At 43.4% G+C, this 143356-nt stretch overlaps 8 protein-coding genes and 2 long non-coding RNA genes across 19 annotated transcripts; 5 read left to right on the forward strand and 5 right to left on the reverse strand.

The window, feature by feature from the left end:
• The first annotated feature begins 8 nt into the window (after window positions 1-8).
• On the forward strand, window positions 9-1616 carry LOC109203930 (uncharacterized). Its single transcript, XR_002063600.2, has 7 exons — window positions 9-73; window positions 156-221; window positions 334-422; window positions 534-643; window positions 734-842; window positions 929-999; window positions 1511-1616. It is a non-coding gene; the product is annotated as an uncharacterized LOC109203930 (long non-coding RNA).
• Window positions 1617-4481: 2865 nt separating this feature from the next.
• On the reverse strand, window positions 4482-9928 carry LOC109203928 (uncharacterized protein K02A2.6-like). The gene is made up of 2 exons (XM_019364105.2): window positions 9049-9928; window positions 4482-5314 (listed from the first exon to the last, which is right to left on the reverse strand). The coding sequence occupies exons 1-2, from the start codon at window positions 9692-9694 to the stop codon at window positions 4962-4964; spliced, it is 999 nt and encodes a 332-aa protein (XP_019219650.1). The 5' UTR covers window positions 9695-9928; the 3' UTR covers window positions 4482-4961.
• A 24851-nt stretch (window positions 9929-34779) lies between these two features.
• On the forward strand, window positions 34780-39065 carry LOC109203793 (uncharacterized). Its single transcript, XR_003221831.1, has 4 exons — window positions 34780-34839; window positions 35087-35115; window positions 37737-37802; window positions 37933-39065. It is a non-coding gene; the product is annotated as an uncharacterized LOC109203793 (long non-coding RNA).
• A 284-nt stretch (window positions 39066-39349) lies between these two features.
• Window positions 39350-62139, reverse strand: nup98 (nucleoporin 98 and 96 precursor). The gene is given in 36 exon segments (XM_013275947.3): window positions 39350-40022; window positions 40244-40355; window positions 40848-41002; window positions 41367-41420; window positions 41423-41607; window positions 41889-42110; window positions 42185-42324; window positions 42501-42641; window positions 43014-43171; window positions 43326-43595; window positions 43669-43931; window positions 44089-44273; window positions 44458-44705; window positions 44816-44948; window positions 45207-45446; window positions 47160-47324; window positions 47550-47727; window positions 49609-49747; window positions 49862-49975; window positions 50077-50176; window positions 50427-50727; window positions 50872-50988; window positions 51073-51260; window positions 53320-53453; window positions 53661-53798; window positions 53919-54011; window positions 54098-54230; window positions 57548-57685; window positions 57985-58151; window positions 58241-58421; window positions 58519-58626; window positions 58734-58873; window positions 59084-59269; window positions 59651-59746; window positions 60118-60226; window positions 61977-62139. Coding segments are annotated over 35 exon segments (5598 nt in total). The 5' UTR covers window positions 60197-60226; window positions 61977-62139; the 3' UTR covers window positions 39350-39825.
• A 1266-nt stretch (window positions 62140-63405) lies between these two features.
• On the forward strand, window positions 63406-72969 carry LOC102075665 (sterile alpha motif domain-containing protein 3). Of its 7 annotated transcripts, XM_025910655.1 has the most exons (10): window positions 63406-63544; window positions 63709-64030; window positions 64202-64300; window positions 69041-69127; window positions 69885-69953; window positions 70386-70450; window positions 70586-71578; window positions 71661-71822; window positions 71927-72022; window positions 72318-72969. In XM_025910655.1, exons 7-10 carry the CDS (start codon window positions 70601-70603, stop codon window positions 72624-72626), a joined length of 1545 nt encoding a protein of 514 aa, XP_025766440.1. In that variant the 5' UTR covers window positions 63406-63544; window positions 63709-64030; window positions 64202-64300; window positions 69041-69127; window positions 69885-69953; window positions 70386-70450; window positions 70586-70600; the 3' UTR covers window positions 72627-72969. The 7 variants fall into 7 exon arrangements, with proteins under 7 accessions (XP_025766440.1, XP_019219240.1, XP_019219242.1 ...); XM_019363695.2 differs by having other exon boundaries at window positions 63709-64300; XM_019363697.2 differs by lacking the exon at window positions 64202-64300.
• A 6197-nt stretch (window positions 72970-79166) lies between these two features.
• LOC102079222 (uncharacterized) lies at window positions 79167-89321 on the forward strand. Of its 4 annotated transcripts, XM_019364170.2 has the most exons (7): window positions 79167-79332; window positions 80107-80149; window positions 83730-83939; window positions 84209-84310; window positions 87021-87029; window positions 87154-87183; window positions 88635-89321. In XM_019364170.2, the coding sequence occupies exons 3-7, from the start codon at window positions 83741-83743 to the stop codon at window positions 88979-88981; spliced, it is 687 nt and encodes a 228-aa protein (XP_019219715.1). In that variant the 5' UTR covers window positions 79167-79332; window positions 80107-80149; window positions 83730-83740; the 3' UTR covers window positions 88982-89321. The 4 variants fall into 4 exon arrangements, with proteins under 4 accessions (XP_019219715.1, XP_025766858.1, XP_005457414.1 ...); XM_025911073.1 differs by lacking the exons at window positions 79167-79332; window positions 80107-80149 and having other exon boundaries at window positions 82534-83939; XM_005457357.3 differs by lacking the exons at window positions 79167-79332; window positions 80107-80149; window positions 87154-87183 and having other exon boundaries at window positions 82534-83939.
• A 6454-nt stretch (window positions 89322-95775) lies between these two features.
• On the reverse strand, window positions 95776-97370 carry LOC100707836 (odorant receptor 131-2-like). Its single transcript, XM_005457356.4, has one exon. The coding sequence runs from the start codon at window positions 96736-96738 to the stop codon at window positions 95776-95778; it is 963 nt and encodes a 320-aa protein (XP_005457413.2). The 5' UTR covers window positions 96739-97370.
• A 15541-nt stretch (window positions 97371-112911) lies between these two features.
• On the reverse strand, window positions 112912-116194 carry LOC100707564 (odorant receptor 131-2-like). The gene has a single exon (XM_005457355.4). It carries the CDS (start codon window positions 114204-114206, stop codon window positions 113244-113246), a length of 963 nt encoding a protein of 320 aa, XP_005457412.2. The 5' UTR covers window positions 114207-116194; the 3' UTR covers window positions 112912-113243.
• An 8854-nt stretch (window positions 116195-125048) lies between these two features.
• Window positions 125049-125915, forward strand: LOC100707303 (odorant receptor 131-2-like). The gene has a single exon (XM_003452563.2). It carries the CDS (start codon window positions 125049-125051, stop codon window positions 125913-125915), a length of 867 nt encoding a protein of 288 aa, XP_003452611.2.
• A 15659-nt stretch (window positions 125916-141574) lies between these two features.
• Window positions 141575-142519, reverse strand: LOC100707036 (odorant receptor 131-2-like). The gene has a single exon (XM_003452562.1). The coding sequence runs from the start codon at window positions 142517-142519 to the stop codon at window positions 141575-141577; it is 945 nt and encodes a 314-aa protein (XP_003452610.1).
• Between the last annotated feature and the right edge of the window lie 837 nt (window positions 142520-143356).

Genomic DNA, 143356 nt, shown 5'->3' on the forward strand with positions numbered 1-143356 from the left:
GAAACCCATGTATCAGTTGTCTTGCGTTGTTGCAACCTCTCTGTTTTCTGGGAAGTTTAAATGTGTCACCAAGGTAATGTAGATGTTATATAGGTCATATAGTGCATGTTATGTAAATGAATCTAAACCTTTATAAACTTAAAAATATTCCACAGATGTTGTTTCCGGCTGAGGACATTTGGTTGTGCCCACTGAACTTCGGTGCACACTGGATCCTTGTGGTACATTGTTCTTTTTAGCAGCATATTCTTATTTTGAAAATGCTTACAACTGATTATGTTTACTTAAGTTAGTGTACTACACATATTCTACTAAATACAATTTTTATTTTAGGTTGTCAAAATCTCCACACGATCTGTACTGCTGTTAGACCCTCTTGGAAATGAAGGTTGTTATGAAAGGAAAATTATGCGTAACTGGAGGTATTCATCATTCATTAATTATCTGTTTTGGGTTGTTTGGTTTGTGGGGTTTTTTTTATATTTAGAGCAAAATGCTGGCTACATTTTAAAAAATTGTTTTATTTTTATTAGGAATTTTCTGAAGATGAAAGGAAAGGAAGAGTCCCGAGTGGATTGGAAAATGGAGACTGCCACACAACAAGCAGATGGACTCCAGCAGTTGTGGAGTTTTAGTGTTGAAGGTATTTAATAAGCAATTGTATTTAATTGTATTTATTGTATTTAACTAGAATTAAGTTAATCAATTGCAATTACTGTAACATATTTTACAGTTTGCCGAACACTACCTTATGAGTGGAGAGGTTACTAGGGTGCTGTCCACTCCAGAAGCCATTGGGCTGCAACGCACAGAAATTGCTTGCGAACTGCTAGAACATCAAAGTAAGTTGAGTCATGTGCTTTTGTATTGCAATAGCACTTTCAGTTTTGTTTAAAAACTGTTAGGTTGAACGCCGGTGTGTTTCTAGGTAATGCTGATGACTACTGTGTGGTTTGTTCCATGCTGGAAGCCGATCCTGAGTCCAGTATGATTGAAATGGTAAAACAAATAAACCACAAATGCAATATACAGTTGCTTGCAACATTATTTGGCCCCCTTGAACTTTTCCACATTTTGTGATATTACAGCCACAAACACGAATCAATTTTAATTGTAATTCCCCGTGAAAGACCAATACAAAGTGGTGTATACGTGAGGAGTGGAACGACAGTCGTACATGATTCCAAACAATTTTTACAAATGAATAACTGAAAAGTGGGGTGTGCGTAATTATTCAGCCCCCTGAGTCAATACTTTGTAGAACCACCTTTATCTGCAATTACAGCTGCCAGACCTTTAGGGTATGTCTCTACCAGGTAGAGACGTTGTTCTTTCACGTGGAATTCCAATAAAATTGATTCATGTTTGTGAATGCAATCTGACAAAATGTGGAAAACTTCAAGGGGGCCGAATACTTTTGCAAGCCACTGTAGTAATTATTTTCTCATGAAATTCGTAATGTTGGTTAACACACTTACACCCCCCCCTACCCCCCCTTCTCCCTCTTCAGGTGCAGTGTGAGTTTTGTCTCAGATGGGCACATTTTGGATGTGCTCAATATGAGAGCAGCCTGGTCAAGTACTTGTGCGACAAATGTGCATAATTGTTATGAATACCACTTCTTTCTCCCTGTGTTCTGTTGGATCTGTAAATATCAAATATATATATATATATATATATATCTGTAAATATATTCAGTAAATATATACTGTAACTATAATGGAGTGAGTTCATTGTCAAAGTTTATATAGTCAGATGTTCCAATCACTTCAATGGTGACAGCTGTATAACTTAAGCACCTTGGCATGCAGACTGCTTCTACAAACAAGTGCCAAACCATGCTACCTTTGTTATTATAAACTAGAAGCATACTCTGACGGGAAGAATTACGTGCCAAACCATGCTACCTTTGTTATTATAAACTAGAAGCATACTCTGACGGGAAGAATTACGTGCCAAAACATGCTACCTCTGTTATTATAAACTAGAAGCTTACTCTGACGGGAAGAATTACGTGCCAAAACATGCTACCTCTGTTATTATAAACTAGCATACTCTGACGGGAAGAATTACGTGCCAAACCATGCTACCTTTGTTATTATAAACTAGAAGCATACTCTGACGGGAAGAATTACGTGCCAAACCATGCTACCTTTGTTATTATAAACTAGAAGCATACTCTGACGGGAAGAATTACGTGCCAAAACATGCTACCTCTGTTATTATAAACTAGAAGCATACTCTGACGGGAAGAATTACGTGCCAAAACATGCTACCTTTGTTATTATAAACTAGCATACTCTGACGGGAAGAATTACGTGCCAAACCATGCTACCTTTGTTATTATAAACTAGAAGCATACTCTGACGGGAAGAATTACGTGCCAAAACATGCTACCTCTGTTATTATAAACTAGAAGCATACTCTGACGGGAAGAATTACGTGCCAAAACATGCTACCTTTGTTATTATAAACTAGAAGCATACTCTGACGGGAAGAATTACGTGCCAAAACATGCTACCTCTGTTATTATAAACTAGAAGCTTACTCTGACGGGAAGAATTACGTGCCAAACCATGCTACCTTTGTTATTATAAACTAGAAGCATACTCTGACGGGAAGAATTACGTGCCAAACCATGCTACCTTTGTTATTATAAACTAGAAGCATACTCTGACGGGAAGAATTACGTGCCAAAACATGCTACCTTTGTTATTATAAACTAGAAGCATACTCTGACGGGAAGAATTACGTGCCAAACCATGCTACCTTTGTTATTATAAACTAGAAGCATACTCTGACGGGAAGAATTACGTGCCAAACCATGCTACCTTTGTGAATGTGACCTACAAGCACACTTTAATGGGTAAAAAGAAGTGTCAAACCGTACTGGCTTTATGAATATCAGCTACAAACATACTCTGATGGGCAAAGTTAAGTGGCAAACCGTCATACCTACTTAAATTTGTACTGGAATTATTGTGTGGCAGCAGAAATGTGCATAAATTACGTACAGTAGGACATTTTGCCAAAGTAGGGCAGTTTGTCATAAGGCAGCGTAAAATTATCCTACTGGTAGGACGGTTTGCCAAAGTAGGACGTTTTGTCAGAGGACACCGTAAAATTTTCCTACAGGTAGGACGTTTTGTCAGAACACCGGCGTATGTTTACCAGCCATTGTCTTCTCAAGTCGGAATGGGTCGGAAAGCCATGAAAACTTAGTATGCCGTTAAATTTGGCTGAAGCCGAACAAAGTGGGACACAGCAATGCTCGGAGTATTTCTTCTCCTGTTTTTGAAAATGTTCTGTTTTAAATACTTTCCTTTTTATACTCATTCTGAAGTGACATTAGCGTACCTACCGATAGATAAACAAACATACCGGAAACGCCCAAGCGGTAGTATTTGGAAACGGAAATACGTCACATGCCCTAGTGCAAGTAGTCCATTTTGCCGCAGACGGCAGAAGCGGAGCGGCCGAAGAGTAAACTGTGAAAAGTAAGTACTGAATATTATGTCACTTATTTATGTGCAAATGTTTAATAATGAGGAACATTAAAACATTACTGTTGGCCACATGTCGGCAAAGTTATGTGCTATTAGCGATGTTTGTACTGTCAGCGTTAACTTAGTTTTAAAGCCTCTACTTTAAAATATACGCCGTTCAATAGTTGACCTTAATCCTACAGAGAATGTGATGATTTTATGGATAATTAAAGTCAGTCATATATCCACAAACACAACAAGCTGAAAGTCAGTGATGCTGCTCGGTTTGCAGTCCTGAATATGACGGCACAAGCAGGATTCACTGCACTGTTAATGTTAGCTATGTTATATTGCTGCCTCTGTTCGGTGGTGTGGAGCCAAACGGACTTTAACGTGTGTTTGAACGAGCTGACGGTTCACTCGTTAAGCTGAAAGAAAGATGCTTTAACCCTTAGATCAGAGGTTCCCAAAGTGTGGGCCCCGCCCCCTAGACGGGGCGCAGAGGCATTGCAGGGGGGGGCGCGGTATGAAAAAAAAAAAAAGAGCGCTTGGACACTGTGGACAGGTTTTTGACGGAGCTCCCACACAAACGCAAAGCAGGAGATGAAGCATCGCCAAATATGTTTCCAAACCAACTTCCTTCCAAGCCAAAGACTAGAAAACATGGTGAAGCATATCTTCCCTTTGGCTTCACCTGCACAAGTGCCAAGGTAGGTCTCCCCTGCAAAATTAGTTTCCCTGCGTCGGGAGCAGCGCTGGGCTCTCCAAATCACGGACAAACAGTATCCCACAGCTGTGTATGTGTTTAAACCCATTTTGCACAGAGAGACATTTTTTGAAAAATGTATTGACAGCAATGTTGAATATTATTACACAGGAAAAAAAACAACTACACGTAAAATAATTACACCGTGACGCCTCTGCCTTTCTAAATGCAGGGACAGTAACTGCGTGTGTATATGTGTAGCAGCGGCCAGTAATAAACCAGTCGTCATAAAAGAACAGTGCTCTTTAATGAATTCACAAACTTACATCAAAGAGGTAGCAGTGACACACATCACTTATCAGCTAGCCATCTAACTCTATTCTAACGCTTAACTTTTACAGACTCTGCTTTACTCTTATTTTGCGACACCACCCTCTAGTGGTGCAATATGATATAAACATTACAGAACACAACATCTCCTCTCTCTTTATAAAAAGAGTTCACCAAATAGCGTAGTACAGAAATAAAGTAATTCACTGTTTAGCAAATCAAACATACACTGGTGAACTTAAATGTCGCAATAGTTATAACATCAGAATACTACAACTAGAAAAGCTAAATAAGCCTGAAATTGTAAAATGAAAAGAAATTATTCCAGTTTTTCCATTACAATTTTTTCTTAGTGCATTGGTGGCAGGAAATCAGTTCGTCTTAAACCCGAAATAGAACAAGTAATGACATTTCTCTAATGTCCTTTTTCAAGCAACATATTATGGTACAATATAGTCTTTGTGCCAGCGAGGTTTGTACTTGACGCATGGCAGTCTTCTGGCAGTAGGTGAGCCAGCCTGAGTGTGGTGCAACCTAGCAGTGTCAGCGTTCTTTTCAGTCACCGGGCGACAGCGTGCTAGATGAGTGGCATTCCAAATCTTTCCATCACTCAGCAAGAAGGCATTCGAGCCTTTGGCTTTTGTTACTGTTACAGGAGGGGTAAATCTGGGATGTCCTTTAGGAACATGGTGGGGTTTCCTTATCCTCACACTCCCTCCTGGTAGAAAAGAAGGTTTCCGTGCGTGACGCCTACCATCAGTGTAACGTTGCATTTTCAACTGAGATTTCTGAACTGATGTCCCCGTGGTCCCAGCTCCTACATTTGTTCCACTTTTAACAGTAATACACAAAACTCTGGACTCAGACCTCTCTCTCCCACAGTCAACACAATACCCGTCATAATCACAAACAGAGAGCAACACAATTATCATAAATCCAGTAACTTCAAAAACATTAATAACCTCCGGCCTCTTCAAAAATCTCAGACTTCATTGAACTCTACTGTCAAAAATCCACCAGTCTCAATTAGTATGGCACTTTTAAATGTCCGCTCTCTGTTGAATAAGTCTTTTATTATTAATGATTTAATTTTAGATAATAAACTTGATTGTTTATTTTTAACTGAAACATGGCTGGGTTCGGATGCACCAGTTGTTCTCACTGAGGCCTCCCCACCAAATTTTAATTTCTCTTTTTCCTTTAGAAGTGGTAAGAGAGGTGGTGGGACTGCATCTTTAACCAACAACACACTCACCACCAAACACATTTTATTTGATCATTTTACCACTTTCGAATTCCACGCTATTGTTTTTAGCAGCCCTCCAGTTTTATCTGTCACATTTACAGACCACCTAAAGACAGTGCTGCTTTTATCAAGGAATTCTCAGAATTTTTAACAAACATACACTCAAAGTATAATATGATAATTCTAACCGGTGATTTTAACCTGCACATAGATAATCCTTCTGACCCTGCATCAAAAGAATTCTTAAACAGTCTTCACTGTATGGATTTTACCCAGCACGTCACGCAGCCGACTCACAACAGAGGACACACTCTGGACCTGGTCATCACCCATGGGCTGTCCACCAGTGTGTCCTCTGTTGTTGACTTGGCCGTCTCTGACCACTACTGTGTGTTTTTTAACATCACCGGTTTTATTCAGCAGGAGACCTCGGTGCGAACTGTGAGGAGGCGCTATCTAACCTCTGAAGTGGCTGCAAATTTTACCAGGGTTTTAGACGAATGCCCCCCTGTGATTCTACCTGCACCCTGTGATTTTATTTTTAATCATTTTAACCTCAAACTGAAGAAAAGCCTTGACTCCGTTGCTCCACTCACCACCAAAAAGATTAACGTAAAACGTGTATCACCCTGGAGAAACGAAGAAGTCAAAAAACTCAAAAGAAATTGCAGGGCAGCAGAAAGGAGATGGAGGAAAAATAAAAATGCAATCAACCATCAAATACTTTGCGAGCAACTTAAAATTTACAATAATACACTAAGGAATTCAAGAAATTCATACTTCGCCAAAATAATCAGTAATAACAAAAATAATCCCAAGGTCCTCTTCTCCACCATAGATCACTTATTTAACCCTGATTTTAACAGCTCCCAAAGAACTCCCACAGACTCACTCTGTGAGCAGTTTGCAGACCACTTCAGGGGAAAAATCAACACCATCAGATGTGATATTTTATCTTCTCGTGTTATGATTTTAAACACATCTGAGGGCTCGATTGTACCTGAGGAGACACTGGACAGCTTTGCCCTGGTTAATGCTGAGAACCTTAAGAAAGTTTTCTCCACAGTGAGACCCACCACATGTTTTTTAGATTTTAGATCCAATCCCCTCTTCACTTTTTAAAACACTTTATGGATTTTTTGAAGCTGAGCTTTTATACATGATGAATTGCTCTCTTCAGTCGGGTGTCTTCCCTGCTGCCTTTAAAACGGCGGTGGTGAGGCCCCTTCTGAAGAAGAGCAATTTGGATTGCAATAATTTTAATAACTACAGACCTGTATCCAACTTACCATTTTTAAGTAAAATTTTAGAAAAACTTGTTTTTATTCAGATTAATGATTTTCTGAATGATAAACAGATCCTAGAAATATTTCAGTCTGGATTTAGGGTGAACCACAGCACAGAGACCGCTCTCCTAAAGGTTTTAAATGATATTAGATGTAACTGGGACTCCCAAAAGCTCTCAGTCCTGGTGCTACTGGATCTAAGCGCAGCCTTTGATACAGTAGACCACGCTATACTTTTAAACAGACTGAAACACATGGTGGGCCTCTCTGGTGCTCTACACAACTGGTTCACTTCCTATCTCTCAGACAGAACTTTTATGGTGTGTATGGATACATGCTCCTCTAAGATCCATAAAATGACATGTGGTGTGCCTCAAGGGTCGGTTTTAGGCCCTGTACTTTTTAATTTGTATATGCTCCCTCTTGGCGGCGTCATCAGGAGGCATGGAGTGAACTTCCACAGTTACGCTGATGATACTCAGCTGTATATCTCCGTGTCTCCTGATGACACCAGACCAATGGATGCCCTTTTTAACTGTATTTTAGATATAAAATCTTGGATGGCAGAAAACTTTTTACAGCTTAACCAGGACAAAACTGAAGTTTTAATCATCGGTCCTGAGGCTCAGAGAGAGAAACTCTTGTCTAAATTACAGGCATTTTCACTATGCCCTTCACTACAAGTGAAAAACCTGGGTGTTATTCTTGACTCTGAGCTTGGTTTCATCCCACATATTAAACATGTAACCAAAATTGGATTTTATCATCTAAAAAATATAGCCAGAGTCCGCCCTATTCTCTCTCGGGCCAACACGGAGATGCTGATGCATGCTTTTATTACCAGTCGCATTGATTACTGTAATGCCCTGCTCTCTGGTCTCCCCAAAAAGAATATTTCACCTTTGCAACTTTTGCAAAACTCTGCAGCTCGTGTGCTGACGAAGACCAGAGGGCGGGCCCACATTACACCGGTTTTACAATCGTTGCATTGGCTCCCCGTGTGCTTCAGGATCGATTTTAAAGTTCTTTTATTGGTTTTTAAATGTCTTAATGGTCTTGGGCCTTCTTATCTTTCAGATCTGCTTTTATGCACTTTATGTTCAATATATGTATGCCTGAAATGAACAAATAAATGAATGAATGAAATGAATGAATCATACGAACCCTCGCGGACCCTGAGGTCCTCTGGTACTGGCCTTTTGATTGTCCCTAAAGTCAGGACACATACTCACGGAGAGGCAGCTTTTCAGTGGTATGGTCCTCGACTGTGGAACAGCCTGCCGGAGGAGCTCAGGGCCGCAGAGAACGTTCATGTTTTTAAAAACAGGCTCAAGACCCACCTTTTTAATTTAGCTTTAACCTAACGTTTATTTATTTTATGCTTATTTATTCTATCCTGCTATTCTATTTATATTATTCATTTAGTTTTACCTAATACCGATTGATTGTATTCTTATTCATTTTTATCTTCTTACTCTGTTTATACTTATATTTATATTATATCCCACTCTTATTTATTTTATCTTTTTATCCTGTTTATATTCTTATTAGGTCATATCTCCAGTGTTTCCTCGGAGGGGGCTCTCTGCACCGGGGCTGTGATCGACCGTGGCTGCTGGGGCTCTGTGGGTCCTCTCAGCCTGGCTGGGGGGCTTCTTTGCCTCCCTCCTGCTGTGTGCCCAGCCTGGAGGCTGCGGTCTGTGATCGGCTCCCGGTGCAGACAGCTCCCTGTGATAGTGTTTCCTCACTTGGCTAATGCGTACCCAGCCCAATTTTACTCTTTAGGTAGGTGTGTGTGTGTGTGTGTGTGTGGGGGGGGGGGGGGGGGAGGGGGGGGGGGGATGTGTGTATCATGACCGCTTCTGTTAATGACAGTGCGGGGAATGAGTGGGAGGGTGGGGTGGGCTGCTTTTAACCATGTAAAGCACTTTGTGCTACAGTTTGTATGAAAAGTGCTTTATAAATAAAGATTGATTGATTGATTGATTGATTGAACTGAGTGACGTGCAACGTCATCCAGTGGAGACACAGCAGGAGGCAAAGGGAGGACATCCAGTTTAGTACGCATCTTCCTGCCATACAGGAGTTCATAGGGAGAGAGGGAAGTAGTTGCATGCGGTGTTGCACGGTAAACTTGAAGCCAATCCAGCACAGTAGCCTTCCATGGTTTTGACTGCTGGATTGCTGTCTGGATACAGGTGCGGAGGGCACGATGAAACCGTTCGATTGCTCCGTTTGCAGCTGGGTAGTAGACAGATGTTCTGCTGTGGGAGATGCCTCTATTCTGGAGGAATGAGGTGAACATTACAGAGGTGAACTGTGTACCATTGTCAGTTACGATGTTCTCTGGGTTGCCATGACGACTAAAGACAGATGAGAGGAACTGAATGACATCATCAGTAGTAGCAGAAGGTGAAAAGGCAAGCTCAGGCCATTTGGAGTAGTAGTCAGTCAATGTTATGACGTATCTACAAGCAGGTATTGCAGTATCAAAAGGCCCAACAATGTCAAGACCAAGTTTTTTCCACGGTCCATCAGGCAGTGGGACGGGTTGGAGAGGAGCAGGATTAGTATGTGCAGTTTTGTCATTGGACTGGCAAAGGAGGCATGAGGTTATGGCAGACTGAACTTGTGAGTCCATTTTTGGCCACCAGTAGATATCTCTTAATCTTTGTTTTGTGCGCACAATCCCTTGGTGACTTTCATGTGCCAGTGCAATCAGTTTAGGTCTCACTGAAAGTGGTGCAATGAGCCTTGAGCCTCTGAGAACATAATCACTTAGGGTTGAGAGCTCATTACGGATTTTGTAGTAAGGTGCAAGCGTGACATCAAGTGCTTTGATTGAGGAAGGCCAGCCATTTTGTATTTGAGAATGCAAAGCAACCAGTTCAGGGCAAGTTGAACAGGCAGAGTCAAAGTCCGCAATTGGAAGAGAGGACATGGCAGCAGAAACTTGGGCTACCATCTCATGATCTGCATCCGATGTGGGATGGGAAGAAACAGACAGGGGCAGGCGAGAGAGACAGTCAGCTGTATAGTTCTGAGAACCTGGGCGGTAAATAACATCATAGTCAAAACACAGGAGGCGGGCAGACCAGCGGGCGATGCGCATTCCAGCCCTATTAATCCCTTTGGTGCTCAGCAGTGTTGTCAGAGCTTGGTGGTCTGTCCGCAGAGTAAAACGTCGGCCCCACAAGTACGTTCTCCATTTCTCTGCAGCCCACACACAAGCATAAGCTTCTTTTTCAACAGTTGAGTACTTTTGTTCTGTTGCAGACAGTGTGCGGGAAGCAAAGGCCACAGGTTTTTCTGTGCCGTCAGGTTGCACTTGAGCAAATACAGCACCAAGCCCATAGTCACTTGCATCAGTAGAGATCACAACACGCAAGGCAGGGTCAAACAGTGCCAGTGCAGGACTATTCACCAGGAGTTTTTTTACTTCTTCAAAGCTCGCTTGTGCATCTGAAGTCCATGTGAAGGTGTTCTTGTCGTTAGCACAGGCACGCATAGGGGCTACAACAGTTGCAAAGTTTGGCAAGAACTTGGAGTACCATGACACCAAGCCCAGGAAGGATCTCAGAGCAACAGCATCAGATGGGGGAGGGGCTCTCAAAACAGCATCAATATGCTCCTCATCAGGAAGAATGCCATCAGCAGTGACAACATGGCCTAGGAAGCGTAGCGATGTCTTCCTAAAATGGCATTTGTTTTCGTTGAGCACAAGTCCAGCATCTTTGAGCTTCTGCAGGACAGTGCTAAGGTTTTGGTCATGCTCAGCTGCACTTTTACTGTAGACAATAAGGTCATCCAGGTAGTTTTGGACACCTGGGAGGTCTTTAAGGATTTCAGCCATCATTTTCTGAAAAGGTGAGGGGGCAGAGGCCAGTCCATAAGGTACTCTGCAGAATCTGAAGAGTCCATCATGTGTAATGAACAGTGTTGGGTAAGTTACTTTAAATTAGTAACTTAGTTACATTACTAGTTACTTCTCTAAAAAAGTAACTCAGTTACTTCAAGTTACTCGTTACTTTCAAAGTAACTAGTTACTAGGGAAAGTAACTTTGGTTTTATTCAGAATTCTCTTGTTAATGTGTTGCTTCCGTAACTGGATACCCAGCCAGACTGCCAGTCTTCTAGCTTGCTTACTTGCCACAACTGCACTGTGCCACCTACCAATAGAAAGGAAAAAATAATGTGCACATTTCCATGAGAGAAATCCCACGCCTGGACCGTCGTTGACCGCTGCCATGATTCTAGCCTGCTTTTTACATCCAACACAAAAACTGCAGTCGTGATGCTTTTGATTGTAATCAGAACTTGGAAATTCTGCCTTCTGAATAGGAAGATGTAGGTAACTCCAGACTGCAGATGAGCTGCATACAGAGCTGGACTGGGACAAAAAAATCGTCCCGGGCATTTTGACTAGAGACCGGCCCGCCATTATAGGAAAAATCATAAAGCCTTTGAATGAAAATAAACACTGTTGTGACAGTGATGTACACTGTTCTGATGGTATATATGTATCAATCTATCAATTGTTTGTTGTAAGACTCAGATAATTATTTTTTTAAAAGCGAGACATTTTAAATGAGAATAATAAAGAAAAGTATTTCTTTGTGCCCCCCTTTCCCTGTTAATGCCCTACCTGGCCCCCTGGCAACACTTTGCTAGACCCGCCCCTGCACAGTTATCAGCTGTCAGCTACGTAGAAAAGGATCCTGGTGTTATTTGTCTCTCAGAAACAGTTCATAACTTCCCTTCAACTCATTCATGTCACCTAAAAGGTAAACCTGTTTCTCCATCACCTGTTCAGCTCTGATGATTCAGTAAGGACATCTCCTGGTTTCATCTGCATGTTTCCCTCTCACCACATAACCAAACCGATATCATGACCAGCAGCTTTACAGCTGTGGCTCCAGCAAACATCAGCTGATACTAGAAATTAATATTAAATAAATTCTAACAACAGCTGATCAAGCTTAAACGTGCTGCTGTTGTTTAACGCGACATCCGCTGGTTTCCTCTTTCTGGTGCAAAGTGGGCGATAAATAAACAAGAGAGAAAAGCCGATCAGCTGATCATTGATCAGTTTCGTGATTGAAGTAGAAACGGGAGAGAATGAGAGAAGAAGAGGCAGCTGTGCAGCTTCAGCTTTGTGTCTTTTTCATTGTAGCTGAAGTCCGGGACAAACTGTGTTCCTTTTCACCTCAGTACGAAACGCGTAATATTTTCTCTGAATACCAGACGATTCTGTTTTTTACGGAACGGTTGGCAACTCTAATAATTAACCTTATGAACAAAATAAAGTTCAACATCAGTAACATAGCACCCACCCAGCTGTATAGAAACTCCGTCATGCTAGCTAGCACGCAGTACGAAAATGTCAGCATACCGAAAATAAACTCCACCTAAACTTGGTTTATATCTGACCCAGATAGACTGCAGGTCATAACTTCTTACCTGAAGTTCAGTTCACCTGACACCGGCGGCTGCTTCGGGTCTCTCCTCTTGCCTCCCTTTTCCTTCATCCACCTGCTGGCCTCCACCACTTGCTAATGTTATTGAATCTGTGGAAGCTCCGCGATATCCACCACACGAAGTAACGAGTAACGAGCCTATCTAAATCCCAGTAACGAGTAACGCGTTCCTGGTTTTGGCATAATAACTAGTTACCGTGCTCGTTACCACAATAATAACGTAGTTACTGTAACGCGTTACTTAATAACGCGTTAGTCCCAACACTGGTAATGAATGCTGTCAAATCTCTGCTATCTTCATGCAGGGGCAGCTGGTAGTATGCATTTGCAAGATCAATTGTAGAAAACATCTTTGCACCCTGTAAGCTGGCAAACAGTTCATCTACATGAGGTAAGGGGTAGCAATCAGTGATCAAAGCTTTGTTTGGTTCACGGAGGTCTGCACACAGCCTTATTCCACCAGTTTTCCGTCCTGTCACAACAATTGGGGATACCCATGGTGATGCATCAATCCGTTCAATGACACCAGCTTTGAGTAAACGATCCAGTTCTGCTGAAACTGAAGCCCTCACAGCAAACGGGAGACGTCGCAGCTTCTGACGCACAGGTTTGACTGTTGGGTCAACTTTCACTTTATGCACAAAGGCACGCACACAGCCAATATCTGGGGCAGCAGGGATGCAAGAAGCAGGTGATGGGTTTGTAGACATCACAGAAGCAGTAGGATCAGTACATGGAGGTAGAACAGTATTGCCTGCAATGCTGACATTCAGCGCTTCCATCAGATCTCTTCCAAGAAGAGGAGTTCCTTTCCTTACAACAAAGAACACAGCTGAGGCGGATGCATTTCCTCTGCTCACTGTGACTTGCAGGCAGCCTAACACAGGGATGGTTTTCTTTGTGTATGTAACTAGTTGAAGGTCAGGTGGTTTTAGTGGCGTATCACTGAAGTGCTCTTCGTAGATGTTGCTAGGCAGGATAGAAACTGCAGAACCTGTGTCCACAATCAGTTCAATGTCCTTAGCTGATGAGGTAGGTGTGCTCACATTTATGCTGCATTGCAATCCTTTTGATGCATGAGAAGGATCTGTTGAGTAAAGGACTGTGAGTTTTGGTAAATGGACTTCCCGTACATCTCTTGTCTTGGATGAGCAGCAGACACGAGCAAAATGTCCAATTTTATGACACAGTTTACAAGTAACTTTGGCAGCAGGACACGGACGAAAGTTGGCTAAATGAGTGTTTGAACCACATCTAAAACAGTTCTTAGATGTTTTTGTTGCATGAGATGGCTTTGCAGGGTGAGCATTGTATTTATGTTTCCTCTGCATGGAGTGCGAGTGAGACTGCACAGCTTGGACTGGAGTACTGCTGTCTGCAGCTATGGATTTAGCTTGTTGAACTGCAGATTCCATTTGTGTTGCCAGTGTAACAGCTTTATCTAGTGTCAAATCAGGTTCAAGTAAGAGTCTTTCTCTTATGCTGGGGCTAGACACATGTTCAACTAGCTGATCACGGATCATTTCTTCTGTCCTGTCATCAAACTCACATTTAGAAGCAAGGTCACACAAGCTGGCCACATACTGGATAACAGTCTCATGTGAAGCTTGTGTTCGCTTTCTGAAAGCATGTCTTTCCACAACAACATTTACCTTGGGTGAAAAGTGTTGTTCTAGGGCAGTAACAGCAGAGGCGAAAGTGTCACCTGTATTTGGCAGTGAGTAGAAAATCCTTTGTCCCTCTGTTCCCAAGCAGTGAAGTAAAGTAGCTCTTCTTCGTGCTTCAGGCCAAGCATTCCCTGTTGCATTGATCACAAGCAAATAATTGTTGAACATACGCATCCACATGTTAAAGGGCAAAGCAGGATCTCCAGGGCAAGGCAAAAACATCGGCGGCGGATGGACGTTTGCAGCCATGACGACTCAGCAAAAAAATCAAAAGCAGAAAAAAACACGCAGGGTTACTCGTCGCCAAAATGTAGCAGCAGCCAGTAATAAACCAGTCGTCATAAAAGAACAGTGCTCTTTAATGAATTCACAAACTTACATCGAAGAGGTAGCAGTGACACACATCACTTATCAACTAGCCATCTAACTCTATTCTAACGCTTAACTTTTACAGACTCTGCTTTACTCTTATTTTGCGACACCACCCTCTAGTGGTGCAATATGATATAAACATTACAGAACACAACAATATGTAAGCGTGTAAAACCTGAAGATAGTCAGATTAACAGTATTTTGTCTCTATCTGCCATTCTGCAATTCATCTCATGTAAACAATAACGTGGCGCACAGCGTGACGTGAAAAGAGGCACATACCTTTGACGTTGCGTGACGAACTCTGTAATCCTCGTCCACACGGAAACGCAAAAAAGGAGTTTTAAATAATCTCCGTTTTCGGTGAATCGCAACGCCGTTTACGTGTTGACGAAAAGCCCAAACGCATAGAAACAGCTGAGTTTTCAAAAATACCCGTGTAGGTGTGGACGTAGCGTAAAAGAGTTAGTAGTATATTTTATTACTACCTGTAATTTATTGCCGTTTACTTGTATTTGCTTAATTGTTTACTAAATGGTTGAGGTGTGAAATAAACCGCAATGGAGTTTGTAAACAAAATATGGGTGTGTGTGTTTGGAGGATGTGTTTGTGCGGGGGGGTTAGGTGGTGGGGGGGCGCGAACATTTTTCTTGTAAAAAAGGGTGGCCTGGCAAAAAAAGTTTGGGAACCACTGCCTTAGATGCACACGTGGGGTCAAAAATGACCCCAGGGGTTGTTTTTCTTCAAAATCTTTAAAATGCAAAGTTGTAATATATTCATATTCCAGGTATTCCTCAAAAAATATGTTTGTAACATGAGGCCATTTGCATTTTTATTTATTTTTTCACTAATTAAAAAAAAATGCAGGTTTTGTATCACTACCCCACTCTTCCACAAGTGGGGTCAAAAATGACCCCAAGCAGTTCCTATGGAATCCCTCTATGAAACTTTCATTCTTAGCAACTCTGACTGACCCACTTACACTTCTGATGGATCAAGAATTAATTTTTACACAGTAACATACATGATTTATAGTCAGGGCTGCACATAAGTGGTCCGCAGGTGTGCATTTGCTGTCAAAATAAAAGTATTCCCGGAAATTCAGAGAATACACGCTTCTTTTGCAGTGGAGGAACACCAAAGTAATTGCTTACGGAGCTTGCTTTTTCGACATCTTTAAGAGTTCTGAACAAATGTCTGTCCTCCTCCAGAACATCTAATGTACGCAAATGAGCGTTCCAACTTATCTGGTATGCATCTTTTATTTTGACAACAAATGTGCAACTGCGGACCATTTATGTGCAGCCCTGTTTATAATTTCCTGTGCATTTCAAACATTGTCCTTTCTGATGTTTTTTTTTTTTTAATATTTAAAGTAACATGGCTGCTATGAGGCCAGCAAGGATCCCTGTGGCCCTACAAATGATCCAGGACGGATGGGATGAAGAGTCCATCGGAGGCATTGACTCAGAATCTGACATCTCAGATATAGAGGACCCAGACTATTGTCCCCCCCACTGAACAAGGCCAGTCAGACACAGAGGAGTCCTCTGATGAGTCCTCTGAAGAGGAAATGGATATTGAGTCTAACAGAATGAGCCCCTCTTACTGTTCTAGCCAAAATATTCTGAATTAGTCGGCCAGGGCTTGCACCTGGGTTTAGTACTGTCTCCCCAATAGATGCATGGAAGATGTTCATGCTTGACAATATAATAGAAGAGGTGCTGACATGCACAAACATGGAGGCACGAAGAGTAGCCACAGACAGGGGAAAAGAGTGGAAAAATGTAATCAAACATGAGCTCCTGGCCTTCATTTGACTGACCATTCTTGCAGGAAGTGAGAAGAACTGGGATGTACCAGTTGGTGTGTTTTTGGGAGTCCTCTGCATAACCCATTGTACAAGGCCACTATGTCAATTCAAAGATTTAAAGATATTCGCCGTTTTTTGCACTTTGATGACAAGAGGACCAGAGCCTACCGACTGAAAACAAACCACATGGCAGCTTTCCGCTACATATGGGGCCTGTTCCTGGTCAACTGCAGGCAGAAATTCATCCTCAGTGATTGTGTTACAGTGGATGAACAACTTGTGCCTTTCAGAGGGAAGACCCAGCTTCTGCAGTATATGCAGAGCAAGCATACAAAAGTGATACAAGTGATACAAAAACTGCAATTTCTTAAAATTAATGAAAAAATAAATAAAAATGCAAAGGGCCTCATGTCACAAACATGTTTTATGAGGAATACCTCAAATATGAGAATGTTACAACTCTTCGTTTTAAAGATTTTGAAGAACAACAGCCGAGTTTATAGCAAAATGCATTGTTTCTATTTGGGGTCATTTTTGACCCCACTCGTGGAAGAGTGTAGGTATTGGTAGGTTGTGCATCCAAGGGTTAATCACAGGAGTCACACATGTGTCCACTGGACCATCTGGGAACTCTTCTTGTTTAGCACTCGTAATAACACAAACACTAAATCCTCCTTCTCTTGTGCTGTTTTGTAGCAGTGTGTACACCTGAGACTGTCACCTGTCTGTCTGTCCTGCACTCTCTCTCTGTTTCTTTCTCTCTGATTGTGGAATAAAAGTATGAACATGTATTTATAAGTTACACTTGTGTTTGAATCCTGCAGCTTATCACACATTTGATTTCCATGTGTGACGACTGCAAGTGTCCAGAGTGAGGACAGACTGAGGGACCCACTGCTGCACATCATCTGTGAGGCTTTGCACCCCTGATGATCCACCAGGACAAACTCAGCAGTGTGTGAGGAAGAGGAGGAGGAAGAGCCAGCAGCAGCTGACAGATGGAGAGAATAGACAGACTGTTCCCTGTTTGTGAAGGACTGCTAGGAAAGTTTAACATCACTAATTGTCTGTCCTGAATCAGTCTTATTAGGTAATGTTCAAATAATGTTATCATCCCAGTGTTTTCAGTGTGGGAGAAAGTACTCAGGGCCTTCAAGTTACACACTATGAAAGGCAGCAACAAGTTTAATATTCAGAAACCTAAAGTATGTATCAGCAGCAGAATGGAGCTAAAAATAAATGTTTGTTTCAGTTCTATGAAGCTTTGAGTATTTTGGATTAGTAGCACTGCTGTGTTTGTTGCATCATATTGCTGTAATTGTTTATATGCTTTATATATTCTGAGCTAAGTTGATCTATAGTGTTACATCATATTCTATAAGGATGTTATGTGTTTGTAGACTTTCTGCCCAGTTTGACCCATTTAGCAGAAGTCAGCCTGTTTAAGGCTCTGATATCTATTCTGTATGACTTAAAGCAGTTATGACATGGTCTGATTTTCTCACCCAATAAAGGAATATTTCATATATCAGTCTGATCTTCATTCTATCAGAAACAGTTATCACAGCTCGTACATTTGCTTTTTACACATATATGTAAGCACTGAGCCAAATTTAGTAATGCCAACATATTAAAAGAACAATATTTGTCTCTTATATATAATACATCTGTATATACACTGTCAGAGATACTTGTCTTTGAGTGAAGATTTAAGGTGATAGGAGATATAAATAACTGCTACTTGAATCTTTACTGAAGCTCAGTATTAGACACAGAGTTCACTCACATGAATTTCACTCACATGTGCTGTACCAGTGTACCTGCACATGTGATGTGACAATAGAAGTGATTTGATTTGAGAGTTCATGTTCACTGCTGTAATAACTAATGATGATTAATATAATAACTATAATATTGGCCATATCATATTTACACTGACTTTAGTCTCATGATCAACATTAACTAATTGTTATTTACTAGCTAATCTTAAATGACTGTTCAGTACAGATATGGAGCCCAACAATCATGTTTTACAGTCCTGTGGTCTCAGCCTCAGATACTTAACTCACTGGCTGCTCTCTGCCCAGCCTGGAGGTCATTGCAAACTCTCGGTACCTCAGCAGAACTGGCAATATCATCAAGGACCATTCTCACCCCAGCAATCAAGTGTTTGAACTATTACCATCAGGCCGACGGTACGGGTCACATAAAACCAGGACAAACAGATTCAGGGATAGCTTCTTTCCCAGAGCTATCACCATAGTAAATAAGCACAAAAACAATTGAAACTGCTTAGCTACTCCATACTGTCACCGTCAATTATTATGCTGCTATTCTTACTGTCATTATATTAATGCTGCTATCCTGTATATATTGTACTTACTATTGTTTGTTTTATTGCACCTTTTATATTTTACATTTATATTTATTATTGTATTTTTGCACCAAGGGAGTGGCACTCCAATTTCGTTGTACCCTGTACAATGACAATAAAGGCTATTCTTCTTCTTCTATTCTTCTTATTAAATCACACAAAGCTCATGTAGAAACAAACAAACGAACAAAATATGTTCTCCTTCATTTCTGTCAACCACACGTTTCCAGCTATCATGGTTGCTATCATGGTTGCTAGGCAACCTGGGCAGCGCAACGGAGGCTAGACTGTCCCATTTCACAAGCCTCTCACTTCCGGCCTTAGCAGTCTTTGAGTACGCGGCCCTTGAGGACCGTTGAGGCTGCGTACTTTAAGGCTGCAGACCCTGAATTGGGATACAGCCTTTGTTTTGTTTGTGGTGACCAGAGGTGGGAAGTAACAAAGTACAAATACTTCTTACTCTCTGTACTTGAGTATTTTACTTTTACTCCCTACATGTTTAAACAAATATCTGTACTTTCTACTCCTTACATTTTAAAACAGGCTCGTTACTTTGAGCTTTGAGGGGAGTTATTATTTCACGTCCCTGCGAGCCTTCAAACATTAAACTGTGCAGCGCTGCTGTTGTATTAATCACCAGGAGATGTAACATACAAAGAGATGAAAGAGGTAAAACTGTGTGCTATAGTCAGGGCTTAAAATGAGCCAGTGTTTTTATTAAGTGTGCCTATCTAACAGCACTTTTCACACTTCTGATTTGTCCTCCTTACAACCTGGTAGATCCTGATGTCTGCTCTCAACTGACCCGGCAGAAGTGCACTCAGTATTTACTTCAACTGAAAGCTGTTGGCAGTTATTTTCAGGTGGTGAATTTAAATGTATGGGAATGACAGAGCATTCTGATTGGCACATTAACTTCAGGTATAGTTTTCTCTTTCTCTTCAGAAAACGGGTTGTTCAAATCTGGGCAGTTGAAATCAGTTGATGACTTTTAGAATGAACTTTTCTGATTGGATGATTAGAATTGAAACCATTTACCTGTTTGTTGTGGATTCTCCCACATTTCAACTCATCTAAGCTAATTTAATATCACTGTTTTCAGTCTCTCTCTCTCACACACACACACAGATCCATGCACACAAAAAACTAAGGAATATTCCCCATTCATTTGAATTGCAAAGCGTCTAAAAAAAGGCACAAACCGAGGGCAGTTTTGCAGCCCTACCACTCAGGCATTTTTTGTCGCAGACTTTGGACTTTTATTGACTAAATCCGTATTTTGATATCTTTTGTTTTTTTTTCATAAGAGCAGTTTAAGTTTTATGAAGAATTTGATTTTTCAGGGAATTTTCCTGCCACTGAATGATCACATGATCTGCTGTAAAGCCTGAGAGTGAAGAATATTAAGAAAAAAATGTCTCCCTCTTTCTTTCCCTCCCAAACCCTTTAGCCTGTATGTATAATATATACATCAAACCATGGCTATCGTTGTCTTCTTTCATCCAGTGTCATTCTCATTTAGATGGGATTTAAGGTTTTCTCGCAAATGCCATCAAAGCACAGCCTCCTCCATCCAAGTCTCTCTTAGACAACAATGTTAACTCCTGAATTTCGGCTGAAAACCAGAGGGAAAGGCTGCCTTTATATTGTCACCGTGTCCACATTATAAACTCTACAAGCATGAAAATTCAGTATTTGGTAGATTAGAAGTTCCTGCCACAGAAGGTAAAAGAATTTTCTAGATACGACTTATAGTTCTCCCTTGGGAAGCATTTGTTTCAGAGCTTAAATCCTGTTTTCCTCTCTCTGTGTCTGACCCCAACTGCAGTGTGTGTGTGTGTATGTCCCCTCCCCCACCTGCCACTCACCGGAGTTACTATAGTAACCGGCCCTCACACCTGTGTACTGATGACTCTGTATTTAAAACTCAGCAGTACTTTGCTCCAACCATGTAGATCAGACCTGGTCCGTGGGCCACACCCGGCCCTTTATGTGTCCTTTTGTGGCCCACGTGAGGCCAATAATAAATTACAACTAGATAGATTAATGAAATATCTGTAGTGCGTGCTTTTATTTTGAAAAGTGCTACGCTACTTCCACATTGACGTATATGCATGATGCGAGCTTTGAGTGAAGGTCAACAGCAATAAATGATGTTACTCTCAAGATGTCAGCACACGCTAAGAAAAGAAAAGTTGATAATGACTGTCGTGTTTTTAACAAGACATGGACTGCCAAGTACTTGTTCACAGAAATTAAAGGTAAAGCTGTGTGCTTGGTCTGTGGTACTCAGGTCGCTGTGTTAAAAGGTTACAATTTGAATCGCCACTACACGACCAAACATGAGGATAGATACAGAAATCTGTCTGAAAAAGAGCGTGCAAGGGTGTCTGATGCTTTGTTAGCAAAACTGCAAACCCAACAAGGACTTTTTACCAAACTTCACACCACCAGAGAAGCAGCCGTTCAGACAAGTTACGCAATTTCTCACAAAATCGCCAGGAACAGTAAGGCATTTTCTGACGGAGAGTTTATTAAGGAGTGCTTATTGGACTCGGTTGAAAAGGAGGAAAACATGACACAAGTCATTGTATTGTTACACTTCTATAAACTTCTTGTTTGTTGATTTAATCAAGTTTAAATTACACTGATTCGGTGGTTGTTTTTGTTTTATTTGATCTATGCATGACAATTTCACATAGCATAGCCCAATATAAATATTTACAGAATTTTATTTTAGTTTTATACTTCTGATTACCAGTACCAGCTGTTCTTAATATATAATTTAGTGAATTTTACAATGGAAGAAAGTTGAGCAGACTTAGGTTCAAGTTGTCGTTGAAGTGGCCCTCTGACACAGCTCGGGTTTCTCATGTGGCCCCTTATAAAAATTAATTGCCCACCCCTGACGTTTTCTGACAACTGACCCAGCAGTAGCATAGTCACACTCAAAATTTCTGAAGAAAGTTTTGCTGTCTAGTTATTTTTCTACTTCTTCTGCTGCTGCCTGAAATTTTGCCACAAAACTCGTCCAGCAGCTTTGAGAAAACCTTCACATGTTATATTGTTTCGTGCTGCTCGACCGGGAATGGTGTGTTACGACGTTTGGTAGCAATTTGTCCAATGTTTTCGTGAAATTCCCAAAAACCTAACAAATTTCTCCCCATTCGTTTGAATGGGAAAGTGTCTAAAAAGGCTTTGGAGCCCTACCTTTCCTCCATCAATCATTTACGATTTTCACACATATGCCATCAAAGCACAGCCTCCTCCATCTCCACAATGGCTCCCAAATTTCAGCTAAAACACTGTCATCACGTCCATGTAATAAACTACAAACATGAAAACTGAGTATTTTGAAGACTGGAAGTTGGTTCATGAAAACCTCTGCTGACATCTTGTTGAATACAGTTGTACACATTCACAAAGAGCAGCAGGTCAGCTGATCACACTGTGCACACTAAGAAAATCTACTGGAGCTCTCAATAGAAACAACTGATTTTAGGCATCCTCCACCTGCCAAATCCACTTTCTCTTCCCTACTCATTTTCCTGTTTAGAGGCAAGGTCACCCTCCACAATTTAGGTTTTGTTTTTGTTTTTTTGAAAAAAAAATTCTCTCTTTTTCTTAGCTTGAATAACTTAAGTAGAACATCAGCAAAGTCTATTTATTAGTATTGAATTTAGATTGCAAAACAGTTTGTAATTCCGTCTACAAATGTCATTTTATTATTACGTTAATTTAGCACAAGGATCCGTTAGCTTTGCACAAAAATGGTTAATGGAATTGTCATTCATGAAGCTGCTTTTATGTTCTTAGTACAGAGCCGGTACTTTTTCACTTTTACTTGAGCAAAAAAGTTTAAGAAGTACTTCAACTTTTACTGAAGTATTTTTTTAACACTGATACAGTGTTAAGACCACCTGAAAAATTGGCAAAAAATCCTATTTTGCATGGTTGGGTCTTAACAAGGTTCCAAGTAACCCTTCAACATGCAACAAGAAGAAATGGAAGTGAGACTAAACATTTTTTGAGCATGCAATTTATTGAAAACAACTCTTGAACTGAAACAGGCTGTTATACAGCAGATCAAATGTTTGCAGCCCTACCAGGGGAACATGCATGATGGTCCAAATGATGTTATTCTCCTGGAAGAAGTCCCTTAAGCTGCAGCATTGTGTACTGTAGCATTGTCCTGTTACCACACAGACGAGGGCCCTGAGTCATGAGGGATGCTCTCTGCAAAATCTGGATATAGCCAGCAGCTGTTTGACGCCCCTGCACCTCCTGAAGCTCCATTGTTCCACTGAAGGAAAAAGCACCCCAGACCATTATGGCGCCCCTTCCAATGTAGCGCGTAGAAAACATCTCAGGTCGGATCTGCTTGTCATGTTAGTAACGTTGGAAACCATCAGGACCATCAAGGTTACATTTGTTCTCATCAGAGAATAAAACTTATTTCCACCTTTCAGTGTCCAGTGTTTGGTGCTCTCGGTCAGTCCAAACGGTCAGTTCTGTGGCGTTCAAGGAGACGAGGCCTTTGAAGACGTTTTTTTGTTTTTGAAGCCCTTCAGTCTCAGATGCTGTCTGATGGTTATGGAGCTGCAGTCGCACCAGTAATGGCCTTTATTTGCGTTGAGGATCGAGAGTGTCTTGACAGACAGCCAGTTGGATCCTCCGGCTCAGTGCTGGTGAAATTTTTTTGGAGTCTTCCACTTGACTTTTTTGTTCCATAACCCTCAGGATCATTTAAGAAAATCCAAATGACTGTCTTACTGCGTCCCACCTCAGCAGCCATGGTGTGCTGCAAGAGACCCTGCTTATGCAGTTCAACAACCCGACCACATTCAATAAGGGAAAGTTTTTTTGCCTTTGGCATCAGAACATCATGACAGTGTGACTACCTGACAGAAAATGACAATGAATCCCCATTTGTGCACAGATTTGGCCTTTTAAAGGAATGTGGTCCTAAACCAGGGGTGGGCAATCTCAGTCCACGAGGGCCGGTGTCCCTGCAGGTTTTAGATGTGTCCTCAAACCAAGACAGCTGATTTAAATGGCTAAATTAGCTCCTCAACATGTCCTGAAGTTCTCCAGAGGCCTGGTAACGAACTAATCATGTGATTCAGGTGTGTTGACCTAAGGTGAGATCTAAAACCTGCAGGGACACCAGCCCTCATGGACTGAGATTGCCCACCCCTGTCCTAAACTGTTTACTAGGCTGTAAAACAGCCTGTTTCAGTTTAAGCGTTGTTTTCAATAAATTGCATGCTCAAAACATGTTTTGTCTCACTCCCCTTTCTTTTTGTTGCATGTTGAAGCTCGATTTGGAACCTTGTTAAGATCCAACCATGCAAACTATGCGATCAGGACTATATCTGTACTTCTACTTAAGTACAGAATGTCTGTAGTTTTGCAACCTCTGGCGACCGCAAAACGGCACAATAGGGAGAGACACTAAAGTGCATTTCACACAAGCTTCCATGGTAACTACTCACCTGGCAGTGCATTATAAGCAGAAAAAGCCCGTGAGTTAAAGCCAGCTTGGGGCAAACAGCAGTCTTTTTTTTAACGAGACCAGTGAAAAAGTCACCAAAAGCATCTGAAGATTCATTCAGAGCTGTGAACATAAAAGAAGTAATAAATAAAATAAAATAATTAAATTTTTTATTTATATAGCACCTTTCTAGACAGAATCACAAAGTGCTGCACATAAGATAACAAATAATAAAAGGGTAAAAGGGTAAAAATGACAATATAAAACAGGCAGAAATTTAACCAAAAACAGTTTTAAAAAGGTGAGTTTTGAGTTGTTTTCTAAAAACACCTACTGAGTCCACAGTTCTTAATGTTTGAGGGAGAGAGTTCCACAGTCTCGGGGCCACGGTGGCAAAAGCTCTGTCACCCTTAGTTCTCATCTTACTCTGTTTTATAGCAAGTAAGCCCAGATCAGATGACCTCAGGGACCTGCTGGGGACATCGGGCTGTAGCAGATCAGAGATGTAGGCTGGTGCCAGTCCATGTCAAATGTCAAGACCAGGATCTTAAAATGGACTCTAAATTCAACAGGAAGCCAGTGTAGCTGAAATAGCAACGGTGTCACATGTGAATACTTGGAGAATCTTGTCAAAAGCCTCGCTGCAGCGTTCTGCACAACCTGCAGACGATCCAGAGAACCTTTGCTTAGACACATAAACAGCGAGTTACAATAGTCCAAGCGTGAGGAAATAAATGCATGTATAGCAATCTCCAGTTCAGAGCGAGATAAAATAGGGCTTAGCTCGGCCACATTTCTTAAATGATAAAAACAAGACCGAACCAGAGATTTCACATGCCCATCCACTGTAAGAGTCGAGTCAAAAGTGACAATTCCTGATAGAGGATTTAACATACACAGAAAGAGGACCAAGGGCTTTCACTATCTGGGATACAAATCTGTCCAGAGCGCATATGAGGACTTCATTTTTCCCCTCGTTGAGTTGGAGGAAATTTGCAGCCATCCAACATTTGATAGAATCTAAGCAGTCATTTAAAAGCTGAAGCTTAGATAAATCCTGGGGCTTAAAAGAGATGTACAACTGAATATCATCAACAGTGATAAGAAATGTCCTCAAAAGAGCCCAGTATATGCTGGAGGGGGAGAAGATACATTAAGAACAATAAAGGCCCCAAAACCGAACCCTGAGGGACACCACAAGTAAGGGAGGTAGAGGATGACCCAAAATCGGAGACCACCACAGAAAAAGATCGGTTATGTAGATATGAGGAGAACCACTCCAAGGCAGTACCCAATACACCAACCCAATGTTTAAGCCTTTTGAGGAGGATGTGGTGGTCAACAGTGTCAAAAGCCAATGTTAGGTCCAACATAAGTAGGACCGAGCACCTTCCTGCATCACTACTCATCAAAATGTCACTTCAGACCCTAAGAAGGGCTGTTTCTGTGGAGTGAGCTCTGTGAAAGCCGGACTTAAACTTATCAAAAATGCTATGTTTGTCCAGAGCTGCTATAAGCTGCTTAGCCACAACCTTTTCTAGAAGCTTAGCTATTAACGGTACTTTGGAGATTGGTCTTTAGGTGCTCCAAAGAGACGGGTCTAGCTGAGGTTTTTTTAAAAAGTGGGAAAATAGCAGCGTTTTTAAAATAAACCGGAACTGTACCAGACGCCAGTGAAGAGTTGATTAGAGTGAGCACAGATGGACCAATAACCTGGAAGACATTCTTGAATAATGATGCAGGTACAGTGTCAAGAGGACAAGAGGATGCTTTCACTGAATTCACTAGTTTTACCAGCCCGGTTAGTGAAACAGGAGAGAAAGTATCCAAATGACAAGAGCAGGGCAAGAAAACCTGTTTGATAGAGAGGTTTTTAAAGGCGCCATGATGATAATTGCAAAGACTCCGTTCAAAGGCCAGAAGAATGGTCCTGTTGTCATCTCCACACGCTCTGATGTGCAACTGCAACGCTTCAGTCCTGGTCATCACTCAGGTTCTGTGTGAGGATTTTTTCATATTTCATAAAGACATGAAAAGCCTGTGAGATACACGGACACTGTATTTTTTGGCTTGCTACTTCTTTTCTTCCCTGGTCAAGTTTCCTCAGATTTTTTAAGGACACACTGCACACTATGCTGAGATATGCCAGGTTTGGGATTATTAGCTCTTTGTGAATCACCTAGTTGGTGCAAAAATACTGTTTTATGTTAAAATTTGTTATTTTGCTATTTTCACAGTTTCAACTAAAGAAATGAGAACAAATGACAATTTTTTGTGATAACCTGCTAGCAACGAAGAGCCTAAAGATTCAGCTTAAAACTGGTTCTTTATTAAGGACTCTTATGTGCAGGCAATACTGGTTCTTCCCTTGAGTTGAGGTTTTTTTTGTTTGTTTTTTTTTTCAGTTCAGTGAGGTAAAAATTTTTTAAAACAAAACAAAGCATTCCTCTGAAAATGGTCAGGTACAAGGAAAAAACCCCTGGGGAACTATTGCTCCAGACCATTTAAAAAAAAATTAAATGCAAAAACTTAGGTATGATTAAAGACTTTTGAACATTATTGTATATATAACCATCCAACCTATCCAATCCTATTTTCTCCTGCTTATTCAGGTCTGGGTCATAGGGGCAGCAGTCTAAGCAGAGATGCTCAGAGCTTCCTTTCCCCAGCCACTTCCTCCAGCCTTTGAGAGGGTACCCGCACGTTCCTAAGCCATTTGAGAGATATCGTCTCTCCAGTAAGTTCTGGGTTTGTCCCAGGGCCTCCTACTGGTAGGATATGCTCACCTAGGATGCATCTTAGTCAAATACTCGGTCAACCGCAGCTGAACCTCTGCCTATGACTGCCATCCAGTCCACAAAGCACCAAACAGCCCCTCCTGCAAGTGGTGGGCCTGCTGCATTGCCAGTGCACTACATTATATACATATATTATATATAATATATATATATATATATATATTATATATAAGCTTAGATGTTCTTACCATTCAGCTGACTCCTCAGGACTTGCCTGACCCTCTGCAGGTATTTGGTGGTTGCAGCCTTTCTAGCGGCCTCTTCATGGTTCCCATTTGCCTATATATATATATATATATATATACATATATATATATAGAATACCTGCCTCAGTACTACATGGAAGCTCCTGTCAGGCATCATATCGGCTAAGATGAACAGGCACATGGGTCAATACATGAGCAGGGCACAGAAAGGGATTGGCAAGAATACCAGAGGCACAAAACACCAGCTACTGGTAGACAGAACAGTCAGCTGAGACTGCAAGACCAGACTGACCAACCTGTGCACTGCCTGGATTGATTACAAGAAAGCCTATGACTCAATGCCCCACAGCTGGATACTGGAATGCCTAGAATTGTACAAGATCAACAGGACCCTAAGAGCCTTCATCAGGAACTCAATGGGGATGTGGCGTACAACACTAGAGGCCAACTCCAAGCCCATAGCACAAGTCACCATCAAGTGCGGGATCTACCAAGGAGATACTCTGTCCCCACTGCTGTTCTGCATAGGCCTGAACCCCCTCAGTGAGATCATTAACAAGACTGGCTACGGATACCGACTACGGAATGGAGCAGTTGTCAGCCACCTCCTGTACATGGATGACATCAAGCTGTATGCCAAGAGTGAACGAGACATCGATTCACTGATCCACACTACCAGGCTATACAGCAATGACATTGGAATGTCGTTCGGACTGGAGAAGTGTAGTCGGATGGTAACAAAGAGAGGGAAGGTAGTCAGAACTGAGGGGATTGAACTACCAGAAGGCAACATTGCAGACATAGAGGAGAGTTACAAGTACCTGGGGATCCCGCAGGCGAATGGGAACCATGAAGAGGTCGCTAGAAAGGCTGCAACCACCAAATACCTGCAGAGGGTCAGGCAAGTCCTGAGGAGTCAGCTGAATGGTAAGAACAAGATCCGGGCCATCAACACCTACGCCCTGCCCGTGATCAGGTACCCTGCTGGGGTAATAGGCTGGCCAAAGGAGGAGCTAGAAGCCACTGACATCAAGACAAGAAAGCTCCTTACCATGCATGGAGGGTTTCACCCCAAGTCCAGCACCCTGAGGCTGTACGCTAAGCGGAAGGAAGGGGGCTGGGGACTGGTGAGTGTCAGCACCACAGTCCAGGATGAGACAAGAAACATCCACGAATACATCACGAAGATGGCCCCAACTGACCAAGTGCTCAGTGAATACCTCAGGCAGCAGAAACCCAAGAAAGAGGAGGGAGACGAGGAACCATCATGGAAGGACAGGCCCCTGCACGGTATGTACCACCGGCAGATAGAGGAGGTGGCTGATATCCAGAAATCCTACCAGTGGCTGGACAAAGCTGGACTGAAAGACAGCACAGAGGCACTAATCATGGCAGCACAAGAACAAGCTCTGAGTACAAGATCCATAGAGGCTGGGGTCTATCACACCAGGCAAGACCCCAGGTGCAGGCTGTGTAAAGATGCCCCAGAGACAATCCAGCAGATAACAGCAGGGTGCAAGATGCTAGCAGGCAAGGCATACATGGAACGCCATAACCAAGTGGCCGGCATAGTATACAGGAACATCTGTGCCGAGTATAACCTGGAAGTCCCGAGGTCAAAATGGGAGATGCCCCCAAGGGTGATGGAGAATGACCGAGCTAAGATCCTGTGGGACTTCCAGATACAGACGGACAAAATGGTGGTGGCTAACCAACCGGACATAGTGGTGGTAGACAAACAGGAGAAGACGGCTGTAGTGATCGATGTAGCGGTTCCGAATGACAGCAATATCAGGAAGAAGGAACATGAGAAGCTGGAGAAATACCAAGGGCTCAGAGAAGAGCTCGAGAGGATGTGGAGGGTGAAGGTAACGGTGGTCCCCGTGGTAATCGGAGCACTAGGTGCGGTGACTCCCAAGCTAGGCGAGTGGCTCCAGCAGATCCCGGGAACAACATTGGAGATCTTTGTCCAGAAGAGCGCAGTCCTGGGAACAGCTAAGATACTGCGCAGGACCCTCAAGCTCCCAGGCCTCTGGTAGAGGACCCGAGCTTGAAGGATTGACCGCCCGCAGGGGTAGGGTTGCAAAGGGGCGGAAAATTTCCGGTAAATTTCCGGAAAGTTTCCGGTAAATTTCCATGGTAAGTTAAGCTTGGGAATTTTGGAAATATTTCATATTGGAAACTTTCCATGGAAATAAAGGGAATTATGGAAATTAATGGGAATTTAGGAGAACTAACTGGGAATATATTATTTCCAAGCATAAATATAAACAGAAATCATAAGAAAACCTCCATGCAAAATGTTTTCAACAGATATTTCAACAGATTTATTTGTAAGTACAGTAGAATAGAACACGTTTCAATAACTTGTTTCATGGATGAATAAAAACAGAAATGTTGAGTTCAATATTACCATCCCCTAACCCCGCTCATTCAAAAATGCCCCCTGTCCAAAAATCTCCACAAAGTCCCATTCAAATGGTTAAATGAAAAATGCCACTTATCCCCCAAAACGTCCCATTAAACATGCAAATCTTCCTTCAAGCAATCCTCTTTTCTCATTTTTGCTCAGTCAATAGACTCTTCCTGGACCTCATCATCATCCAACATGTCCACTTCCTCAGCATCCAACTCTGAGTCTTCCTCTTCAGTGTCACTTTCCAGCCTTGTTGAGGATGGCTCTGTGTCAGGCTCAAAGAGCCGTAGGTTTGTCCGAATGCCGACCAGCTTTTCCACTCTCACACTTGTGAGCCTGTTGCGAACCTTTGTGTGGGTGTTCCCAAACAGTGACCAGTTGTGCTCGGAGGCGGCTGATGATGGTGGGATTTGGAGGAGGATGGAGGCTACAGGTGCAAGGGCCTCAGATTCACATAGTCCCTTCCACCAGGTGGCTGCAGATATGTGCTGGCATGACTGCCATATTCCATCCCCTTTCCAAAGGCCTTGCTTTGTTCGATACTTTGCCAAACTGCCTAGAACTTTGCCTTTATCGAGACCCAGGTGGTCAGACATGGCTGTAATGACCGCATAGGCACCGTTGATCTCTTCCCCAGAAAGTATGCCCTTGTCATATTTGGGGTCCAGCATGTATGCTGCTGCATGCACTGGCTTCATGCAGAACTCCCTCCGCTGTTCCAATGACTTGACCACAGCCGTTTCCTCTGCTTTCAGTAGTAGGAAGTGGGCAGAATTGTCTGGATTTCTTCTTTGATTTCTGCAAAAAGGCACTGGACATCTGACAAGATGGCACCATCCCCCTCTATCTTCGCTATTGCTGCTGCAATAGGTTTGAGGATTTTCTGACTGCTAGATACTCTTTCCCAGAACACATCATCCAAGATGACCTTCTTGATGTCACTGTCAATGCCTACAGACTGGGATATGGCCATTGTTAAGGTTCAAATATTGAGGAGGAATCCAAAATAACCACAGATCCGGGCTGGTGCAATTAGACGACATTTTAATGTACACACGTGCGGAGTCCAAACACTGTGCAGTGTTGAACTACCTTACAATAGTCAGACAAAGGTTTTATAGGGTTGGGGTGATACTGCTCCCCCCCCCCCCAGACACAATACAGCATACGTCAATCCAAAACCACAAATGTTCTGTCAACAACTTTTAACATAGTTTTAAAAAAGAACATTGTCTTCGGCTCGGTGCTTCCCCTCAGCTCGTCTTCGCTGTCGCTTATCTCTGGGACATCTGGTGTACTTCCTGGAACAGACTAACAAGTACGCACCCCAACTTTGCAGTCGCAAGCAAAACATAATTAAACTCTTACCTATATAAATGAGTCTATCTAATATGTGTGTATGTGTCAGCTTCTGCTGCCCTTTGTTTCACCTCTCAGCTCCCCAGCCAGACCTTGTAACCTTTCCACTAGACAGAAGGCCAGCACAACTGAAACTATGTGTGTGTATGTGTGCAATAATCTAGACTGATATATAAAATATATAAAACAAATGTTTCAATCCAATACAACTACTTAAAGCTTAATCAAAGATAAATGCATAAAAGACAATAGCATCATCGAAACTGCTCCTCAGAATTATTGCACTGAGACTCTGCTTTCGGTTTCACTTCTGCAGAAGCATGCCTTGCAGAAGTGTTTCCTGTCTCATTTTGGCACAGAGTTACTCTACGTGGGGGCCTTTTCTTTCACCATGCAGTCTGCATATAAACATTTAAGATTATAAATTCAACTCAACAGTCTATAAGTGGTTCTTCTTGGACCTGTAATAAAGACTAATATAATACCAATATATTTGAACATCTGAATGCATCTGGATGCAACATCACTATTAATAATGAAATGATAATGATGATTATACTAATAGCAGCAAATAATAGCAGTAAAATATTTCTCCTCTTGACACCATCTCTTGCAGAGACTCCTTTCCCTCCAGAAGGCTGTCAAACATGATAACAACACCACCCCATCGCGTTATGCTGGGAAGCTTCAGTGTAGTACTCTTGTTCTTTTCCTTCTGCTTTGACAGAAATGTAGCGGAAGTTACTTGTTTGCCTTTAACATATTTCAGAACTTGCTTCGCTCTCTTATTCAGAGTGTCCATTGTTTTTAGTGCCATTATGTCTTTTAGGAGAAGATTTAGTGTATGGGCAGCACAGCCAATAGTAGTTATATGAGGGTAGGTCTCCTCCACATGTGCCCAGGCAACCTTCATGTTGGCTGCGTTGTCAGTGACCAGTGCAAAAACCTTATCTGGTCCAAGGTCATTGATGATCACTTTTAGCTCATCTGCAATGTATTGGCCTGTGTGTCTGTTTTCCTTTGTGTCTACACTCTTGTAGAACACAGGCTGAGGAGTGGTGATTATGTAGTTAATAATTCCTTGTCCCCTGATATTGGACCATCCATCAGAGATGACTGAATGTTAGATGGCTGCTGGTCGGAGAACATTCAAAAATCTCTTCCAGTACACATTGGATGTCAGCATCAGGGGTGAGCCAGTTGCATAGATTGCGCGAGCAAAACACTCATCTGCGTTTTTCTGGCTAGTGTCATCCATAAAATCAAAGAATCCTCTGATGCCAGAGGGACCAGGAGCTGATGAGTGGGTATCTGACTCTGATACAGCTGAAACAGATTCATTTTCCCCTTGAGTGGAACTCCTGGCTGCTGCATGTGTTGGGCCTTGAGGAATTTTTTTGCACTTTGCAATGTGCTGCTGCATTTTTGTGGCATTCTTCACGTATGTCTTATCACAATACTTACACATATATATACAGATTTCCCTTGTACATTAGCTGGTGTAAAATGTCTCCACACATCAGATAGCGCACGTGGCATTTTTCTGTAAAATAAAACAAGAGCTTGTAAAAATGCTAATGCAATGCAAGAGATCGTAATAATACAATTGCAATATGATAATAAACAGATATAAATAGTAAGGCTAGCTAAACAACTGGAATGATCTTCAAAACAAAACAGCCAAATGAGGAAGCTAGCATCTTCTTTATGTTATACTAGCTGTGGCTTATTTAGCATCTAACAGATGCTAGCATTTTATTTAGCATCTTATCAGATTGCTATCTACCAGATCAATACATTTTATGTGATATTCACAATTTAAACATTTAATGAATATATTTTCCCATAATATCATCAAAACTTACCTCACTTGTTAAGTCCACAGGCTCAAATGTGTGCCTTCAATACTCAATACAATTACTACAATTTGTCCTTCAGGCTCAAAAGTGTGGTCCATGTGTACATGTGATGGAGGCATGCACAGTGCCAGTAGGTGGTCTCAATAGCCATGCAGCAAGCATGTGCTCTGTACATGTGATTAAGGAATGGCATGGATATTCAAGTGTATTTGAATTGCATTTGTTTGTTTTTGTCAATATTATGCTAAAATATACTTTGCTCAACTATATTTAAGTTCCCTAAGAAGAGCCAACCTTCAATTTTGAAAATTCCCAGTTTATTCCCATAAATTCCCGTTAATTCCCGTTTATTCCCATGGAAAGTTTCCATCTTTGAAAATTCCGGGAATTTTGCAACCCTACGCAGGGGCGAGATGGGTGTTTTTTTTTTTTTTTTATGTCAAATCTTGATATAAATACCCAGTAATCATATCTGTCAGATAAAGGTGGTAGAGTAAAAGAGGCACTATTTCTGACTGTTTCAGATGTGGACAATTTCAGTGGATGAGTGGAAAACAGCTCTGACAGCCATTCTGAAGCAGCTAGAAAACCCACAGTGTGACAAAATGTTGAAAATTCTGAAAATCCCCAAACAAAGGAAGACTGCTAAGTTCAGAAAATGGCTGCCCCAAAAAATCATTGAGTACCACGGACTGGAAAGATCTATCTGGAAAATCAGAGATGCAACGGATCAGATTCCAAGGAGGGATCAACCAGTCCAGAAACTGCTGCTCCCCTTCGTTGAACAACTGAAGAATGGACCAAAAACTGAGGGTGAGTTCACATAGTTCAGTGTTCTTTAAGCCACACTTCTAGAAACAGGTTTTGAGCTTGGAAAGAATCTCAGGGCTTCAATGGTCAGTTCCAGCGACAACATTGTAAGTCAAAGTTTTATTAAGTGCTTTCTCAGCTCAGCAGAGACATGATTAGATAATCCAATCCAATCCAACTTTATTTATATAGCACTTTTAAAAACAACAAAGTTGACCAAAGTGCTTTCCAAAACATGAGTAAAATAAACAATAAGATATACAATAAATAAGATTAAGAAAGTAAAAAGATTAAGAATGACCAACAGCTGACTAAAAACTGACTACAAACTGACTCTGATAATACTCCTAAAAAGCCTTTGAAAAAAAATGTGTTTTTAAAAATGATTTAAACCTTTCAAGTGTTGGGGCTGACCTAATATGGAGGGGCAGTTTGTTCCAAAGTTTGGGGGCCACAACAGCGAAAGCTCGGTCCCCTCGGTGTTTCAGTCTCGACATGGGGACAGATAATGGCGGTCAGGTGTGCGAGTCAGCCTCTCCTGACACCACACCCTGAACCCACTGCTCCACCCCTCACCTGCAGCTGACCCACTAAAAAAAAAAGCACAAACATGAAAATTGCAAATATGAGTGTGAACAGGTGTCTGTCGCTCTGTGTTAGCCCTGCGTCAGACTGGTGACCTGTCCAGGTGTGTCCCACCTCTCGCCCCATGTTGGCTGGGATTAGGCTCCAGCTCCCTGAAGATTACCGATTGATGGACGGCCTACAATTTTTTTTATAATTTTTTCCTAAACTTGGTATGTTTAGATGATCCATAGCCTTCCCTTTGGATTATATGCCAGTATCATTTAGGGATGTCACTATAACAATTTTTTGAGTATTACACATTTCTCAATAGGAAATCCATATCAAACCAAAACAAACCAAAATGTATATTAATAAAACTTTGGTATAGAGAAAAGTAAAATTTAAAGTGCAGAGCAAACAGTCTAAGTGTCGAATGATTATTCATTGAAAACCATCTATTGATATATTCAACCTTTTAAAATCTGTGTTCAACGTTTTAAAATGAAATTTTCAGGGAAGAAGAGGAAACGTGGTGAAGGTGATTCAAAATCAGCCGACAAGGAGCCTGAAGTCGGTACGTAAAAACACCTAAAGGGGTCACATTGGGTCCGCTGTAGTTTTAGACACTTTCAATGTGCGTTGGAGCTTCCATGAGATAAGAATTCTACCATTACCTACCGTCATGAGCTCTGGGCCGTGGCCAGTGAACTCCTCCCCAGGCTCGCCTCTTGGGGAGTAAATTACATTTAAACAGCAGAAACTCATTTGCCCTTTGTAAGTTTTACCTCAAAACAAAAGTAACACAGTTTCTTCTTTTAAAGGTCAGTGGAAAAGCTTCCAGCCTGACAAGGTAAGAGTGAAATCACCAGATCACATTCATCCAGATAGACACATCTGTTAAAGCAAAGAAGTGGAATATTCTCTGATAGGTTCGTAGCTTGAACCCACTCGCTGGAACGTTGAAGGCAATGTAATTACACAGCAAGAACAAGACACAAGTAGGCAACGTTCTTTGTGTTACTCATGCATGAGGAGGCCTGTCTGGAGCAAAGTGTCGTTCCACCCACTTGACCTCCGTCAGACTCTCAGCCAGGTTCCCCATAGCACTCCTTTTATTGTGGTTACATGAATATGCATAGGTTCATTAACATATGACATCTTACATAGGTATACATGTGAACAAAGAATACCGTGTGTGTGTGTGTGTGTGGGTGGGGGGGGGTGTCAAGATGTGACCCCTTGAAGACTCCCCAAAGCTGGTGCCAGGAGTCTAGCGGTCCATCTAAACAAAAGACTCTTATGCTTAACCAGATACAGAGTAGGTGTCCTCCTATACCATAAAACAATAAGACAAGGCACGGCCTCTCCCATGTTCCCAAGATGTGGGTGTGAAAGCCAGAGTGCTCTGGAATGCACACAACGTGTGTCTGCAGACTACTAAGGATCAAACCTCTATTAATCTACAACTAATTATAAAACTCTAAGCATATAAGAGTAGATATTTCTAAGCATAAATGACAATCAACAATACAAAACCTAACATTCTCGATGGCCCAGTCAGTCACTGATCTTAACACAGCTGAGTGTTTCACTTGTTGAAGACTAAACCTCAGAGAGAAAGGCCACCAAACAAACAGCAGCTGAGAGCGCTGTGTCACGAGTTCAAAATATTGGGGATGGATACAAGAGGAAAACCAAAATAACAACACTGGTCCGGCCGGGTCAAGTCAAACGATGATTTTAATGAACACACGTGTGGGAGATGAACACTGCACGCAGACAGCATCAGATCTCTCACCGAAAACCACACAACAATAGTTTTTATGAACATCAGGGTATTGGAACGCCCCCTCATGCGTAAAGTAGGTACAATACAATCAATGTTGACAACTTTTAACACATTAAAAGAACATCTTCTTCTTCCCGAGGCCAGATCCTTCCCAGTAATCTTCTAACTCTGCTTATCCCCTGGAACAAACAGTCTCTCCTGCAAGCATAATCAAACAACTACAAGACCTTGCAAAATATTATTTAAATATTTGAACTCTCCCCTCTACATGAGTTTAACTGCTGCTTGTGTGTGTGCGTGTGTGCCTCGACCTCAGCATTCACTCTGTCTATAAGGACAGAGGCCAACTCTGCATGTGTGCAATAACCTAACTGAAACCATACATGTAATAAATGTTCTAATCAAATGCCACTACTCAAAGCTTAATAAAAAGAATATAAATGAATAAAGGATAATGATGAATAACATGATATATGTGTTTTGTAAGCATGTGCGGCCTTCTACGCTCTACGTCACTTCACTCAATAGATCAGCCAGACATCCCGCTGACTGTAGCTTTTAACCCTTACTGACGTGAGCACAACTCCATAATAAGCACCAAGCGGCAATATGTATAAAGATGATCATGGTTACACCTGTAATGAAAGATTATATGATTATACCAACACCTGTAAATAGAAGATTAACTTGAGGTTATAACAATCACTGTAATACAAGCGTTAATGTAATGTCAATAGCTTCAATAAATGCTTTAATGCAATGCTTATTATAGGATTCCGATGTAATGATAAAATAACAGTAAAATATCTCTTCTCAGCTGGCAGAGCAAAAGGAGGAAACCCAGCATATGATGAAGAGTTCAAGACTTCAGGCTGTCATCGTCAACAAAGGGTTTTCCACCAAGTATTAGAAATGAACATTTTATTTTTACTTATTTGTCGATTACTTTTACGCCCTGAAATTAAGGGATTGTGTTTAAAAAAAAAAAAAAAAAAAAAAATCAAAGCTGAAAGTCTGCACTTCAACTGCATTGGAGTCTTTTCATTTAAACTTCACTGTGGCGATGTACAGAACCAAAACGAGAAAAAAAAAAGTTATAAATATTTTTGGACCAGACTGTATACCCAGCACTGGCAGGGTGACGCTATGGCAACCATTTATTATTCAGCTTATATTTTCTTTCCCTGCACATGATCTTGTGTTTTAGTGTTTGTGCTGGTTTTCTCAGACTGTTCCCACTCTCATATTTAAACCTTAAAGAGGTCAGTTTTAGAGCCCTCCTCGTCAACCAAAATATTTCCAATCTTATATCCTGGGAGGGCCTTTTTTAAAATTCTGGCTCATTACAGGATCATGATTTTATTTTGGCGGGGCTGCAGGAATAAGTTTATGCTTTAATATTAAAAACAAACTGGTCTGAGTGCCAGGTTAGCTCATGGTGTGAGCAGATCACCGTTTACCACAGAGGGTGAATGCAGCTGTCCGGGTTGGATTCAAACCTGCGGCCCTTTGCCGTCAGCTCTCTGCCATCAGATCCAATAAAAGGCAACAACTACCTCAAAAGATAAACCAGAGTGCCCGCTTGGTTTTCCCCTCAAACGTCGTTCTGGTTTAAATATCTGACAACTGAAATATCTGATCTGCCAGCTCATCTTTTAACTTTGTGATGGTGGTTTGTTCAGGCTGCACTTGGTGGACCATTGAAGCCCAAAAAGAATAAGACTGGTTTCAGCGATCCAGCTCCAGAGGTAACTCCAGCTGCTTCCAGCCTCAAAGTCATGTTCACTTTATTTATGTAGCTGAACCAAGCTCAGCCAACACTGATGAAAACACCGTCTGTAATAAATGTTAAAGACAGAGCTTCTTATCTTTGTGCAGGTTCAGAGTGCACCCGTCCAGACCGGGAGAATTGAAATCAAATCCGTCTCAGCCATCAATAAAAACACTGCTCGGGTTAAGGTGGAGGTGAAGAAGCAGCAGGAGTTCTATGTGTCAACTCAAAAACTGGCAGAGCTCCTCGGTTATAACATGGAGGACGGGGTTGAAGGCAGAATCAGTCGTGCCATGCCAATCTCAGCAGAGGCTAAAATGCGAGAGGATCAGATTGTAGAGATTAAAAAAGTATTTTAAGAAGAACTCGTTTGTACATTTTTCCTGTCTGAAACAATAAAGCTCAGTTTTTCTGGTCATGGTTTAATTTGAAGGTTGGTTTGTGGGGTCATTCTTCAGAGGCGCCATCACCTGACCAACCACACGTAAGCTCAGGACAGAAACCGTGCGTCCTAGGGTCAGGGACCAATAAAGAACGAGCTCTGTGGTGAGTTCAGGTTCCACGGAGGACGTCAGTCTGACGGGGACACTCGTGACGAGGACGAACAGGCTTAATATTCTCAGCGAGGTCACGTTGGAGCTCTGACAGGCATTAAACCCACAGCTCTGGTTCTGCTGTGGCTTTAATGTCTCACCTGTGCAGGTGAAACAGCTTCACTCATGACCCAGTGTGTCTGCTGGGGTTTGTTTTTTTTAAGCTAGGTTTGTTACAACGTTTATTCACAGCTACCTTTAGTTGATCCCGAGTTCAAAAAACAATGAAACAACCTGTTTATTTCTACTTGACTTTATTAAAAATATCAAACATGAGGAAAACAAGCAGGCACACACACACACACACACTCTGCAGCATCGCTGAGTGAACGACAGTTTCAGACAAACAGTCCAACCAATCTCACTTTGAAAAACAAAAACCCCAAAACAACATCGTTGGCGTTCATCTACAACAGGAAAAAAAAAAAAAAAAAAAAAAAAAAATGAGTAAGCAAAGAGTTTCACTTCCAAAGACTTTGCATCCAATCTGATAATAATCGAGGGATAAAAACGACCTGATATTCACGTTTGATTTCCAAAAATATACAATATTTATATAATTACAGTGAAATCTCGGGCCGGCGGCTCGCTTTGGGAGGAAACTCTTTACTTTAAAACTGCGACACTAACGATCTGAGTTACATCCACACAGAAACACACCTACAAAAATAGAGCAACATTTTACACATCCACCGCCGCCTGCTCTGTGATCACAGACGCTTCTAAACCCACCGAGGGGGGAAACACCACGTCGACCCGCTCACTGAAGGTCAGAGGTCAAACGAGTCAAGTCCAACACAAAGAGGAGGAGACTGCTCGGGGAGCGTTTCTGGAAGTCAAAGATTGAGCTTCGTTTACTCCAAACTGCTCGCGTTTCTTCCCCCAGTTTCCTGTTTATTAATATTTACTCATCTGCTTTAAGTCTGGCAGGTTTGAGTCTGATCAAATGATCCTGATGTTTCAGGAGAAACTAATGAAAGCATGAAAAAGAACAAAGACCCTGAACGATTAAACTGAAGGTGGTTTAATGGGAAAAATCATCTCCAGCCTCAGCCTGAGGTTCCTGCAGAGGAACGTCAGCGTGGTGGAGCGGACTCTGGTGGAGGGATTCAAACCTGCAGCAGCCCGTCATCACGTTTGAGCTCGAGGTCGTTTTATTTTATTGAACATAAAGTGAGGAAGAATAAATTCTGATGATCACTCAGGAAGTATTTGAACCTTTTCTCTCACTGGTTTCTGTGATGTCACTGCAAATCTCGTGTCACTTCCTGTTTGGTTTAAAATCTGAGCACAAGCTGAAAGACTGACAGACGTCGGGTTAAAGGTCACACACTGCTCGCCTCATCTTTTATGGCGTCAGTTTCGAGACGTTTGAGCAGCCGAAGCTTCTCGTCCCGCTCTGCGCTCTCACTGGCTGACGATGAGCTGTCGCAGGTATGACTGCGTGAGGCCTCGCAGCTCCTCCAGCGTGTAGTCCTCGGGCATCGGCAGGCGGCTAATGTGCGGCGCCAGCTGGGCGAGCGGGATGCTGAGGGAGTCAGCCGTATCGCCCTGCTGCAGGCTCAGCACCGCACGCAGGATGTTCGCCACGCGCTTCGCCATTTCTGCAGAAAGGGAGGGAAGCAGGGGGCGGGGCTTTGTTAGATCACCTGATGTAGCTGCGGAAGCTGTTCAGACTTTAAACTGCTCGTTTCTGTTAGAGAGGTAGAGGGGGGTGTGTGTGTGTGTGTTTGTGTGTCAGCTACTGCAAGCCTGGACAGTTTCAGTCACACACTCCTCCGTCTCACATCAGCCAATCAGGACAAAGATGCAGTCGTTCTCTTACCCGATTGGGCGAGGCGGTCTTTAGCGGTGTGGCAGGGCAGGAGCTCGATCCTGCTGCAGAGAGACGTCACGTCGGTGTAGAGACGCTCCAGCTCGTAGCCGGCGTTTTCCATCTGAGAGCGAGGACGGAAACACGGAGATCAAACTCGGCGTGAGGACAAAACAGTTACTCAAACATGTGAAGACTTTACAGCATTTTACAACATTTCACTGCATTTTACAGCCCAGATTTACTCCACAGATTCTGTAAACACTGTTGGATGAAACCACAGCGCGCTGCGTGAAGCAGTTAGAGACTCGATGCTCTTTGTGTTCATCACTCTAATGCAGACGACCAGAAATGAGCTTGAGCTGCGATCACGTCACCGCCTCGTGTGAACGCCGCAGACGTCAGAGATGTGAGGAAAATAAAAACCTGAGCTGAAAACGTGTTTCTACGACTTTAGAATTATAATAACTGCACTCTGCTGCATCACTACTTTTATACTTACAGTAACTTTGCTGCTAATACTTCAATAAGTATCATAATGAAGTACTTCTACTTTCAAAGAACAGTCGCCCTCATCGAGCTCAGAAACAGAAACACTCAGAGGATGTTTGGGTACCTGCTGGATGTCCTGCAGAGTCTTTATGACTCTGATGTAGTCGAGGTAAACCCTCCCTGCTGTGTCCCAGTCCTGGATGGTGGCGCAGTGCTCGGGGAGCGCCAGACCCTCCAGGAACTCCAGGAGGTAGTCGTGGTTATCGTTGATGATGCAGTCTGAGAGAGAGCGAGAGAGAGAGAGAGAGAGAGAGAGAGAGAGAGAGAGAGAGAGAGAGAGAGAGAGCGAACGCGAGCTCAGTTTCAACCGTTTCCAGACTAAACTGATCTCCTGACACATGAAACCATAACATGATGTGTGGACTCGAGCGCCTGAGCTTTTTAGACTTTGATGAATTAAAAAGATGAAAAAATGCAGCACTTGTTGGCTCATCGTGTCGTTTAACCAACCCGACCTTTAATTCTCTCTAATGTAACCATGTAATGATGTAATGATGCTAATTATTCAGATCAGAGGAGTCTGAAGTTTTTGACTCTTCTGCAGGACGTGGTTCAGACTGCGTGTGCAAACAGGCGCGTCTACCTGAGGCCAGGTGCTGGATCAGCAGGCGGTGGCACTGGTTCCAGTATCGGGCCGGTACAGGTGCAGGGCCTGCTGGTGCCTGTCGCCGTCGCGGTGGGCTCGGGTGGCCTTGGCCTCGTGGATCCACTGCTCCGGGATAAGCAGCTGCTCGGTCAGGAAGCGCTCCCTGCGGACCGACTCCTCCGTCTCCTGCAGGGGGCAGTGCAGCACCAGCATCTCCCTCACGGCTCGCTCCCTCTGACTGAAGACACAGAGAAGAAGATCAGAGAGGAAATAACAAGCTGAGATCTAAAGTGAGGACGGTCCTCACAGAACTAAGTGGGCCAGAGTGCAACGATCATGTTCAACTCGACTGTTACTGAAGATCACCGAGCCAACACGCCTACAGCTGAGAGCCATCAGCTGTTATCATGAGACTCAGAGGATTTAAAGATCCGGTTCGTAAAACAACCTGAGCTCTCTTTGGCTCAGAGCCAAGCTGCTGAAGAAACGCCATAACTGCTGGTGGCGTGGTGAACGTACGTGTGCTCGGGGATGTGCAGCAGGATGAAGATGGCCATGTGCCACAGGCCGGCGCTCTCCAGCTGCGCGGCGTAGCTGGCGTGGAGGAGGCCCTGCCGTGGGGCGCTCAGGTGGGTGTAGTGCAGCGCCTGCAGGACGCCCCACAGGTGCCAGCTCAGGCGGTAATCCAAGCGCTCCCAGGTGACGGCGAGAGGCTCCAGCAGCTGCTGCAGCCCATAGTGTCTGCAGGGTGACGGGAGAAGCGTTAAAGGAGCGTTCTGCACGTTTTACCCAACAAGCGGCTGAAGCCTCGTTACCTGTCGCTGTAAAGTTTGAGCAGGTGGAAGCAGAGGTCGTACAGCGGCCGTTTGGACTCCTCCTCCTCCAGATCTGGCTGCTCCGCCTCCAGGTATGGAGGCAGGGGGGCACAGGCGTACTTCCCGGCCTCACACGAGCCCTGCAGGACAGAAACAACAATCACCGATCAGCATGAACACAAGCAGGTCACCAGCTACACCCGTCACCGCACTGCACACTCCGCCCTCTGCTGAACAGACTGAAATGAAGCTTTACGAATGTAAATGTAACCTGACAGTCAGAAATGAAGTCAAGAGAAAATCAGCAGCGGCTCACCTGAAAGGCGGCTTCGTATCTGGCGAGGGCGTCGGCCACAGAGGCAGTCGGTGGCAGCATGAACCAGAGGTGGACGGCCACGCAGCGCTTCCAGTCCAGCTCGGCGCACACGTTCACCGCAGAGTCGGTGGACTGCCACACCTGCAGAGAACACCGTCAGCATCCAACCACAGCGCGTCCAGCACCACTGAAAACTGAGTGACGGTTGTGCAGATCTCTGCACGCAGGAGCCCTCAGCTGAGATATCTCAATAATAATATTTATAAGCGTTATTAACATGGATGCAGCAACTCTGGAACATCTGAAGTCACTGAATAACCACAAGAGAAGCTCATGAAAATATTTCTTGTTTTACACACTGTTCTAATTCTTTCCTGGTATGACCGGATGCGCCAAAACTACCAGCAGGTGGCACTAATTCAAGTCGTTAGCTGACGACCTCTAACTCCAATGAAGAAGATGAGTAGCGCGTGTGTGACATTAGCTTTATAGACTCTGGTCATCGTGTCATACCGGTTTCCCGGCGAGCAGAGCGAAGATGCGGAGTCGCTCCTCGGGCAGGTAGCAGTCGGTCTGCATGCAGTGCCAATCGGCGAGCTGAAGGGCGAGAAGGTCCCTGCAGTACTGAGAGCCCACGGCCTGAGACAGCAGCAGGGACAGACGGTGGTCTCCTGGATGGACAAACAGTTCAGTCTGAGGTTTAATTACAGACTCAAGAAAAAAACCTGGAAACATTTAAATGAGTCAGAAAACGTGCCGCCGTGTCTACTGAGCACCGCATTCATGACATCACTGCTACTTCCTGTTTGAGTGAGTGAACCTTACCTTCCTTCTGGGCGAGTCGGCACGCCTCGCTGATGCGGTTTCCCGTCAGGTAACTGAAGACCGCGTTGACGTGGCGATCTTTCCCGGCCAAAGCCACCTCCTCCTCCACCCTGCGGGAGGCACCGCGGGACAGCCAGGCCGAGAAGCTCCGCCTCCTTTCCAGCTGCTGCTCATACTCGCCGGGCGCCTTGGGCTCCTGATCCGAGGGGCCCAGCCGGCCCCACAGCGCCTCACACAGAGTCCAGACCTCGGCCCAGTAGCCCAGCAGCGCTGCAGCAGAGAGAGCGTTTAAACCGGCGTCGACACCAACGCATCAACTTTCAGCTGTGATGTCATCACTTACACTCAGTGTCGCCCCGTCTGTCGTTCAGCTCCGCGATCCACTCGGCATACTCGTGCAGCGCCGCCACGCCGGGCTGCGGTCGCACCGCAGGGCAGGCGGAGCCGTCTGAGACCTCCACGATGCTGTGCTTCAGGCAGATCTCCAGGGGGCGCTGTAGCACCGCCTGGCTCTCTTCATCTTCCTCTTCTTCAAAGGTTTTCCCTCTGAGAGGTTCCAAACCCACCACCTGCTCCACCACCACCTTGTAGGGGCTTTCTGTGAGTCTGCAGAACCAAATCAGGCAGTTTTATGGAGCTGATCTGTGGAGGGAGCGCTGCTCCCCCCGCAGCCGCGGAACAATAAACATTTATGGCCAACTGCACATTACATCAAGGTTAACCGGACAGGCAGATGAGTGCCTGTCCGGTTCATGGCTCTTACGGTTTGCTCCTGGCAGGTTTCGGCAGGAAGCTGAAGTCTGTCTTTGCCGCCAGTTCTTGGTGCTCGACCTGTTTGGACGTCGGCGAGCTCAGCCGGCTGCCGCAGTGAGCGAGCGTCCAGCCAGGACCCCACCCGACCCGGAAGGAGCGCACGGCAAACAGCCCGGTGTCCATGAGCAAACCTCCCTGAAAAACAACGGCACGACTTTCAGCTGTTCACATGAAGACTGAGCAAATGATGCTTTACAGACTGTGACCTCTGACCTCTAAACTGGATTTCTAAGTGTTAATAGGACTCAGTGACACGTGACCGTCACTTTGAGCACTCAAAGTGTTTTCAGAGGAAACACTGAGCCCCCTGACCACCAACCTTCCCGTGAGTGATCGACTCTTTGAGGGGGACGGGGCCGCCGAGCCGCCGAACGCCAACCGTCCTAATCGAAGGCTCCGGAGTCCGGGAGGGCAGCATGAAGGGGGACGGGCCAGGCCCCGCCCACTGCAGAGAGCGGGGGGCTTCAACGCTGGCCGGAGACGGCCGTGATGGAGGAAGGAGAGGACGGGGAGAGTCTGACAGCTGAGAGAGGCCCGAGGTGAATCGAGCCTGAAGGAGACCGCCGACTGCAGAGAGACAGATGTTTGATTACATCACCGCCATTTTTACTGAAGCCTCAAACTGTTAACAGACTGATGAGAAACATCGTGTGAGGGAGCGAGCGGGCGTTTCATACCAGAGGGTCGGCCCTGAGTGGCCGGCAGGACGAGGCGAGGAGACGAGACATCCGTGGAAACCTTCATCGCCGCGTGATCGTGGAACATGTCGGTGTCATCGTCGTCCTCAGCAAACAGAGACGCCTTCATGATCTGAAGACGAGACGATTTTACTGAACAGACAAACTGCAGATTTAAATAAACAGGCTCTGGTTGCCTCGGTAACCCCCTGATGTATCCTCACACGTCTCTGAAACATGTTTAAAGGTCTCTGCTAAAGAAGGTCAGAGCGGATCGCCATGTGACTCTGGCCCTAAAACCATTTCCTACCAGTCGCACATTATTCACCATTTGGTCATTTAAAAACAGACCCTGTGATGCACTTCCTGTGGGCGGAGCCCATAGCTGTACCTGGAGCGTGTGTGGGTTGATCCCCAGCGTAGACGCTATGTGGCCGGACGCAGAAACGCCGTCGAGCTCTGAGGAGGCCAGACCCCCAAGCTTGGAGATCGTCGTGTCCGTCTCCCCCGCCAGCAGGTCGCTGTCTTCCTCTCCTCCCAGCATGCTCTCTGTCGGGAAGCTCTGGGTGATGTCGGCCATGTCACTGTCCAGCTCGATGGCGCCACCCTGGAGCTCCATGACGGCGGTGGACTGAAGGCAAACAGACGTGACAGTGATTTTGTTGTTTCTGTGAGTTTTCATATTCAGAGTTTACAGAGCGCGCTCTTTAAAGACTTTATCTGGGCGGAGTTCAGAGATCGTGCCACCTGGTGATGGCCCCGCCTCTACGTGTTACCTGTGGTTCTGTTACTTTAACAAGCCTTCATGTCGGATCCTGGACAAAACGTTTGAGGATATTTCTCTTCTCGTTCTGTTTTCGGTCGCGTTCAAAGATGAATAAAAATAAAACCATCTCTGAATCAAGCCGAGCACTCGACATGTCGCATCTCTCTTTTAAACAGCCCAAAAAACATTTTTTCAAACCAGGTGAATAAAATGGGCGGGTTCTCCTCTTTATCAGCCAATCTGAGTTGAGCTTCTCTCTGGAGTAACGACCATCTTCACACAAACAGACCAAAGTTCAAATGTCTTCATTAACTTTATTTGTTTTCATTAATTTCAAAGAGAAAATGTTACATTCTGTCACAAATTAAATCAGGTTTCTGTAAAAATCTCCCTCATAATATAAACTCTGAGCCACAAACAGTTCTGTCAGCATCAGAGTTTAAACATCACAAAAACACTTTCAGCAAAAAGTTTGCATAGACGATTCGACCCCCGAGCGCTGCTACAAACAAAACTGACAATTTTAAATCCTCCAAAGAACTTTGACCCTGAAACGACCCCCGCACCACACCTTTACCCCACTTTCATTCCTGCAGCTGTGTCTGAACTGTGGACATGATGTTTGTGCTGGAGCTGCATTTCTCTTCTACTTCATGGTTTCTGGTTGTAAACCTGACGCGACCTTTCACCTCGCAGTCCTCTCACAGGTGCAGCGATAAGCTCATCATCTGTTTCTGACTGTCGAAGAATCAAAGCGTCTCCGATCTTTAGTTCTGGAAACCTCTCGGACTATCGCAGCGCTTGCTGAACACGAAGAACGCCGTTTGTAGAGATGTGTCTGTTCTTGTTTCCAATAGTTTATTGGTAAAAGGAAAAAAGTGAGAAAGTTTTTTGGCTTTGAATATAAATATTTTGGATTCTGTCTCGACGCTTTTCGCTCCTCTGTCATCGTTAACTCTGAACGTTTCTGAAGTTCCTTCGTTAATCCTGTAAAACTCCTGAGTGCGCTTCGTTATTCTCAGACTTCATTACAGCAGCTCAAAGTCGGCGTCTTTAAAACCGACAAAAAACTGTAACGCTGCTCCTTATTGAGCGCTCTGTTCCCGACCTTTGACCTTTATGTCACAACTTCTTCGCTCCTGACAGTAAAAGAGTTTACAACAGAAAACGTCACACGCTGGCCGGCGGCGCCGTGCTGGTGTGGAGCCAGTTCTGCCTTTGTCCCACATTTCCCAACTGATTAATATGTGAGAGAAGCTGGGGTCATGTCTAATCTGCATCCACGAATCAGTGGTGACATTATAGAGCCCCGCCCACCTTGTGTGACATCATGTGGGACAGGTGGTTTTGAGAGGACACTGGTGGAACTGGTTCCACATCAGGCAGAGCGCTGAGGCTCTGAAGCTGCTCAGAGTGTGAAAAAGACCAAAATCAAAAAGCTTCAAACTCAAAAAAACGGAAAACGTCTGGTTAAAATCGACCTGCAAGCACACGATTGGGTGAAACGCTCCTTTAATCAGTGGCGCTGCATTAGTGAGGAGGAGGCGGGTGAGTGTGGGAGGGCGCAGGCTGCTCTACCTGAGCCTGTGGCGCCACCTGCTGCTGAGAGGGGGGAAGCTGTTGCTGCTGCAGCCGGGAGGGAGGGAGAGTCGTCAGCGTCTTCAGCTTCTTGGTGTCGGCTTTCGCCGGGACGTCCTCGTCTTCGTCCGAGTCCTGCAGGCCGTACTTGGAGAAGTGAGCCACCTGAGATGTAAAGAGAGGGGGAGGAGTCAGATACACCTGAGAACCACACAAACAGAAATGACTCCATCAATTTTATCTGAGCTTTGAGGATCTGAACCCAGTTTTTGAACCCAAAAACATTCAAACATTAAGGAACGTAAATGAGGATGTGTTTATGTTTATCAGATCAACAGGTGTTACTCCACAGCACAGAGCAGCGAGCGTGCTCTAATCTAATAAACTGACCTCGAACACCCAGGACCCGGTCTCAGGTCGGTACTCCAGGAAGCGAGCTCCCTGCTTGCGCGACGCCTTCTCCAGCCGGCCCTCGTAGTTCATGTCGCTCAGACGCTCGGGGCTCCTGATCTGGGTGCAGGTCGTCTTGTCGTTCGGCCAAACGCCATCCAGAGTCACCTCCGCCCGCCTGCGAAAACACAGATCCACATCAGGACAGGAAGCAGATCGCTGAGGTAGAACGCCACAGGGGTCCAGGGTATAATCACATGTGTGACTACTTTTGATTTCACTTTTAAAAACGTTCGTTTTGTTTGGTATCATTCTTTTCAGCACCACCTCACATTTTTCATTTTAACATACTGTATTAACACAACTGATTATTAATTAATTAATTGTTTAAAAAAACATTTTCATAATTTGAAATGCAAACAGAAATTTTTGTTTTGCAAACAAAGTTAAATACCAATAATTACCTAAAAATGCAGCCAATGTGGTTTTTTCAACCACTTAAACCTATTTATAGAACAATTGAGTGTTCTACAACACGAGTGATTTGTGCCACTCCATAAAACAGTTTGTCACAGGACAGAGGAGAACATCACAGGCCTGACAGCAGGAGGTGCATCACTTCCTGTTTCCCACCTGGAGGCAGCGTTTACATCATAATTTGTCTTTGGTGGCTTTTTGGCAGAACGGTGACATTCAGCAGTCGCCTCAGTGCATAGTGTAGTCCACTGTTTTGTTGTGCGCGTCAAAACAGTAAGTACACAACACAACAAACACACTGAACATCACAAATCTCTCACATGTCAAAATTCACTCTCCCCTAAACTTCCTCCTCTTCCTAAACAACCAGATGTCACATGTTGCCATATCATTTTATGATTGGTCGACATGCTAAATTTTTCCACCAGTAGGGAAGGTGTAGATTTTTCTTTGCTGGCAAGCAGCGAGCGCTGTCCTTAGTGTAGAGTAAGGCTACGTTCACACTGCAGGCGAAAGCGCATCAAATCCGATTTTTTTGACCCTATGCGACTCATATCCGATCTTGGTATGACAGTGTGAACGGCACAAATCCGATATTTTCAAATCAGATCTGGGTCACTTTCGTATGTGGTACTGAATCCGATACATATCCGATGTTTTAGAAAGCGACTGCTGTGTGAACGGTCATGTCGCATTAAATCCGTCTTTTACGTCACTGACACAAGACAGACGCCAATTATCAGCGCCGGAGAAGACATCGCGAACGCTTCCTGGCCATCCAGTGTAGATGTTAGTGAAACTGTTGGGAAGACATCGCGAACGCTTCCTGGCCATCCAGTGTAGATGTCAGTGAAACTGTTGGGAAGACAACGTGAACATTTTATTTGTACTGTACAATCTGCAGATTCTGACAGAAATCTGCAGATTATCCTTTGAAGCGCCGCTCCTCTAAAACAGCAATAAGGATAATTATTAGGTTATTTACATTATTATGTAAATAACAAAATAACTTAAAGCAAAAACTGGGAAACGTAAAGTCCGAAGTCTTTATATTAAGGGCCATCAGTCAAACAATATTGTTTGCTCTGGGTCTAAACAGAGCGCGTTGTGTGTGACGTCTTCTTTTGCGCATGCGGGCCGCTTTGAGCGTTCACACTAGAGCGCGTTTGCTGTCGCATTTTATGTGTAGTGTGAACAAGCAGACAAAAAAATCGGATTTGATCAAAAAATCGGAATTGAGCATTAAGACCTGCAGTGTGAACGTAGCCTAAATGTGATGATAGTATTCAGGAAAAAACATTTCGTATATTTATTATCATAACTCTGGTTTTACATCAACACAATTTAAAAACTGAGATGCAGTTTGAAGTCCGCACTTTCAACACAAGCTGAAACAGTGACTGCATCTTGTTGCTATGTCATCTTAAACTGGTCATGTGATTTGGACGCACTGAGAGCCAAAGCTGAGAAAGATTAGAGGTGAACGAATCCTGTAAGTTTGCTTATTTTTAATCTGAAACCTTTTTTCCTTCGAGCGGTTCGTTTTGGTTTGTAAGGTTTTCTGTCACCTCCTGTCGTTTACCTGTTAAGCCCCTCCCCCTCCGGCGGTTTGCTCTTGTCGTCTGGGTACACGATGACCTCTTTGCGTCTGAAGTGGACGATTTCGTCGAGGTTCAGTCCCGACACGTTCACCTCGCCGGGGAAGAAGATGGAGCCGTAACCTGAAAGAGCCAATCGGTGCAGTGCGGTGAGACGGCTGCCCAATCAGAGCCGAGCTCAGCTCAAACCCGTTAGTGTGCGACTGAAGTATGACATCATACATGTGCGGGCGGTACCTTTCCTGCCGATGGTGAAGTTCTCCACGATGCACTCCCCGTTTTCGTCCACCATGTCGGCGAGCTCGTCCATGGAGGGGATGGTGTAATAACCCACGCGGTTCAGAACGATGCCTGAAAACAGGGAAGCAAACGTGCTGACACATCGTTCACCCTCTACTGTCCGGCGAAGGAAATCCAGACGGAAGCTGAAATCAGCGAGCGTGCTCAGTTACCTGCAGGGTGAGGAGACTGCTGGGACAGCTGCTGCTCCTCCTCTCGCTCCTCCTGCAGAGACTCCTCGCCGAAGGACGCAGACACGTCGTCGTTGCTCAGCTGTTGATAGAAAAACAAAAAACAAAAAGCCAAACTCAGAAAAAAACTGAACCAGGAACTCAGGATAAGCCGGGACTCGCCTCGGGCCAATAGGTGGCAGGAAAATGTAAAAGTTCAGAAGCAGTGAAGAAAACAGGGAGCTGCAAAACAGGATTAATGTTTCTAATTTGTACAGCTGATGTTCGGGACTCGAACACCGACTCTGCAGCTCAACTTAAATCGCCGGTTAGTTTCGTGTTTGTGGTTAAACCTCAACAGCTGGATCATCGTCTGATATCCTAACTATGTCATCGTGGCGGTTGTTCTCTGGTAGCGATGACACGCTTGGGGAAGCGGCGACATGTGTTCTGGTTCTGACCTCGAGGCCGTTCCTCGAGCCTTTGTGCATGTTCAGGTCGCCGATGGTGTCCTGCAGGCTGGCATGGGCGCGGCCCTGCGGGATCGGCTTTGCGATGGGGTTGACGTAGAACTGGGTGACCTCCGGGTCGTCGTCGGCCCGCCTGCCAGGGCCCGCCACCCTCCTTAGCTGCTCCTCTTCCTCCTCCACGTGGCTGCAGATAGTAGAATGGGGCGAGGGGAGGAGAGAGAAAGGAAACGTCAAAGCAGCTCACGACTGAATGAGCGCTGCGGTTTCTACGGTCATGTTACATGTTTAATTCTCAGAGACACGTCGGCCAATAGGAACGTGGCGAGACCTGTGTCCGTTCTGTGGGTACTCTGACGGCGAGGCGAGGTCGTCGCTCTCCTTGTTCAGAGGACTGCTGTACTGACTGTTGTTCAGGTTCTTCAGGACGAGCTTCTTGATGCTCTTCCTGTGGAGGAAACAGACGGCGTTACCTGTCAGTATGCGCACGGTCATATTTAACTTTGCCGCTGCGTGGCGAGCGGAGGCGTACCTCGGCACGAAGGCTCCGTTGGTGAGCGACGGCTCGTCGTCATCCAGACCGTCGAAGAGCTGCGACTTGGAGCCTCCGGAAGACGTCAGAGCTTTGGGTCGCACCCTGGTCGCAGGACGCGGGGTCAGCTTGTAATGAGTGGGCGTGGTCAGAGCCTTTTGGGCTGTCGGATTGGTTGGTTTCAGGCGCTGTCGGAACCAAGAAGAGATGCAAATTACAATTTACCTCACAGCTTTGTATTACATTATGTAATTAATTTCGCGTTCCCATCACTGGTGACGGCGAGGGGCGGAGCCTCCCAATGGTTTGTTTAGATGAGGCACCGACAGTAAGGAAGTGAAACAGCGCCGTGATGGCAGCTAAAGAAACTATGGGTGGGCGGTATAAACTGTAAACAGTAGAGATTTTGACGATACCGCTCTAGCGCATGTTGATTATGTCATCAAGCTGCGCCTGTTTTGGTCGAAAGCATCGCAGCAGCTGCGAACAACATCATCTGCAAATTATGCCGGCAGTAACAGCGAAGAGACACAGCACGTTTGCAGAAGCATGCTGTGCTTCCTCCACTTCCGTACCATTGATTCATTAATGTTGTATTCTATCACAGCTGCTCTATTCCCATGTTGTTGCAGTACATTAATGACTAACCTCGTATTGTGGATGGATTATCTCAGTTGTTCTCCTGACTGAAGTTTGGTCCGTTTACAGCATCCTGCCATGCGATTGCATTTGTCCCTAACCATCGGGAACCCTCACGTTAACTTTTATTGAGTGGAAAAAAGTTAGCGTTCATCCTCCAGCTTCACTGTTTATGCTATGCTAACATAGCTGTGTTGCTAGCACATCATTATATAGCAGCTAGCCCAACTTCAGTAACCCTACAAACGTCACTGCTGTTTAGTTTTCTGTCTTCATTTATGTTGGAAGTGATAGCAGAGCTGTACGTTTGAATGTTTCAGAAATCTCTCAGTCAGAACATGCTATATCATGTTTAGGTGGAAGCTAGCGAGCTAACTTCCTGCTAACTTCTAACTCCGTTAAATGTAATAAATTTTGTTTTCATGGATGCCTGGATGTTAAACTTAATTGTTACACCTGGTAAAGCAGCAACGCTGATCATTTTATTAATGATGAAAGAATTTAGACAGTTTAACTCTCAGTGATGCTGCAGTTTTCATTTGTTTCATTTCAGTTCATACATAAGGCGCACTGGATTATAAGACGCACTGTGGATTTCTGAGAAATTTAAAGGATTTTAAGTGCGCCTTATAGTGCGGAAAATACACTATACAGAAGAAAAGAATATATCATGATATATATCACTACCGCACAGGTTTAATTATACAGCAATATGGATTTTAGGCCATATCGCCCGGCCCTAACAGAAACAGAAGTGTTCCTAACGTGTTTCTGAGGTGGTCCACAGCAGATAACGGCTGCTGAGCAGACTGCGAGGACCTCATACGCCCTCTAAGGCCATTATCCACACTCATATATTTTCATTTGAAAACGCATCATTTTCTCTCAGTTTTGACCTTCCGTCCACACTGAGACGGCGTTTTGAAAACGCTCTCCAAAGCGGATACATTTGAAAACGCCATTTTCGCGCCGCAGTGTGGACAGCAAACCCGGAGCCTTTTTGAAAACTATGACACATTTTAGTCAGGCGACGCAGACATGTGACCAATTAAACTAAGATAGCATTACACAGCAGTTGTTTTGTTTGCGCTCAAATTTGACAGCCCTATTAAAGATTAATGTCAGTCTGTACGTGCTCCAGATAGCTTCTCGTCAAATTCTTTAATTCTCACTCGCTTTTGCAACTTTGTACTTTTGTTACTCGCAGCAACAACTCCACCTCATTGTTAGTCCATTTTCAAAACTTTCAAAGAACCAGAAAGTAAATAAACAGCAGACAGAAATGAGGCAGGTTGAACCGTCTTGCCTTTCAGGCATGCGCAGGACTGGAACGTGAGCGTTTTCGGCTGTTTCAATGTGGATGAACACCTCTGTGAAAACGACTGAAAACGACAGTGTGGACGCGGGGCGTTTTCAGATGAAAACGGCGTTTTCAAATTTATCCGGGCCAGTGTAGACGTAGCCTAAGGCGCAGCAGAAGCTCGAGTTTGATGGCTTCTTTGCAGTGAAGTTAAAACTGAAAGCAAATCATCATCTTTGTGTCTCAATACAATTTAAAAATAACTTCATATATGAGCAGCTGGAGCTCATCGGCTACGTCGCCCTCACCTCCTCCTTCTTCTTGGGGTCTGAGAGTGGGTTTCTGAAGAGCGGTGAGTCTCCGTACGGCGAGTACGCCAGCACACTGAGCTGCTGCTGGAGCATGGCCTGCTGGGCAGCCGCTGCGTTGGGATCTGTGAGGGCTGGAAATAAGAAACAAGACGACGTTAATGCTCCACATGCGCCAGCGGGGACGTGAAACAGCAGCCGGAGGTCAGTTTGACCGTTTTTAGCAGGAATAATTCAGAGTCACATTTTTACCAGCAGCATAAAACAAACATGGAAGAACTAAATGATGACGTTTTAACAGCATTAATCTGTCCTCGTCTCTAAAACATGCGGCCGCTCACCGACGGGCTGCGTCGCTCCGAATCCCAGGGTGCTCGTTCCACTGTTGAATCCGGTTGTTCCGAACGTCCCCATCGTTCCCAGCGCGGTGCCCAGTTTGTTCTGGGTGTTGCCAAACAGGGTCTGCCCGGGGCCGACTGCTGGACACACAGATGTGGACAAACAGACTCTGTTCAGTTTTTTCTGGCTGACTGAGCAGAGGCGCGTGTCCACGTTAAAGCAACGAGGCGGTTACTGGGTACTGTTGCTGGTTCTGTTACCTGTACCGAAGCTGGTTCCCAGTCCAGTCCCCAGCGCTCCGGTGGTGGACTTGTTCCCAAACAGTCCTCCTCCAGCAGGGTTGGCATTAAAACCTGCAGCCAGACAAACAAACAGGATGAGCTGAAGAGCCGCAGATACAGGAAACTTTGGCATCGTTACATATTTTCAGCTGACTTACCGAAGCTGGAAGTGTTGGTTCCGGGTCCCAGCGTGAGGGTGGGCTTGTTCCCAAAAAGGCTGGTGGTGGGGCCAAAGGACGGGGCGCTGGTGGTGGTGGTGCCGAACCCGGCTGTCTTGTTACCGAATAAACTCTGCTGCAGAAGCCAAAGTCACAGGATACGTAAAGGACCTAAAACTTATCACTCAAACTTAAACTCAGCCTCAGGACTATAAAAGAGCTCCGAGTGCTCAGTCAGAGAAGAAGACTCGTAACAGCGACACACAGTTCAAAGCAGCATCTGTCTGAAAATACACCGAGCTGCCCCGCGGGCATCGTCCTGAAAACAGGCGCACCCATTGCGCCTCATAAAGTTAACTCTGGTTTAACCTCGTGGTTTGGGATGTTTGGCGCTAACAGCGTGGAGGAAGCTAACAGCGAGGGAGCAGGGTAAGGGTCTCACACTGAGCTGCAACCCAACTTTAAACAGATCAGTTTAAAGTTGGGTTAGGCTTTGTTTTTTTACTGTTTTATCCTCTTGTCACTTCACTATGAAACACCATAATTGTTAGTTTATTTTAGAGTTCACAGATTGTTAATTCACACCAGTAACAGCAGCTCTGTTCACACACAATGTTTAAACATGTTGGTTTAAAGACTCGCTAACTTCTACCGTTACAGACAATAAAATCTATGTTATTGAGCTTCTATCTTTAGTTGTAAATGTGGTTGAAACTCTGCAGCACATGTCCTGCTGCATTTGACCCTCCATCTCTTTTCCCCCCTTTTATAGAATAAAATTGATCTTTTTCCCCCCATTAGATATGATGCAGGTTGTGATTTTTATCCACAGGTGAACTCGTACCGTCACTGGCCTGAAATAAGTCACTGGGCCCTTCTTTATATCAAACTGTGTGCTCTGCTGTTTGTGAGGACAATCTTAAAGATGGCGCTGGAGTGACGGCAGCCTTTCCAAGTAGCTCTGCAACACCGTACTTGTTCTTAATTTTTAACTTTTTTTAGACTAGGCTTTCAAACTTTATTTCACTTTCCTCTAGTTACTCTACTTCTACCTCTTAGATATAGCGATATGAGATGGATAATCAACTTTTTAAAACTTTTAAAACTTCTGGAACCAGCTCCTTTGTCTATTCGAGAGCAGAGTTGCTGGCACTAAACACAAAGGCACAGACCGGCATGCAACACAAAATCCTGGTCGAGCTAAAGAGGAGCTACAGAGGCTGCAAGGCTGGAGCGAGGAAAGCGGATCACCGGAGGCGATTCAAACCATCAATCCCGACAGTGATCATGGGCAACGTAAACTCGCTACAGAATAAAATGGATGAACTGTGTGCTCTGAACAACCAACGACTCTACCGTGAATGCAGTTTGTTTATCTTCACGGAGACGTGGCTAACCGAGCCAACGCCGCAGGCTAACGTAGACCTATGTGGATTCACATCCGTGAGAGCGGATAGGGACACAGGCCAGCGGAAAAAGCGGAGGTGGGGGACTCATTGTCTACATTAACAACAGATACTGCAACCCTGGACACGTCTCCGTTAAAGTACCAGTATGCCGTCCGGACCTGGAGCTGCTAGCCGTTAGCTTGCGGCCATATTATCTACCTTGTGAGTTCAGTCATGTGATCTGTGTGTGTGTTTACATCCCTCCGAGGGCCGACGCAACAGCTGCCTGTGAGACAATACACACAGTTACAGCAAGACTGCAGACACAACACCCCGAGGCTTTCATTATTATATCTGGAGACTTGAATCATGTCACACTGGATTCCACTCTGACTGCTGTTCACCAGTTTGTGAATTGTCCCACACGGAGGAACAGGACAACTGTATGCTAATGTGAGAGATGCATACAGAGCCATCCCCCTCCCCCCATTAGGGAAGTCCGACCACAACCTGGTTTACCTACAGCCACAATACACACCCCTCGTCCAAAGGCAGCCTGTCACAACGCGCTCAATCAGGAGATGGACCCCACAAAAGGAGGATGCTCTGAGAGACTGCTATGACACCACAGACTGGGATGTGCTTCTGAGCCCACATGGTGAGGACATAGAGGGGGCGACACACTGTCTGACAGACTACCTCAACTTTTGTGTGGACACGGTCGCCCCTGCTAAGACGGTACGGTGTTATCCTAATAACAAACCGTGGGTAACACAGGAAGTCAAAGCTGTCCTCAACATGAAGAAGAAGGCTTTCAGGAGCAAAGTGAAGGAGGAGATTAAAGCAGCACAGCGGGAGGGACTGTGGAGAAGGCAAATGAACTCAACAAATTCTTCGACAGGTTTGACCAGCCCCCGCCCCCCCCCGTTACTACAGAGCCCTCTCCCTACTCTCTTACCAACCCCCCCCCCGCCCCATGACCCTACGACACCCCCCTTCTCCAACCCCTCTCTCTTCATCCTGTACACCTCTGACTTCTGCTATAACTCTGAATTATGCCATATTCAGCGGTTTGCAGACGACACAGCCTGGACTGTCATGCAACACAGAGCACCTGTATAAAAAAGCCCAAAGCCGACTGTACTTCCTCAGGAGGCTGAGATCTTTTAACATCTGCAGGAAGCTCCTGAGGATGTTTTACCAGTCAGTGGTTGCTGGAGTACTTTTCTATGCTGTAGTGTGCTGGGGGAGCAGCACAGCAAAGAAGGACTCATCCAGGCTGGAAAAACTGATCAGGAAGGCTGGCTCTGTGGTCGGCATGAAGCTGGACACTCTGGTGTCAGTGGCAGAGAGAAGGACATTAAAGAAACTGCTGGACATTATGTTCAATGCTGGGCATCCTCTGCACACGGTCGTAAACAACCAGAGGAGCCTGTTCAGTGACAGGTTGCTTCTCCCAAAGTCAAGAACCAACAGACTTAAAAACTCCTTTGTCCCACACGCCATCAGACTGTTTAACTCCTCGCTGGAGGGGAGAGGGAGGACAACTAAGCTTTAGTGCCTTTTCACTGTGCAATACTTTCTGTTAATAACCAACAGTGCAATAGACTTCAATACTTGAAATGTGCAATTCCCTTGTATTCTTATTCTTATTTATTCTATTTATCCCTTTTGTATACTCTGTATTTATATATGTGTATATATGGTATATTTCTGCTCACATTCTGTAACTTCTGTCGGTGCTGTGCTGGAGGAATTTCCTGGAGGAACCCACCCGAGGGATTAATAAAGTTTCATCCAATCTAATCTATCTAAAACCGCACACAGGCAGGACACGTGTCCTTCAGACTGAAATCAGACTGTCTGGCTTCACTTCATTCAAACTGCATTGACACAGAGTTGTCTGCCATCGCAAACAAAACTGGAGTTGGATGAGGAAACATCTAAACACTAAGCTCCCAGATGAGGGGAGGAGCTGCTGCACACCGGACACACACACACACACACACACACACACACACACTTCACAACTGGACAATAATGGGTCTGCTCTGATCCCGACCTGAGTGCCGACGTTCCCAAATCCAGTGTTGGTTTGGCCGAACAGGCCCGTGGCTGTCCCGAAACCAGTGGCGGCGCTGGTCTGAGCAGAGCCGAACAAGCCGCCCGACTGAGACGCCGCCGTGTTCCCAAACAAACCCTGAAGAAACATCCAAACAACCTCACTGTGACTTCAAACAGGTTCAGTCGAGAGAAAACATGCTGCACCGCACCCCAACTCAGAGGCAGCTGAAAGTCAAACTGAGATGACAGTGTGTGCTTTGGCTGCTAAACGAAAACTAAAATGTGCTAAACTGAATCAAAGTGAAGCCAAGTCTGCTCAGGTTTCCACCTTCAAACAGTTTGTGGCTGCAGGAGTGAAACTGTGTGAAAATGAGCAGCAATCAAACTCAACCTGACGACAGTTTGTCACAAACAGTGAAGCGGAGCTAATCTCACCATGCTGCTGGTGTTGGCCTGTCCTATCGTGTTGGTGTTGCCGAAGGAGAAGCCGGTGCTCTGGGTGGTGGTGGTCTGACCAAAGGGCTTGAAGAGGCTGCCGGCCTGCTGCTGGTTCTGCTGACTGAACAGGCCGCCTGTGGTCGCACCGAAACCGCCGGTAGTTGCTGAACAGACAGAGACAAAGACGTCACTTCGCTCGCTCTTATAAACACTTATTATTATTATTTGTGGGCTCTACGTCACAGCCACTTACGCCCTCCGAAGGTGCTCTTGTTCTGGCTAAAGGAGAAGCTGGTGTTGGGAGCAGAGGATCCGAAGAGGCCGGTGGCGGCACTGGACGTGGCCGTGGCCTGGCCGAAAAGACTGCCGGTTCCCGGCGCCATCGGGTTGGTCGGGCCTTTCCTGCCCGCCTGGTAGTCCTCCAGCCTCAACTCCTGCAGGGAGAGGAAGAAACAACGACATCGTCAAACACCAAAACGGAGTTTTTAGTGGCTGCGTTTAAGAGCCGCGGGCAGCTGAGTGAAAACGGACCTCCAGAGACTTGTTCTCGTACTCCTTCATGGCCGTGATGCACTGGTGCTTCGTATTGATGCTCGTCGTCACGCCCGCCTTCACCATTGTGTCACTTCCTGTCGGAGGCTGAAGAAGGGTAAACAAATTTAATACAGAGCATAAAAACGTGAGAAGTTTTAGTGTCTGAGAATGAGGAGCAGAAGGCCGATAAAAGGGGAAGAACAGTCACTCACGTTGAACTTCACAGTCGTTCCCGGCTGCTGAGTGGCGGAGAACCCCGAACCTCCAAACAGGGACGTAGCCCCGCCGAACGGGTTGGAGGTGGTGTTGGTGGAGCCGAAGAGGCCGCCGCTGCTGGTGCTCGTCCCGAAGCCTGAAGAGACGATCAGAGTTCATGTCATTACAGTCAGAACAGAAGGAGAGTCAGAGCAGCTGCTACAAATCCACAACAACGTCCTTTTCTCATATTTACATAAAACTGTCAACGGGATTTTTGTTCTTTAAGGTTTCTGATTTTCTCGTCTGCTGTGGTGATTTAACATTTTTAATAAAAAATGAGAGTGAGGGTTTGGAGGGTTCTCACTTCCAAACGAGGTGGCTTGCTTGGCGCCAAAAGCATTGTTCTGCTGGGAGAAGAGTCCGCCGGTGGTGCCCGTGCCAGTGTTGCCAAACAGGCTGGTGGAGGTGCCGCTCGCTGCGCCGAAACCGAAGCCGGTGCTGGTGGAGGAAGTCGCTGGCTGGCTGAATGTGCTGGACCCAAAGAGCCCACCTGAAGGAGCAACACAGACAGGTCAGCGCTTACGAGTTTTCTTTCTTTAGACCCGCCCCTCATGACTGAGCCGCCTCTGAAGGATCATTTTACTGGAATTTTACAGAACAGGCCGAAACCAGAAAGGAAGCTTTGAACCGACAGTTTCTCTGCAGTCCATCTCAGTTCAAGTTCAGACATCAACAAAGCAAAACTGAAAAACCACATGAATTCGTCGGAGTCAGCGGCGAGCTGCGTTCACATGCGGTGTAAGATTGTTGGAAAAGCTCATCTATGCAGACTGAAACACACTAATCAACACTCAGTGCCTTATGAACCTCAGTGTGTGTGAGGCAGAAGATTTAAAGCACCACAAAAAGTTTTGCTGAACTGAAAACAAACCCGGTTTATTCTGCGTGGATCCAAATAGTCCCCCGGTGTTTGTCGTCGCCCCAAACGCAGACGTGCCGAAGCCTCCCGTCGTCCCGAAGCCCGTGTCTGCAGAAAAGAGATCAGATGAGGGGACAATGATTCATGTCCACCTCAATCAGAGGGAACTACGTTTTTCTATCTATAAGATGTTTAGTCTCTGTGTTATCGCGGGCCTTTGTGTTGCAATGATCAGTCTGCTAATAGTGAAAACATCGACTGTCTCCTGAAGTTTCACTTTTCTTTCTGTAAATTTGAATCTATATTGCGCTTCAGGAATTCAAACTCCTGTGTGTGTGTGTGTGTGTGTGTGTGTGTGTGTGAAAATCCTAATGATGTGCTGCTCTCATCATTTCTTCCACATTAGTTTGGATGTTTGCCATTTCTGACTGGCCCGAGGGATCAAGCTCACACTCCTGTACAAAAAGAAATTCACTTACTTTGCTGACCGAACGTGGACGAGGTGCCAAATCCTCCCGTCCCACCACCGAAGGGAGTCCCAAATGATTTGTTGAACATCTTGCCCTGCTAGCAGGACAGCATAAGTCTCTGTGGACACAAACACGATCGTACAGTTTAGATCACAAACGTTTTTCTTCAGTCACACCAACTAACCGATTGAGGCTGCAGCAGATGTGCAGCTGCTGTTTTCTGCTGCTGTGTTTGTCGATGGCGTCTAATGGAGAGCAACAGCTTCACTTAAACCCACACTGGTTCTTTTAGGTTTAATTTGTGTGTCTGTTTGGGGTGTGGCTTACTGCTCACTCACTGGTTCAGACCACAAGCTGCGTCCAGCTGTTAAACTGCACATGCTCCACATGTAGCAACTGTTACAGGCAGAGGAACAGCTGGACTCAGCATCTGCAGTGTTACTCTCTACAACAGGAACACACTTACACTCAGCCCCGGCAAAGCTTGGACCAAAAGCGCTACAGCTTTTATGTCTCATTACAAATAAGGGAGGGAGGAACACCATCAGGTGGTGTTCAGCTCTGTCCTGTTGTTGCTCAACAGTGCAAACGCTGCTTCTGCTAACTGTGTGCAGCAGTGCCCTTCAGCAAGTGTTTGTGGGAATGAATTTAATTACAACAGTACTTACAATCCTGTGACTGCAGTGTTCCGATGAAGTGTTCTTCTGTATATCTGAGAACAGGAGGACAACGACCGACTGCTCTCACTCCTAATTAGAAATCACTGCACTTCCTGTTTTAAAGCATCTTTTGTGCTGGTTAGATGTCCTGGTGCTCTCGGTCTCCTCTGAGTACATTTGACACGCGACACATCGGCACTGATGCGTTTTAGTCGAAAAACAAACCTATGTGTTGGATAATTAGTTCGGGGCTCTTTCTACATGTTCGAACAACATGCAACAGCATTTCTCCTACAGAGGCACTGATAATCACACATTCACTGACGCTGAGTCTTTTATAAGTTTACTCATTCAATATTCGCACCTTGTTTTAGCTGAGATGGCCGTGGTTCGTCTGTGATGAGGTTCTGGGGGTTTGGAGAGTGTGTGTGAGAGACCCTGACCCTCTTACACACAATAAATGCCAGATGTTGATTCCAGCTGTGGTTTGTTGTTTTGTTTCAAATCAGGCTTCTCATTTATTCTCTTTGCCAGGGATGGAAACAGACACATGAACCCATGGGTCAAACCTTCGCTCCACGAATCCACAGCCAGGAAGCATTTAAGGTGGAATTCTTTAAATGCTTCACGGCTGCAAAATGACCCCAGCTGACAGAAACTGCACGCGTTTATCCTTACCCTTGTTTTAATGACTTTTGTGAGCACATTATCACGATATCGGTCATTTCTCGCTGACCTCGATTTGCCTCCACGTGCGGCTAACCGAGCTGATCCGCCGGTTAGTCACAAACATCCGAAACACAAACGTTAATGTTGGAAAAACTGGGCGGGTCTATAGTAGGTGCTATCCCGGCTCCTAACCGGGCGAGTCCGAGCCAGACCAAACCAGCTCCAAACCGCAGGTGAACTCGTGTAGCATTATTTCCGCTCCCGCTAACAACAAGTTAGCTCCGTGAATCCAGCCGACACACACCGAGCTACCAAACAGCCGGTTCTCCCTTTGAAGAGGGCGCTGTAAAGGTTTAGATTACCCCGTTTCAAACTCACCGTAGTCCTGGATGTTTACAGGCGCGCGGTTTAATAGCTGTTACGAGTTACCTGCGTCAAGCTAATGCTAAGCAGCTAGCTATCTAGCTAGCTTTGCGGCTAAGTGAACGATTGCAAAACAAAACTAAGGCAGACAAAAGAAACGTTTAAAAAGACATTGACCTGTAACACTGATGTGACACCCGCCTCTCTGTTTGCCTTCCGTCCGGACTGACCAAGCTACAGAGTCAGAAAGTTCAGCGATGGAAGCGCTTTAGCTCAACATCCACCGCACAGCTTTGTCAACGAGGAGGGAAAACGGCCCCACGCAGCGTCAGCACGCACTTTCATACGTCAAACGTCACGACGACGCTGCAAATACCAAATAAAAACAAAATCCAAACGTCGCCGTTAAGCAGAAAGTACACATGAAAACAATTAAATAATCTATATGTATTTTTTTTAAAAACATGAAATCGTAACATGTATATATTTATTCAACGACACACAGGAAGTCTGTCCGATCACGAACTCAGCAATGGGAGTTCGCTTTAAAAAATGATATTCATATAAATTTGTGGTGCAGCGTTGGCTGAAAACGTGCAAGCAAACATTTTGCTTCCGCTTTCATGCTGTACTGAGAAGGATAAATTGATCAGTACAAATACACGCGTGGATTAATTTATAACTCTGTTTTTGTGTCTGAAGGCCTCAAAGGTTCTGAGCGGCAGCCGTCGGTGGTGAAGCAACAGACAGTAACGCGAAGCCTGTTTGTGTTTTAATGCTATATATACTTTTTATATTTATTTTGGAGGTCTCTGCTTACTACGTCATCAGTCTGAGGTTATGAAACTGACAGCAGCATCGCTTTTAGCTGAAAACACTCCAGGTTTAGTTAATATCCTCCTGCAGAAACCTGAAAAGGAACAACGTCGGTCTCTGTGGATGAGAGACATCAGGAAAAAGTTTGAAATAGATACTTTTCTTTATTGTCACTCCATTAAACATGGACAGCCCAAAAGCTTGATTCTTTTCATCTGGACGTTTTCAGTGGGAGAAACGTTTCATCGGGTGACTTCTTCAGTCTCAGCTGACTGCAGGTTTCCAACCTTATAAACAGAACATTTGCATAATGACTGAAACTAGCACCACTGAATGAACAATGGGCTGTGAGGTCAGCTCCGTGATCATTAATATGCCACTTGTCATGGTGACTGATCAAAGACCACTGATCAATGGCGATAAAGACCATTCACAGAGAGTCCTCCAGGCACTTAACTTAACAGCGTACACTGCATTGGTGCTAATCGGATGATCTGATATCGTCGTGTTGGTGTTGTTCCCAGATCATCATGAAAATGTTGTTCCAGGATCAACATTGCAAGTGACCAATCAGAATGTTGTGACGTTATTCTTTTGCGCGCCAAGCCATTCGTGCATTTATGAAATTCAAATGTTGCAAGGACAATATCAATTCTGCTTACCGTTTATTAAAGGGTTAGGGTTAGGATTAGGGTCAAGGTCCGTTGATCGGCGGACAGAGGCGGTTTCTCGCAGCTTAAGTACAGTTTTTTGTTTTACGGCGGTTTTTCCCGAAGTCGCAAAACTATGACGTCACAGCAATGTTGATCCTGGAACAACATTTAGTATGATGATCTGGGAACAACACCAACACGACGATATCAGATCGTGCGCATTAATCTGTTTGTGTCAGGGGACCCGATCCTTGGGGTGGACCGATTTTTGGCAGTGTGAGTGTGTTTTGGGGTTTAAAAGCCACAGAGACGCTGTGTTTAAAAAAAATTATAATCAGTTTCACAATGAGGTCCTCAGTTTGTTAGTCTCTTAGTCTCTTAGTGCAGAAATGTTTTGAAATTATTTGTTTTTATTTTGCATGTCTCGATAAAATCTACAGCGAAATTCACATTAAACCGGGCTGACTGCAGGTGGACAAGGAAACAGAAGAAACACAGCTGCACTGTCTACCAGTTTCTGGATTTGGACATGAAAAACTACAGCTGGGCACACTGTTCTTAAAAGTAACAGCAACAACAAGAAGTAACTATCGGCCCGATGTCCTGAGGGCAGACCTCAGCCTTCACTCAGCCTTCAGGATGAGTCTGATGCTCCAGTCTCTGAGCTCATAGATAAGGCTGCTCAGAGCTCTGCAGAGAATGATAAGACACGTAGAAGCATTCTGCACGAGCACAGACACTCTTCTTGAAACCGTTTTTGAGGTAAAAGCAGTTTGTTGTTCACAGTTGAAGTGAGGCTGAAGCTCAGCAGTGTGTTACAAGGATTCAGGGCCGAAGTTTTGTCTGTGGAGGCCAGCCTGGCTAACACAATACCAGCAGAAACACCGAGTGTAAGGATGTATGAGAGAAACAGACGAATTTGTTCATATGCAGAACCAAACCATAACGATGGTGGTGGTGCGCCTCAGTAACACACTCCAGAGACGTCAGTGAGAGCAGTGTGAGAAGGATGTAACAGCTGCTGCAGTCAGAGTCAGTAAATACAGTTGGCTTATCACCTACACTCCTCACACGGCACCCAGCCACACACAAGCCGGCAAATCCCGCAACACTACCCCCACTCTGGATAGCAATTAAATAATAATTCCACTCCAGCATTGCTATGCACAGAACTGGTACATAATCTCTATACAGCTTAGAGTCCACAAGAGATAAATGTGTTAGCCATTACTGCATATAAGGTGAGGCATAGTATTAACTAGTGCACCTCAGTGACAAAGAAAACATTAGCTCAACTACGGTGTACATACATGTGCAAAATAAAGCATTTCAAGTGCAGTAAAGTAGGAAAGAAATTACACAATTGTAACTATTATGTGGCAATTGGGAATAACTAACTTATTCTACCATCTAGGAAGGAACAAATACAAATGGACAAGTGCATGAAGATAGCCCCATAGGTTCTTCAGTTACTTTTTTTTTCTTATATCAATACTCGAACAATCAAAAAAAGATATACCACTCTTAAACTGTGTAGCTAAGACTGTAGGAGACTGAAATGATTTAAAACTCGAACTGAATCTTCAGTCCTACTTGGAACTGTCCATGGTAGATAAACCGAGCTAAGTGACCCACACACCATACTGGTCTGGTGCTCTGCGCCGACGAGTTGGTCGTTGAAACTGCTGGCCCAGATGGTCTGGCTCACCCATCGCACCCTCACCATTCTCATGGTCTACATGGGAAGGGGACGATGGGACAAGCACAAACGGAGCGGGATCGGCTGCAACTGAGATGGATGGCTGAGAGAAGCTGGGGCCATTGCCAGCTGCAGTGGAGAACAGACTGTGCAGACCCAGATCATGGTCTGCTGGGTCATCCTCTAAAGCTGGTGGTGGGACCTCTGTAGGTGACCAATGATGAGCTTGATCCAGGACCCAGGTATTGTCCAGGGTTGGGTTCTTCTGGATCTGATAAACTAGGTCATCCAAATGCCCCAGGACAAAGAATGGTCCTTCATACGATGAAAGAAACTTTTTGACCTTGTTCTTGATGTGACGTGTTCCTTTGAGATACCACACAGGATCTCCAATCTTATACTGTGTGTGGCAACAGTTATTGTGGTATTGTCTCTTTGCGCGTGTGACTGACTCACGCAGGGCTTCCCTGGTGATGAGGTGGGCCAGCTCCAGTTGCTCGTGCATCTGCTGCGCATACTCTGGAGCTGAGGGTTGGTTTTCTGGATCAGGAGGTAAACCTGCGACAAGGTCCACTGGCTCATTCAGTTCTCGGCCGAACATCAGCTGGTAGAAGTACGGCACCAGAGTGCGACGCCTTCCCTCATGTGATACCAGTAGAATCGGGTTCTTGTCTGGCCACAGTCCTCTCGACACCAAAATGTCCGCCCACTGGCCCTTCGTGCATCTGGCTCATCACCTCTGGATGTAGCTTGCGTGGCAGTACGATTTGGGGGTAAAACTGGGTCTCATCAAGGCAGTAGAAGTGACGGACCAGAACTCAATCTCTGAGGTAGAGTCGTTTACATTGAGCCCAGTATGTCTTAGTAGCTGGGTCCCCCATGGTCCAGCCATAAAACAAATAAGCAGTATCAAGGGTTTAGTCACATACATTTTAGACCTACCCCCACTGGACACACAGTTGTAGTAGCCGGTTGTACCTCTACCCCCACCGTACTCAGTAACAGGGGGCTGGTGTCAGAGTTCAACTCGCATTGGACCGCCCGATGACTGGTCCCCCCGAGATCTGTGGAGGGGTCCTGCACTTTGCATGGACAGGACTGTGCAGGTCTGTGCGCACTTTGTAAGGCTGTCCGAGGAGGTACTGGTGAAAATGGGATGTGAAATCCACAACGGCTAGTAGTTCACGTCGTGTGGTGCAGTAGTTTTGTTTAGTTTTTGATAGTTTATGACTGCCATATGCCAACACATGTTCCACGCCCTGTTGCATCTGTGACAGCGCAGCACCAGTGCCTGTGTCACTAGCATCAGTGTCCAGTATCATTTCACCATGGTCAAGCGGATAGCCAAGAACAGGGGCAGAGGTGAGACGACACTCTAGCTTGTCAAAAGCTGCTTGGTGCTGAGCATGCCATTGAAAATGTGTGTTTTTCTTGGTCAGGTTGTGTAGGGGTTTGGCTTTAGAGGCAAAGTCTTTCACGAACCGGCAGTAATATGTGGCCAGGCCGATGAAGCGTCTGACCTCCTGGATGGACGTAGGTGTAGGCCACATCTGGACTTTTTGAACTTTGCTGGGGTTGGTAGCCACACCATGCTCGGATACCACGTGGCCAAGATAAGCAACTTCGCGGTGAAAGAGGCAGCATTTGGCAGGTTTCAGTTTCAAGTTAGCTTGTTGAAGTCGATGGAATGTCGCCGGGGCATTGCATAGTCCAAATGGCATGATGTTCCACTCAAAGAGGCCTGTCCTAGTGCAGAAAGCGGTGGCCCTGCGTGCTCTAGGCGTCAGCTCAACCTGTCAGTAGCCTTATGTGAGGTCTAATGTGCTGAACCATCTGGCAGTTGAGAGTGTGTCCAGCGTCTCCTGGATGTGGGGTAGCAGGTAGGCGTCTGTTATGGTGCAGTCGTTGAGAGCCCTGTAGTCAATGCAGAGACGGTATGTCCCATCTTTCTTACACACCATAACGATGGCCGAGGCCCAGCTGCTGCAGCTGCATTGGGCGAGACCGCTCTGTAGGCTGTCGTAGATCTGCTGGTCAGCGTGTTGCTGCTTTTCCCCTGCCATTCTTCGTGGATGTTGTTTGACTGGGGCACCAGGAAGGGTTATGATGTTGTGCTGTACGAGGCTGGTTCGGCCCAGGTTGGCAGACCCTGTAGAAAACACATGTCCATAAGTGCAAAGCAAGCGTTTTAGTTGGAGCTGTTCATAGTCATTGAGGTCTGTGGAGCTCTGGGCATAGAGCTCCTGCAGGTGCAGAGGATCCGCAGGAGGGCTGGTCAGTGAATCTGCAGCTGGGGAGACCATGGAGGGTTCCGGGCTCCTCCGGCCTCAGCTGGCTGGAGAAGCCCGGCAGTGGGTAGTAAAGCGCTTTGGGGTCCATAGGGACTAAGTAAAGCGCTATACAGGCCATTTACCATTTACCATCTTGCCCCGGTTCCACCGCCACAGTTCTAGCAATTTTCACTGCATGTGACTTTGTACTGGCTTCGGTTTGGTAGTAGGGCACGTCTTCACCGAACAGGATGATGCGGCGTCTGCCGAAATCAAGACGTGCTTCAGCTTGAGTGAGGAAGGGATGCCCAAGCAGCACCTCATTACACCTCATTAATGAGCAGGGATTTCTGTGGATAATGGCCCCTGCTGCTCCAACTAGGCAGAAAATCAGCTGAGTTGTCATTGTCTTTTCTGACAAATAGTTGGCGTAAGCGCAGCTCTCAAACCTATGCAGAAATTCCTTTCACGGTGTGGTGCCGTCATATTGGCCCGGACGTAGGGTGGGGACTCTCTCTCTAGGATCACCGTCCTCTTCACTGTCAGATGGGGGCTGACAGGGCACACTGCGAGTCTTGCCTGGTTCTGAGCGGGGTTGACACTGTGCAGGGGTTTGCCCATAGCTTAAGGCTTCATTAAGGCTACTGGAAGGCATACACGGCATGGGTGTATTTAACATTGCGTTAAATGGAGCCCATGTGCTATGTACATAACTGTCCATGTGAGCAGAGGAAAATGGGTTTGAGTCTGGATAGCGCACTTTCATTTAGGGAGAAGGAGCTGGATAATACTTCACATTGCTGCCTGTGTTTCCCTCACGGCCGTAGATGCGACATTCAGCATCGATGAACGGATTCGTTTGGAAAAACTGCAGCTGAGCAGGACTATCGGGTGGTGCGAATACACCCTCTCCATTAGCTTGTGTCACTACCATTTCGGCACACAGGAATGGGTTAATATGTTCACATTTAGCCACAGCCCTTTCTTTGTTAACTTCCCTAATGCTCGCGGCACCCTCTGGGACATTGGTCAGCGACATGAACAGGTTGGAGTAATTGGTCTCAAGTCCGTAGTTTTCACAAGAATAGCGAGCAGCGGCCATCGTGAGTTAGCTTAGCTATGGGCCAATATGCTTGTAATTACGGTCACTTGGCTTTATCGTTAGCCACTTTAGCCTCTCAGTTTTTCTTAGTGCTCACCACTCCTTTAACTACGTGAGAGGGTCCCTTCTTGGTCAGCCAGTGTTAACCATTCCTCGCCATCGCTCCCCTGTCCGTGGTCGGGAGACACAAGGGGAGATGCTTTCTCCAGGACCAAAGTTTTGTCCTCCTTCGGGGTTAACTCCCCGTAGTGAAGCAGGCAGAAATTAGCTGAGCACCCGGGATACTGAAGGGATGAGGCTTTAAAAACGGTACTGCACATTCCGATACACACTGCATAGGTTGTGGCCCGTTAGAACGCTGCACCCCAAATTGTATTTACAATGTAAGATGGTGAAATGTTGTTCATTTTTCTGCAAATTTATCATGAAATTGCATAGTAGTTAAAATTACTTAAGGTATAATTATATTGTTTCTTTGTTTCACTGTAAAAACCCAACAGTGCATCTTACTAAAAGAAGTAAGATGTTCTTACTCAGTTCTGAAAAATAGTTAAAGTAACTTTCATGAAGTGTGTTAGGTAGACCCAAAAGTATACATATGATATAATAACTTTATTGTAATAAGTACACATGATGTTTTTGTAACGTTTTAAGTACTGTTGCTTTAAACTGTTTAAGTTGTGCTAATTCATTTGTATTAGTCATCATCCACAGCCCCGCCCCCAGTGTTTTGCCTGGACTTGTCGGCCATGAGATACAGCCTCATCAAGAGAAATTTTGCAAGAGTAGTAAGTACAAGATAAACGTTATTTTTATGTTTTTTTTTGTTAATGCTTACTTCTAGCATACAAAACGTACATTTATCAGACTGCTTTGTTTTAGTTGTACTTTGTTGTAATTTATCAGACTACTTTGTTGTAGTAGCTATATAGAAAAACGTAACTTAGCTTGCTAGCACACAATTCCCGCCTAGCGCTGTATGAAGTCTGCCTTCACAATTTAAAAAATTAGCAGTCGGTGGCTTGTTTCAATCAAATAGTTGGTAATTTTTGCAAACTGCATGGCACAAAACTTTTGGTAAAATCAGTGTTTAGGCTTTTCTGACTGAACTTTATCAATTTCAAATGTAGCCTACTTTTGACACAGTGCGTGTGAAAATAGTAGAAGATTTATTTAGTGTTAATTTTAAGAGTTTAGTGGACAAGTTCGCCTTCACAAATTTTAAATATGATGGTTAGCGGCATTTTAGTCGTGAAATAATTTACCTTTTCAAAGCTGCACTGCACCAAACCTAAACGTTTCTGACTCTGTACTTTCCAAGGGTTAGCCTATTGTGTACTTCACTTTTGTAAAATTGCTTTATTATTTTATAACATATAGAGTAGTTGACCAACCTGAATTGAAAATGAGCTGTAGTGCAAGAATAAATCTTACTGTTTTCAAAGCTTGTGTTATCCAGGTTGACTGTTTTTAAGTGAAGTAAAAGTCTAAAAGTAAAAACTGTTCTGCTAGCTTTCTGTTCTCATGGCTTTTGTGTTATTACAGTCAGACGATTGAAGGAGCAGTAGCATGCCGAGAGATCATCCAGCACTGCACTAAAGACAGCCAGTAAAGGTGATTTTAAAACGATTTGGCATCAAAATGTGGAATTGCAAGTTGTGTAGTTTTTCTACTGCCATAAAAGTCATGTTGTTGAAGCATTATCAGCTCAACCATGGTCAGTACTCCACAATTTCACCCTTACCCTGTCTCTACAACACCTGCATGTGTACATTTAGTACATTTAATTCATTAAAGATACACATGTCAAGAAGAAGTTCAAAGAGATTCTTAATGTACTGCTCATCAGAAACAACATTTATTTTCTCTTGAAAGACTATGACACTTATTACGTTGAGCACTTGCGTTCATATGAAGTAGCAGAGAATCAACAGCGGGGTCTCCGTCACAGTGTAAAATCTCTGTGCCAACTGTCTGACCACATGCCGCATTTTGCTTACAAGATAGCAAATGAACTCATTCTAACAACAAACCATTTCATTGCAGTGTCTGACTAAAGAAACAGAACTGAGACATCAGCTGATTCCACCAATTTGTGAACCAATGTAAAAGTAATTCATCTATTCAGTTTTTTTGTATTCACATAAATGTTTTTAGACTTTTGCACAATTAATATTTTGTAAATAACTGTAAACACAAACATGCATTAAAATGCCACTATAATATGTGAAACCTGTCTGTTACAGAAATAAAAAATTCAGATGGAGGCAACAGGAATATTGAAGCTGAGGGTCATCCTTGATAAGGATAACGCTGAAAAACTTATTTTGCCATCTCGTCCAAACAGTGTGCAAGCCCTCATAGATGAGATCAAATCTAGGCTAAATTTTACTTTTGACTTTCGGCTTCAGTTTCATGACCCAGATTTTGATAATGCCTTGTGTAATTTGGTTAAAATAAAAGACCTGCCAGCTATAGCATCTGTTAAAGTTGTCAGGTTAGTTGAGCTGGACCGGATTTCAACGAGCACTGATGACACAATCCTTCAGACTGATAGCACTGATACCATAGATTCACCAGAGCGTATTAGTAGATGGCCAGAGGTTTTTATTGTTCTGCCATTTTCTTATGAAGTGGAACATGTATTAAGAGAGGGTAATGCAGCATTTGATAAAGATGGGAAAGTAATTACACTGACACGAGATCAAAAACACAACATACTTGAGACAATGGGGGAGGAAATCTACAAACTAAAAGCATACCCTAGTACAACACAAATTGGCAAGGCTGCAGAAGCTTTAGTTAGAAAACATCCCTGTCTGAAAGAGAGGAATTCTGACACTGGGTGGGAAGGGTGGAAGAATAGACTGAGATATAAAATGGGAAACCAAAGAAAGAAGTTGGCTAAAGCTGGCATCATGGATGTTGCTGTGAATGCTGGAAAGCGCAGCAGAACAAACCCAGATAGAGCTTCACCAAGGGCCAATATTAAAAGACCTAGGAGAGGTGAGGTCAACTTCCTTCCTTCTTATCCTTCTGGAGAAACAAGGGAATCTCTGGAAACCAGAAGACTTGAGATGGTAGAGGAGTTCAAGAAGACCTCAGCAGAAAGAGACATCCCTCTCATTCATCAGCATATGATGCGCACTTTTGCACTCCGGCGTGAAGAGATTGTCACAACTTCTCCTCCTGTATCAGAGCTCAAGGACAGATGGCCAGCACTCTTTCATGAGACACAGGTAAGTACAACTACGTATATAACATTTACTGCTCATATAGTATGCTGTGTTTTGCTTATAATATTTTTGGAATTCTCCTCAGCTCTACTTTGAATTTCATCGGATCACCAATCAGAATCTGCCACATGTGTTTTATGCTGCACTGGATGATTATGCTCCTCAGCTGATTGGACTATACAAAAAGAGGAAAACTGGACGGGTCGGTGAAAGGATGGAGCAGCTTTTGTTGGCATATGGAAAACAGGTATTTAAAAATACTAATTATTATTCTGCTTGCTTGGCAGTTGCCATTGTTATGTTTATATATATATATACATTTATTTATTTATTTATTTATATTTTTTTTAGGACAAAAACGACATCTATGCAACTAGAACAGCAGCTCTGGCCGGCCTACCAATGTACCTCAAGGAGGATTCTTCAGAGATTTTCAAAACATGCAAGGTACTTGGGTATTACAATAATTTGCACATTGGAATTTAAAAAAGGTTGAAAGGAGTTTATAAGTCATCTGGACTTGGGTTGAAAGCTGAAGACGTGAAGTTGAATGACTTATAAACTTCTTTCATCCTTGATTTGACTACCTGGATGAATGAAAAATGAACCTTCACTGTCAACTTAAAACATGTTATGATATATAGAATTTGAAAAACTGAAGAAAGGTGCCTGACCATTTGTATTTATGCTTTTAACAGAGATATTACAGATGAATAATTGTGCACTCTGTATTATATCTTAGGATGAAATTGAGTTCTATGAAGCCACAATTGCTCTGGTTGCTGATGTCGATGAAGAGGAGGTGCCTGGAGGAGTTCCTTTCTCACCACGCCAAGTGTTCATAGTACTTGAAGATCAGGTTGTTATGACTCATCACTCATGGACTGATGCACTGGTGTGTTTGTTTGGGCTAATCTATGCTCTGCATCTGAGCTATCCTGAGAAGTGTACTGGCTTTTTTGAGTTCATTCAAGTAGTGTTGCTGAAGCTAGACGATGAGAGAAAGCAACTAAAACCAAAATTGCAGACACTAAAAAATGAGCTTGTGTAGATGATGTTTGTTTTTCACTGGTCAGTATATTTCTGCTTTTTCAGTTATCTGTGAATGGCTTCAATAGTTTTATTTGTTCAGGGTAATTAGCTTTCTAAAAGGCAATGTGGAGAAAGCTAAGAATAAGGAGACAATCCATATTTGACGTTTTGTTTGTGATTGAAAAAAATCTTCACATAGTGTGTAATCTTAAGCTTATTTCTAAGAATATATTTTAGTTACATGGAAATCTTTGGCTCCTTGTGTTTTGGCTTTAGCAGTCATAGTTTATGACTGAAAGTATGGTTGTATTCATTCTGTATTTTCTCTGCAGTTAAAGTTAATAAAAACTGAATGGAAAGAACAATAGCTTGGTTTTGTGTTAATAGTACTTGAACCATTTGGTGCAATCGGTTTCCCCAATTGGATTAAGTTGTTTAAATACAACTATTTAAGTTAATTTAACTTAATTTGAATATGAGCATGTAACACTTTAAATAAGTTTGAATAAATACAGCATCTTAGTACAACAAATTTAATGGTTTAAGTTAAAACATACTAAATACAATGAGTAAATAAACATAATGCATTTGAGTTACATTATCATATTTGCTTTGGGTTCTCGGGACTCTAATAAAGTACTTAAATAACCCAAAACTGTTTAAGTTATAAAACTTGAATCAATTGGTGCAATCGGTTTCCCCAAATCATTTGAGTTAACTTAACTTGTCAGGTTTTACAGTGTTTCTATAACAACCTGATATGTTGCCCTCTTATTTTAGTGTACCTACTTTGAAGTATTTGTAGGTAAATATAACTAAATTGTTCTTTCAAATAAATTAAATTAAAATTCCAGTTAATTATGCCCTTAGTCCTAGTCTGAGTGTTGCCCAAGCTTCCTCTCCATCAGAGGAGTGGCGGTCAGAGCTGATTTTCCAGTTCACATAGCACCACCTGTTACATTCCCACCTGTACTGATGGGCCCACAGGACCCAAAATTTTGGGTAAATGTTCACTATGCTTTTTAATGTATGTGTATTTGTATACAGTAAACTAAAGTATCAGCTTCATTCACAAAAGTTGATTCTGTTCATCTGGACATTTTCAGTGAGAGAAACGTTTCGTCACTCATTCAAGTGACTTCTTCAGTCTCAGCTGACCGCAGGTTTCCCCAATCTTATAAACAGTACATTTACATAATGACTTAAACTCGCACCACTGAAGGAACAATGGGCTGGGAGGTCAGCTCCTTGATCATTAATATGCAAATTCTCATGCCTATTGATCAACAACCACTGATCAGTGGCCATGAGCACCATTCACAGAGAGTTGGGGAATAGCTGCAATCACAGCATTGTAAGATGGCGAAAGATGTACCCTTAGGCTCCATCTTATCTTAATGACCTTGTAGTACCATATCACCCTATTAGAGCACTTCGCTCTCACACTGCAGGCCTACTTGTTGTTCCTAGAGTATTTAAAAGTAGAATGGGAGGCAGAGCCTTCAGTTTTCAGGCCCCTCTTCTGTGGAACCAGCTTCCAGTTTGGATTCAGGAGACAGACACTATCTCTACTTTCAAGATTAGGCTTCAAACTTTCCTTTTTGCTAAAGCATATAGTTAGGGCTGGACCAGGTGACCCTGAATCCTCCCTTAGTTATGCTGCAATAGGTGTAGGCTGCTGGGGATTCCCATGATGCACTCGGTGTTTCTCCTGCAGTCACTATGTGTTAATAGACCGCTCTGCATTGAATCATATCTGTTATTAATCTCTGTCTCTCTTCCACAGCATGTCTTTATCCTGTCTTCCTTCTCTCACCCCAACCGGTCGCAGCAGATGGCCCCGCCCCTCCCTGACCCTGGTTCTGCCGGAGGTTTCTTCCTGTTAAAAGGGAGTTTTTCCTTCCCACTGTCGCCAAAGTGCTTGCTCATAGGGGATCATTTGATTGTTGGGTTTTCTCTGTATGTATTATTGTAGGGTCGACCTTACAATATAAAGCGCCTTGCGGCAACTTTTGTTGTGAGTTGGTGCTGTATTTTATTTCTTTTATTTAGTGTTTTTGATTTCTTATATTTTTATTGGAAATATCATAAGTTCTTCTGTTGCTATTATTAGTTAGGATTTAGTTGAGTTTCATTCTAGTTTTTGTTTGTTCTATAACTCCTGATTTTTAAGTCTGTTCTTGTCCTCTATGTACCCTGTCTTGTCCTCAGTCTTTTACTTTCAGTCATCTCCCTTATCTGTTCTCATGTGTTTCTTCTGGTGTCCCTGTGGCGTCATTATTTTCATTCCACTAAGCTGTTTTCCCATGTGTTTCCACTTCCCCTGATCACCTCCTGTGTGTATTTGGTCTGTGTGTTTTCATTCAGTCTTTGTCAGGTCGTGCCACAGGTGGGCGGCCAGTGTGTTTGTGAAGCGGACCCAAAAGCAGATACGGAGGAGAGGAAATTAAGTATAACAAATAACGAGCCATTTATTTAGGCTGATGAAAAAAATAGCAAAATAAAGCGAGACAAAACAAAGATGGAACTAAACTGAAACCTAAACTGGAAAAATTAAAACTAACTATGAAAATGAGGACAAGAGACAATAACGTAAAACTGAACAGGAACGTACAAAAACATGACTGTGAAATAATCTGAGCATGACCTGCACAGTTGAAACAAGACTCTGTGAGATTTAGTGACATCTAGACAACAGACGACCTGACAAAAAACAGAAGGAGAGAGAGGACTTAAATACACAGAAGGGTAATGAGGGAAGTGGAAACACCTGGGGAGACACAGCTGTGGCTAATCTGACATAACAAGACCAAGGAAGCAAAGCAGAATACACTGATATAGGACACAGACTTTCAACGTAAAACAGGAAACATATGAACACAGAGGCAAGGATGAAAAGGAAGACGGACAACAAAGGCTGTGTCCCAATTCAGGGTCTGCAGCCTTAAAGGCCGCATTTGAAGGCTGATTACGTCACAACGACATGACAAAGACTGTCCCAATTCGAAGGCTGCTCCAAATGCGGCTGACAAAACCGTCCTTCATTTCCTTGAATTTTAAGGATGGGTCTGTGTATCCTTCATGGCCCAACATATCCCAGACTTCATAACGTGGCGGTGGGTGTGGACAATTTTTCCGAAAAAAACGGCAGATGGCTGAAGTGGAGCGGCCGAAGAGTAAACCTTTAAAAGTAAGTACTGAATTTTATGTCACTTATTTATGTGCAAATGTTGAATAATGAAGAACATTAAAACATGACTGTTGGCCATTAGTGATGTTTGTACTTTCAGCGTTTACTTGGTTTTAAAGCCTTTACTTTAAAATATACGCCGTTCAATAGTCGACCTTAATCTTACAGAGAATGTGATGATTTTATGGATAATTAAAGTCAGTCATATATCCACAAACACAACAAGCTGAAAGTCAGTGATGCTGCTCGGTTTGCAGTCCTGAATATGACGGCACAAGCAGGATTCACTGCACTGTTAATCAGAGGTGTGGACTCGAGTCACATGACTTGGACTCGAGTCAGACTCGAGTCATTAATTTTATGACTTTAGACTTGACTTGAAAAAATGTTCTAAGACTTGTGACTTGACTTGGACTTTTACACCAGTGACCTGGGACTTGAATTGGACTTGAACCGGTTTACTTGAAAAGACTTGATATTTCACCCCAAATCTAAAATTTAACACGCATATTATATAGAAAGTGTGCACCATTAATTCAATTCATTCATTCATTTATTCAAACCACACTCCGTACGTTTGTGTGCGTGAGCTGTAGCACAGCCAATCAAATTAACCAGATTTTTTCAAAAAAGAAAAAAAAAACGCTCAAAAATGCTGCGAGTAGTTATTTTTTTTCAGGTACATAAACTACGAAGTAGTCAACAAAAAACTGAAATGCAATATGCAAAACATGCAAGAAGAGAATCACAGACAGAGATGGAACAACTTCCAACTTTGTCCGACATTTGAAGTTGCATAAAGAACGGTGGGTGGTGCTTCTCTTTTGCTACGATGAGAAAGCTGACTTCATCTAACTAGCAAATGTTGTCCAGGCTACGTTGATGATACTGTTTTTTTTAATGTGTATGATATTTTTGTCATGCGATTTTAAAGCCGGTCCTACAAGCGCATCCAAGAATAACATGCAGCTTATCTCAGAACTGTCAGTGAAAATTATTCTTGGAGCTAAGTTTAATTGAGCTGCATTTTAGAGAGGTGCAATTTCACAATTTGTGTATATTTTCTAAGTTCAGTATTTCATCATGTGTTGAGAAAAACAGATTTAAAAATTACATGGTCTAATATTTACATGTAGCATATAACTGCAACATTCTTTTTTTTTTTAAAGACTTGAAAGGACTTGAAATTCAAAGTTTCAGACTTGTGACTTTACTCGGACTTTTACACCAGTGACTTGAGACTTAACGATAAAGACTTGAGACTTGCAAAACAATGACTTGGTCCCACCTCTGCTGTTAATGTTAGCTATGTTATATTGCTGCCTCTGTTCGGTGGTGTGGAGCCAAACGGACTTTAACGTGTGTTTGAACGAGCTGACGGTTCACTCGTTAAGCTGAAAGAAAGATGCTTTAATCACAGGAGTCACACATGTGTCCACTGGACCATCTGGGAACTCTTCTTGTTTAGCACTCGTAATAACACAAACACTAAATCCTCCTTCTCTTGTGCTGTTTTGTAGCAGTGTGTCCACCTGAGACTGTCACCTGTCTGTCTGTCCTGCACTCTCTGTTTCTTTCTCTCTGATTGTGGAATAAAAGTATGAACATGTATTTATAAGTTACACTTGTGTTTGAATCCTGCAGCTTATCACACATTTGATTTCCATGTGTGACAACTGCAAGTGTCCAGAGTGAGGACAGACTGAGGGACCCACTGCTGCACATCATCTGTGAGGCTTTGCACCCCTGATGATCCACCAGGACAAACTCAGCAGTGTGTGAGGAAGAGGAGGAGGAAGAGCCAGCAGCAGCTGACAGATGGAGAGAATAGACAGACTGTTCCCTGTTTGTGAAGGACTGCTAGGAAAGTTTAACATAACTAATTGTCTGTCCTGAATCAGTCTTATTAGGTAATGTTCAAATAATGTTATCATCCCAGTGTTTTCAGTGTGGGAGAAAGTACTCAGGGCCTTCAAGTTACACACTATGAAAGGCAGCAACAAGTTTAATATTCAGAAACCTAAAGTATGTATCAGCAGCAGAATGGAGCTAAAAATAAATGTTTGTTTCAGTTCTATGAAGCTTTGAGTATTTTGGATTAGTAGCACTGCTGTGTTTGTTGCATCATATTGCTGTAATTGTTTATATGCTTTATATATTTATCTGATATCTATTCTGTATGACTTAAAGCAGTTATGACATGGTCTGATTTTTCTCACCCAATAAAGGAATATTTCATATATCAGTCTACTCTGCATTCTATCAGAAACAGTTATCACAGCTCGTACATTTTCTTTTTACACATATATATAAGCATTGAGCCAAATTTAGTAATGCCAACATATTAAACGAACAATATTTGTCTCTTATATATAATACATCTGTATATACACTGTCAGAGATACTTGTCTTTGAGTGAAGATTTAAGGTGATAGGAAATATAAATAACTGCAACTTGAATCTTTACTGAAGCTCAGTATCTGACACAGAGTTTAAGTTCATTGCTGTAATAACTAATAATGATTAATATAATAATAACTTTAATATTGGCCATATTATATTTACATTACCAAAGTGAGATGACTTTAGTCTCATGAACAACATTAGCTAATTGTTATTCACTAACTAATTGTGAAATGACTGTTCAGTACAGAAATGAAGCCCAACTATCATGTTTTACAGTCCCGTGGTCTCAGCCTCAGATACTTATCACATCAAACAAAGTTCATATAAAAACAAACAACTGATCGAAAAAATTTTCGTGTCATGGTTGCTACACTGTAAAAGAAAATTGCAATATAAAAGTATTTTACTGTGTATTTCACAGTTTTTAACTGTTTTTCTAGAACATCATTAAATTTATATAAATAGACTGTGATTTTACATGTCAAATGTAAAATAAATAACATCACTGTAAATGTAATAAAACACAATTTTCTTGTTTTTTTAAATATATTCTTTTGTACATATGCATATTTAGATTGTTAAAATACATTCACAAATGTATCATAATTTCACAAATATTTGACTGTTATTTGAGAAATTGAACTGTTAAATTCAAATGTAATACTATGGAAAGATATATAAAATAATCTAAAATTAATGAGAACAATGAATAATTAAAGGAGTATTTGAATTATAATTTTGCTGAAAACTTTATGTCATCTAGGTCTGTTTCAATAATTCAGAGGTAAAAACTGAAAACATAATTAATAGGAATAAAAAAACATATAAAACATTGCACAGCCACGCTGTGCTAATTATATATTTAAAAAAAAAATGTAGAGGTAGGAATTGCAATTAATATAAATCTCAAAGTATTCACAACATTCCTGAACAGAAATAGGACTCTGCACCTGGGGTGAGGGTGTGGCCATGAAAACAATGTGACCATTGGATGTTGGGACACATAACGACATGACAATAAACATCGGCCAATGAATTTGAACTGACAACCACAACGTCGCGAGTATGGCTGTGGAAAGCGCGGTGGAAGAGAGAGGTTGGTGAAAGATCATCCACGCAGTGCTGCAAGGCAAGTATATCAAACTCAGCTTAGTAGAATTAACTTGGTATTGCTTGACCACTATGGCTCGTAGTTTCCTGAGACGGTAAAAGGCATGGAATCCCTAGCTATGAAGGCAAAGCACGTTGTCTGTCAGTTTAAGGTGCAGTTAGCGGCTGGTCTAGCTGTATACTATCTTGCTGGCTAGCAGAGTTGTTGTTTGCTAATTTGTTAGCTGCCCGCTTTCTGTGACCGTGTAAACACAGCAGTTGCTACACGGATAGTTACTACACCGCTAATACGCGTTAGGCAGCCCGCGACTACAGCTGCCACTGATGCATTTGTCTCAATGTGAAATTAAGTATGCAACATAAGAGCTAATAGGCGAGCTGTTCCACCTCAGCAACACACCTGCACTCCTGTAGAGAGCTCGCGCGCGCCAAGATGTGCTGCGTGATGAAGTGAGAGAAATAGGAAATAGAAGTAGCTCACTGTGCTAGCTTTGCCCTGTAAAATGTAATGGACATGTAAAGGATAAGCCAAGTATTTCCTTTTATTTTGTGGAGAGGAAGTAGGCTAAAGCACCTAAGGCGAATTATTAGACTACATATAAACGTACATTGCATACATACAGCATACAGTGTGTGAATGTGTGTGTGAATGACTGAATGTAGTGTAAAGCGCTTTGGGGTCCTTAGGGACTAAGTAAAGCGCTATACAAATGCAGGCCATTTTTTACCATTTACATGTATTTGGATTTTGGCAGGTTTCATGATTCATAAGGTTTTTTTTCTTTCTCTGCAGATTAGTGGCGTGTGTTCTCAAATTTATTCAGGAAGCTGTAAAGGTGAGTATTGTGCTGCATTTAAGGATGTCAAAAGATTACACCTGTCGCAGTTGTGGTGCTTTAATGAGAACCCTAAAAGGGTATGTTCAGCATCAAGGGCTTCATAAAAATGAGCCACATTATCAGTTTGTGTGTTGTATAGAAGATTGCAAGTTTCAGTTCAGAAATTATAATTGCCAGGTCTCTCTTGGAAATGAGATTTTAAATCTCAATGAGATTTTTACCTGAATAAATAAAGGACTAATAAAAAAAAAGAAAAAAAAGAAATGTTTTTAAATGTCATGTTTACCGCCATTATCAACGGTCATCTGCTGTGTCACAGTGTCCAACTTTGCAAGCACCCTTTATATGTGAGCAACCTCATTGTCAGAAACAGTTGATTGATCTGAAAGAACTATTCTGTCATCTAAAATCTCACATTTCAAGAAGAGAGGAAGTGCGTTGCCCATTTAAAAACTGTGATAAAACTTTTTAGGTGGTGTCGTCTTTCACAGCCCACTTATCTGGAAAGCACAAACACTCTACAGCTGTCCATGTCTCTGGTTCATACTGTTTTCCTTCAGTTCCTAGTGAGGTTCAGTCCCCTCTTGCTGAAAGAAAGTCAGATGAAGGGTCACAGGATGATGTCCCTGAGGAGGATGTACTAGACATTGCACAAATGAAAAGTTTGTACATGAAGAATCTGTGCATGTTTTACATGAAATTGCAGGCAAAACCCCTTATCCCTTCCTCTACAATACAGCTGATCGTAGAAGAAATGAATAGTCTTAATGGAATGTGCCTGCAATTCACAAAGAATCAACTTAAAACATTGTTACAAACAAAAACCGAACTATCTGAGACAGAAATGAAAGATGTGTTCAAGACCCTAGATGAGATAGATATCCATGCATCCTGCAGCTCGGCCCTTTCCACAGAGTACAAAAGAAAACAGTATTTTGAGGATAATTTCCCGTATGTACATCCACAGCCCATATTTTTGGGGTTTGACCAAAACAGAAAGGAGCATTATGCTCAATATGTACCGATAAAACATACATTGAAAGCTCTGCTAAAAGATGCTGATATGGCTGGACCAGGGTTCTACATCAAGGAATGAAAGTGCACCTCATATTTTAAATGATGTGTGCGATGGATCTGTATTTAAATCTTCTTTTTTCTGAGTCAGGTCTCACTTTAAAAGTGATACTGTATCAAGATGCTTTCGAGGTGGTTAATCCCCTTGGATCAGCAAAGAAAAAACACAAAATGCTGGGTGTCTATTTCACTTTAGCAAATTTTGATGCTTTTCATCGATCCACTGTTGACAACTTGCAGCTTTTGCTTTTGTGGCGGGAAGCTGATTTCGTATGTTTTGGCCATGAGAAAGTTTTTTCTCAGTTGGTAGCAGATCTTAGAGAGCTGGAGATAAATGGACTGAATGTTCATGGAAACTTTGCTAAGGCAACTGTCTTTTGTATTGCTGGTGACAATTTGGGGTCACATAATGTCGGTAGATTCACAGAAAATTTTAGTACCTTTCACTATTTCTGCCGTTATTGTCTCATAACCAGAAGTGAGCTAGAAAATTTTAAACACCATGCTCCAATCCGTACAGTACAAGAGTACAATGACACTGTTCAAGAACTGCAAAATGGTGATGCAAGTATAGTCAGAGGTTTGAAATTTAACTCTGTCTTTAATTCACTGGCATTTTTTCATGTTTGCCAGCCAGGCCTCTGAAGCGAGATCGATCAACTGCAGACCAGACAACAAACGACGGAGGCACCAGACGAATGCAATCAAACGATGAGTTTATTAACACAGGAGAGGCAACATCTGCATATGTCGTTCTCTGACAAAAATTCATCAAAAACTGGTTTTATACCATAGAACATTAACGCCCACACATATACGTCAATACAAGTCAAAAATACATAGTTGACAGACATGAGCGCATCTTATACATTTTAATAACTATAAACAGTCATATAACTTCTCTTTTCTATAACACCTGCCTTTTAAGGTAATAAACTTCAAGCTTCGGGATCGTTAAAAGCTAATAATTGACCCTCGTCACCAATCACTAAGTAAACTGAATTGGCGCAGGTCTCAAAAAGAGAGCAGAAGACACTTAGGCCTTCGCTCAGGCCTGCCACTAAATTAATAAGTGTATTGTAAGCATGCATGCAATTAACCTGCTATGTTCTCATCTTCCCTCAACATGTATCACCTGGACACTCTCACCAGTGAAGCTTAAAACCCTCTTGGATAGAACATCAACTCTAAACTAGCACAGTTATGCATTGTGTATAAAATAAACTCAACCTGTGAATAAAAAGGTCACTGTAATGACAAACATATTCAATGCATTATGAACCCCATAAGAAATATTACTGATAAAATAATACTGTAGAACATGTTATTAATGCATTTATCATAAGGCAGATTATATGGTTACAGTAAAAGAATCTCTGAATCCTAACACCTCCCACCCTGTATTGGTCCTGATCTGTTTGAGGGTGTAGTGGCATCTGACCTATCCATTTACCTGAACTACTGTATTTTGTCAAAGTGAAGAAATTCTTCACATATTCACAGCTTAATTGTAGGATCAGACAGTTTAGTTACCAAGGATCTGATGGTAGCTCTAAACCAGCTGAAGTTTCAGGAAAGGGTGTAAAAAAATTAGGTGGCCAGGCAACAGAAAACTGGTGTTTGCTGAGGCTCCTCCCCATTATCATTGGTGAAAAGATCACAGACACAGAGAATCCTGTTTGGCAACTGACTGTCCAGTTGAAAGAACTAGTGGAACAGATTTGTGCCCCAACTATATCAGGTTGCTTTGCTAAATGTTCTAATTGGTGATTGTCTGGAGGTAAGGAAAGAAATGTTTCCTTCACAAAAACTAAAACCAAAGCATCATTACCTCACTCATTACCCTGCTTTAATACTAAAGTTTGGCCCACTCATTCGACTGTGGACGATGAGGTTCGAGAGGAAGCTTTCATATTTCAAAAGATATGTGAGAAGGACACAAAATTTAAAAAATGTATGTCACACACTTGCAAAGAACCATCAGCTACTGCAGGCGTACCTACATTCTGGCTCCTTTTTTGCACCCTTATTGGTGGTTAAGAACTCCACTCCTTTCCATGCTGAACTGTATAGTGAAGCAGTGCGCTTTGCAGTCGGACATACTTTAGTCAAAGAACCCAATGTTTTGTCAACTACTGAAGTGCAGTGGAAAGGCACAAAGTACAAAAAGGGACTCTTTCTGTGTCTAAACCAAGGTGAGGCACTTGAATTCGGACAGATCGAGCTCATTTTGGTGAAGCAGGACCAGCATGTTTATTTTATTGTTACACTTCATGATGTGTCCTATATGCCAGAATTTGTATTGTATGAAGTGAAACAAGCAAGGCAGAGCATGAGGTGCTGGAAACCTGGGCGGAGACTAGATTATTATCCTTTACCTGTGTACAAGCTGTGTGGGACAAGAGTAATTTCATTTAAGCATAGCATTCTTGACTCAGAGTAAAGATCGAGTTTTTGACATTTTACACTCATGCTTCAAAAACCAGTCTCTCATCCCTTCTAGTCCTCCTAGTCATGGATACAGAAAGTCCGCTTCTGTCCTTCATCAAGTCAAGTCTACCAAAACTGAAAGACCCTGAGCCTTTGCTTGAGCTTCTACAAGATTTAGGAGTTGAGGGACTGGAGGACCTGAGCTATCTGCAGGAAAGTGACCGCCTACCTGTCCTGCGGCCAGCTGAAGTCAGAAAACTTCTCTCACAGCTTAAAAAGACAAGTATGTATTTCAATTCTGTATTTAACAAAACTTTCATGTCAGAAAAATGTGCATAGTCAAATAAACTTAGTGGGCACACTTGTTGACACAGTCAATAGTGGATGGTAGTTGTGTTGTACTGCGCGGCATTACAGTGGGAGAAGAACCCTTCGAAGTGTATCAATGGAGCTGAGTGTATAATTATCTTAACTATTGATATTCCCAGATTGAGCTTTGTGATGTCTGTGTACAAATATAAGACGTAATTCCAGTACTGTGTCATTTATTAGGCCATCAAGATGTGTTTCACAGTCCTCCAAGCAACCAACAGTTCAGCAGAGCTAGTACCAGTACAAGTCCAGTAACACGGTCTGACGAGATGCTCATGTCTGGTGAGTACATGCCTCTGTTTTACAGAAGGACTCTCTTAAAGTGTTAGCATAGATAGGTTATATAGACTGTAAAATCACTCATGAATGTTTTTAGCCCAATGCTAATAACAAACCTCATTGATCTGACCACTTATTTTATCCTTCCAGAGAAGTGTCACTGGTTTTCTTTTTCTTTTTTGCAGGACTAACTCTGTTGATAAGAATTAACTTTGACAGTCAAAGTAATGGAGATTGTAACATTCCAACTTCCCCTTTAATGTGCTTGTTGGGCAACTTAGATCATGGCACTACAGAAAAGAATATAGCCCCTATGGTTTTCACTGCCCTATGCATTGCCATGAAAACAGTCCTCATGAACTGGAAAAATAAAAATAATCTTAATTATAACCAATATAGAAATTATCTAATAGATCATATTAGTCTTGATACAGACTCTGACACCACATCAAATCAATTGCTCTGGGCTCCTTTGATCAGCTCCATTACCTAGTGGGGGTGGGGTGTTGTAGTTTGGTCCCACCTTTGCTGTTGTGGTTGGTGTGGGGGCAGGGACAGGCCTGGGGCGTCGGGGGATTACCTAGGAGTGTCTTCCTTGGGAGGCTCAACCCGGGGTTGTGGTCATGACCTGTTATGGGTGGCTCTTAGATGATGGTTTCCTTGTGGCTGCGTGCAGCGGGGATGGGGGAGGGTCTGTGCTGGGTTACTGACCTGGTAGCCTGGCTGCCCCTGGGTGGGTTTGGGGCGGGCGTGGGGTTCTGGGGGTGCTCCATCTCTGGGCTGGGGCCCTCGCTGGGCCTTGGGGGCTTTGGGCCTGGTTGATGTGTCGCCGAGGTTGTGGGCGGGTGGGTGCATGGGGGCTCAGCCTTGGCGCGGGGGTCCTCTGGTGCATCGAGCCAACTGGGGGCTGTTCAACTGGTGGGGAGGCTGTTACATCATTGCAGAAGTTCTCTGGTCTCAAGGAGTTCACTCTGCAGGTCAGGGAGAGATCATAGGAGAGGTGGAGGAAGAACTCAACCTGGGTGTCTATTGTCTTGTTTAGTCTGGGAGATGAGGGAATGTTGGGGTGGGTGCAGTTTTCTCTATAGTGAGGTCCGGTGGGCTGCCCCGGACTCTGTGGGGCCAGGCGGTGCTGCCGCTGTGGGCCCCGGTCCGGATGGGCCTGGGCCCCCTTGCCCTGGTGGGTTCCAGAGTGTGGGGGTGCCTACTGGGGTCAGTGGGGGGAGCTGGCCCCAGGGAGGGGCCTCTTGCCTCTCCCTTCCTTCCCTCCCCATCTCTAGCTGCCTCCCTTTTCCCACTCCACCACAATCATTAACACACACAGGGCCTTGGGGTGCAGATGTGTCACCAGTGTGCAAGGGGAGGAATTTTGGTAAATCCAACACTGAACCAGTTTCACGAAACTTAGCAAGCAGTTTGCTAACTGTAGCATGGGAGATGGGTGGTCTCGTAGGGTGTCTTGCATTGAAATCTGCTGCAATGACCCGGTTACTGCGTTCAGCAGATATCAACACAATTTCGATCTGCTCCTCACGTGTTAACCTCTTCGACATGTCAATGGCTGTGAACAAAGAGAAACTTGTAAATAACTCATGAAAGAATAAAGTTACGTTGAAACCAAGCACACCATTCTTTTTCTTGTGACATTACCAATAAGTTTGATGTGTCACATGGCCCTCTTCCTATTGAAAAAAACAAAAGTTGTATCCAAGATGGCCGACTTCTAAATGGCCACCATGGTCACCACCCATCTTGGGGAGTTTGCCCCCTCACATATACTAATGTGCCACAAACAGGACTTTAATATCACCAACCATTCCCATTTTATTACGGTGTATCCATATAAATGGCCCACCCTGTAGACACTGTACAAACTACTTATGTAGGGGTGAGGGGTGGGGGTGGGGGGGTGGATGTTCGTATCTGTGTGTGCCCGTTTGTCTGTGTCTATATGTCAGGTCGGGTATTAGACGCCACCTCTCTGGGAACATCTCAGGCCCTCCAAGGTATGGAGGCCTATCTCCCCTCACCACTCTCCCTGCCGGTGGCAGACGCCCTCAGACATCGGTGCGTTGGTGGTTCTTAGTGTCCGGGGCTATGCGCTCAGGTATGCATCGGCTCACTCCTGGTGGCTGCTTGTCAGGGCTTGGCACCTTTGGCTCGGTCGGGCCCCTTCAGGGGGTGGGGTGCCATCGGCCTCTGGGCCTGGGGCTCGGTCCACTCTGGCACAGCTGGCTGCCAGCGGAGCTCACGGGCACGTCACTGCAACCCCCTCTGGCTTCTGCTCCGTGGCTGCTGAGTGACCCCTCATCTGGGGCTCTCCTCAGCTCTTTCTGGGATAGTGGCACGGCTGCCCCTCCGTTGGTCTTCCTTGGTCTCTTGTTCTCTGAGGGTCTCTGGATGTCTGGAGCCTGGATCTCCTCCATACCTGCTTCATGCCCTGGAGGACGGGGCTATGGCTCATTACATGAAGGAACTTTTTGAATACAAGCGCGCTCATGCTCACAGGTGTACACACGGGTGCTCACAGATACAAACTACACCCTTTTTGGCTGCTACCTCAGAGCACATTGTGTGCTGTCGATCTTACGTGCTGCACAATAATATTCAATATTTAGTATTTACTGTTATATACAAAGATTATCATGATGATGTTGTTTATTATATTGCTCTCTTTTTTGCTTGTTTTTCTTCTTTTTTTCTCTCTCAACAGGTGATCCAGGTGATTGTTATATATGTGTATTTTTTGTCCACCCACCTCTTTTTTGTTTTGTGCCCTTTATCACCGTTCCTCTTCCCTGCTGTTTTTCTTTCCCTTCCTCTCTTTCTTTCTCCCTTTCCCCCAGTCACGTCTGTCCAGTATGTAACAACCAGAGGTGGGTAGTAACGAGTTACATTTACTCCGTTACATTTACTTGAGTAAGTTTTTGAAAAAAAATGTACTTTTAAAGTACCTTTTTTGCACGATACTTTTTACTTTTACTTGAGTACATTTATGAAGAAGAAACAGTACTTTTACTCTGCTACATTTGCAAAATTCGACTCGTTACTTTTTTAAAAAAATAATTAGTTTAACACATTAGATAACATGCCGTCAGTGGAGTTTCCGGTTACTTTTTTACCAATGAGATGTGGCCATGCAGTCACATGACCAGTTTGAAACTGTGGCGGGCAGAGCGGCCCAAGCGTTTCAAAGTAGCGACACACGGAAAGAAAAAACATGAAAACATGGCAGAGTCTACGCTAGAGCTGAAGAGGATGAACAGCATTTTCCTCACATACAAAGAATGTTTCACTTAAAAGCAGCACAAAAGAACAGCTATGTGTTCAGTGTCCGTGTCTTCAGTCAGAGCCAAAACAAACCAACTTTTCAGCGTGAAAAAACTCAACTCGTGTAACCTGAGGAAAGGGTGAGTTTTCTCTAAATATCTTTTTAGCTGTGGTTAGCTGGATGTCAGTCTTATGTTACAGCAGCTGTCTAGAGCTCGAGCTGCGAGTCATATTTTCGGCGCTACGTTGTAGTGAGATAAGTTTGTGGGTGTTTTGTGCGCCTTCAGCTGTCTTTTTAACTGCTCGCTGGTTAGCTAGTGTGAGCTATAAGCTAACAGCTAGCCTGGTTAAACAAACTAGAGTTCAACGCACATGTAAACAGCTCGTCTCTACTGCTTTAACTGTTAAAAAACAGAAGGCAATACTGCGGCTGACAGGGTTTATTATGTGAAACAGCAGCTTGTTTAGTTTAAACAGTCTGCATTAAGCTGGGCAAACACTGTGCGAGTTTTTTTTCAGTCGCGTTATTCAGCTCCTGCTCAAACTGTACAATTAAATCGCAGAGGTTAGAAGTTCATAGGTCATGATGTTGCCTGGGTGGCAGCCCTACGCTTACGTACTCGGATGAGCTTGCCTCATCCTGCAAGTTGTGCCTCCATCTCTTGTGTCCAGATCACACGCTGCACTGCCGTGCTGCTCCACCTTTTCTCTTTCATTTCTGTGTTTGTGCGTGCGCAGTGTGAGAGGCGACAGGACTTCAAACAGGTTTGATTATCATGCGACCATACGATTGATGATTGGGAGCTGGTCGTGAGGTGTTAACTGCGTTTTGTTACCCCATGTATACTACACGATGCACACACGATTAAGGCAAAACTCGGGCCGAACCCCAAAACGGTTGCACGATTGAAAAATCGTCTCAAAATAGGCCAAAAATTGCACAGTGTATGGGCAGCTTTTGGAGGTTAGCTCCAAACAAACATCCGCAGCTTGGCAGTGCATACAGCACTATAATGACCAGACCTAATTCTTTTGAAAACCCTACGTCTTTCCACAGGTCTCCACTTCATCAGACATAACCTAGACTCAGAGCTGGATGAGGTGAGGACAAACAGCAGCCTATTCGACGAAGATGATGGATCCATGGGGTCAGGAAAGCCAGAAGCAGGGGAGCTGGAGAGGTACCTTTCATGTCCATTCACTGGAGGTGTGGATATATTGCATGGCTTTCCTCACATAAAGAAGCTGTCGATCAAAATCAATACAGCTCTTCCTGCATCTGGAGCTTGTGAAGGACTTCTTAGTCATGCAGGACTCCTGGTTACTGCTAAACAGTTACAGCTTCACAGCAAGAACCTTGAGAGCAAACTGCTGCTGAAGCTTAACCATCACCTCACTGAGTGAAGAAATGCCACATTTTTGCTAATTATGCAAAAATAGATGCACACCCATACAACTTATGGTAAACTGAGCTGCCTTGTATGTACTTATGTTGAAGATGCCTCGTTCTAATGTTTTCTCTGAGGCTGCTGTGCCATTTGGAGCAAACATGAATATAAAGTTTACAGCATATCTTGTCACTGGAAATTGTTTGCACTGTTTATATATTTATATTATTTACTGTAGGTATTGGTGAAAAAAGCTTTATGTTGTGAAAAACTGAAATCTGGAAATTAGAATTGTTGTGCCTTATTTTGTTGATGTTTTTACATACAGGGAGTGCAGAATTATTAGGCAAGTTGTATTTTTGAGGAATAATTTTATTATTGCCAGTCTTGGCAATAATAAAATTATTCCTCAAAAAAAGATTATTCCTCGTGGTGAAGAGGGAGCTGAGTGTAAAAGCGAAGCTCTCAATTTACCGGTCGATCTACGTCCCTACCCTCACCTATGGCCACGAGCTGTGGGTAGTGACCGAAAGAACGAGATCGCGGATACAAGCGGCAGAAATGAGCTTTCTCCGAAGGGTGGCTGGCCTCTCCCTTAGAGAGAGGGTGAGAAGTTCGGCCATCCGGGAGGGGCTCAGAGTAGAGCCGCTGCTCCTCCACATCGAAAGGAGCCAGTTGAGGTGGTTCGGGCATCTGACAAGGATGCCTCCTGGGCGCCTCCTGGGTGAGGTGTTCCGGGCATGTCCCACCGGGAGGAGGCCCCGGGGCAGACCCAGGACACGCTGGAGAGATTATATCTCTCGGCTGGCCTGGGAACGCCTTGGTGTTCCCCCGGATAAGCTGGAGGAGGTGGCTGGGGAGAGGGAGGTCTGGGCTTCTCTGCTTAGGCTGCTGCCCCCGCGACCCGGCCTCGGATAAAGCGGATGAAGATGGATGGATGGATGGATGGATAATTTTATTATTGAACAACAACCATGTTCTCAATGAACCCAAAAAACTCATTAATATCAAAGCTGAATGTTTTTGGAAGTAGTTTTTAGTTTTAGCTATTTTAGGGGGATATCTGTGTGTGCAGGTGACTATTACTGTGCATAATTATTAGGCAACTTAACAAAAAACAAATATATACCCATTTCAATGATTTATTTTTACCAGTGAAACCAATATAACATCTCCACATTCACAAATATACATTTCTGACATTCAAAAACAAAACAAAAACAAATCAGCGACCAATATAGCCACCTTTCTTTGCAAGGACACTCAAAAGCCTGCCATCCATGGATCCTGTCAGTGTTTTGATCTGTTCACCATCAACATTGCGTGCAGCAGCAACCACAGCCTCCCAGACACTGTTCAGAGAGGTGTACTGTTTTCCCTCCTTGTAAATCTCACATTTGATGATGGACCACAGGTTCTCAATGGGGTTCAGATCAGGTGAACAAGGAGGCCATGTCATTAGTTTTTCTTCTTTTATACCCTTTCTTGCCAGCCACGCTGTGGAGTACTTGGACGCGTGTGATGGAGCATTGTCCTGCATGAAAATCATGTTTTTCTTGAAGGATGCAGACTTCTTCCTGTACCACTGCTTGAAGAAGGTGTCTTCCAGAAACTGGCAGTAGGACTGGGAGTTGAGCTTGACTCCATCCTCAACCCGAAAAGGCCCCACAAGCTCATCTTTGATGATACCAGCCCAAACCAGTACTCCACCTCCACCTTGCTGGCGTCTGAGTGGGACTGGAGCTCTCTGCCCTTTACCAATCCAGCCACGGGCCCATCCATCTGGCCCATCAAGACTCACTCTCATTTCATCAGTCCATAAAACCTTAGAAAAATCAGTCTTGAGATATTTCTTGGCCCAGTCTTGACGTTTCAGCTTGTGTGTCTTGTTCAGTGGTGGTCGTCTTTCAGCCTTTCTTACCTTGGCCATGTCTCTGAGTATTGCACACCTTGTGCTTTTGGGCACTCCAGTGATGTTGCAGCTCTGAAATATGGCCAAACTGGTGGCAAGTGGCATCTTGGCAGCTGCACGCTTGACTTTTCTCAGTTCATGGGCAGTTATTTTGCGCCTTGGTTTTTCCACACGCTTCTTGCGACCCCGTTGACTATTTTGAATGAAACGCTTGATTGTTCGATGATCACGCTTCAGAAGCTTTGCAATTTTAAGACTGCTGCATCCCTCTGCAAGATATCTCACTATTTTTGACTTTTCTGAGCCTGTCAAGTCCTTCTTTTGACCCATTTTGCCAAAGGAAAGGAAGTTGCCTAATAATTATGCACACCTGATATAGGGTGTTGATGTCATTAGACCACACCCCTTCTCATTACAGAGATGCACATCACCTAATATGCTTAATTGGTAGTAGGCTTTCGAGCCTATGTCTTATGGTTTACCTGTTTATAATCTTCAAATTTATGATGTCGTCTTTTCTGATCATATGCCTGTATTGTTTGAAACTTCTCTTCCCTGTAATATCACTACCTGTGGCCTTCCTACTGCTTCTCGCATGTTTAAACCATCAAGTGCCGTCCAGTTTTCTACCGCCTTTAATAAGGCCTTTAATGTTGACTCAGAGCTCTCAGTCTGTGCCGACACTGAGGTGCTGACTGCAAAATTCTTATCTACTTGTCAAATCATTCTGGATACTGTTGCTCCTCTGAAGGTCAGGCGGCCTAAATTGAAGTCTGAGCCATGGCTGAACGACATCACTCGGGCTGCTCGAAGAGAGTGCAGAAAAGCAGAACGCAAATGGGAAAAAGACAAGCTACAAGTGTCTTATGATATCTTAAGAGATAGCTGGCATAAATATCAGAAAATTGTCAAGAACCAGAAATCCGCCTATTTTGCAGGTGTTATTAATGACAACAGCCATAAGCCCCGTGTTTTATTTAGTATTTTAAGCTCTGTTCTTAACCCTCCCCAATCCAACTGTACAGAAGCTTCTGCTGAAACTTGTGAAGCTTTTTTAAATTTCTTTGTGGAGAAGATTTTATCTATTAGAGCACATATTTTACCCCATTCTTATGACCCTTCTGTTATTTTTACGCCTTTAGCAATTTTTAGCCATTTTGAACCCGTGTCTCTATCTAAACTGGGTAAAATTGTCACCCAAATCAAGTCTGGCTCTCCCACTGATGTCCTTCCCCCTTGCTTTTTTAAAGAAGTTTGGGGCACTATTGGACCTTATATTCTAAGGCTAATAAACAGCAGCCTGACTTTAGGCCATGTACCTGTAATTTTTAAACAGGCAGTGGTCCAGCCTCTGCTGAGACGCCCTGGCTTGGATGCCTCTTTGTTGTGTAATTTCAGACCTATTTCAAAGCTTCCTTTTGGTTCTGAAATTTTAGAAAAAGAAGTGTGCTCACAGCTGCAGACTTTTTTAGAGAGTCAAAACATTTTTGAGGTATTTCAATCTGGTTTTAAAGCACTTCACAGCACAGAGACTGCACTTTGAGTTTTTAATGATATCTTACTAACTGCTGACTCTGGGAAGTCTGTCTTACTTGTGCTTTTGGATCTCACAGCAGCTTTTGATACAGTAGATCACAATATTTTGATTTATCGTCTAGAACATCATGTTGGAATTAGAGGCACTGCCTCGGAGTGGTTTAAGTCAGACCTCTCTGATAGAAGTTTTTCTGTCTCACTTGGTAAATTTCATTCATCTTCCGCCCCTCTCCCATGTGGTGTACCTCAAGGATCCATCCTTGGGCCCCTTCTTTTTAGTATTTATTTACTTCCCCTTGGCCATATTATTAAAAAACATAAAGTCTCATTTCATTTTTATGCAGATGATTGTCAAATTTATCTACCGCTGAAACACAATGACCTTAACCCCTTCAGGCCTATTTTAGAATGTCTTAAGGATATCAGAGCATGGCTGGCTCTGAATTTTTTAAACTTTAATGAAAAGAAGACTGAAGTCATTATATTTGGGCCGAATGGACCTGGTGTCCCTCCATCTGACTTGGGTCCTCTTACATCGTGTGTCAAATCAATTGTCACCAACCTTGGAGTAAAATTTGACACAGCTCTTAAAATGGACAAACAAGTAAATACAGTGGTGAGGAAAAGCTTTTTTCAGTTGAGGCAGCTCTCTAGTGTAAAACCTTAAATTTTATTGCTTGCTTTTAAAGTCTTAAATGGCCTGGCTCCTTCTTACCTGTCAGACCTTCTACACCGATACACTCCACAGGTCTCTCAGATCATCTGACCAGTCACTCCTTGCTGTCCCCATGTCGAGACTGAAACACCGAGGGGACCGAGCTTTCGCTGTTGTGGCCCCCAAACTATGGAACAAACTGCCCCTCCATATTAGGCTGGCCCCAACACTTGAAATGTTTAAATCACTTTTAAAAACACACTTTTTTTCAAAGGCTTTCTGGGAGTATTATCAGAGTCAGTTTGTAGTCAGTTTTTAGTCAGCTGTTGGTCATTCTTAATCTTTTTACTTTGTTAATCTTATTCATTGTAGGGCTGCACGATTAATCGTTAGAAAATCGCGATCTCGATTCATACTTATGTGCGATCTCATTTCCAAATGACAACGATTTAAAAAAACAACAAAAAAAACAAAGCCGACAGCGATTGTACGGCATTTTGATCCGGGACGTAATCTGCATGAAAACAAGCGCTCCCTCTTCCTGCTCAACAAATGACAAGGGCGGAGCCTTATACCACGTGATACAGAAGCTGTGCCGTGTGATGCTCAAATTGGCAGGAAAAAACAACGGAGAACACGTCAGGGATGACGAGAAAGTGACAGGAGAAAATTCGTCCCGGTCAACCACCCAAACATCAATAACGGGAACCTTATACAGCGCTTCCCTATACACGTCGAACTCCTGCAGGCACAAAGAAATTATGGAGGCTATCACTCATCACCTGGCTAAAGATATGGCTCCCATCAACACTGTGCAAAACGAGGGATTTAGGAAAATGATCAACACCCTAGATAAATGCTACACAGTGCCGTCCCGCAACTATTTTTCTATTGTTGCACTACCTGCTCTATACACGCAGTGTCGAGCAACGGTGGAGACGGAATTTCAAGCAGTACAACATTTTGCGGAAACCACAAAATGTGAGGCATTTATTGTTTTTATGTTTATTTATTGTTTTTATGTTCAGTTTCAACTGTTACGAAGTTGATGTGCAGTTAATAAGTGCAATAAATATTTATATTGGGAAAAAAAATCGTGAGAGAATCGTGATCTCAATTCTAAGCAAAAAAATTGTGATTCTCATTTTATGCAAAATCGTGCAGCCCTAATTCATTGTATATCTTATTGTTTATTCTACTCATGTTTTGATATTTAATATATACACTGATTTATTTTTATCTTCTTTTTCAATTATATATTTATTTTGTTTATTGATTTCATTGTATGCTTAATGTATGTTTTTTAACTGCTATCTCTGTTTTATTATTGGAAAGCACTTTGGTCAACTTTGTTGTTTTTAAAAGTGCTATATAAATAAAGTTGGATTGGATTGGATTGGAGCCTATACAGCTTGGAGTAAGACAACATGCATGAAGAGGATGATGTGGACAAAATACTCATTTGCCTAATAATTCTGCACTCCCTGTACTTTTCAAATTATTGTGACTGACAGGGTTAGCACTGCTTCCTCAGAGCAAGAAGATCCCAGTTTGAATCCCACTTCTTCCCACAGTCCAAAGACATACACGTTAGGTTTCTTTTAGTCCTGGGATAGACTGATGATCTGTTGAGGGTGTACCCTGCCTCATATCCTACTAAAGCTGGGATAGGTTTCGGGCCCCTCAACCCTGAGCTGGTGTTGGGATTTAGAGATTCTTTTATTGCTGCCATATACTCTGCCTTATGATAAATGCATTAATAACATGTTCTACAGTGTTATTTTAGCAGTAATATTTCTTATGGGGTTCATAATGCATTGAATATGTTTGTCATTACATTGACCTTTTTATTCACAGGTTGAGTTCATTTTATACACAATGCATAACTGTGCTTGTTTAGAGTTGATGTTCTATCCAAGAGGGTTTTAAGCTTCACTGGTGAGAGTGTCCAGGTGATACATGTTGAGGGAAGATGAGAACATAGCAGGTTAATTGCATGCATGCTTACAATACACATAAATCTAGTGGCAGGCCTGAGCGAAGGCCCAAGTGTCTTCTGCTTCTTATTTGAGACCTGCGCCAATTCAGTTTACTTAGTGATTGGTGACGAGGGTCAATTATTAGCTTTTAACGGCCCTGAAGCTTGAAGTTATTACCTTAAAAGGAAGGTGTTATCAAAAAGAGAAGTTATATGTCTGTTTATAGTTATTAGAGATGTACAAGATGTACCCTTGTCTGTAAACAATGACTGGACATAATGTATTTTTGACCTGTATTGACGTGTATGTGGGGGTGTGATCCTCTATGCTATAAAACCAGAACTCAGTGTATTTTTGTCAGAGCAAATAAGCCATATGCTGATGGTTGTTCTCCGTTGTCAATAAACTCATCGTTTGATTGCACTTTTCTGGGCCTCCGTCGTTTGTTGTCTGGTCTACAGTTGATCGATCTCGCTTCACTGGATAAGTGGGAAAAAAACAGATAGATCACCATCCATCCATTCTGACTGCAACTAATGGAGGATTATTCAAATTATAAAAAGGACGGGCTTGTATAGCTGGATTCTAAAAAACTAGTGTAAAAAACATGTTAAAAGGAAAAAAAAACAGGAGAAGCTTCCAGTTATTTTATGAAAGTCACTTAGTAGACAGTGTGACAGAGTTTAATGAGTGTACAGAAACATTCATTGCTTCTTTTCAAATGTACTCTAAGGATAAATCTTAGCCTTCGCTGTGACAGCTAAACGTTTCAGTTGACAACATAGATTATAAACGAGGATGGGTCTGATGGTCTGGTCTCTGAGACCATAAATAAGTGCACTCAAATATCTGGGGAGAATAAAAAGAAGGACATAAAGAACATTCTGTATGAGCACAGACACTCTATTTGAAACAGTTTTTGAGGTGACTAAAAGTAATGCATTGTTCACAGTTGAAGAGAGGCTGAAGCCAAGCTGCACCAGATGCAGCAGCAGGGTGTTACGAGCCTTCCGGGCTGAAGCTTTGTCTGTGGAGGCCAATCTGGCTGCCAACATAACACCTATATAGGAGCAAGTGACTCCAACAAAAGCCGACACAAACAGAAAGCAACTGTAAGCTTTGTCATACTCATGAGATACAGGTGTGAGAAACATGAGAAATGTACTACAGAAGTCTTTCATCTGCAGACTCTGCAGCTCTTCAAATGGAAACTCTAACAGCAGCAGAACTCGAATGAGAATATTGAGTGAACAAAAGATCCAAATCATAATGATGGCCACCTCTGTGTTTCTGATGGTGATGATAGTAGCGTGCCTCAGTGGGTAACACACAGCTACATATCGCTCCAGAGACATCAGCACCAGAGTGAGAGGAGAGATTTCATTGGTGAGATTAGCAAACATGACAAGAATACCACAGACAGGATAAGGTAACGTTATTCTACAAATAGACATCATGTATAGTATCTGGCTCACTGCCATCTGTAGAGTGTCTGCAAGAATGAGGTTATACAGGAGAATGTAACGGCAGGTTTCACGAAACACTGATTTGCTCCTCAAGGTGAATAACATGATCACATTAATGCAGAAGAAAACACAGCATGGTAATGTAGTCAGGGAGGAGAGCAAACCCCTTTCTAGGTCATGCAGTCCAACAGAGATGTTGGTCTGAGACTGAGATATATCAGGCATATCAAAAATAAACCATATAAGAAATTAGATATTAACCCATTGATATCATTAGACAAGAAGAATGCAATAAGTTTCTATTATTTTTATATTCTGGTTTAAAACTCCAGTTGTTTACCTGTACAGGTAATTATCAGGCTTGAGTCTGTGCTTGGTCCTATGAAGGGCTGGTCTGCCAGGTTTGCCTGCATCTGTGTGTCATATATCATTTCTTTTACAGCACAGAGCTCATGTGACACAGTTATTTGTCAGCATGGTTAGCAGGCCAGAAACAGATGATGTAACCTGATTTCATTATTACTGAACATTCTTACTGGCAACAAACATTTATCACGCCGACTGATTGGTTCACACAGTCTCTCCACATGTGAACAGGGCCCCTCAGTGCCACACAGTGGCTGCTTGCTGCTCCTGATACTTAGGATGGGTTGAATGTAGAGAATGCACTTCTCTAAGAAGCTCAGTGTTGCATTCAAAATGTTATGTACATACACCAACTGTAGATGTGAACGTGAAGGTCATATCTCCATCTTTAACTAAGGCAGAATTATTGTGGAACATGTATTTTAAATGTAAAAATGTCAGAATTCTTAATGTTTAACCAAGAGTGGAGTACTTTAATGCAGGACATCACACTGGGAGTCAGGTTAAAAGGGGACTGGGTTACATCCACTGCACCACTACCACGGGTTCGCCACCACCACCACTGCAGCGGCCACTATTTCCTCTACTTTCACTCTGTGGGTCCCGGTGACTACAGACCCCGCACCCCACTCACCAGGAGCAACACGAATGGTGGACCTGGTGTGATATGTCCATTGGGAGTGCCTATATAAGGACACGTGTTCTGTGTTGACCTGCCTTCCTGCACCCTCATTCTGAGATGGTGTCCTCCCTGGAGTGTCAGCTGGTTAACCAGCCAGCCATTTGAAAAGTGCCTTTGGGCCAAATGCCATTAATGGAGGTCCAGTTTAGAGAATTGACATGGGGAAGGGGGAAGAGGGAGAGGAATCCACACATGCACTCCTCTTCAGCACAATCACTGCCTCTCCTCCTCTGCACACACTCACTCCTCTTCAGTCACTCTCATCCTGATCACCACTCACGCTGCCACACACAGGGATCATGGGGAAGGGTCCGTAACCAGGTCTGGGGAAATCTATATACAGAGAGCACAGGTTGTCCAACAGGTGAGTACACAGAGCCAGATTTCTTAGAATGAGCTGAGAGCACGAACACGGGGGGTTCAATGTTCCAGCAACGAACTGCTCTGTGCCACAGAGTTAAATAGTTACAGGTAAGCCTAGGAGAATCAGCAACAGGTAGTGCTTACAATATATCAAGTAATCCAAAGTATTCAGAATACGTTACTCACATCGAGTAGCTTAACGGAACACATTACAAACTACAGTTTGGGCCATTATTCTGTAATCTGTAGTGGAATACCGCACCACTGCAGCCGCAGCATCAATCCATCTGTCAATCTCTCACTCCCTTCTCCCATGACTCATGAACAAGATCCCGAGATACTTAAACTCTTCTACTTGGGGCAGGAACTTGTCCCTGACCCATAGTGGGAATTCCACCCTTTTCCAGCTAAGGATCATGTCCTCAGATTTGGAGGTGCTGATTCTCATTCCCAGCACTTCAGACTCAGCTGCAAACTGTTCCAGTGCGAGCTGGAGGCCATCACCCAACAAAGCCAACAGAACCACATAATCTGCGAAAAGCAGAGATGAGATTCTGTGACAACCTAAGTGAAAGCCCTGCATCACTTCGCTACGCCTAGAAATTCTGTCCATAAAAATTACAAAGAGAATCTGTGACAAAGAGAAGCCCTGGCAATGTCCATCACCCACCGGGAACGTGTCCAACTTATTGCCAGCTATGTGGACGAAGCTCTTGCAATGGTTGTATAAGGATCGAATGGCCCGTAGAAATGGGCTAGACACCCCATACTCCCGAAGCACCTCCAACAGTACACTTCGAGGGACACAGTCAAATACCTTCTCCAAGTCCACAAAACACACATAGACTGGTTGGGCAAACTCCCATGCACCCTTAAGTAGCCTTGAGAGACTACTTAAGGCTACTAGCCATAGCCAGAGTCCAGTCCTAGACGTAGTTCAGGGCCCGAATGGCCTGGGGGAAGAAGCTCCTCTGCATTGTCTCTGTTTTGGTCAGAGACAATGCAGGGAGCAGAAGCGTTTGCCAGAACTCAACAGTGAAAAGAGTCCATTGTTGGGATGGGAGAGGAAATCATGATCTGCCTGGCTTTGGTCTTGCACCGCTAAGTGTACACAGACAGCAGGCCAGGAAGATCGGAGTGAATCTTAAGATCGGAGGGTTCTTAAGAACCCTCAGCAGATGGAAGTCTCTAAGTCTTCTGAGGAAGAAGAGATGCTGGCTTTCTTGACCAGGGTGTTATGTGACAGGACCATGACAGGTCCTGAGTGATGTATACACCCAGGTACCGGAAGCCACTGGCATGCCACTGATGATCAGGTGCTTGTTTCCTCGCCTGTTTTGTACCAAAGTCCACAATCATATCCTTATTTTTGCTGATGTTGCAGCAAGAATAACTGGTGCAGTTCTCCTGACACCAGTTCTCCAGATTTGTAATCTCCTCCAGGTAGGCCTTCTCTGTGTTGTGAGAGATCAGGCCCATCACAACAGTGTTGCTAGCAGAGATGGGCAGTAACGCGTTACTTGTAACGCGTTACTGTAATCTGATTACTTTTTTCAAGTAACGAGTAATGTAAGGGATTACCATTGCAAAAACGGTAATTAGATTACCGTTACTTTCCCGTAGGAACGCTGCGTTACTGCGTTACTAAAACCGTGATTTTTTGCGAGAATGTCTCATGACAGTGACGTAAGCGAGTGCGACGTTCGTGACAACAGCTGTTCACAGATCAACAATGGATAATATATCGAGTGCGGGAGAGAGTATGAGCGTGCAGCGTTTAAGGCGTGGAAGTACTGACCTTATTTTGAGTTTGATTCCATAAAAAGTGACAAAAACATTAGTGTCCGTTGTGCGTGGGAAGAAAACTTCTTTTCACAGCGAAAAAACCCCTAAACTTCCAAGCAAGCAGCGAGTGCGCTACGACTGTAATGGGAAATTCACAGAGAAACTCGCGGAGTCTTCAACTGACCGCTGCGGCACACCTGCACCAGGGTAAACCTCCGCCTACCCCAGTCCTGCTTTACAGGTGAAAATAGAGCAACAGGACCGCTGAGTCTTTGATTTTATTTATTTTCTGCTGTGTTTTACTTGCATCTATTTGAAAGAGTGAGTGTAAACACAAAAAAATATTTTATTTTATGTGCTGGAATGTGCAGAAAATAGGTTTAAATGTTAAACAAATTTCTTCCAGTCAGAGAATGTTGCATATAATTAAATTTTTGCTTGATGCATAAAGTTAAAAGATTTAAAGTTTTAAAAAGAGACGTTTCCATTTGATTACATTTTGTATGATGGATTATGCAGAAAAAGTAGAATTGGGCTGAAAGATCTATCGCTTTATCACCTATTCAGGTTGTAAATTGTGTTTTTAAAAAGTAACTAAGTAATTAATTACTTTTGAAAATAAGTAATCAGTAAAGTAATGGGATTACTTTTTGGGGGAGGTAATCAGTAATTAGTAACTGATTACTTTTTTCAAGTAACTTGACCAACACTGGTTGCTAGCAAACTTGACAATGGAGGTGGTGTCTGATGTGGCTACACAGTCATGAGTGTACAGTGAGTACAGCAGGGGGCTTAAAACACAACCCTGAGGTGCTCCAGTACTGAGGGAGATGGAAGGGGAGACATGTTTTCCCACCCTCACTGATTGGGGTCTGTCTGTGAGGAAATTAATGATCCACTGGCACAATGATGAGCTGAGTCAACACTGGCTCTCACCCAGAACGTGACAATAAATATTCAGTCACATATGAATATACTTCACTTCATGTTTCATTCACTAGATTTATCATGAGGTCATTCTTACATTAACATCCATTTTAGCACTATCTATTTATGAATACTTTTTAAAAACTTTTTGTCTTTAAAAGTCTGTTTTAGTTTTTTTGTTTTGTTTTTACTAAATCATACATTTTTAAAGTTAGGCATTCTTTAGATTAGAGGCTGCTCAGTGGCTCTCACTCACTCACTCACTCACTCACTCACTATCCTTCCTCAAAGACACAAACACACAGTTTCCAAAGCTGTCTTCACACAAACTCAGTGTGAGGCTTATCATAGAGGCATAGTGCAGTATTTCTTCTTAAAAAAATAAGGAAGAAACATAAAAGGTTATTTGACCAGCTTCACCTTGAAACTCTGAATAACCTTAGCCAAAATTATTTTGTAGGCTAAAACAGTGTGATCATCGAACATTTTAGTGTAAAAAATAACAAACCCAATGGACACACAATACCTCCATGCTTATTTACTGTCCATTTCTTTCAGCCAGTTACTTAGACAAACTAGGCTGTTCAGATTTTCAGAGATAAGGGAAGCTCTCTTTTTTGTTACTATGTGACCTGCAATCTGGATTCTACTCTGTACAAACTCAGGGCCCTGTTACACTGGGCTTCCTCATCTGAATCAGAGTCTGAAGACAATGAAGAGAGGAGGAGGCTCTTTGTCTCTGCTGGCTCCCTCATGATGGCATCTTTACACTGTTCCTGTAGCAGGACCTCAAGGCTGGTCCAAAACTCTTCTCACTCTCCTCTAGCAAGGCACTTTAAATCCTTAAAGTGTGGGTCAAGGACAGTAGCTATCTCGAGCCACTGATGGTTGAGCTACATGTTGGGATAAGTTCTTTGTGAAGGCAGTCTTAAATTTCACCATGTAGTTTGAGTCATCATCGGAAACCTCCATGGTGTGATGCAGGTGGCAGAAAGCAGGTAAAATCACTGAACATGAGACATATGTCTCACCTCCAAGAAACTCTGTCACAAACCTGTAGTAGACAGTTCAAGAAAGTAATTATTAATCTATACAATAACTGTCAACTATAGAGCTTTTTGAAGAAACAGTAATGTTGTGGATTTTTATGACATATATCATCATTATCACCACCTTTATTTATAAAGCACTTTAAAACAACCACAGCTGACACAAAGTGCTGTACATTGGAACTGTAAAATAAAATTACATGAGATATAAATAAAAACCAAATAAGAGAAAAGTAAAATAATTAATTAAATAACTACTTCAATTAAAAGAGAAACTAAGTCTCACTGAGGTTAAAAGCCAAAGAATAAAAATGGGTTTTAAGATGTGATTTAAAAGTGGACAGTGATGGGGCCTCTCTAACGTGCAAGGGTAGATTATTCCATCACTTAGGAGCCACGATAAAGAAGGTCCTGTCCCCTCTGAGCTTCCTCCTGGATCTCGGTACCTCGAGGAGCAGCTGGTCAGCTGACCTGAGAGACCAACAGGGTGTGTGATGATGAAGAAGCTCAGAGAGGTAAGGCGGGGCAAGACTGTGAAGGCATTTAAAAACAAACATGAAAATTTTAAAATGAACTCTAAAAGACACAGGCAGCCAGTGCAGTGAGGCCAGCACAGGGGTTATGTGCTCTCTTTTACGAGTTCCTGTTAGGAGTTGTGCAGCCGCATTTTGTGAAAATGTGAAACCTGCTGTGAGGACAATTAAAGTGTGGCCAGAGGGGACAGACGCAGTGCTCCAGGACAGATTTAAAAACACAGCCTGGAATATGTTCACCCACACAGACCTGGACCAGTACGCCTCATCTGTACTGGATTACATCTCCGAAACCACAGACAGTGTCACCACCCAGAAACGGATCACCATGTACCCCAACCAGAAGCCTTGGATGAACCGGGATGTTCGTCTCCTCCTGAAGGCCCGCAACACTGCCTTTAGGTCAGGAGATGCACACGCCTACAGTACAGCCAGGACTAATCTAAAGAAGGGCATCAAAAAAGCCAAACACCACTACAAAAAGAAGGTAGAAGAACACTTCTCCAACTCCAACCCCCGACGCATGTGGCAAGGACTCCAGACCATTACAGACTACAGGACCACCAAACCCTCCCCCACATCCTCTGATGTCTCCTTCCTCAACGAGCTCAACAACTTTTATGCTCGTTTTGAGCGAGGGAACCCCACAACCAAAACAGACATGACGCCAGACCACCAACCTCTGACTCTCTCCCCCACCGATGTAGGAGCGGTGCTGAGCAGGATCAATGTCCACAAGGCTGCAGGTCCTGATGGCATCCCCGGGCGTGTTCTCAGAGCGTGTTCTGGGGAGCTTGCAGGAGTCCTGACAGACATATTCAACCTGTCCTTGGCCCACGCTGTGGTACTGGCCTGCTTCAAATCCACCTCCATCGTCCCAATACCCAAAAACTCCAACCCATCTAGCCTCAATGACTACCACCCAGTAGCCCTCACCCCCATCATCACTAAGTGCTTAGAGCAGCTGGTCTTAGCACACTTCAAATCCTGTCTCCCCCCCACCCTGGACCCCCACCAATTTGCATACCGCCAGAACAGGAGCACAGAGGATGCAGTCTCCATCGCACTGAACTCTGTCCTCTCACACCTGGACAACAACAACACCTACGCCAGAATGCTGTTTATAGACTTCAGTTCAGCGTTCAATACAATCCACCCCTCACAACTCATCAGGAAACTGACAGACCTGGGCATCAGTTCCCTCATCTGCAAATGGTTACTGGACTTCCTGACCAACCGCCCCCAACATGTCCGACTGGATAACCGCTGCTCACCAACAATCACAATGAACACCGGTGTACCACAAGGCTGTGTGATGAGCCCTTTCCTCTGCTCCCTCTTCACCCATGACTGCAGACCTGCTGATGGTTCCAACACCATCATTAAGTTTGCAGATGACACCACGGTGATTGGCCTCATCAGTGACAACGATGAGACTGCCTACAGGGAGGAGGTGGATCGTCTGGCTGAGTGGTGCAACAGAAACAACCTGCTGCTTAACACTGAGAAGACCAAGGAGCTCATCGTGGACTACAGGAGGAATGCTGACCCACATCCACCCATCCACATTAAGGGGACGGCTGTGGAGCGTGTGAGCAGCTTCAAGTTCCTGGGTGTCCACATCACTGAGGATCTCATCTGGACGACCAACTGCTCCAAGCTGGTCAAGAAGGCTCACCAGCGCCTCTTCTTCTTGAGGACTCTGAGGAAGAACCACCTGTCCTGAGACATCCTGGTGAACTTCTACCGCTGCACCATCGAGAGCATCCTGACCAACTGTATAACAGTCTGGTACGGGAACTGCTCTGCCTCGGACCGGAAGGCGTTGCAGAGGGTCGTGAAAACTGCCCAGCGCATCGCCGGAGCGCCACTTCCTGCCATAAAGGACATCTACAGGAAGCGGTGTCTGAAAAGGGCTGGGAAAATCATCAAAGACCCCAGTCACCCATCACATGGACTCTTCACCCTCCTGCCCTCTGGGAGGCGCTACAGGAGCCTCCGGACTAAGACCACCAGGTACCGGAACAGCTTCTTTCGTACAACTGTCAGACTCCTGAACTCTGCCTCCTGACATCTGACCCACGTTAAACTCATGGACTGAACACACACACACCCACAAGCACCTACACACACACACAATGGACAACTGTACCCTCAAACACACAATAATAACATGGACTGAACCACCACTCACAACCACTAGCACTTTATCCACATATCTCACTTATCTTAACTGCACTACTGTATAGTTCTGTGTAAATAATAATTCTGTACATACGATAATTTTTAATCCTACAACTGTTTATAACTTGCATAGTTCATATTTCTGTATAGTTTTTTTTTTTTTAAATTTCATATTTATATCCTGTTCACAGCCTGTACATACTTATAGTTATAGAATATTCATAACATACTTCATACCGTGTACATTATAACATACCACAATAGACCCATTTCTGTAATATACTTACATATCTATATTATTGCTAATATATATTGTAATATATCTATATCACGGCTAAAACACTTCTGGATGGATGGAAACTGCATTTCGTTGCCTTGTACCTGTGACATGTGCAATGACAATAAAGTTGAATTCTATTCTATTCTATTCTATTTTGAACCAGCTGCAGACGTGAGAGCAATGACTGACTGACCCCCGTATAAAGTGAGTTACAGTAGTCCAGGCGGGAAGAAATAAAAGCATGGATCACTGTTTCAAAGTGCTGCCTCGAAAGAAAAGATTTTATTCTTGTCAGTCGCCTTAAATGATAAAAACTGGACTTCACCACTGCTCTGATTTGGTTGTCCAATTTAAAATCACTGTCCAACTTAAAACCAAGGTCAGTTGTTACGGCTGCGGCCATATGACCACTGTGTGCTGTCTTGTTCTGTCTCTCTACTGTGCTTAAGACTCTTTGCAGGTCCATCCCCTAATGAAGAGTAGCGAGCAGATGATTGGTCTGTGGAACACGTGCCCACGTTCAAAAAGCCCCTCTGACAGCTCCCGAGAGAGAGAGAGAGAGAAGCGAGCGAGCAAGCAGTTTGACAGCCGACGCGGTCCTGGCCCTGGTTTCCAGCCTATACCTTTGCTGTGTGTTTGTGTGAGCGTGTTCCGTGAGAGCAGCTCCTAGTGTATTAACTTAGTGCTTAGGCACCCATAGGCTGAAGCGGAAGGGGTGAGCCGCCTTTTTCTTTGGAACAGTTTTCTCCTGTTTTCCGGGTTAGGGAGCGAGGGTTAGTATTGTCATTTGTCATTCGCAAGACAGAGGAGCAGAAGATGATTCGGAACCGAGAAGGCTGACAGAGAAAGTTCTATCTGACAAATAAGACCTAAACCAATTAAGTGCAGTGCCACCAATACCCTCTACATCATTTAATCAAGACATTAGAATATTGTGGTCTACTGTGTCAAAGGCAGAAGTGAGGTCAAGCAAGACAAGAACAACATGGTTACCAGAATCACATGCCAGAAGAATGTCATTAAAAACCCTTAATAATGCAGATTCTGTGCTATGAAGGGTTTTAAAACCTGATTGAAAAACCTCAAGGATGCCATTATCATCTAGAAAATATTTCAGTTGACTAAAAACATCCATCCATCCATTTTCTTCCGCTTATCCTGGGCTTGGTCGCGGGGTCAGCAGCCCAAGCAGAGAAGCCCAGACCTCCCTCTCCCCAGCCACCTCCTCTAGCTTGTCTGGGGGAACACCAAGGCGTTCCCAGCCCAGCCAAGAGATATAGTCTCTCCAGCATATCCTGGGTCTGCCCTGAGGCCTCCTCCCGGTGGGACATGCCCGGAAAACCTCGCCCAGGAGGCGCCCAGGGGGCATCCTTGTCAGATGCCCGAACCACCTCAACTGGCTCCTTTCGATGTGGAGGAGCAGCACCTCTACTCTGAGCCCCTTCTCACCCTATCTCTAAGGGAGAGGCCGGGCACCCTTCGGAGGAAGCCCATTTCCGCTGCTTGTATTCGCGATCTCGTTCTTTCGGTCACTACCCACAGCTTGTGACCATAGATGAGGGTAGGGGCGTAGATCGACCGGTAAATTGAGAGCTTCCCTTTTACACTCAGCTCTCTCTTCACCACAACAGACTGGTGCAGCGTCCGCATCACTGCAGCCGCTGCACCAATCTGTCTGTAGTTCTCCTTCTCCCTTCTCCCATCACTCGTGAATAAGACCCCGAGATACTTAAACTCCTCCACTTGGGGCAGGATCTCGTCCCTGAAAACAATTTTCTCTTAAACCTTGGAAAGTAAAGGCAGCTCGAAAATAGACCTATAATTAGCTAAAACTGTGTGATCAAGGCCAGGTTTCTTAAGCAGTGGCTGCACTACTGCATGTTTGAAATTTGCAGGAACCACACCAGAAGACAGACTGCTGTTAATAATGTCAAGGACATACTGTCCTATACTAGGAAACATTTCTTTAAAGAATTGTGGAGGGAAAGGATCCCGAGGGGAACCTGTGGGCCTTATATGGCGGACCACATCCTCTAAAGTGGAGAGGGTCACAAAATCAAACTGAGTAAAAACAGCAGTGCAAGGGACAGAGACAGAGGGGTCAGAGTCGGGAGCTGTGATAAGAGCCCTGGTGGTGACCTTTTCAATAAAAAAGTTCAGAAAATTATTTCAAATCTCAGGAGAAACTTCCAAACAGACATTCAGTGGCGTATTAAGAACAGTGTCAGTGGTCCTAAATAACACACGTGGGTTATGACAGTTTGAAGAGATAATATTTGCAAAATATTGCCTTTTTGCCTATTTAACAGTGTTCTGGTAGCGATGCCAGCAGTCTTTGAGAATTTAAAATTATACATGCAGTTTATCCTTTTTCCATCTCTGTTCTGCTCGATGACATTCCCTCTTAACAGCACCAGTGCTCTCATTAAACCAAGGCTCAGGTTTAGCCTTCAGCTGCCTGGTTACATAGCCACATAGTCCATGATTGTTTGACAGCAAGAATGAAACCAGGAATTAAGATCTTCTGTGTTAGAGGAGACCAAGTCAGAAGGGCCACTGAGCTGATTAAAAGCAGCAGAAAACTACGCGGCAGTGGAGGGGTTAATAACCCAACAGCACCGGGCAGCAGTGCCAGATTTAACTGCAGTATGTGTAAAACCAACGTTGAATAACACAGGCATATGATCTGAGAGTGCACAGTCACAAATCTCCAAGTTAGTGACAGGCAGACCATATGACAGGACAAGATCCAGTGTGTGTCCGTGCTCATGTGTAGGGCCAGGGACGGACTGTACCAGGCTAAAAGAGTCAATAAGGCTTAAAAAGTCCTTTACCAGTGGCTTATCAGGACAACATACATGTATATTAAAATCTCCAACAATAAGAACACTATCATAGTTGGGCATAATCCCAGCTAAAAAATCAGAGAAGTCGTTTATGAAGTTCTTATTGTATTTCGGGGGGCGATAGATGACAGCGCAGAAAACCGGGTTTGTGCGACTCACCTCAAATGAGGTAAGTTCGAAGCTGGAGAACGAAGGCTGTAGAAAACACTGCTTACATTTAAAATCCTTTTTGTAAACAGTCGCTGTGCCTCCACCTCTGCCTGACGTCCGTGGCGAATTAAAATAGCAACAATCTACTTGTAAAAGTTCAGATAGAGCACTGGACTCACCAACACTCAGCCATGGCTCAGTCACACACAGAAAATCCAGATCACGGGAACTGAAGAAGTCCCGAAGAATAAAAGTTTTGTTTAAAAGTGATCTGGCGTTCACCAGGCCAATCCAATCCTGGCTGGAGCTGGAGCTGGTGCTCAGGGTTCAGGAGGTCCAGAAACCGGACGCAGCGATCTCAGGTTCCGATAATGTTGACAGTGTAGGTTTAGCCTGGGAGGGCATGGGCAGTGAGGCCGAGGAGCATCATCATCAAAGCCGACCACAGGCACCAAACAGACATCGACAGGATCCAGAAAACGCCGAGACACAAACAATCTTGGAAATAATCCATGTGCTGGTCGGAAAACAGCAGAACAATTCTTTAGATATATATTCAAGATTCAAGATTCACGCTAATGTGCAGTAGGCATTGAATACCAGTTTCAAGTTATTGTCAGGATATTATTGATGAGACGTGACAAAGACATGTGCAAAATACAAAATGTGCAAATATAATATAATTTAGATGTGTGTTGAGAACTATGTCATTGAGTGTGCAGATAAGCATATCGTTCCAAGGTCCAGTTTGAAGCGGATTTGTGTAAGTTTTTGTTGTTTTTGAGTCTTTTGATGAGTATTGTAGGTGTTTGTAAAGGTGTATGTGTATATCAGTTCTTTGGTGGTAGTGAGTTGAGGGCTCTGACTGCTTGGGGGAAGAAGCTCTTGCAGTGTCTGGTTGTGATAAGAGATTTCTTAGGATTTTGGGATTTTTATTATGTTATGCTTAAAAGTACGTTTCATTATCTAAATGTGTTTGCTCTTTTCAGTATTCAGCTTAAACTCTGCAACTCTGTGCAGACTCCTAAATGGGGAAGTTACACAGGAAGCCTGCAGTTCTATTTTCTCTCTTCCTGTATGTGCTCTCTGAATAAAGACTCTTTCTTTTTACTGCAGGGGGGCGAGTCTCCCTGAGTCTCACCCGTGTACACGTAAACCTGTCTGAGCATTTTTATTCCGACCTGAGTTGCAATACAGGAAAACTCCTGACATTTCTTGGTCCTTCGAGCCGGATGAGACACAGCATTTTTGTGTGACCCCACAGGAAAACCTCATCGAGTCCTGACGTCGTGAGAAGCCCACGCTGAAGTCTGTCGACAGCTCCTCTCTAGGTAGAGGATATAAAGTCCAGAGACGTGACATTCGGGTTCTGGCCAGCATTCTTATAAGTGGTCCACGGCGGTGGGGGTCGATGAGGTAGACCTGAGAGACCGGCAGCAACCAGGTGAATATTAACACTCTGAGACACCTCGCGTAAAACGTTTTAAAATAAAATAGAGCTCGTCTGGGACTGGTAGCTCCCCCGTAGTGGGTAAAGTAGGCTCACCCAGAGGGGCTGGTAGCATTTTAAAATAAAATAGAGCTCGTCTGGGACTGGCAGCTCCCCCGTAGTGGGTAAAGGTAGCGCGCGTATAAAAGTACTGTTTTGTTTTGTGTTGTTTTATTTTTGTTGGTGGAATAAGTTGATTTTACAGCACAATAAGGAGGCTGAACTATTCCACTGTTTTGTTTACTGTTGGCCACCCAAGTACTGGTGAAAAGAGAGAAACAGGTCGTGTTGACACCGCTTTCAAGAATAGCTTGAAAGTAGAAGGCCGTGTCAACTACCTCTCTCGATTCTCGTGCCAGAGAAGGTGCCGCAGTTGTGTAGTTGTAAAGTATTAAAATTAAAAGGATTAAAATGGGTAATGAAGCTTCAAAACTCACTGCTGACGAGCAGTGGTTAGAAAAGAAATGTCCAGGTGCCGGACAAATTAGTGCATATAGATGGAGAAATCCAAAGAAAACCTAAATGTCCCACGTGGGAGGGAAAATGCATTGACTAAATTATAAGAAACCCTCCAAGCAGAAATAAATACTGAAAAGGAAGCTAAAAAGAAAACAAAGCGTACACAAGAGTTGTAATATTTTAAAGCCTGGAAAGAGGAATGAAATGGAATAAATTAGGATTAACTGCAATTAGGGTTAACTTAAATTAAAGCAGAGCTTATCTGGTGACAAGCGTGATAATAGGAGATAATAGGAAGGTTAACAACCTGTAAACTGGTATTAACAATGAAACAAAATTGGGAAGAAAACCAAGCTGAATGAATAGAATGCGTAAAACCAGATAATTCACACAAAATATATCAAATAAAAAAGAGAGATGCATAAGGTATATTACGGCTGCGTCATTGTTCAGCCAAGGAAAATGTCTCCAGCTTGGGAAGGTGTGAAGCTGCAGATTCACACAGACCCGTGATGGATACATAATAAAATATAAACTAATATACTATTGTATATTAGTAGTAAAGTAGTGTATTGTGATATACTATTGCTGTTATAAAAAAGGAAAACTCCTGACAGGTTGTTACGGTTTTAATGCTGCGAAACCGTCTGCCAGATGGAAGGAGGGAGAACAGTGCATGTGAGGGGTGGAAAGTGTCCTTCACTTTGCTGTTCGCACATCGGATGATGTGTCTGTCATAGAGTTGGGAGATGGGTGGGAGAGTACCTCCAATGATCGTCTCTGTTGTCCTCACTATCCGCTGCAGAGACTTCTTTTCAGCGAGGGTGCAGTTCCCGTACCAGATAGTGATGTAGCAGCAGAGGACGCTCTCAATGGTTCCCCGGTAAAATGATGTGAGGATAGGAGGAGGGAGACTGGCCTTCTTCTGTTTCCTAAGAAAGTCAAGACGTTGTTGGGCTTTCTTCATGATGGTGGTGGTGTTCAGGTTCCAGGAGAGGTCAGCTGATATGTGCACACCCAGGAACTTCAATTCAATTCAATTCAATTCAATTCAATAAAACTTTATTGATCCTGAAGGTTGACCCCGAAGGAAATTGGGTTGACCATCTCAACAGCAGATCCGTTGATGTGCAGTGGGGTGTGGGCCATTGAGCTCTTCCTGAAGTTAACAACCATCTCTTTAGTCTTCTGAACATTTAGAAACAGGTTGTTATTCTGACTCCAGTCCACCAGGTGTTGGACCTCCTCTCTGTATTCAGACTCATCGTTGTTGGTGATGAGACCCACCACTGTTGTGTCATCTGCAAACTTGATAATGTTATTTGAGCTGTACTGTGCAGTACAGTCATGTGTTAGCAGGGTGAAGAGTAGTGGGCTAAGCACACAGCCCTATGGCGATCCTGTACTCAGTCTGAGGACTGAGTAGGTTTTATTTCCTATGAAGACGGACTGGGGTCCAGGAGACCTGGAACCTCTCCTGGAACCTGAACACCACCACCATGAAGAAAGCCCAACAACATCTTGACTTTCTTAGGAAACAGAAGAAGGCCAGTCTCCCTCCTCCTATCCTCACATCATTTTACCGGGGAACCATTGAGAGCGTCCTCTGCTGCTACATCACTATCTGGTACGGGAACTGCACCCTCGCTGAAAAGAAGTCTCTGCAGCGGATAGTGAGGACAACAGAGACGATCATTGGAGGCCCTCTCCCACCCATCTCTCAACTCTATGACAGACACATCATCCGATGTGCGAACAGCATAGTGAAGGACACTTTCCACCCCTCACATGCACTGTTCTCCCTCCTTCCATCTGGCAGACGGTTTCGCAGCATTAAAACCGTAACAACCAGACACTGCAAGAGCTTCTTCCCCCAAGCAGTCAGAGCCCTCAACTCACTACCACCAAAGAACTGATATACACATACACCTTAACAAACACCTACAATACTCATCAAAAGACTCAAAAACAACAAAAACTTACACAAATCCACCTGGGAACAAGATGCTTATTTGCACACTCAGTCACATTGTCACGTCTTTGTCATGTCTCGTCAATAATATCCTGACAATAACTTGAACCTGGTATTCAATACCACTGCACATTCCACTTTGTATTGTCTCTGTCCTGTCTTTGTTTATCGTACAGTTAGTATTGTATAGTTATCATTATAGTATTGTATAGTTAGTAATTAGTACCTTTTATCCCTTAATTTTACTGAAATTTCGCATGTTATTTATTTGTAATTTCTAGTTTGATATCTCTTGGAGATATATCTTTTATATACTTGTAAATGCACCAATTCTGTTTCTCCTTTCCGAGAAACAGAATTTCAGTACACTATATACTGTGTATACTCTTGTATTGACAAGCTCTTGAATGTTGAAGCAATATAACAAATAAGGAAATATAATAATGATTCTAATAACAGGCCCCTCACTTAGAATCTGTTAGGAAATGGCCTTGGAAGCTATATGTGAGAAGGATAGGATAGGAAGTCAGTGAGACACTGAGGAGCCACTAATCTAAAAAAAGAATTAATGTTATATGCTGTGATGGAAAAACACAGAGTTAGAGAGAAAAGTTGAGAAAAAGTATTCCTATGTGATTAAGTTGATGAAAATCATGTTGATGACCCAGCCGACCCAGCTTGCAATGGACTTTGTTTTTGCCGCAGCCCGAGAGGCATCCTGAGCTAGCTGGGTACACTGTGCATCTCCAGTCTGCGTTGCCTCAGCCAGAGGTCTCTGCACATGCTGGCTCTGCGCCTGTCTCCGCTGAGGGCTCCAGATTCACCTACTAAATCAGACCAACACTGACCACTTTCCAGGCCACTGACCATGGAACTTCCACGTGGCCGGTGCCCAGACCTGCACCTCCACCACTTTTCGCGTGGCTGGTCTTGGACCTGCTTTGCCTGCCTCGCTGCCACCGTCCTCCACGTGGCCGTCCTCCAGACCTGCTTTCCTACACAGCCGGACCCCTGAACTGTGTCCGTGCTGCCTCTTCTCATGTGGAGACATTTTTGGTTTTGTGTTATTGTTCAAGTCAAAAAGCAAATCCTTAAAAAAGGAACAAGATAAATGTGATTTGAATTAATTTTGTGTGAAAGCCACCTTGTTTTAAAAAAAAATAAAAAACAAACAAACATACACACAGCTCACTGTGTCGATGTGATATGTAATAATGCGACTATAACTTTTCGTCAATAAATAACACATTTATTGTGTGTGCTTTTCCCTGTCACCCTTGAAAGATTTGAAAGAACTGAGGAAAATGCTCAAGAATAAAATTTATTTAAGTTGTTGCAATAACTCCAAACATATTTTCTTCAGAGTGATATGAAGGAAACTTATAGTGTTGGTACAACTAATGAATAATGGCTTGTTTAAGGACCTTTCAAATGACAGACATTTGTATGCCAGGATCTTAATGAATACTGAAAAACAGTTACAGCCGAACATGATTTTTCTCAAAAGGAAAAAAAACACCAACAATGACCATTTAACTTCAGAAAATTAATCTTTCGGTTGTGTTGCTGATTTTTAAAAAACAGATTACAGTATGACAGAGCCTAGCAAACACAAAGACAGACTGATTAATGCTTTCCATGTTTGCTAAGGGGAGACCTTAGCCTTCCGTGTCACAACTGTGAGTTTCAGTTGACAACATAGATTATAAACGAGGATGGGTCTGATGGTCTGGTCTCTGAGACCATAAATAAGTGCACTCAAACATCTGGGGAGAATAATAAGAAACACATAAAAAACAATTTGCACAACAACAAGCACCCTTCTTGAAACAGTTTTTGAGGTGACTAAAAGTAATGCATTGTTCACAGTTGAAGAGAGGCTGAAGCCAAGCTGCACCAGATGCAGCAGCAGGGTGTTACGAGCCTTCAGGGCTGAAGCTTTGTCTGTGGAGGCCAATCTGGCTGCCAACATAACACCTATATAGGAGCAAGTGACTCCAACAAAAGCCGACACAAACAGAAAGCAACTGTAAGCTTTGTCATACTCATGAGATACAGGTGTGAGAAACATGAGAAATGTACTACAGAAGTCTTTCATCTGCAGACTCTGCAGCTCTTCAAATGGAAACTCTAACAGCAGCAGAACTCGAATGAGAATATTGAGTGAACAAAAGATCCAAATCATAATGATGGCCACCTCTGTGTTTCTGATGGTGATGATAGTAGCGTGCCTCAGTGGGTAACACACAGCTACATATCGCTCCAGAGACATCAGCACCAGAGTGAGAGGAGAGATTTCATTGGTGAGATTAGCAAACATGACAAGAATACCACAGACAGGATAAGGTAACGTTATTCTACAAATAGACATCATGTATAGTATCTGGCTCACTGCCATCTGTAGAGTGTCTGCAAGAATGAGGTTATACAGGAGAATGTAACGGCAGGTTTCACGAAACACTGATTTGCTCCTCAAGGTGAATAACATGATCACATTAATGCAGAAGAAAACACAGCATGGTAATGTAGTCAGGGAGGAGAGCAAACCCCTTTCTAGGTCATGCAGTCCAACAGAGATGTTGGTCTGAGACTGAGATATATCAGGCATATCAAAAATAAACCATATAAGAAATTAGATATTAACCCATTGATATCATTAGACAAGAAGAATGCAATAAGTTTCTATTATTTTTATATTCTGGTTTAAAACTCCAGTTGTTTACCTGTACAGGTAATTATCAGGCTTGAGTCTGTGCTTGGTCCTATGAAGGGCTGGTCTGCCAGGTTTGCCTGCATCTGTGTGTCATATATCATTTCTTTTACAGCACAGAGCTCATGTGACACAGTTATTTGTCAGCATGGTTAGCAGGCCAGAAACAGATGATGTAACCTGATTTCATTATTACTGAACATTCTTACTGGCAACAAACATTTATCACGCCGACTGATTGGTTCACACAGTCTCTCCACATGTGAACAGGGCCCCTCAGTGCCACACAGTGGCTGCTTGCTGCTCCTGATACTTAGGATGGGTTGAATGTAGAGAATGCACTTCTCTAAGAAGCTCAGTGTTGCATTCAAAATGTTATGTACATACACCAACTGTAGATGTGAACGTGAAGGTCATATCTCCATCTTTAACTAAGGCAGAATTATTGTGGAACATGTATTTTAAATGTAAAAATGTCAGAATTCTTAATGTTTAACCAAGAGTGGAGTACTTTAATGCAGGACATCACACTGGGAATCAGGTTAAAAGGGGCCTGGGTTGGATCCCCCGCACCACCACCACAGGCCGTTGCCACCCACCAACAGTGACTATTTCCTCTACTTTCTCTCTGCGGGTCCCGGTGACTACAGTTCCTGCACCCCACTCACCAGGAGCCACACAAATGGTGGACCTGGTGTGACATGTCCCCTGGTAGTGCTCACATATAGAGGTGGGACAGGCGTTTGTTGATGTCTGCCCTCCAGCACCCTCATTCTGATATGGACATACAGCATACTGCTAAAGTTCTAAAAGGGTACACGCCAAGCTATAGGGGACTCTGGCAGTATGAAGACCCTGGTCCGCAAAACCCTGTTTTGGTCCAGGCTTCTCTGGAGGCAGAGTGGATGAAAGTTAGGTGCGTGCATTGCGATGTACTTATATATTTACTAGTGTTGCTGGAAATCAAATATAAGGGCAAGAATCATAGTGTGAAGGCTGCGGCTAGCTTGCGCCTGACGCATTCCTTAATTCTGGGGAGAGATTTGCCCGGGTAAAATAACCGCTTGGGGCAGTGTGCCGGGATGTGTTCAAAACCTGTATTGATGTATAGTGTCTGCGTTGGACTCAGAGGTGCCGCAGGGTCATCCAGCACTGACTCCGGGGAGGAGAAAAGGCAGGGCCTTTTCGTAAGCCTCTGCTCACTCCAGCAATTACCTACTAGAGTACTCTTGTGATGTTGAGCCTTTGACCAAGTCATAAAAATTTGATGGTCAGATGGTGCACCCTGAAGGAGCGTGGACCTACACGCATTTGATATTGCGCAAAGATAAGCTTTATCGAGTGAGTCGTGACACTAGCACACATGAAGAACACACCCAGCTGTTGGTGCCTAAGAGCCCCAGGAATTGATTTTCCAGGCAGCTCATTATAACCCCATGGCAAGGCATATGGGATATGATAAAACTCTGGAGTGAATAATGGCTCAATTATATTAGCTGGGCATCGAGGCAGATGTGCGCCGATGGTGCGTGTCCTCCCTGGAGTGTCAGCTGGTTAACCAGCCAGCCATTCCAAAAGCGCCTTTGTGCCCCGTAGCATTATTGGAGGTCCAGTTTGAGAGCATTAGCATAGACCTCATCGGACCATTTCACCAGAGTGCACTTGGATATCCATTTGTATTAGTTCTGGTGAATTATATCACGAGCGCTGCTGTGCACCACTTAGGAAAGAGAGTTCGGCAGGTACAGTTTCAGGTCTTCTCCCACGATGGCATTCTGAAAGAAATACTGACTCACCAAGGCACATTGTTCATGTCTTTCAATTCTGTTCAATTCAATTTTATTTATACAGCACCAAATCACAACATCAGTCGCCTCAAGGTGCTTTATATTGTAAGGTAGACCCTACAATAACACATACGGAGAAAAACCCAGCAACCAAATGACCCCTTATGAGCAAGCACTTTGGCGACAGTGGGAAGGAAAAACTCCCTTTTAACAGGAAGAAGGGTCAGGGAGGGGCGGGGGCCATCTGCTGCGACCGGTTGGGGTGAGAGAAGAAAGACAGGATAAAGACATGCTGTGGAAGAGAGACAGAGATTAATAACAGATATGATTCGATGCAGAGAGGTCTGTTAACACATAGTGAGTGAGAAAGGTGACTGGAAAGGAAAAACTCAATGCATCATGAGAATCCCCGGCAGCCTACGTCTATTGCAGCATAACTAAGGGAGGATTCAGGGTCACCTGGTCCAGCCCTAACTATATGCTTTAGCAAAAAGGAAAGTTTGAAGCCTAATCTTGAAAGTAGAGATAGTGTCTGTCTCCTGAATCCAAACTGGAAGCTGGTTCCACAGAAGAGGGGCCTGAAAACTGAAGGCTCTGCCTCCCATTCTACTTTTAAATACTCTAGGAACAACAAGTAGGCCTGCAGTGTGAGAGCGAAGTGCTCTAATAGGGTGATATGGTACTACAAGGTCATTAAGATAAGATGGGGCCTGATTATTTAAGACCTTGTATGTGAGGAGCAGGATTTTGAATTCAATTCTGGATTTAACAGGGAGCCAATGAAGGGAAGCCAATGCAAGAGAAATCTGCTCTCTCTTTCTAGTCCCTGTCAGGACTCTTGCTGCAGAATTTTGGATTATTTGAAGGTTTTTCAGGGAGTTTTTAGGACTTCCTGATAACAATTGGACTCTTAGTTTTTGCTTGCTGCTTTCCAAGATGGCGCCAGTGTTCGCGGCAAGCCGTCTCCTCTGCTGTTGTTTGTTGTTTGTCGTCCTTCTCTCTATGTGCTGCCCTGATGTCTTCACGTTACTTGCCTATGATCGCCAAACTCTTTTGAACTCTCCGGCCCTTGGACTACCAGACACAAGATTTTAAATGGAGATCTGAGAATCCTCCTCCGCTCTCCAAGGACTTTCCTTATTACCTCCGCCGCTTACGTTCTACCTTCTCTCAATGGAAACGTTCACGGAGACGGGGTAAACGTGGCGGCATCCATGTTCGTATCAAGGCCTTTTTAAAGTCCCATGTTGTGACAAATGATCGCTATTCTACAAACGTCTTATCATCTATTCCTGCCCTCCGGGACCATGCTAACTTCAGACTGTTCTGTCATCGCTGGATTCGCTCTGTTGTACCTTATGGTTACCTGGACCTCCCAGCTGATCTTCCACCGGCTCGGTGCTGGGTGTGGTCCTCCAGAGGAGGGGTGAATCACGGCAACCTTCGCCTGCTGCGGTGTTCTCCTACTAGTAACAGTGTGACCACTCTCCGTATGGCCTTGCTAAATACAAGGTCACTGGCGAATAAGACTTTCGTTTTAAACAATCTTATTCTATCGTCCGGGCTGGATTTCTTATTCCTGACTGAAACTTGGCTTCGCCCCGGTGAGCTTTTTCCCTTCTTGGAACTGCTCCCACCTGACTACGCTTTTATTAGCTCACCTCAGACCACTGGAAGAGGTGGAGGGCTAGCTTCAGTTTTTAAAAACAAACTTCGATGTCGGCAGCTGCCCCCTGTTCTGTACCCCAGTTTCGAGGTGCAGTTATTGGAAGTGAACTGAGTCCCCTCCATCCTCTGCGCTGTGCTGTATCGCCCCCCGAAACTTATCAAGGATTTTCTTCCAGAATTTGCTGATCTACTGGGGAGTCTTGTTTTACGCTATGACTGTATACTAATTGTTGGTGACTTTAACATTCATGTTTGCTATGAGGACAGTTCGCTAGCTAAGGATTTCCTCGCCCTTATTAACACCCTCAATCTCACCCAGTGGGTAAGTGAACCAACTCATACTAAAGGTCATATACTTGATTTGGTACTGTCTTATGGTCTGGACATTTGCATCTCGGACATAAAGGACTCTGGAATTTCTGATCACTTCCCGGTTTTGTTTAATACTGTATTGAGCGATGTGGATTTGAACATTGATGGTCCTGTGCGGCAAACGCGCACGATTAACTCCCAGTCAATCGCCCACTTCACTGATGCTTTCCTTGACTCTCCTCTCTCTGATGCTAACTGTAATGGGGTCTTATCAGCCGTTGAGCTTGCTAACCTCTTTTATACTACATGCACTGACATTCTTAACTCTGTGGCACCTCTGAGGATTAAACGTGCCAAATCCTCACAACCCTGGCTAAATGATACTACTCGCACCCTTAGGCGTGAATGTCGTCACGCTGAGAGAAAACGGAGGAAAGACAAACTCCACTTCTCTCTGGACACCCTTCATAATTGTTTATCTAAGTATCAAAAGTCTGTTAAAGCTGCCAAATCTGCCTTTTTGTCTAGCATTATTATGACTAATAGCCACAACCCCCGAGCCCTTTTTAATACTTTTAACTCTGTGATAAACCCTTGCACTGTCATTTTTAGGGATGCCTCCCCTGCTCTTTGTGATAAATTCTTAAAGTATTTCTCTGATAAAATCGCAGCTCTAAGGGCTTCTCATCCATCTCATTCATCATCAGTTTTAGACCCAGTTCCAGCCTCTGAATGCTTGACTGTCTTTCAACAGTTTGAGCTAGTGTCTTATTCTGCTTTAAAAGACATAATTGATCATCTCAAAATCTCTGGTTCCCTGCACGATATTCTTCCTTCTCATTTCTTTAAGGAAGCTTTACATATTATTGGTCGTTGTATCTTACTTCTGCTGAATGCATCATTGTCATCAGGTTGTGTACCGCCTGCCTTTAAGCATGCTGTTGTGCAACCTATTATAAAAAAGAAAAATCTTGACCCTAATGCTCTCACTAACTACAGGCTGATCTCCAAACTCCCTTTTATTTCCAAAATATTGGAAAAGGTAGTTCTAAAACAACTTCAGGCCTTATTAGATGCAAATGGTATTAATGAAAAGTTTCAGTCTGGTTTGAAACCTCGCCACAGCACAGAGACAGCCTTACTTAGAGTTTTTAATGATCTTCTTTGAACCGTTGACTCTGGCTATTCCGTGGTTTTAGTTTTACTGGACTTGACTGCTGCTTTTGACACGGTTAACCACAACATTCTTCTGTCAAGATTAGAACATGTTGGTCTCAAAGGTACGGTTTTAACTTGGTTTAAATCCTACCTCTCAGAGAGGTTGTTCGTTGCTATGGGGCAACACTCCTCGGCTTCTGCCCCTATTTATTGTGGTGTGCCTCAAGGGTCCATGCTCGGTCCTGCTTTTTTCTCTTTGTACATGTTGCTGTTGGGATTAATTTTTAAAAAATATAACATCTCCTTTCACTGTTATGCCGATGATATCCAGATTTATTCACCCTTGAAATCCGATGTGTCTGCTTCTTTGCAACCTCTGTTCAACTGTTTGCATGAAGTTAAAATTTGGTTATCACATAATTTTCTTACACTGAACGAGAATAAGACCGAAATCGTAGTCTTTGGTAGTCACACTCCGCCAGACCAGTTAGCTGATGCCCTTGGCCCTCTTGCTAGCCATCTCTTGCTCACTGTAAGAAACCTCAGAGTGTTCCTGGATGGCTCTTTTAAAATTGAGAAACAGATCTCCACTGTGGTAAAAAACAGCTTTTACCATAACTCCAATTTTAGCCAAATTACATTGGCTCCCTGTTAAACATCGTATAGATTTTAAAATTCTTTTGTTCACTTTTAAAATTCTAAATAATTTAGCGCCCAGCTATCTTTCCGAACTCCTCCACTTATACAATCCCAATAGAGCACTTAGATCGTTCAATCACAGGCTCCTAGCACAACCTAGGTCTCGACTGAAGTCGAGAGGTGACCAGGCCTTTGCAACCGTGGCACCTAGACTCTGGAATAACCTCCCTGTTCATATTCGTACTGCCGAGTCTATTCAGTCTTTTAAATCACATCTTAAAATCTATCTTTTTACTTTGGCTTTTGGTTCTAACTAGCCGGCTGTTATCTAGCTTGTTGTGTTGTTACCTATTGTTTGTTGTCCTGTTTTGTTGTTTTGTCTTAATTGTCTCATGCTTTTACCGACTGTGAAGCACTATGGTCAACTTTGTTGTTTTTAATATGTGCTATATAAATAAATTTTGATTTGATTTGATTTGAACAATGATTTACAGTAGTCCAGCTTAGAAGTAATAAATGCATGAACTAGTTTTTCAGAGTCACTCTGAGACACTCTTGGCCATTAAAAGAACTGTATGAATGTAGGGATGTAAATTGAGAGCTTTGCTTTTACACTCAGCTCTCTCTTCACCACGATGGACAAGTACAGTTTCTGTATCACTGCAGTCGCACCCCAAATCTATCTGTCAATGTCACTCTCTTCTTCTCCCAACACTCGTGAACAAGACCCTAATTAAGGAGGTCCTCGAAGTATTCCTTCCACCACCCGACAATGTTCTCATTTGAAGTCAGTCCACCTGCACTATGCACAATGCATGTAGAGCACTGCTTTCCCCTCTTGAGTTGCCTGAAGGTTTGCCAGAATCTCTTTGAGGCAGTCCAAAAGTCTTTTTCCATTGCCTCTCTGAACTCTTCCCACACTTGTGTTTTTGCTTCGGCCACTGCCCAAGCTGCAACCCGCTTGCCCTGTTAGTACCTATCAGCTCCCTCTACCTCTGCCAGGCATTCCCAGCGCACCCTCACTATATATTTAGGTGAACTAGATGTGCCCAGCATCCTCCTCCACCACGTGATCGAACTCACCACCAGATGCTGACATATATTGCGTCCTTCTCCCATATAGCATATGGGAGAAGGACGCAACCCATAACGGCAATGCTCAGTGGCTAGTGGATCTGAGGGCAGACCACAGCAACCTCCCTGAACAGGGTCCAGTAACCATCACAGTGGCAGACATCCAAGAAAGGGTCTCCAGTATGAAGAGTTGGACAGCACCAGGCCCCGACATGGTTCACGCCTACTGGCTAAAGAAGCTGACTGCACTCTACGGGCACCTGGCAGCACAAATGAACCAGCTGCTAGATGACGAGAGACACCCAGAATGGCTAACCGAAGGCCGGACAGTCCTGATCCTCAAGGACCCTCAGAAGGGACTGGTCCCCTTCACCGACCAATAACCTGCCTCAGCACCATGTGGAAGCTCCTGTCATGCATCATAGCGGCTAAGATGAACAGGCACATTGGTCAATACATGAGTGGGGCAAGAATACCAGAGGCGCAAAACACCAGCTACTGGTAGACCGAGCAGTCAGCTGAGACTGCAAGACTAGGCTGACCAACCTGTGCACTGCCTGGATTGATAGAAAGCCTATGACTCAATGCCCCACACCTGGATCCTGGAATGCCTAGAACTATACAAGATCAACAGGACCCTAAGAGCCTTCATCAGGAACTCAATGGGGATGTGATTGACAATACTAGAGGCCAACTCCAAGCCCATAGCACAAGTCACCATCAAGTGCGGGATCTACCAAGGAGGTGCTCTGTCCCCACTGCTGTTCTGCATAGGCCTGAACCCCCTGAAATACACTGAGACGTCGTGCTTGGAGAAAACTCTCCTGAGTTTCTCTGATACACTGGCTAGATAGGGGATGACGATGCTTTTGCATTTGTCTTTCTTATCCTCCCTAGCTGGTGTCTGATTTTCTTTTCTGTGCATCTTTGCTGACTTGATGAAAGCCCAATTAGGATAACCGCATGTTTTAAGTGCTTCCTTTACATGTGTGTGTTCCTTCTTTTTTCCCTTCAGGCTTAGAGGGAACATTTTCTACCCAGTGATGTAGGGGATCATTTATCCCTCTTGGGGGGATACTCCCACAGGGCTTAAATGTGGGACTCTCCACCATTTGACCCTAGAACTGAAGAAGCTTCTCGAATGAGAGGTGAAACGTCTTTCAGCAACTTAAAGAAGTCCAGACGCTTTTCTTTCTAAGCTCCTTAGACTACGATGACCTGGATGACTGAGAACCTTCACAGGCAGATCACTAGGAAGTACAGTACTGACACTAAAAAGTACAGTTGTGGTGAAAAGTTACAATTAATATGCAGTCATCATGGATGTGACTCTGAAGGCCATATCAGACTTTCAATTATTTATTGGAGCTATTCTCTTTCTGAGGCAGAATTTTCTTTAATAAAAAAGTAGGATAATTAGGAATTATTATCATTAGAAAAGATTGGACAACTCGAATATAGGACAAAGCACTGGGAATCAAGTTAACAGTTTATTGTTACGAGTTCAGAATTGAGGGGAGATACAAAACCAGAACAGTCCAGAAGGGTTGGGTCAGAACAATGATTTTATTTAAGCACACGCGCGGGAAGATAGTTACTGCACACATCAGCAAGGATCTTCACCAAAAATACATTTCAATTTGCTTTTATAATGTCAGGGTATTATGACGCCCCCTCATGCGTTTACAAGCACATAATTTGCATCTTAAGAACACTGATCAATTTTTAGAAATAATGCAGAAACAAAAGTTCCTCTTTCTGGTATCTTCTTCCAAATAAGGCGATGGTCTCAGGCCTCTGGGTCCCCATGGGCTGGTTCTCTCCTTCTCGTCATCTGTTACTAGGCAGACTCAAATGGAACATGTTTGCTGAATACATTCAGGCCTCTATTCAGGTCTGTTTCTAGGTTATGTGATATATATGTGTTTTGTAAGCATGTGTGCGATCTTTCTTAAGCTCCCGGCATCTCCTCCAATGGATCGTCTGGACCTATCGCCGAACGAAGCTCGTGACCTTTAATTACCTGGGGGAGCTTCAGCTCTTTATAAGCACAAAACTGCAACGTGTGTATAAGGATATAACAATATAAAAATGGTTATCACTGCACCTGTGCTAAAGGTTAATATGGTGTCAGTGTGTTAAATGTCTCCCTGCCGTCTTAAAGCTATATGTGATACTCTTAATGCGATGCTAATGCTATGAGATATATTGTAGCAGTAAAACAATTTCTTTAATTCCACAACATGTAAAAATGATGAGTCTAAAAAGAGATGGAGAGTAGCTGGAGAGGAATCAGTGAGCAAGACCTGAATTGAGGATTTGGGTTTAAGCTAGGAAATGTAGAATATGTAAGTCCTCATGGACCTTAGTAACTTCAAATAAATAATAGAAGGCTTAACTTGTCAACCTCAACCTGAGACTCAGTGGAAGACAGCTGGTCAATAATAGTCAGGCCAATAGCATTTGAACCTGCTCAAAAAGAGAACCTCAGTGAAATCGAAGTGTTCAGCCTACAGGGTTTAAGATGGCTGGTCCACCCCTTCCACCCAAAACCCTATTGTCAGTCGTAATTTGTGATTCTCCATGCTTGCACTGGGATGGATTTAAGCTGAGTCCACATTGTCAGCGATGTCCTGATAGCAGAACATAAAAGGTCAATGGCATTTGGCAACCTCAACCTTTGCAAAGACCTGCAGAGGGTTATAACAACTGCGGAGAAGATTATCAAGGCCCCGCTGCTGTCTCTGCCAATCCACAGCAGTAGTGCTGCTCTGCTAGAAGCTGCTGAGGATCTTGGCAGACAAACCAAATTTCCTCAGCCTCCTCAGGAAATACCGCTGCTGAGCCTTCTTGACCAGCTGTGTGGTGTTTAGTGTCCAGGTGAGGTCCTCAGTGATGTAGATGCCCATCACTGCCCATCACTGAGGACCTATCTAAAGCTGCTCACCCTCTCCACTTCAAGCCCCTGGATAAACAGCGGCTGGTGAGGTCTCCTCTTCTTCCTCATGTCCACTATCATCTCTTTTGTCTTATCAGTGTTGAGGGTGAGGTTGTTGTCCTCACACCATGACACCAGACCTCTCTCGTATATGAAGCTGCGTCCCTCCAGTGATGTGACCAATCACTGCAGTCTCGTCCGTGAATTTCAGTGTGGTGTTATCCCTATTTGAGGTGACACAGTCGTCTCAAATATATTTATGACCTGGCAGTAAAAACTTCAGAGATGAGCATAGCGAGCAGGGTGACTGGAATGCAGCATAGCACAATCATATGGACAGTAAGGGGATAGTAACCAATTCAATTCAATTTTATTTATATAGCGCCAAATCACAACAACAGTTGCCTAAAGGCGCTTTATATTTTAAGGTAGACCCTACAATAATACATACAGAGAAAAACCCAACAATCAAATGACCCCCTATGAGCAAGCACTTTGGCAACAGTGGGAAGGAAAAACTCGATTTTAACAGGAAGAAACCTCCGGCAGAACCAGGCTCAGGGAGGGGCGGGGCCATCTGCTGTGACCAGAGACCAACCAGAGAAACTGCTTTAATTACAATAAGGTCCTCTGACCAACAGATAAGGATACAACAATCCACATTACCAAAGGCAGCCCTGAGCTCTAAAAGTACTAAAATGCCAGAATTCCTTGCAGATGCCACAGCCAATTAATTGTTAAATGCAAGCTAATATTCTGATTAACAGACACCGAATGAGAGTGAAGTTGTGTTATTAGTTAGAAATCTGGTAACTACAATGATGTGGTGTCTCACGTGAACACAGTGCTCATATATCACATGCGAGACCAAGCAAACCCCGCAGACGAGCTCTGCCCACATGAAGACAAGCACCAAATCTAATCTGAAACTGTCTCTAAAGGTCGTGTACTCAGTATGATTCAGAATTTTTCCTATCGGCACAGAATATTTCATCATATATATTATATTGCTATATTGCTTACTGAATACACTGTGTTTATGTTTGTCAGAAATGAAATTACAAATTTAAACTGATCCTGTACTATTATCTTTTTTCCTCAATGTTGACTGTATCTCGATCTAACATCACTGATGCATTCCAGTATCCGGACTTCCTGAGGATAATGATTATTTCCACATTAACTACATTTCCATCTTTTATTTTTCTCTTCATTAATGGGACCATGCTGTTCACACTGAGGAGTAAGCCTGTGTTTCATGAGACCCCACGTTATATTCTTCTTTATAACCTTCTTTTTGCTGAAACGGTGCAGCTGGCACAGAGTCAGGTTCTTTTCCTGCTCTCTGTTAGTCAAGTAAAATTGTTTTATCCTGTTTGTGGATTTCTCCTTTTTTTCACAAGTCTCACAACTGTGATCTCCCCTCTCACGCTGGTGGTGATGCCTCTGGAGAGATATGTAGCTGTGTGCTACCCACTGAGGCATCCGACCATCATCACCATCAGAAACACAGTGGTGGGTGTCATTGTGACTTGGGCTGTCAGCTCAGTAAACATCCTCATTCGAGGCCTTTTGGTGGTGAAAGTTTTACTAAAGTTGGAAAATGTAAATGTGAAAGACCATTGTTATAAAATTGATATACTGCTTGGCTTAAACACTGATTATTATGACAAAGCCTTCACTTGTGTTATTTTTGTATCAGCTGCTCTGGCAATCATTTTCTCTTACATTGGGGTTGTAGCAGCAGCCAGGTCGGCCTCTGCAGACAAGGGTCTAGCTCGTAAAGCCCGTAACACACTGCTGCTGAATCTGGTGCAGCTGTGCCTCAGTCTCTGCGCAACCATTTATCGCCCATTGCTCACAGCACTTTCAACAACAGTAACAATGACAGCATTCTCATGGATCCAGAATGTTTTTTATGTGTGTTTGGTTGTATTACCCAGATTTCTGACTTCTCTTGTCTATGGGCTAAGAGATCAGACCATCAGACCTGTCCTCATGTACCATCTATGCTGTCATTGTTTGAAGTAGATTTTTTTGGTTACTGGCTTGTCCTTCTTATGTTAGCATTTGTAAAATCATGTTAAATGAAATTCACGAAGAATCCTGTTATATCCTCTCCTTTGAAAATCATGACATGAAACAGCAGATGTTTTGATGTCAATTTGTTTAAAGTTAATTGTCCTAAAATGTTATCATCATCATTGTATTTTCTGACATGAATCATTAATGACAAAAATCTTGGAAGGTCAGGGCACAAAGGGAACAATTACAGCAACCGAACAGGCAACAAAGTGAACCTGTACAGCTGTAATGCCCCTCCTTATAGACTATATATCTCAGCTTCTTTGTGTCTCTTCCGTTCATCTGCTTGTAACTGACTTTGACATTTTCCAGTAAAAAAAAACACAAAAGTATTTTCCAAATAACACTTGTTGATCAGTTTTCTTCACCAGAACAAGTGAAACTATAAAACTGTAAAATAAATAAAACATGCAACTCTTACCACCAGACCATCCAGTTTTATTGATTACATGAGTTGTGTTCTCATATTTCTCAGAAATGGTGTCATTAATAATATTCAATATTCATATACATGTAAATGTAGTTTTTACTTTTTTTAAAAGATGACTGTTTGTTCATATGTTTTTTTCCCCACAGTTACTTCTTCGTTTTACAGTTTGTCATGGACATCGATCCAGAGCTGTTCACCTGTGTTCGTTTACCTATAGAGGCTTAGCTGGTGTCTTTCCTTTCCCCGTGCCCTGCTGACCCTTAATATTTGTATTCTACTAGAAAAGAATTTCAGCTGTCCTTTCTGCCATGCCCTGCAGTAGTTCTCCTTTTGATGACAGCCTCAATCAGATGATTCATTATGAAAGTTCCTGTGAAGCACCTTCCATTTATCTTGGAATTATCTTTCTGATTTTTTGTTTGTTTTTTTACTTCATGGGGTGTTCCACAGTATCAGTTGATTTAATCACTTTTGCTATATATTTTTTCTGAATTTTTTCTTAAAAACAATTACCTACTGAATGTGTTTATTAACGCTTTGCTTTGATTCAATTCAATTCAATTCAATTCAATTCAATTCAATTCAATTTTATTTATATAGCGCCAAATCACAACAAAAGTCGCCTCAAGGCGCTTTATAGGTACAGAAAAAAACCCCATAAATCATATGACCCCCTATGAGCAAGCACTTTGGCGACAGTGGGAAGGAAAAACTCCCTTTTAACACGAAGAAACCTCCGGCAGAACCAGGGTCAGGGAGGGGCGGGGCCATCTGCTGCGACCAGTTGGGGTGAGAGAAGGAAGACAGGATAAAGACATGCTGTGGAAGAGAGACAGAGGTTAATAACAAGGATGATTCAGTGCAGAGAGGTCTGCATCATGGGAATCCCCGGCAGCCTACGTCTATTGCAGCATAACTAAGGGAGGATTCAGGGTCACCTGGTCCAGCCCTAACTATATGCTTTAGCAAAAAGGAAAGTTTGAAGCCTAATCTTGAAAGTAGAGATAGTGTCTGTCTCCCGAATCCAAACTGGAAGCTGGTTCCACAGAAGAGGGGCCTGAAAACTGAAGGCTCTGCCTCCCATTCTACTTTTAAATACTCTAGGAACAACAAGTAGGCCTGCAGTGCGAGAGCGAAGTGCTCTAATAGGGTGATATGGTACTACAAGGTCATTAAGATAAGATGGGGCCTGATTATTTAAGACCTTGTATGTGAGGAGCAGGATTTTGAATTCTGGATCTAACAGGAAGCCAATGAAGGGAAGCCAAAACAGGAGAAATCTGCTCTCTCTTTCTAGTCGCTGTCAGGACTCTTGCTGCAGCATTTTGGATTAACTGAAGGCTTTTCAGGGAGTTTTTAGGACATCCTGATAATAAAGAATTACAGTAGTCCAGCCTGGAAGTAATAAGATAAAATGACCTTTATTAGTCCCACAGGTGGGAAATTTGTTTTGTTAGAGCAAAAGTGCAAAGTTATGTAACAGAAATTAGAAAACACTGGAATGCAATAAAATACAATAGAATAAAATAGAAATACAAATACTATATAAAACTGAGTAGGAAAATACAAAAATACAACTTCGTCAGAAGAAGAATTGCACATATAGCAGTCTTATTGCACATGTGTGGATGTGTGTGTTTGATCAGTTAAAGTCTTTGTTGTAGAGTCTGACAGCAGTGGGGAGGAAAGACCTGTGAAATCTCTCCGTCCCACACCGTGGGTGCCGCAGCCACTGAAGGAGCTGCTCAGTGCTGTCAGAGTCTCCTGCATGGGGTGGGAGATGTTGTCCAACAGGGATGACAGCTTAGCCGCCATTCTCCTGTCACTCACCACCTCCACTGGGTCCAGGGGGCATCCTAGAACAGAGCTGGCCCTTCTAATCAGCCTGTTCAGCCTCTTCCTGTCTCCAGCAGAGATGCTGCCGCCCCAGCAGACCACACCATAGAAGATGGCTGAGGCCACCACAGAGTCATAGAAGGTCTTCAGGAGTGGGCCCTCCACTCCAAACGACCTGAGTCTCCGCAGCAGGTACAGCCTCCTCTGCCCTTTCCTGTAGAGGGCGTCTGAATTATGAGTCCAGTCCAGTTTGCTGTTCAGATGAACACCAAGATACCTGTAGCTGTCCACAGCCTCAATGTCCATACCTTGGATGTTCAGTGGTTGCAGTGGAGGATGTTTGTGCCTGCGGAAGTCATAAGTCAATAAATGCATGAACTAGTTTTTCAGCGTCACTCTGAGACAGGATATTTCTAATTTTAGAGATGTTGCACAAATGGAAGAAAGAAGTCTTACATATTTGTTTAATATGTGCGTTGAAGGACATGTCCTGGTCAAAAATGACTCCAAGGTTCCTCACAGTGTTACTGGAGGCCAAGGTAATGCCATCCAGAGTAAGAATCTGCTTAGATACCATATTTCTAAGATTTTCAGGGCCGAGTACAATAACCTCAGTTTTATCTGAATTTAGAAGCAGAAAGTTAGCGGCCATCCAGGTCTTTATGTCTTTAAGACATTCCTGCAGTCTAACTAATTGGTGTGTGTTACCTGGCTTCATGGATAGATAGAGCTGTGTGTCATCTGCACTGCAGTGAAAATGTATGCTATGTCTTCTGATGATACTGCCTAAGGGAAGCATGTATAATGTAAATAGAATTGGTCCTAGCACTGAACCCTGTGGAACACCATAATTGACCTTAGTGGGTGAAGAGGACTCTCCATTTACATGTACAAATTGGAGACTATTAGATAGATATGATACAAACCACTGCAGTGCAGTACCTGTAATACCTACAGCATGTTCTAATCGCTCTAATAGGATATTATGGTCAACAGTATCGAACGCTGCAATGAGGTCTAGCAGGACAAGCACAGAGATGAGTCCACTGTCAGAGGCCATAAGAAGATCATTTGTAACCTTCACTAAAGCTGTTTCTGTGCTGTGATGAGCTCTGAAACCTGACTGAAAGTAAGATGTTCTGGCTTTGCGGAGGGCTTTCTTATAAAGCAGCAAACTATTTCTCCAGGCTAAATGATGATCCTCTAAATTTGTGACACGCCATTTCCTCTCCAGCTTACGAGTTATCTGCTTTAGGCTACGTGTTTGAGAATTATACCACGGAGTCAGGTACTTCTGATTTGAGGCCTTAGTTTTCACAGGAGCTACAGTATCCAGAGTCGTACGTAGTGAGGAGGTAAAATTATTAACAAGATAATCGACCTCTGTTGGAGTAGCGTTCAGATAGCTGCTCTGCTCTATGTTGGTACAGGGCAGTGAAGATGATAACAGTGGGTGGATTATATTCTTAAACTTAGTTACAGCACTTTCAGAAAGACATCTACTGTAATAAAGTCTACTCTCCACTGCTGTGTAATCAATTATTGTAAATGTAAATGTTATCAGGAAATGATCAGACAGCAGAGGGTTTTCAGGAAACACTGTTAAATGTCCAGTTTCTATGCCATATGTTAAAACAAGATCTAGAGTGTGATTAAAGTGGTGGGTGGGTTCTTTTACATTCTGAGAGAAGCCAATTGAGTCTAATAACAGATTAAATGCCATGTTGAGGCTGTCATTTTTAGCATCTACATGGATGTTAAAATCACCCACAATAATTATTTTATCTGAGCTGAGCACTAAATCAGATAAAAAGTCTGAGAAATCAGAGAGAAACTCTGTGTAAGGCCCAGGTGGACGATAGATGATAACAAGTAAGACTGGTTTCTGAGTTTTACAGCTGGGCTGGACGAGGCTAAGCATCAGGCTTTCAAATGAATTAAAAGTCTGTCTTGGTCTTTCGTTAATTAATAGGCTGGTGTGAAAAATTGCTGCCACACCGCCCCCTCGGCCTGTGCTTCGAGATTTCTGGTAGTTAGAATGACTCGGGGGTGTTGATTCATTTAAACTAACATAATCATCCTGCTGCAACCAGGTTTCTGTAAGGCAGAGTAAATCGATTTGTTGATCAATTATTAAGTCATGTACTAACAGAGACTTGGAGGAGAGAGACCTAATATTTAATAATCCACATTTCACTGTTTTACTCTTTGGTTCAGATGTGGATACTGTATTGTTCTTTCTTTGTGATTTTTTATGTTTAAGTTGTTTGTTGCTGGGTTTTAGTTTGTTTTTTGTCTGTTTGGGAGCTGACACAGTCTCTATGGAGATGGGTTTTTGGGGGGGTAGCAGGAGGAGAGAAGCTGCAGAGAGGCGTGTAAGACTGCAGCTCTGCTTCCTGGTCCCAACTCTGGATAGTCATATTTTGGGGGGTTTAATAAATTTGTCCATATTTCTAGAAATGAGAGCTGCTCCATCCAAAGTGGGATGGATGCCATCTCTCCTAACAAGACCAGGTTTCCTCCAGAAGGTTTGCCAATTATCTATGAAGCCCACATCGTTTCTGGGACACCACTCAGACAGCCAGCAATTTAAGGAGAACATGCGGCTAAACATGTCACTCCTGGTCTGATTGGGGAGGGGACCAGAGAACACTACAGAGTCCCACATTGTTTTGGCAAAGTTACACACCGATTCAATATTGATTTTAGTGACCTCCGATTGGCGTAACCGGGTGTCATTACTGCCGACATGAATTATGATCTTACTGTATTTACGTTTACCCTTAGCCAGCAGTTTTAAATTTCCTTCAATGTCGCCTGCTCTGGCCCCTGGAAGACAATTGACTATGGTTGCCGGTAGAGTTGGATGTCTCGAGACCGGTCTTGGTCTCGAGACCACTTTTATGTGGTCTTGGTCTCGTCTTGGTCTCGACGGACTTTTGTCTTGGTCTTGTCTTGGTCTCGACTGACTTTGGTCTCGGTCTTGGTCTCGGTCTTGCGTTCTCAAATCGACATCGTGTTCGGGAGATTTGGAGTCAACCATCTACGGAGCGGGGGGGTGGCTTACTGGGCTTAAGCCCGAGTCATTTTTTCAGAAGCATGGGGTCTTTTGGAGTGTAATTTGTTAGTTAGATGCCTGACTGACAACTGTATAAAACAAAAACAACACACGAAGCACAGAGCGCACCGTCGTAAATTCCCCCTAATTTTGGTATGATCCGAGCTCAGGCACTGGGCGACTGAGCACAGCACCCATGTGAGGGAGGGGGGAGAAGCTGCTGCCTGCGAGTTTGCTGCAGACAGAGGAGAGCTTAAGTTTGACCAGGTACCAAAACAAATCATTCGTACTGTACAAATAATGTAAATATGACGGTGTATCACAAAAGATTGATATCAAACTGATCACTTGGTTGCGTTACTTGCTCTTCGAGTGAATCAACAAATGGATAAATAAAAAGCCGAACGACAATGCTGATTTTTTAGAAAGTCTTAGCTTACATTTCATATTTTCAGTTCTTACCCTCCACGGCTAAACAAACTCTCTAAATCGGTTTCAATTGTGTACTGATGAACACAACAATGGACATAAGGAGCTTCTTTTAAAGAAAAAACTCAGGTAGATGTTATTTTATATATTATGCTTTGTATGTTGTTCAGTATATCTATGCAAAACAAGACGAATTTCAATACACAGCAGTATATTCACAGCTGAAACCAGATATTTACATACACTTTAGGGAGAAAACAAACTTTTTTTTTTTTTAACTGTTAAACATCAATTTAGAGTAAACTTGTTTTGTTTTAGATAAATAAATGTTGAAATATCTTTTGAATTAGTTAAATGTCAGAATAAAAAGAGGGAGCTGTCTATTTTAATCACTTTCATCAAATTTAGGAGTACATATACACTAAGTTTAGTGTTAATTAATAAGAAAACTCCAGACGATTCCATTCTGAGCTGAAGAAGCTTCTGATAGGTTAGTAGAGTCCATGTGAGTAAATTGGTGGCACACCTGTGGATGCATATAAGGCAAAACACAGAGCCTGTTTCTTTGACATGGGAAAATCAAGAGATGTCAACCAAAACACCAGGAAAAGAATTGTGGAGCTCCATAAGTGTGGCTCAGTTTTAAGTACAAAAGTTAACAAATATGTTTTTTATATTTATCATTCTAAAAAAAATAAACATTTAGTCTGATTTGATGTTACTATTAAAAAAGTGTTTGTGTTTTTATCTGAAGAGTATGTAAATATCTGGTTTCCACTGTATATTTGATGATGTTGGTGTTTGGCTTGATTGTCAGCACAAAGAGGGAGAGAGAGGAACAGAGAGGGAGAGAGAGAGGAACAGAGAGGGAGAGAGGAACAGAGAGGGAGAGAGGAACAGAACAGAGATGGAACAAGAGCAGGTGAGACACACATGTTAGTCAAATGGTTGTTTGCCAAAACTCATCAGAACATGTATCTAGTACATAGTGTAACTTTTTAGATACCATTTGTTACTTTTCAAATTCTATATTTATTAAGTTATGCAGGCTTATGAAGGCTAAATAATTATATAAACTTTTCTGAATCTAAATAGTGGACTTTGGTAGAATTAAAAAATAAGTGTAGTGCAGGTCTATGATGATTTTTAGTGCTACTATCATCTAGCTTTGATTCTGGTTCTGTTTTGGTTAAGTCCTAAGTAGTCCTGATTTTGAACTGTTGTAGTCCTGTTTTAATTCCGGATCAGTTCTGGGTCTGGTTGAATTGGGGTTTAGTCCCTGTGTCTTGATACAGCCCCGACTTTGTTCTGCCTTGCTGCTTAATTAAAAACTAGTTTAAGGTGTCCTGCATATGTGATATTTATTTTTTTCCTATATGAAGTCATTCTTTATTGAACAAAACTCAAAACAGAGCCTAATAATCTTACAGTCATTTCTACCCTCACTTAATTTCCTTTCGCTGCTCAGCTCTTACACAGTGGCTCAGTTATGCTCCAATCCCTCCATATTGTGGCCAATCACATGCGAGGATATAGAATAATATCATTATGTGGAAAACAGAGAGGGTGAGAGACGCAACAGTCAAGTGGAGCATTTGTCTGTCCTCTCAGTAAGTGAGTGAGATAGTAGACAGCGGTGAGGAGGGCTGTGCGAAAGCAAAAACACATAAATATGCCTGACACCCGTAAACGAAGCAGCATCTGGCTGCAGTTTAAAGACTTTTTTTGTCTCGGTCTTGGTCTTGGTCTCGTCTCAACTTGGTCTTAGTCTTGTCTTGGTCTCGAAACCCTCTGGTCTTGGTCTTGTCTTGGTCTCGGATTAGGCGGTCTTGACTACAAGTCTAGTTGCCGGTGTCTCTAGCTTCACATGTCTGAGAACAGAATCACCAATTACCAGAGTTTGACCCCCGGCGGGTGTGTCGCCGAGTGGGGAAAAACTACACATGAACAGGTTGATGGTGTACCTGGGGCTTCTGTTTAGGACTATGCTTCCTCCTCACCGTCACCCAGCCGCCCTCTTTCCCCTGCTGCTTGGGGTCTGCCGGGGAACAGCTAGCGGGGCCTATGCTATCTTCGGCTGCACCAGCTACAGGGGCCTGGCTAGCTACGGGTGAATGAAGGGTGCAAAGCCGAGTCTCCAATTCAGTAATCCTGGCCTCCAGAGCTGCAAATATGCTACATTTGTTACAGGTCTCATTACTGCTAAAGGAGGCCGAGGAGTAACTAAACATCTGACACAATGAGCAGGAAAGTGCAGGAGGGACAGGTGAAGTAGCCATGGTGCTAACGAGTCGGCTACGAGCTAAGCTAAGCTAGCGAAACAGTACAGAGACAGTGAGTGAATACTTTGGCTATAAATTAGGTAGTGAGTACACAGAAAGGGTGATTCAGATGAAGCACGTGAAGATTATACTATGAAAAAAGAATGTATTTAAAAGTTTTCAATTAAATTGCTAAGCAGAAAAGCTACTCAGAAACACCACTGTGTTTGAGCAGGAACAGGAAGTGATACTCTACCGCAGAGCGAGCGAACACCAAGTGACAGCGCCACCCTTTGATCAACGTATCAATTTTGTCACCGACCAGGATCTGAGCGATCCAGGGTCCCTGAGCAGTTATAGACCTGTATTTTATTATGTATTTTTGGTGTTGCTGTCCCTCGTTCTCCCCGCTTGCAGGTATGTGTGTCTGGGTGTGTCTGGGAGCACCTGTTTACAGGCTCCTTCAGGCCTGGTAGGTGTGGCCCTGCCAGGTGGTTGGCCACACCTGAAGACCATCACACAGCTGATCAAGTCCCGTTGGAGGAGCTACTTAAGAGTGTGGTGGAGCTCTCTCCGACGCTGGATCATTGCGTGGCTTCACGTTAGTCTCTTGACCAGTTACTAAGTTTAGTCTGCTGCATTGTGGTGTGCCTCTCTGTTATTTCCCCAGGAGAAGCGTGTAGACGAGAGGGCAGTGAGCACGGGGTGCTCAGACACTGAAGAGCGGAGACAGGAACACTAGCACTGGGAAGAGGACATGTCACGGGAGTCGGGAACGCACTGAGGATTTATTGTTATGTTTTCCATTCACTGTAAATAAACGCACTGCTAAGCACACAGAGTCCAGCATTTGGGTCCTCCTTCCTCACATCCCCACGGTTGGCCAGCGTCAACCGTGACAAATTTACACAATTTTGCTTTTTTAATGATATTTAACACCTGCTTCACCAAACTTTCTGAGCTTCGTTCCCAGACCTTATCATCCATCATTTTTATTAAGGGGCTGAGGTCAGTTCATAAGGTTAAGAATAATGGCTGTTATGCCAGCCTTGCATTAAAACAAATAATCCTACTACATTTTGTTCAAACTTGCATTTTACCTTTTCGGAATTGGAGTTGTACATCTGACCTGCATTCTTCACAGTAATGCCTCAGCAGCGAGAACACTTCTCAAAAACAACCTTGTTCTCTATTGTCCACCAGGATACGTCACAGCAGTACTGTTCACAGAACAACTAGGAATGTGTCGACAGCTGCCAAGTCAGCAACATATTAAGTTTAAGTAAGTCTAAGTAGATTAAGTATAAGAAAGAACAAGCAAACCACACATGCATCCTTACAGTGATTCAAAGGCTTTATATTTATTTGAGATGCATTTTGTAAAATGTAGGGACCCAGCACACACAGCGCTGCCAGACAAGTGAATGGTTATTTACAGGGTCCCTTCAGTGTCTCTGCTTGTGCAGCTTTATAGCTGCCTTACTCCAGTTCAGCACAACACAGCCTTCTCAAATAGGGGAGGTGTAGTAAGATGATGCAGATCTGCTGTGCTGGTCACTCTCAACTGACACCCCTCCCCTGCAGATGAACCACAAACCACACCATGCCAGAAATACATTTTGAGCCCAAGTGTGTGTACTGGTATTGTGTCCTCTGATGTAACAGAAGTAGACAGAAAACTATGAAAACCCTTCTGAGTTGCATTATCTGTCTATATTATATCTATGAATTATATTTTGGCTTCTATTTACTCTGTGTCAGTATTGTTATGTCTCAATTAATCACCCACAGAAATTATATCAGTGTCAAATCCTATATCTACACTCTTGGTGGCGCTGTCACTTGCTGTTCGCTCGCTTTGTGGTAGAGTATCACTTCCTGTTCCTGCTCAAACACAGTGGTGTTTCTGAGTAGCTTTTTTGCTTAGCAATTTAATTTAAATCTTTTGATACATTCCTTTTTCATAGTATAATCTTCACGTGCTTCATCCGAATCACCCTTTCTGTGTACTCACTACCTAATTTATAGCCAAAGTATTCACTCACTGTCTCTGTACTGTTTCGCTAGCTTAGCTTAGCTCGTAGCCGACTCGTTAGCACCATGGCTACTTCACCTGTCCCTCCTGCACTTTCCTGCTCATTGTGTCAGATGTTTAGTTACTCCTCGGCCTCCTTTAGCAGTAATGATACCTGTAACAAATGTAGCATATTTGCAGCTCTGGAGGCCAGGATTACTGAATTGGAGACTCGGCTTCGCACCCTTCATTCACCCGTAGCTAGCCAGGCCCCTGTAGCTGGTGCAGCCGAAGATAGCGTAGGCCCCGCTAGCTGTTCCCGGCAGACCCCAAGCAGCTGGGGAAAGAGGGCGGCTGGGTGACGGTGAGGAGGAAGCATAGTCCTAAACAGAAGCCCCAGGTACACCACCAACCTTTTCATGTGTCTGACCATTTTTCCCCACTCGGCGACACACCCGCCGGGGGTCAAACTCTGGTAATTGGTGATTCTGTTCTCAGACATGTGAAGCTAGAGACACCGGCAACCATAGTCAATTGTCTTCCAGGGGCCAGAGCAGGCGACATTGAAGGAAATTTAAAACTGCTGGCTAAGGGTAAACGTAAATACAGTAAGATCATAATTCATGTCGGCAGTAATGACACCCGGTTACGCCAATCGGAGGTCACTAAAATCAATATTGAATCGGTGTGTAACTTTGCCAAAACAATGTCGGACTCTGTAGTTTTCTCTGGTCCCCTCCCCAATCAGACCAGGAGTGACATGTTTAGCCGCATGTTCTCCTTAAATTGCTGGCTGTCTGAGTGGTGTCCCAGAAACGATGTGGGCTTCATAGATAATTGGCAAACCTTCTGGAGGAAACCTGGTCTTGTTAGGAGAGACGGCATCCATCCCACTTTGGATGGAGCAGCTCTCATTTCTAGAAATATGGACAAATTTATTAAACCCCCCAAAATATGACTATCCAGAGTTGGGACCAGGAAGCAGAGTTGCACTCTTACACGCCTCTCTGCAGCTTCTCTCCTCCTGCTACCCCCCCAAAAACCCATCTCCATTGAGACTGTGTCAGCTCCCAAACAGACAAAAAACAAACTAAAACCCAGCAATAAACAACTTAAACATAAAAAATCACAAAGAAAGAACAATACAGTATCCACATCTGAACCAAAGAGTAAAACAGTGAAATGTGGATTATTAAATATTAGGTCTCTCTCCTCCAAGTCTCTGTTAGTACATGATTTAATAATTGATCAACAAATCGATTTACTCTGCCTTACAGAAACCTGGTTGCAGCAGGATGAGTATGTTAGTTTAAATGAATCAACACCCCCGAGTCATTCTAACTACCAGAAACCTCGAAGCACAGGCCGAGGGGGCGGTGTGGCAGCAATTTTTCACACCAGTCTATCAATTAACGAAAGACCAAGACAGACTTTTAATTCATTTGAAAGCCTGATGCTTAGCCTCGTCCACCCCAGCTGTAAAACTCAGAAACCAGTCTTACTTGTTATCATCTATCGTCCACCTGGGCCTTACACAGAGTTTCTCTCTGATTTCTCAGACTTTTTATCTGATTTAGTGCTCAGCTCAGATAAAATAATTATTGTGGGTGATTTTAACATCCATGTAGATGCTAAAAATGACAGCCTCAACATGGCATTTAATCTGTTATTAGACTCAATTGGCTTCTCTCAAAATGTAAAAGAACCCACCCACCACTTTAATCACACTCTAGATCTTGTTTTAACATATGGCATAGAAACTGAACATTTAACAGTGTTTCCTGAAAACCCTCTGCTGTCTGATCATTTCCTGATAACATTTACATTTACAATAATTGATTACACAGCAGTGGAGAGTAGACTTTATCACAGTAGATGTCTTTCTGAAAGCGCTGTAACTAAGTTTAAGAATATAATCCACCCACTGTTACCATCTTCAATGGCCTGTACCAACATAGAGCAGAGCAGCTATCTGAACGCTACTCCAACAGAGGTCGATTATCTTGTTAATAATTTTACCTCCTCACTACGTACGACTCTGGATACTGTAGCTCCTGTGAAAACTAAGGCCTCAAATCAGAAGTACCTGACTCCGTGGTATAATTCTCAAACACGTAGCCTAAAGCAGATAACTCGTAAGCTGGAGAGGAAATGGCGTGTCACAAATTTAGAGGATCATCATTTAGCCTGGAGAAATAGTTTGCTGCTTTATAAGAAAGCCCTCCGCAAAGCCAGAACATCTTACTATTCATCACTGATTGAAGAAAATAAGAACAACCCCAGGTTTCTCTTCAGCACTGTAGCCAGGCTGACAAACAGTCAGAGCTCTACTGAGCCAACCATCCCTTTAACGTTAACTAGTAATGACTTCATGGACTTCTTCACAAATAAAATTTTTATCATTAGAGAAAAAATTACCAATAATCATCCCACAGATGTAATATTATCTACAGCTGCTTTTAGTACCATTGATGTTAAGTTAGACTCTTTTTCTCCAATTGATCTTTCTGAGTTAACTTCAATAATTAATTCCTCCAAACCATCAACGTGTCTTTTAGACCCCATTCCTACAAAACTGCTCAAAGAAGTCCTGCCATTAATTAATGCTTCAATCTTAAATATGATCAACCTATCTCTAATAATCGGCTATGTATCACAGGCCTTCAAGCTGGCTGTAGTTAAACCTTTACTTAAAAAGCATCTCTAGACCCAGCTGTCTTAGCTAATTATAGGCCAATCTCCAACCTTCCTTTCATATCAAACATCCTTGAAAGAGTAGTTGTCAAACAGCTAACAGATCATCTGCAGAGGAATGGCTTATTTGAAGAGTTTCAGTCAGGTTTCAGAGCTCATCACAGCACAGAAACAGCTTTAGTGAAGGTTACAAATGATCTTCTTATGGCCTCTGACAGTGGACTCATCTCTGTGCTTGTCCTGCTAGACCTCAGTGCAGCGTTCGATGCTGTTGATCATAATATCCTATTAGAGCGATTAGAACATGCTGTAGGTATTACAGTTACTGTGTTGCAGTGGTTTGTATCATATCTATCTAATAGACTCCAATTTGTGCATGTAAATGGAGAGTCCTCTTCACCCACTAAGGTCAATTATGGTGTTCCACAGGGTTCAGTGCTAGGACCAATTCTATTTACATTATACATGCGTCCCTTAGGCAGCATCATCAGAAGACATAGCATAAATTTTCACTGCTATGCAGATGACACGCAGCTCTATCTATCCATGAAGCCAGGTAACACACACCAATTAGTTAAACTGCAGGAATGTCTTAAAGACATAAAGACCTGGATGGCCGCTAACTTTCTGTTGGGATGCCTGGGTCGTTGACCCAGAGGTTTTGAGTTCATTATATTATTTATCATTTCTAGTCTTTGGTTTCTTTGATAGAGTTCTGTCTTTTGGTTTATGTCTCTGTGTTATCCTTAGTTGCTGTCTCCCCTGTCGGCTATATCCCCGTGTCCAGCCAGTGTCTATGTCTGCCCTACGTCCCTGTTCCCTCTGTTGCAGTGCATGCGTGGGAGTCTGTCTTTAGTTCAGTCTGTGTCATGTTTCCTGTTTTACTTTGGAGGTGCGTGTCTCATGTTAATGTGTTTGGTTTTGCTTCCCCTGTTTCGTTAGGCCTGATTTGCCCCAGGTGTGTTTCCCTCCTGTTGCCCATTCCCTGATTGCTCCCTCTATGTATTTAAGCCCTGTGTTTCAGTTTGTCATTGTCGCGAGCTACTGTTTATTTTGCTGTGTGTTTTTTCTGCTTGCCTGAGTTTATGTTTGAAGTCTCAGTTCTGGTACCTTTTTGGTTCAGCATTAAAGCTGTTTTTTTGAGTTTACTTTGTGCCTCTGAGTGTCTGCACTTTTGGATCCACGATTCCTGTCTGCACGCAGCCTACACCTAACACTTTCTGCTTCTAAATTCAGATAAAACTGAGGTTATTGTACTCAGCCCTGAAAATCATAGAAATATGGTATCTAAGCAGATTCTTACTCTGGATGGCATTACCTTGGCCTCCAGTAATGCTGTGAGGAACCTTGGAGTCATTTTTGACCAGGACATGTCCTTCAACGCACATATTAAACAAATATGTAAGACTGCTTTCTTCCATTTCCGCAACATCTCTAAAATTAGAAATATCCTGTCTCAGAGTGATGCTGAAAAACTAGTTCATGCATTTATTACTTCCAGGCTGGACTACTGTAATTCTTTGTTATCAGGATGTCCTAAAAACTCACTGAAAAGCCTTCAGCTGATCCAAAATGCTGCAGCAACAGTCCTGACAGGGACTAGAAAGAGAGAACAGATTTCTCCTGTTTTGGCTTCCCTTCATTGGCTTCCTGTTAAATCCAGAATTGAATTCAAAATCCTGCTCCTCACATACAAGGTCTTAAATAATCAGGCCCCATCTTATCTTAATGACCTTGTAGTACCATATCACCCTATTAGAGCACTTCGCTCTCGCACTGCAGGCCTACTTGTTGTTCCTAGAGTATTTAAAAGTAGAATGGGAGGGAGAGCCTTCAGTTTTCAGGCCCCTCTTCTGTGGAACCAGCTTCCAGTTTGGATTCGGGAGACAGACACTATCTCTACTTTCAAGATTAGGCTTCAAACTTTCCATTTTGCTAAAGCATATAGTTAGGGCTGGACCAGGTGACCCTGAATCCTCCCTTAGTTATGCTGCAATAGACGTAGGCTGCCGGGGATTCCCATGATGCATTGAGGTTTTCCTTTCCAGTCACCTTTCTCACTCACTATGTGTTAATAGACCTCTCTGCATCGAATCATATCTGTTATTAATCTCTGTCTCTCTTCCACAGCATGTCTTTATCCTGTTTTCCTTCTTTCACCCCAACCGGTCGCAGCAGATGGCCCCGCCCCTCCCTGAGCCTGGTTCTGCCGGAGGTTTCTTCCTGTTAAAAGGGAGTTTTTCCTTCCCACTGTCGCCAAAGTGCTTGCTCATAGGGGGTCATATGATTGTTGGGTTTTTCTCTGTATTTATTATTGTGCTATGTACTGTACAATATAAAGCCCCTTGAGGCGACTTTTGTTGTGATTTGGCGCTATATAAATAAAATTGAATTGAATTGAATTTCAGGACAAGTTTTTGTCATAAAAAATTATCCCATGCTTTGATTTAAGTGCTTAGGTAGAATAGAATAGAATGCCTTTATTTGTCATTGTACAGGTGTCTCGTGAAATTTGGGGAATCTCTCTGAGTGGTTTATACAATTTAGATCTTTAGTGTGTGTGTGTGTGTGTGTGTGTGTGTGTATAAGAACATAAGCATCTATATATATTTTAAGTATAAATATAACTTAAAATACACACACAGGCATTAAAGGAGTTACAAAAAATACACACATATCCATTGCAAAGTTCTTGGTGATATTGCTCAGAGTGCAAAGTGGCGTGCATGAGTGTTGAGTGTTATGAGACTGAGTTCACCGCATTGATGCTGTTTAGACAGAAGCTGGTGTGTTGTATGCACTTTCCACCAGCCAGGGTAATAGAAAGCTGTCATTGAATATTCATCTCTTTTCTTAAAAGAACCCAAAATCTCAGCTAGCGGCTTAAACAGTGGCTTTCATTCGACAGCATAGATGATTTATGAGGACAGGTCCGATGGTCTGATCTCTAAGGCCATAGATAAGAGAGGTCAGACATCTGGGAAAGATAATAAAACACACATAAAACACATTCTGGACCCACAAAAATACTGTCCTTGCTACAGTTCTTGAAAGAGCTCTAAGTAGTGGATGGTATATAGTAGCAGAGAGACTGAGGCACAATTGGATCACATTCAACAGCAGTGTGTTCCGAGCTTTTTGGGCTAAACCTTTGTCTGTGGAGGCCAACCTGGCAGCTACTATCACACCAATATAAGAGAAAATGACTGCCACACCAGCAGACACAAACAGACAACAAGTGTAGAGTGTGTCATATTGTTCGGACTTTGACCCGAGGATTATATCCACATTAGAACAATAGTCGCTCACTTGCAGATTTTTCACATTTTCAAACAAAAATTCAAATAACAATAAAATCCGTGTGAGATTGTTTAGTGAACTGACAACCCAAATCACGATGATAACAACCCTTGTGTTTCGGATGGTAATGATGGTAGCGTGCCTCAATGGGTAACACACAGCAACATACCGTTCTAGAGGCATGACGACCAGTGTGAGAGGGGTGATTCTCCCTGTAAGATTGGCCAACAAGATTAAAATAGCACACACAGAAAAGGGCAACTGTATTTGACAAACTGACAGTAGGAAAATAAGCTGAGTCTGTGCCAGCTGTGCAGTATCTGCAAAGAGAAGGTTATACAAAAGAATGTAGCGACAGGTCTCACGAAACACCCGTTTACGCCTTAACATGAACAACATGATTCCATTAACAAAGAGAAACACACAGGCTGGAAGTGTAGACAAAGCAGAAATAATTACTATTCTCAATAACCTCTGGTATTGCACCTCAAAATTGAAGTCTGAATAGATCTGAGATACATTCGACATTGTTATTGTCACTGAAACATAAAAGAACAGATAATTCAGTTTAGAGTCAACATCTTTCAAACACAAATACCTGTTCGAAAAAGTCAATCTTGAAAATACACATCAGCTGTGCTCACAGCAGCTTACAGTGGGGTTTGTCTCCGTGCAAGCAGGGTGAAGAGCAGGGTGTATCAGGCCTCGCATATGATTTATGGGCTCTGTCTTTCTAACTTGTTCACATGATACAGGATTACAAATGGGTGATGAAATCTGCCTTCCATTGTTACCAGTTATGCGTGTACATATAGGACTGTGTGTTTAAAGCAGATAATAGCCTTTTTAAATCATGGTTTTCATTTGTTTTTGTTTTTAATGTCTCTGTAAAGCACTTTGAATCACCTTGCTGTTGAATTGTGCTATATAAGTAAACTTGCCTTGCCTTTTATACTTCAATTTAATTTGCCGTATTTTTCAGACCATAAGGCACACCCGGATTGTAAGGCACATTAAGCGAAACAAAACAGTCAGATAAGTCAAACTTTACTCAACTAATTGTGTGGATGCCCTAAAAGGGCTTCCACACTATTGTTTTCCTGTTTCTCTTTATTGTGTGGATGCCCTAAAAGGGCTTCCACACTATTGAGTTCCTGTTTTAAACTTTATTCTTCAAGTTGCTGCCCCGTTTTTCGGCACTTAACTACTCCCTCAGTTTTCAGCCGATTTTCTCCGTTCAAACTCTAAACTGTTCTGCTATTTCTGCTAATTCCGGCTATATCTTTTGGTGTTTATTACTATTATACTTTTTAAAATATTACACTTTTTGTGTCCCATTGAAATGAATGGAAAACTTCCACAATT

Source organism: Oreochromis niloticus, linkage group LG10 (assembly GCF_001858045.2).
Source record: "Oreochromis niloticus isolate F11D_XX linkage group LG10, O_niloticus_UMD_NMBU, whole genome shotgun sequence".
NCBI lineage: Eukaryota > Metazoa > Chordata > Actinopteri > Cichliformes > Cichlidae > Oreochromis > Oreochromis niloticus.

Bases quoted from the DNA above. Each gene is read 5' to 3' on its own strand.
- LOC109203928 (XM_019364105.2), bottom strand. From the start codon at position 9,694: ATGGACTCACAAGTTCAGTCTGCCATAACCTCATGCCTCCTTTGCCAG. The intron at 5,315-9,048 runs TTCAATCAATCA...CGGGGACATCAG, and splicing joins TGACGTTGCACGTCACTCAG to TTCAGAAATCTCAGTTGAAA.
- LOC102075665 (XM_019363695.2), top strand. From the start codon at position 70,601: ATGGAGGCAACAGGAATATTGAAGCTGAGGGTCATCCTTGATAAGGAT. The intron at 71,579-71,660 runs GTAAGTACAACT...AATTCTCCTCAG, and splicing joins CACTCTTTCATGAGACACAG to CTCTACTTTGAATTTCATCG. The intron at 71,823-71,926 runs GTATTTAAAAAT...TATTTTTTTTAG, and splicing joins TGTTGGCATATGGAAAACAG to GACAAAAACGACATCTATGC.
- LOC102079222 (XM_019364170.2), top strand. From the start codon at position 83,741: ATGGATACAGAAAGTCCGCTTCTGTCCTTCATCAAGTCAAGTCTACCA. The intron at 83,940-84,208 runs GTATGTATTTCA...GTCATTTATTAG, and splicing joins CTCACAGCTTAAAAAGACAA to GCCATCAAGATGTGTTTCAC. The intron at 87,184-88,634 runs GTGGGTAGTAAC...GTCTTTCCACAG, and splicing joins CCAGTATGTAACAACCAGAG to GTCTCCACTTCATCAGACAT.
- LOC100707836 (XM_005457356.4), bottom strand. From the start codon at position 96,738: ATGCCTGATATATCTCAGTCTCAGACCAACATCTCTGTTGGACTGCAT.
- LOC100707564 (XM_005457355.4), bottom strand. From the start codon at position 114,206: ATGCCTGATATATCTCAGTCTCAGACCAACATCTCTGTTGGACTGCAT.
- LOC100707303 (XM_003452563.2), top strand. From the start codon at position 125,049: ATGATTATTTCCACATTAACTACATTTCCATCTTTTATTTTTCTCTTC.
- LOC100707036 (XM_003452562.1), bottom strand. From the start codon at position 142,519: ATGTCGAATGTATCTCAGATCTATTCAGACTTCAATTTTGAGGTGCAA.